The sequence below is a fragment of the Dendrobates tinctorius genome, unplaced genomic scaffold, assembly GCF_039654945.1.
Source record: "Dendrobates tinctorius isolate UK_male_01 unplaced genomic scaffold, ASM3965494v1 ptg000155l, whole genome shotgun sequence".
NCBI lineage: Eukaryota > Metazoa > Chordata > Amphibia > Anura > Dendrobatidae > Dendrobates > Dendrobates tinctorius.
Genome location: NW_027361822.1, coordinates 24,418,602 through 24,562,780, shown reverse-complemented (window position 1 = coordinate 24,562,780; position 144,179 = coordinate 24,418,602). Strand labels below are relative to the sequence as shown.

The 144,179-nt window shown below is 45.4% G+C and overlaps 1 protein-coding gene across 1 annotated transcript; it reads right to left on the bottom strand.

The window, feature by feature from the left end:
- Nucleotides 1-44,917: 44,917 nt before the first annotated feature.
- On the bottom strand, nt 44,918-131,471 carry LOC141051190 (uncharacterized). Its single transcript, XM_073548054.1, has 17 exons — nt 131,217-131,471; nt 131,011-131,134; nt 129,224-129,321; nt 128,935-129,025; nt 115,236-116,772; nt 94,105-94,180; nt 89,837-89,937; nt 89,161-89,749; nt 88,777-88,911; nt 75,974-76,150; nt 75,788-75,855; nt 49,584-49,662; nt 49,277-49,456; nt 49,068-49,191; nt 48,891-48,988; nt 48,603-48,693; nt 44,918-47,037 (listed from the first exon to the last, which is right to left on the bottom strand). Exons 1-17 carry the CDS (start codon nt 131,469-131,471, stop codon nt 45,431-45,433), a joined length of 5,430 nt encoding a protein of 1,809 aa, XP_073404155.1. The 3' UTR covers nt 44,918-45,430.
- Nucleotides 131,472-144,179: the final 12,708 nt, after the last annotated feature.

The window sequence follows — 144,179 nt, the reverse complement described above, 5'->3', positions numbered from 1 at the left end:
ATTGTTCCAACCTGATTCCTGAACTGAGCCCAAAGAGAAGGAAAAAGCTGTACAATTTCTGTCAATACCTTGTCATCATTAGTGTCAGGCCACAAATGGTCAGATGACACCACATCATTCAAGCAAATACTTCCAACATGGCTATAATCATTAGGATCAATGACTACCGGTTTACAACCATTGGAATCTTTCCAGATCACTTGATTTCCTAGGTCAACTACCCATCCGAATTTCTGCATAAAATCTGTGCCAAGTATATTTTCAGAATCACGACAATACCAGATGTCAATTTCTGTTTTGAAAGAACTAGGTATTTCCAAAATCACATTGGGAACTAAGGTTGCTTTAGTTCCACCTTTTCCACTGAAACCGACAATTGTACAAACTGGTGAATCTGGGTTTAGCTTCAAATCAAGGTTTGTAACACTTAACTGAGCTCCTGTGTCAATAAGAAATACAACATTCTGTCCTGCTAAACTTACTTTGATAAATGGTCTTCCACAGTCATCCAATGTAACTCGAGTCACAAATTCCAATGGATGTGGTACAGGAATAGTCTGTGATTGTCAGAAAGATGAAGGAGATGGGAGAAGACCTGTGTCCTTTTTAAAAGACCTTGGAATTCTATCCCTTGACTCTGTTTCCTTCACTGTCATTTCTCTGATCTGTCTAATTAATGGTGCATATGGTGACTGTGTTTGTCTGTTGGCAGTATGAGTAGGTGCAGAAGATTGTACTGCAGGTGCGGAAGGTGTGGTGTATGATTTTGGCATGAGTCCGTTTTCCCTTCCAAGCTTACCTGTTCCTTGTGTACCCATCTCTGATTCTGCTCTCAAAAATTTCCTGCACTGCCACTTCAAGTGTCCAGGTATACCACAAAAATAACAATGGATATTGTTCCTTTGTGTAGTATTTTTACCTCTATGCTCAATGTGATCCCTGCTCTTGGAGAATACTGTGGCTCTAGGTTTCAGCTGACTGTCTTCCTTCTCATGAACTACCGCTATTTTAGCCTTGACCTGATTTTGTTTCATGGATCTCCTTATTCTGTCAATAAAAACTGTTGCTTCTTGCAATGATGGCTGAGTGTTAGCCAATTGCACTGAGGCAGGATCTAAGTACTTGAACTTCTTTACAAAAAATTTGATCATGGATGCTGGCTCTTCGTGAGGCCTGAGATCCATTACCATCCTATAGGCCTGTTCAAACTTTACCAAAAAAGAGAATGGGTCTTCAGAAATATTTGTTTGTAAACTCCCTAAAATATCAACTGTAGGCATGTCTTCTCCGGTTGTAAACAATACCAATTGTCTAAGTCTGTCTTCTTTTGTACTATGTGCCATTTCATTCTCATCATTTAATCTGGGTGTGGTCTGTAATCTTTTTCCCATATGTGAAGGTAACCAAACTTTGAATATTTTATTCTTTTGCTCATCATTCAGATTGTATTTGTCTGTGTTTGATTCAAAAGTGTCCGCATTATAAAAGGCATCCATCTTATCATTGTAATTTGGAATGTCTTTTACAATTTTCATTAGCTGATCGTGTATTTTCAGATTAATGCGTGCTGCTCTGTCATGTAATTTTTTCCGTTGTAATTCTACTGCCTCTAATTCCTCTACTGAAGCATCTGGATTTTGCATATTTGGTACAAATGAAGAGGCAGCACCGTCCTCCTGTTTACCTGTTGATCTTGTGTTAACAGAAACCCTCTATATCTTGTCGTAATTTAGACAATAACTCTGTCCTGGTATCTATTTGATCTTCCAATTGTTCTATATGTTCTGACAAAATCAAACAATTTGGACAATCAAAGTAATCCCCGTCAGACTCTTGTGTGTCACCTGGTGTGTCAGTGTGATTAATGTCTTGTGTGACAATGCATGTTTTATAGGTGTTAGGTTCAGTTTTCTCAAAGACTAGGCTATTATACACATGAACTAGCTGCATAACATTCTGAAGTTTCCTTTGTAATTTTCTAACTGAGAAAAACCTTTTGTCAATTTTAACATTTTCTGCCTCACATTGATTATACAAACTAGACCATAATTGGGCATCCGTATGATTATGAACAAACTTGAAATCTATGTTACTTTTCTTAGCATAATCATGTATAAAATCCATTATATTTTTTCTCACCTATTGAGAGTCTTTCCCGGCAATGGATGGTCCTCTGTGTCCTTATGCAATCCTCAGATCTCCGTCTGGATGAGACGCATGCAGCTCTTTACGATCCTCACCCGTCGTCTTCAGGTTCAGTGTGATTTTTGTGCCGTGAAATAGTGGAATTCCTGAGGAAGCTTGTACAACAGGTGGTTTTTTAGCAGAGTTCGTGCTCCCCCCTTGTACAATCGAGGAAGGAATGCCAGCCAAAATTAGCACAAAAGATCAGTCTGGCTAAGGCTCGCCAAAATGTAGAAAAATATATATATATATCTTCTTGCACGGTTGAGAATCAAAAAGTAAAAGCAATGTTGAGGATAAAATAAATCTTGTTTTTAATTGTTCATTCAAAAAGTGATTACAAAAATGAAGAAAAGTAAGTTCATGACATGCAGTAATTATTTGAAGAGAAAACGAGCATTGTTCTTACATATAGTCTTGAGCAGCTGTCCGGGTGTTCGAGAGTCTCAAGGGATATGAGATCTCCTGAACAAGAGTTAGACCGGCTTTATATACTATTCTGACCTATAAATTATAACCACATATGGTGGCTTGCCACTATGTTCAGAAGTTCTTCCATATTAAGTGAACCGTAGTTATTTTAACAATATGTATACAGTTATTTATGCATTACCTTAGTCTGAGATATTTAAGCCTAAAGTCTGAGATCTTTAGAACCATTCATTATCTCTAAATAGTCACATTTTGACAGCTTTGACTATCTTGACCTATACATTTGACAAGAGAGACAGCTGTGTGAGCCAAGGAATCCAGAATAGCTCAGTCACACTCTAACCAGAGCCTCTGCTAGCTGGACTAGACTCTGTATATTTTTTATTATAGAAATACTGATATTTTACATCCCCTCACTCCCCTTTCGTGGTATGCTTGGTCCCCTCAACCTACTTTCATGGTTTGCATGGTCCCCTCACCCCCCTTTTGTGGTATGCATGGTCCCCTCACCCTCCTTTCGTGGTATGCATGGTCCCATCACCCCCCTTTCCTGGTATGCATGGTCCCCTCACCATCCTTTCCTGGTATGCATGGTCCCCTCACCCTCCTTTCCTGGTATGCATGGTCCCCTCACCCTCCTTTCGTGGTATGCATGGTCCCCTCACCCCTCTTTCGTGGTATACATGGTCCCCTCATCCTCCTTTCCTGGTATGCATGGTCCCCTCACCCCCCTTTCCTGTTATGTATGGTCCCCTCACCCTCCTTTCCTGGCATGCATGGTCCCCTCAACCTCCTTTTGTGGTATGCATGGTCCCCTCACCCCCTTTCGTGGTATGCATGGTCACCTCACCCTCCTTTCCTGGTATGCATTTTCCTCTCACCCCCCTATCCTGGTATGCATGGTCCCCTCACCCCCCCTTTTTGTGGTATGCATGGCCCCTTCACCCCCCTTTCGTGGTATACATGGTCCCCTCACCCCCCTTTCGTGGTATGCATGGTCACCTCACCCTCCTTTCCGGGTATGCATGGTCCCCTCACCCCCCTTTCATGGTATGCATGGTCCCTTCACTCCCCTTTCGTGGTATGCATGGTCGCCTCACCCTCCTTTCATGGTATGCATGGTTCCCTCACTCCCCTTTCGTGGTATGCATGGTCCCCTCACCCTCCTTTCGTGGTGTGCATGGTCCCTTCACTCACATTTCGTGGTATGCATGGTCCCCTCAGCCTCTTTTCGTGGTATGCATGGTCCCCTCACTCCCCTTTCGTGGTATGCATGGTCCCCTCACCCTACTTTCATGGTATGCATGGTCCCCTCACCCCCCTTTCGTGGTATGCATGGTCCCCTCACCCTCCTTTCATGGTATGCATGGTCCCCTCACCCCCCTTTCCTGGTATGCATGGTCCCCTCACCATCCTTTCCTGGTATGCATGGTCCCCTCACCCTCCTTTCATGGTATGCATGGTCCCCTCACCCTCCTTTCCTGGTATGCATGGTCCCCTCACCCTCCTTTCGTGGTATGCATGGTCCCCTCACCCCTCTTTCGTGGTATGCATGGTCCCCTCATCCTCCTTTCCTGGTATGCATGGTCCCCTCACCCCCCTTTCCTGTTATGTATGGTCCCCTCAACCTCCTTTCGTGGTATGCATGGCCCCCTCACCCCCCTTTCGTGGTATACATGGTCCCCTCACCCCCCTTTCATGGTATGCATGGTCACCTCACCCCCCTTTCGTGGTATGCATGGTCCCCTCACCCCACTTTCGTGGCATGCATGGTCCCCTCACCCCCACTTTTTCGTGTTATGCATGGTCCCCTCACCCTCCTTTCATGGTATGCATGGTCCCCTCACTCCTGTTTCATGGTATGCATGATCCCCTCACTCCCCTTTCATGGTATGCATGGTCCCCTCACCCTCCTTTCATGGTATGCATGGTCCCCTCAATCCTCTTTCGTGGTATGCATGGTCCTCTCAGTCCCCTTTCATGGTATGCATGGTCCCCTCACCCCGCTTTCGTGGTATGCATGGTCCCCTCACCCCCCTTTCAAGGTATGCATGGTCCCCCACCCTCCTTTCGTGGTATGCATGGTCCCCTCACCCCCATTTCGTGGTATGCATGGTACCCTCACCCTACTTTCATGGTATGCATGGTCCCCTCACCCCCCTTTCGTGGTATGCATGGTCCCCTCACCCTCCTTTCGTGGTATGCATGGTCCCCTCACCCCCCTTTCCTAGTATGCATGGTCCCCTCACCATCCTTTCCTGGTATGCATAGTTCCCTCACCCTCCTTTCGTGGTATGCATGGTCGCCTCACCCCTCTTTCGTGGTATGCATGGTCCCCTCACCCTCCTTTCCTGGTATGCATGGTCCCCTCATCCTCCTTTCCTGGTATGCATGGTCCCCTCACCCCCCTTTCCTGTTATGTATGGTCCCCTCAACCTCCTTTCGTGGTATGCATGGTCCCCTCACCCTCCTTTCGTGGTATGCATGGTCACCTCACCCTCTTTCCTGGAATGCATGGTCCTCTCACCCCCCTATCCTGGTATGCATGGTCCCCTCACCCCCCCTTTTTGTGGTATGCACGGCCCCCTCACCCCCCTTTCGTGGTATGCATGGTCCCCTCACCCCCCTTTCATGGTATGCATGGTCACCTCACCCCCCTTTCGTGGTATGCATGGTCCCCTCACCCCCCTTTCGTGGTATGCATGGTCCTCTCACTCCCCTTTTATGGTATGCATGGTCCCCTCACCCTCCTTTCATGGTATGCATGGTCCCCTCACTCCTGTTTCATGGTATGCATGGTCCCCTCACTCCCCTTTCATGGTATGCATGGTCCCCTCACCCTCCTTTCATGGTATGCATGGTCCCCTCACTCCTCTTTCGTGGTTTGCATGGTCCCCTTACTCCCCTTTCATGGTATGCATGGTCCCCTCTCCCCGCTTTCGTGGTATGCATGGTCCCCTCACCCCCCTTCAAGGTATGCATGGTCCCCTCACCCTCCTTTTGTGGTATGCATGGTCCCCTCACCCCCATTTCGTGGTATGCATGGTCCCCTCACCCCCCTTTTATGGTATGCATGGTCCCCTCACACCCTTTCGTGGTATGCATGGTCCCCTCACCCCCATTTCGTGGTATGCATGGTCCCCTCACCCCCTTTTTATGGTATGCATGGTCCCCTCACCCCCTTTCGTGGTATGCATGGTCCCCTCACCCCCCTTTCGTGGTATGCATGGTCCCCTCACCCTCCTTTCGTGGTATGCATGGTCCCCTCACCCCCCTTTTGTGGTATGCATGGCCCCCTTACCCTCCTTTTGTGGTATGCATGGGCCCCTCACCCCGCTTTCGTGGTATGGATGGTCCCCTCACCCTCCTTTCATGGTATGCATGGTCCTCTCACCCCCCTATCCTTGTATGCATGGTCCCCTCACTACCCTTTTGTGGTATGCATAGTCCCCTCACCCTCCTTTCGTGGTATGCATGGTTCCCTCACTCCCCTTTCGTGGTATGCATGGTCCCCTCACCCCCCAATCCTGGTATGCATGGTCCCCTCACCCCCCAATCCTGGTATGCATGGTCCCCTCACCCCCCTTTCGTGGTATGCATGGTCCCCTCACCCTCCTTTCCTGGTATGCATGGTCCCCTCCCCCCCTTTCCTGTAATGCATGGTCCTCTCACCTCCCCTATCCTGGTATGCATGGTCCTCTTACCCCCCTATCCTGGTATGCATGGTCTTCTTACCCCCTATTCTGGTATGCATGGTCCCCTCTTCCCCCAATCCTCGTATACATGGTCCCCTCACCCCCCTTTTGTGGTATGCATGGTCCCTCAACCCGCCTTTCATGGTATGCATGGTTCCCTCACTCCCCTTTCGTGGTATGCATGGTCCCCTCACCCTCCTTTCGTGGTATGCATGGTCCCTTCACTCACATTTCGTGGTATGCATGGTCCCCTCAGCCTCTTTTCGTGGTATGCATGGTCCCCTCACTCCCCTTTGGTGGTATGCATGGTCCCCTCACCCTACTTTCATGGTATGCATGGTCCCTTCACCCCCCTTTCGTGGTATGCATGGTCCCCTCACCCTCCTTTCGTGGTATGCATGGTCCCCTCACCCCCCTTTCCTGGTATGCATGGTCCCCTCACCATCCTTTCCTGGTATGCATGGTCCCCTCACCCTCCTTTCGTGGTATGCATGGTCCCCTCACCCTCCTTTCGTGGTATGCATGGTCCCTTCACTCACATTTCGTGGTATGCATGGTCCCCTCAGCCTCTTTTCGTGGTATGCATGGTCCCCTCACTCCCCTTTGGTGGTATGCATGGTCCCCTCACCCTACTTTCATGGTATGCATGGTCCCCTCACCCCCCTTTCGTGGTATGCATGGTCCCCTCACCCTCCTTTCATGGTATGCATGGTCGCCTCACCCCTCTTTCGTGGTATGCATGGTCCTCTCTCCCTCCTTTCCTGGTATGCATGGTCCCCTCACCCTCCTTTCGTGGTATGCATGGTCCCCTCACCGCTCTCTCGTGGTATGCATGGTCCCGTCATCCTCCTTTCCTGGTATGCATGGTCCCCTCACCCCCCTTTCCTGTTATTTATGGTCCCCTCAACCTCCTTTCGTGGTATGCATGGCCCCCTCACCCCCCTTTCGTGGTATACATGGTCCCCTCACCCTCCTTTCCTGGTATGCATGGTCCCCTCATCCTCCTTTCCTGGTATGCATGGTCCCCTCACCCCCCTTTCCTGTTATGTATGGTCCCCTCAACCTCCTTTCGTGGTATGCATGGTCCCCTCACCCTCCTTTCGTGGTATGCATGGTCACCTCACCCTCTTTCCTGGAATGCATGGTCCTCTCACCCCCCTATCCTGGTATGCATGGTCCCCTCACCCCCCCTTTTTGTGGTATGCACGGCCCCCTCACCCCCCTTTCGTGGTATGCATGGTCCCCTCACCCCCCTTTCATGGTATGCATGGTCACCTCACCCCCCTTTCGTGGTATGCATGGTCCCCTCACCCCCCTTTCGTGGTATGCATGGTCCTCTCACTCCCCTTTTATGGTATGCATGGTCCCCTCACCCTCCTTTCATGGTATGCATGGTCCCCTCACTCCTGTTTCATGGTATGCATGGTCCCCTCACTCCCCTTTCATGGTATGCATGGTCCCCTCACCCTCCTTTCATGGTATGCATGGTCCCCTCACTCCTCTTTCGTGGTTTGCATGGTCCCCTTACTCCCCTTTCATGGTATGCATGGTCCCCTCTCCCCGCTTTCGTGGTATGCATGGTCCCCTCACCCCCCTTCAAGGTATGCATGGTCCCCTCACCCTCCTTTTGTGGTATGCATGGTCCCCTCACCCCCATTTCGTGGTATGCATGGTCCCCTCACCCCCCTTTTATGGTATGCATGGTCCCCTCACACCCTTTCGTGGTATGCATGGTCCCCTCACCCCCATTTTGTGGTATGCATGGTCCCCTCACCCCCTTTTTATGGTATGCATGGTCCCCTCACCCCCTTTCGTGGTATGCATGGTCCCCTCACCCCCCTTTCGTGGTATGCATGGTCCCCTCACCCTCCTTTCGTGGTATGCATGGTCCCCTCACCCCCCTTTTGTGGTATGCATGGCCCCCTTACCCTCCTTTTGTGGTATGCATGGGCCCCTCACCCCGCTTTCGTGGTATGGATGGTCCCCTCACCCTCCTTTCATGGTATGCATGGTCCTCTCACCCCCCTATCCTTGTATGCATGGTCCCCTCACTACCCTTTTGTGGTATGCATAGTCCCCTCACCCTCCTTTCGTGGTATGCATGGTTCCCTCACTCCCCTTTCGTGGTATGCATGGTCCCCTCACCCCCCAATCCTGGTATGCATGGTCCCCTCACCCCCCAATCCTGGTATGCATGGTCCCCTCACCCCCCTTTCGTGGTATGCATGGTCCCCTCACCCTCCTTTCCTGGTATGCATGGTCCCCTCCCCCCCTTTCCTGTAATGCATGGTCCTCTCACCTCCCCTATCCTGGTATGCATGGTCCTCTTACCCCCCTATCCTGGTATGCATGGTCTTCTTACCCCCTATTCTGGTATGCATGGTCCCCTCTTCCCCCAATCCTGGTATACATGGTCCCCTCACCCCCCTTTTGTGGTATGCATGGTCCCTCAACCCGCCTTTCATGGTATGCATGGTTCCCTCACTCCCCTTTCGTGGTATGCATGGTCCCCTCACCCTCCTTTCGTGGTATGCATGGTCCCTTCACTCACATTTCGTGGTATGCATGGTCCCCTCAGCCTCTTTTCGTGGTATGCATGGTCCCCTCACTCCCCTTTGGTGGTATGCATGGTCCCCTCACCCTACTTTCATGGTATGCATGGTCCCTTCACCCCCCTTTCGTGGTATGCATGGTCCCCTCACCCTCCTTTCGTGGTATGCATGGTCCCCTCACCCCCCTTTCCTGGTATGCATGGTCCCCTCACCATCCTTTCCTGGTATGCATGGTCCCCTCACCCTCCTTTCGTGGTATGCATGGTCCCCTCACCCTCCTTTCGTGGTATGCATGGTCCCTTCACTCACATTTCGTGGTATGCATGGTCCCCTCAGCCTCTTTTCGTGGTATGCATGGTCCCCTCACTCCCCTTTGGTGGTATGCATGGTCCCCTCACCCTACTTTCATGGTATGCATGGTCCCCTCACCCCCCTTTCGTGGTATGCATGGTCCCCTCACCCTCCTTTCATGGTATGCATGGTCGCCTCACCCCTCTTTCGTGGTATGCATGGTCCTCTCTCCCTCCTTTCCTGGTATGCATGGTCCCCTCACCCTCCTTTCGTGGTATGCATGGTCCCCTCACCGCTCTCTCGTGGTATGCATGGTCCCGTCATCCTCCTTTCCTGGTATGCATGGTCCCCTCACCCCCCTTTCCTGTTATTTATGGTCCCCTCAACCTCCTTTCGTGGTATGCATGGCCCCCTCACCCCCCTTTCGTGGTATACATGGTCCCCTCACCCCCCTTTCATGGTATGCATGGTCACCTCACCCCCCTTTCGTGGTATGCATGGTCCCCTCACCCCCCTTTCGTGGTATGCATGGTCCCCTCACCCCCCCTTTTTCATGGTATGCATGGTCCCCTCACCGTCCTTTCATGGTATGCATGGTCCCCTCACTCCTGTTTCATGGTAAGCATGGTCCCCTCACTCCCCTTTCATGGTATGCATGGTCCCCTCACCCTCCTTTCATGGTATGCATGGTCCCCTCACTCCTCTTTCGTGGTATGCATGGTCCCCTCACTCCCCTTTCATGGTATGCATGGTCCCCTCACCCCGCTTTTGTGGTATGCATGGTCCCCTCACCCCCTTTCAAGGTATTCATGGTCCCCTCAACCTCTTTTCGTGGAATGCATGGTCCCCCCTCCCCCATTTCGTGGTATGCATGGTCCCCTCACCCTCCTTTTGTGGTATGCATGGTCCCTTCACTCACATTTCGTGGTGTGCATGGTCACCTCAGCCTCCTTTCGTGGTATGCATGGTCCCTCACTCCCCTTTCGTGGTATGCATGGCCCCCTCACCCTACTTTCATGGTATGCATGGTCCCCTCACCCCGCTTTCGTGGTATGCATGGTCCCCTCACCCTCCTTTCGTGGTATGCATGGTCCCCTCACCCCCCTTTCCTAGTATGCATGGTCCCCTGACCATCCTTTCCTGGTATGCATGGTCCCCTCACCCTCCTTTCGTGGTATGCATGGTCGCCTCACCCCTCTTTCGTGGTATGCATGGTCCCCTCACCCTCCTTTCCTGGTATGCATGGTCCCCTCATCCTCCTTTCCTGGTATGCATGGTCCCCTCACCCCCCTTTCCTGTTATGTATGGTCACTTCAACCTCCTTTCGTGGTATGCATGGTCCCCTCACCCTCCTTTCGTGGTATGCATGGTCACCTCACCCTCTTTCCTGGAATGCATGGTCCTCTCACCCCCCTATCCTGGTATGCATGGTCCCCTCACCACCCCTTTTTTTGGGATGCATGGCCCCCCACCCCCCTTTCGTGGTATACATGGTCCCCTCACCCCCCTATCATGGTATGCATGGTCACCTCACCCCCCTTTCGTGGTATGCATGGTCCCCTCACCCCCCTTTCGTGGTATGCATGGTCCTCTCACTCCCCTTTTATGGTATGCATGGTCCCCTCACCCTCCTTTCATGGTATGCATGGTCCCCTCACTCCTGTTTCATGGTATGCATGGTCCCCTCATTCCCCTTTCATGGTATGCATGGTCCCCTCACCCTCCTTTCATGGTATGCATGGTCCCCTCACTCCTCTTTCGTGGTATGCATGGTCCCCTCACTCCCCTTTCATGGTATGCATGGTCCCCTCACCCCGCTTTCGTGGTATGCATGGTCCCCTCACCCCCCTTCAAGGTATGCATGGTCCCCTCACCCTCCTTTCGTGGTATGCATGGTCCCCTCACCCCCATTTCGTGGTATGCATGGTCCCCTCACCCCCCTTTTATGGTATGCATGGTCCCCTCACCCCCATTTCCTGGTATGCATGGTCCCCTCACCCCCATTTCCTGGTATGCATGGTCCCCTCACCCCCCTTTTATGGTATGCATGGTCCTCTCACCCCCTTTCGTGGTATGCATGGTCCCCTCACCCCCCTTTCGTGGTATGCATGGTCCCCTTACCCTCCTTTTGTGGTATGCATGGGCCCCTCACCCCGCTTTCGTGGTATGGATGGTCCCCTCACCCTCCTTTCATGGTATGCATGGTCCTCTCACCCCCCTATCCTTGTATGCATGGTCCCCTCACTACCCTTTTGTGGTATGCATAGTCCCCTCACCCTCCTTTCGTGGTATGCATGGTTCCCTCACTCCCCTTTCGTGGTATGCATGGTCCCCTCACCCCCCAATCCTGGTATGCATGGTCCCCTCACCCCCCTTTCGTGGTATGCATGGTCCCCTCACCCTCCTTTCCTGGTATGCATGGTCCCCTCACCCCCCTTTCCTGTAATGTATGGTCCTCTCACCTCCCCTATCCTGGTATGCATGGTCCTCTTACTCCCCCTATCCTGGTATGCATGGTCTTCTTACCCCCTATTCTGGTATGCATGGTCCCTTCACTCACATTTCGTGGTATGCATGGTCCCCTCACCCTCCTTTCGTGGTATGCATGGTCCCTTCACTCACATTTCGTGGTATGCATGGTCCCCTCAGCCTCTTTTCGTGGTATGCATGGTCCCCTCACTCCCCTTTGGTGGTATGCATGGTCCCCTCACCCTACTTTCATGGTATGCATGGTCCCCTCACCCCCCTTTCGTGGTATGCATGGTCCCCTCACCCTCCTTTCATGGTATGCATGGTCGCCTCACCCCTCTTTCGTGGTATGCATGGTCCTCTCTCCCTCCTTTCCTGGTATGCATGGTCCCCTCACCCTCCTTTCGTGGTATGCATGGTCCCCTCACCGCTCTCTCGTGGTATGCATGGTCCCGTCATCCTCCTTTCCTGGTATGCATGGTCCCCTCACCCCCCTTTCCTGTTATTTATGGTCCCCTCAACCTCCTTTCGTGGTATGCATGGCCCCCTCACCCCCCTTTCGTGGTATACATGGTCCCCTCACCCTCCTTTCCTGGTATGCATGGTCCCCTCACCCCCCTTTCCTGTTATGTATGGTCCCCTCAACCTCCTTTCGTGGTATGCATGGTCCCCTCACCCTCCTTTCGTGGTATGCATGGTCACCTCACCCTCTTTCCTGGAATGCATGGTCCTCTCACCCCCCTATCCTGGTATGCATGGTCCCCTCACCCCCCCTTTTTGTGGTATGCACGGCCCCCTCACCCCCCTTTCGTGGTATGCATGGTCGCCTCACCCCCCTTTCATGGTATGCATGGTCACCTCACCCCCCTTTCGTGGTATGCATGGTCCCCTCACCCCCCTTTCGTGGTATGCATGGTCCTCTCACTCCCCTTTTATGGTATGCATGGTCCCCTCACCCTCCTTTCATGGTATGCATGGTCCCCTCACTCCTGTTTCATGGTATGCATGGTCCCCTCACTCCCCTTTCATGGTATGCATGGTCCCCTCACCCTCCTTTCATGGTATGCATGGTCCCCTCACTCCTCTTTCGTGGTTTGCATGGTCCCCTTACTCCCCTTTCATGGTATGCATGGTCCCCTCTCCCCGCTTTCGTGGTATGCATGGTCCCCTCACCCCCCTTCAAGGTATGCATGGTCCCCTCACCCTCCTTTTGTGGTATGCATGGTCCCCTCACCCCCATTTCGTGGTATGCATGGTCCCCTCACCCCCCTTTTATGGTATGCATGGTCCCCTCACACCCTTTCGTGGTATGCATGGTCCCCTCACCCCCATTTTGTGGTATGCATGGTCCCCTCACCCCCTTTTTATGGTATGCATGGTCCCCTCACCCCCTTTCGTAGTATGCATGGTCCCCTCACCCCCCTTTCGTGGTATGCATGGTCCCCTCACCCTCCTTTCGTGGTATGCATGGTCCCCTCACCCCCCTTTTGTGGTATGCATGGCCCCCTTACCCTCCTTTTGTGGTATGCATGGGCCCCTCACCCCGCTTTCGTGGTATGGATGGTCCCCTCACCCTCCTTTCATGGTATGCATGGTCCTCTCACCCCCCTATCCTTGTATGCATGGTCCCCTCACTACCCTTTTGTGGTATGCATAGTCCCCTCACCCTCCTTTCGTGGTATGCATGGTTCCCTCACTCCCCTTTCGTGGTATGCATGGTCCCCTCACCCCCCAATCCTGGTATGCATGGTCCCCTCACCCCCCAATCCTGGTATGCATGGTCCCCTCACCCCCCTTTCGTGGTATGCATGGTCCCCTCACCCTCCTTTCCTGGTATGCATGGTCCCCTCCCCCCCTTTCCTGTAATGCATGGTCCTCTCACCTCCCCTATCCTGGTATGCATGGTCCTCTTACCCCCCTATCCTGGTATGCATGGTCTTCTTACCCCCTATTCTGGTATGCATGGTCCCCTCTTCCCCCAATCCTGGTATACATGGTCCCCTCACCCCCCTTTTGTGGTATGCATGGTCCCTCAACCCGCCTTTCATGGTATGCATGGTTCCCTCACTCCCCTTTCGTGGTATGCATGGTCCCCTCACCCTCCTTTCGTGGTATGCATGGTCCCTTCACTCACATTTCGTGGTATGCATGGTCCCCTCAGCCTCTTTTCGTGGTATGCATGGTCCCCTCACTCCCCTTTGGTGGTATGCATGGTCCCCTCACCCTACTTTCATGGTATGCATGGTCCCTTCACCCCCCTTTCGTGGTATGCATGGTCCCCTCACCCTCCTTTCGTGGTATGCATGGTCCCCTCACCCCCCTTTCCTGGTATGCATGGTCCCCTCACCATCCTTTCCTGGTATGCATGGTCCCCTCACCCTCCTTTCGTGGTATGCATGGTCCCCTCACCCTCCTTTCGTGGTATGCATGGTCCCTTCACTCACATTTCGTGGTATGCATGGTCCCCTCAGCCTCTTTTCGTGGTATGCATGGTCCCCTCACTCCCCTTTGGTGGTATGCATGGTCCCCTCACCCTACTTTCATGGTATGCATGGTCCCCTCACCCCCCTTTCGTGGTATGCATGGTCCCCTCACCCTCCTTTCATGGTATGCATGGTCGCCTCACCCCTCTTTCGTGGTATGCATGGTCCTCTCTCCCTCCTTTCCTGGTATGCATGGTCCCCTCACCCTCCTTTCGTGGTATGCATGGTCCCCTCACCGCTCTCTCGTGGTATGCATGGTCCCGTCATCCTCCTTTCCTGGTATGCATGGTCCCCTCACCCCCCTTTCCTGTTATTTATGGTCCCCTCAACCTCCTTTCGTGGTATGCATGGCCCCCTCACCCCCCTTTCGTGGTATACATGGTCCCCTCACCCCCCTTTCATGGTATGCATGGTCACCTCACCCCCCTTTCGTGGTATGCATGGTCCCCTCACCCCCCTTTCGTGGTATGCATGGTCCCCTCACCCCCCCTTTTTCATGGTATGCATGGTCCCCTCACCGTCCTTTCATGGTATGCATGGTCCCCTCACTCCTGTTTCATGGTAAGCATGGTCCCCTCACTCCCCTTTCATGGTATGCATGGTCCCCTCACCCTCCTTTCATGGTATGCATGGTCCCCTCACTCCTCTTTCGTGGTATGCATGGTCCCCTCACTCCCCTTTCATGGTATGCATGGTCCCCTCACCCCGCTTTTGTGGTATGCATGGTCCCCTCACCCCCTTTCAAGGTATTCATGGTCCCCTCAACCTCTTTTCGTGGAATGCATGGTCCCCCCTCCCCCATTTCGTGGTATGCATGGTCCCCTCACCCTCCTTTTGTGGTATGCATGGTCCCTTCACTCACATTTCGTGGTGTGCATGGTCACCTCAGCCTCCTTTCGTGGTATGCATGGTCCCTCACTCCCCTTTCGTGGTATGCATGGCCCCCTCACCCTACTTTCATGGTATGCATGGTCCCCTCACCCCGCTTTCGTGGTATGCATGGTCCCCTCACCCTCCTTTCGTGGTATGCATGGTCCCCTCACCCCCCTTTCCTAGTATGCATGGTCCCCTGACCATCCTTTCCTGGTATGCATGGTCCCCTCACCCTCCTTTCGTGGTATGCATGGTCGCCTCACCCCTCTTTCGTGGTATGCATGGTCCCCTCACCCTCCTTTCCTGGTATGCATGGTCCCCTCATCCTCCTTTCCTGGTATGCATGGTCCCCTCACCCCCCTTTCCTGTTATGTATGGTCACTTCAACCTCCTTTCGTGGTATGCATGGTCCCCTCACCCTCCTTTCGTGGTATGCATGGTCACCTCACCCTCTTTCCTGGAATGCATGGTCCTCTCACCCCCCTATCCTGGTATGCATGGTCCCCTCACCACCCCTTTTTTTGGGATGCATGGCCCCCCACCCCCCTTTCGTGGTATACATGGTCCCCTCACCCCCCTATCATGGTATGCATGGTCACCTCACCCCCCTTTCGTGGTATGCATGGTCCCCTCACCCCCCTTTCGTGGTATGCATGGTCCTCTCACTCCCCTTTTATGGTATGCATGGTCCCCTCACCCTCCTTTCATGGTATGCATGGTCCCCTCACTCCTGTTTCATGGTATGCATGGTCCCCTCATTCCCCTTTCATGGTATGCATGGTCCCCTCACCCTCCTTTCATGGTATGCATGGTCCCCTCACTCCTCTTTCGTGGTATGCATGGTCCCCTCACTCCCCTTTCATGGTATGCATGGTCCCCTCACCCCGCTTTCGTGGTATGCATGGTCCCCTCACCCCCCTTCAAGGTATGCATGGTCCCCTCACCCTCCTTTCGTGGTATGCATGGTCCCCTCACCCCCATTTCGTGGTATGCATGGTCCCCTCACCCCCCTTTTATGGTATGCATGGTCCCCTCACCCCCATTTCCTGGTATGCATGGTCCCCTCACCCCCATTTCCTGGTATGCATGGTCCCCTCACCCCCCTTTTATGGTATGCATGGTCCTCTCACCCCCTTTCGTGGTATGCATGGTCCCCTCACCCCCCTTTCGTGGTATGCATGGTCCCCTTACCCTCCTTTTGTGGTATGCATGGGCCCCTCACCCCGCTTTCGTGGTATGGATGGTCCCCTCACCCTCCTTTCATGGTATGCATGGTCCTCTCACCCCCCTATCCTTGTATGCATGGTCCCCTCACTACCCTTTTGTGGTATGCATAGTCCCCTCACCCTCCTTTCGTGGTATGCATGGTTCCCTCACTCCCCTTTCGTGGTATGCATGGTCCCCTCACCCCCCAATCCTGGTATGCATGGTCCCCTCACCCCCCTTTCGTGGTATGCATGGTCCCCTCACCCTCCTTTCCTGGTATGCATGGTCCCCTCACCCCCCTTTCCTGTAATGTATGGTCCTCTCACCTCCCCTATCCTGGTATGCATGGTCCTCTTACTCCCCCTATCCTGGTATGCATGGTCTTCTTACCCCCTATTCTGGTATGCATGGTCCCCTCTTCCCCCAATCCCGGTATACATGGTCCCCTCACCCCCCTTTTGTGGTATGCATGGTCCCCTCACCCCGCATTTCATGGTATGCATGGTCCCCTCACCCCCCTTTCGTGGTATGCATGGTCCCCTCACCCCCCTTTCGTGTTGTGCATAGTCCCCTCACTCTCCATTCGTGGTATGCATGGTCCCCTCACCCTCCTTTCATCGTATGCATGGTTGCCTCAATCCCCTTTCGTGGTATGCATGGTTCCCTCACTCCCCTTTCGTGGTATGCATGGTCCACTCACTCCCCTTTTGTGGTATGCATGGTCCCCTCACCCTCCTTTTGTGGTATGCATGGTCCCCTCATCCCCCTTTCCTGGTATGCATGGTACCCTCACCATACTTTCCTGGTATGCATGGTCCTCTCACCCTCCTTTCGTGGTATGCATGGTCCCCCTTTCGTGGTTTGCACGGTCCCCTCAGCCTCCTTTCCTGGTATGCATGGTCCCCTCTTCACCCAATCCTGGTATGCATGGTCCCCTCACCCCCTTTTGTGGTATGCATGGTCCCCCTCACCAGCCTTAAATGGTATGCATGGTCCCCTCACTCCCCTTTCCTAGTATGCATGGTCCCCTCACTCCCCTTTCCTAGTATTTATGGTCACCTCACCCTCCTTTCCTGGTATGCATGGTCCCCTCACCAGCCTTAAATCTTATGCATGGTCCCCTCACTCCCCTTTCGTGGTATGCATGGTCCCCTCACCCTCCTTTCGTGGTATGCATGGTTCCCTCACTCCCCTTTCGTGGTATACATAGTCCACTCACTCCCCTTCCGTGGTATGCATGGTCCCCTCACCCTCCGTTTGTGGTATGCATGGTCCCTTCACTCACCTTTCGTGGTATGCATGGTCCCCTCACCCTCCTTTCATGGTATGCATAGTCCCCTCACTCCCCTTTCGTGGTATGCATGGTCCCCTCACCCCCCTTTCGTGGTATGCATGGTCCCCTTACCCCCCTTTCGTGGTATGCATGGTCCCCTCACCCTCCTTTCGTGGTATGCATGGTCCCCTCACCCCCCTTTCCTGGTATGCATGGTCCCCTCACCATCCTTTCCTGGTATGCATGGTCCCCTCACCCTCCTTTTGTGGTGTGCATGGTCCCCTCTCCCCCCTTTCGTGGTATGCATGGTCCCCTCTCCCTCCTTTCCTGGTATGCATGGTCCCCTCACCCTCCTTTCCTGGTATGCATGGTCCCCTCACCCCCCAGTCCTGGCATGCATGGTCCTCTCACCCCCCTTTTGTGGTATGCATGGTCCCCTCACCCTCCTTTCCTGGTATGCATGGTCCCCTCACCCCCCTTTCCTGTTATGTATGGTCCCCTCACCCCCCTTTCGTGGTATGCATGGTCCCCTCACCCCGATTTCGTGGTATGCATGGTCAACTTACCCCCTTTCGTGTTATGAATGGTCACCTCACCCTCCTTTCCTGGTATGCATGGTCCTCTCTCTCTCTCCCCCCAATCCTGGTATACATGGTCCCCTCACCCCCCCTTTTCGTGGTATGCATGGTCCCCTCACCTCTCTTTCGTGGTATGCATGGTCCCCTTACCCTCCTTTCCTGATATCCATGGTCCCCTCACCCCCTTTCCTGTTATGTATGGACCCCTCACCCTCCTTTCCTGGTATGCATGGTCACCTCAACCTCCTTTCCTGGTATGCATGGTCACCTCACCCTCCTTTCCTGGTATGCATGGTCCCCTCACCCCTTTTGTGGTATGCATGGTCCCCTCACTCCCCTTTCGTGCTATGCATGGTCCACTCACCCTCCTTTCGTGGTATGCATGGTTCCCTCACTCCCCTTTCCTGGTATGCATGGTCCCCTCACCCCCCTTTTGTGGTATGCATGGTCCCCTCACTCCCCTTTCGTGCTATGCATGGTCCACTCACCCTCCTTTCATGGTATGCATGGTTCCCTCACTCCCCTTTTCATGGTATGCATGGTCCCCTCACCCTCCTTTCGTGGTATGCATGGTCCCTTCACTCACCTTTCGTGGTATGCATGGTCCCCTCACCCTCCTTTCATGGTATGCATGGTCCCTTCACTCACCTTTCGTGGTATGCATGGTCCCCTCACCCTCCTTTCGTGGTATGCATGGTCCCCTCACTCCCCTTTCGTGGTATGCATGGTCCCCTCACCCTACTTTCATGGTATGCATGGTCCCCTCACCCCCCTTTCCTGGTATGCATGATCCCCTCACCATCCATTCCTGGTATGCATGGTCCCCTCACCCTCCTTTCGTGGTATGCATGGTCCCCTCACCCCCCTTTCGTGGTATGCATGATCCCCTCACCCTCCTTTCCTGGTATGCATGGACCCCTCACCCCCCTTTTGTGGTATGCATGGTCCGTTCACCCCCTTTCTTGGTATGCATGGTCCCCTCACCCTCCTTTCCTAGTATGCATGGTCCCCTCACTCCCCTTTCCTGTTATATATGGTCCCCTCACCCTACTTTCCTGGTATGCATGGTCCCCTTAACCTCCTTTCCGGGTATGCATGGTCCCCTCACCCCCCTTTCATGGTATGCATGGTCCCTTCACTCCCCTTTCATGGTATGCATGGTCCCCTCACCCTCCTTTCATGGTATGCATGGTTCCCTCACTCCCCTTTCGTGTTATGTATGGTCCCCTCACCCTCCTTTCGTGGTATGCATGGTCCCTTCACTCACATTTCATGGTATGCATGGTCCTCTCAGCCTCCTTTCATGGTATGCATGGTCCCCTCACTCACCTTTCGTGGTATGCTTGGTCCCCTCAACCTACTTTCATGGTATGCATGGTCCCCTCACCCCCCTTTTGTGGTATGCATGGTCCCCTCACCCTCCTTTCCTGGTATGCATGGTCCCCTCACCCTCCTTTCCTGGTATGCATGGTCCCCTCACCCTCCTTTCGTGGTATGCATGGTCCCCTCACCCCTCTTTCGTGGTATGCATGGTTCCCTCATCCTCCTTTCCTGGTATGCATGGTCCCCTCACCCCCCTTTCCTGTTATGTATGGTCCCCTCACCCTCCTTTCCTGGCATGCATGGTCCCCTCAACCTCCTTTCGTGGTATGCATGGTCCCCTCACCCCCTTTCGTGGTATGCATGGTCACCTCACCCTCCTTTCCTGGTATGCATTTTCCTCTCACCCCCCTATCCTGGTATGCATGGTCCCCTCACCGCCCCTTTTTGTGGTATGCATGGCCACTTCACCCCCCTTTCGTGGTATACATGGTCCCCTCACCCCCCTTTCGTGGTATGCATGGTCACCTCACCCTCCTTTCCGGGTATGCATGGTCCCCTCACCCCCATTTCATGGTATGCATGGTCCCTTCAGTCCCCTTTCATGGTATGCATGGTCGCCTCACCCTCCTTTCATGGTATGCATGGTCCCCTCACCCTCCTTTCGTGGTATGCATAGTCCCTTCACTCACATTTCGTGGTATGCATGGTCCCCTCAGCCTCCTTTCGTGGTATGCATGGTCCCCTCACGCCCCTTTCGTGGTATGCATGGTCCCCTCACCCTACTTTCATGGTATGCATGGTCCCCTCACCCCCCTTTCGTGGTATGCATGGTCCCCTCACCCTCCTTTCGTGGTATGCATGCTCCCCTCACCCCCCTTTCCTGGTATGCATGGTCCCCTCAACATCCTTTCCTGGTATGCATGGTCCCCTCACCCTCCTTTCATGGTATGCATGGTCCCCTCACCCTCCTTTCGTGGTATGCATGGTCCCCTCACCCTCCTTTCCTGGTATGCATGGTCCCCTCACCCTCCTTTCGTGGTATGCATGGTCCCCTCACCCTCCTTTCGTGGTATGCATGGTCCCCTCACCCCTCTTTCGTGGTATGCATGGTCCCCTCATCCTCCTTTCCTGGTATGCATGGTCCCCTCACCCCCCTTTCCTGTTATGTATGGTCCCCTCAACCTCCTTTCTTGGTATGCATGGCCCCCTCACCCCCCTTTCGTGGTATACATGGTCCCCTCACCCCCCTTTCATGGTATGCATGGTCACCTCACCCCCCTTTCGTGGTATGCATGGTCCCCTCACTCCTGTTTCATGGTATGCATGGTCCCCTCACTCCCCTTTCATGGTATGCATGGTCCCCTCACCCTCCTTTCATGGTATGCATGGTCCCCTCACTCCTCTTTCGTGGTATGCATTGTCCCCTCACTCCCCTTTCATGGTATGCATGGTCCCCTCACCCCCCTTTCATGGTATGCATGGTCCCTTCACCCTCCTTTCGTGGTATGCATGGTCCCCTCACCCCCCTTTCCTGGTATGCATGGTCCCCTCACCATCCTTTCCTGGTATGCATGGTCCCCTCACCCTCCTTTCGTGGTATGCATGGTCGCCTCACCCCTCTTTCGTGGTATGCATGGTCCCCTCACCCTCCTTTCCTGGTATGCATGGTCCCCTCACCCTCCTTTCCTGGTATGCATGGTCCCCTCACCCCTCTTTCGTGGTATGCATGGTCCCCTCATCCTCCTTTCCTGGTATGCATGGTCCCCTCACCCCCCTTTCCTGTTATGTATGGTCCCCTCAACCTCCTTTCGTGGTATGCATGGTCACCTCACCCTCTTTCCTGGAATGCATGGTCCTCTCACCCCCCTATCCTGGTATGCATGGTCCCCTCACCCCCCCTTTTTGTTGTATGCACGGCCCCCTCACCCCCCTTTCGTGGTATACATGGTCCCCTCACCCCCCTTTCATGGTATGCATGGTCACCTCACCCCCCTTTCGTGGTATGCATGGTCCCCTCACCCCCCTTTCGTGGTATGCATGGTCCTCTCACTCCCCTTTTATGGTATGCATGGTCCCCTCACCCTCCTTTCATGGTATGCATGGTCCCCTCACTCCTGTTTCATGGTATGCATGGTCCCCTCACTCCCCTTTCATGGTATGCATGGTCCCCTCACCCTCCTTTCATGGTATGCATGGTCCCCTCACTCCTCTTTCGTGGTATGCATGGTCCCCTCACTCCCCTTTCATGGTATGCATGGTCCCCTCACCCCGCTTTCGTGGTATGCATGGTCCCCTCACCCCCCTTCAAGGTATGCATGGTCCCCTCACCCTCCTTTCGTGGTATGCATGGTCCCCTCACCCCCATTTCGTGGTATGCATGGTCCCCTCACCCCCCTTTTATGGTATGCACGGTCCCCTCACCCCCTTTCGTGGTATGCATGGTCCCCTCACCCCCATTTCGTGGTATGAATGGTCCCCTCACCCCCTTTTATGGTATGCATGGTCCCCTCACCCCCTTTCGTGGTATGCATGGTCCCCTCACCCCCCTTTCGTGGTATGCATGGTCCCCTCACCCTCCTTTCGTGGTATGCATGGTCCCCTCACCCACCTTTTGTGGTATGCATGGTCCCCTCACCCTCCTTTCATGGTATGCATGGTTCTCTCACCCCCCTATCCTTGTATGCATGGTCCCCTCACTACCCTTTTGTGGTATGCATAGTCCCCTCACCCTCCTTTCGTGGTATGCATGGTTCCCTCACTCCCCTTTCGTGGTATGCATGGTCCCCTCACCCCCCAATCCTGGTATGCATGGTCCCCTCACCCCCCTTTCGTGGTATGCATGGTCCCCTCACCCTCCTTTCGTGGTATGCATGGTCCCCTCACCCACCTTTTGTGGTATGCATGGTCCCCTCACCCTCCTTTCATGGTATGCATGGTTCTCTCACCCCCCTATCCTTGTATGCATGGTCCCCTCACTACCCTTTTGTGGTATGCATAGTCCTCTCACCCTCCTTTCGTGGTATGCATGGTCCCCCTTTTGTGGTTTGCACGGTCCCCTCACCCTCCTTTCCTGGTATGCATGGTTCCCTCACCATCCTTTCCTGGTATGCATGGTCCTCTCACCCTCCTTTCGTGGTATGCATGGTCCCCCTTTCGTGGTTTGCACGGTCCCCTCACCCTCCTTTCTTGGTATGCATGGTCCCCTCTCCTCCCAATCCTGGTATGCATGGTCCCCTCACCCCCTTTTTGTGGTATACATGGTCCCCTCACCAGCCTTAAATGGTATGCATGGTCCCCTCACCCTCCTTTCATGGTATGCATGGTCCCCTCACCCCCTTTTGTGGTATGCATGGTCCCCTCACCCTCCTTTTGTGGTATGCATGGGCCCCTCACCCCGCTTTCGTGGTATGGATGGTCCCCTCACCCTCCTTTCATGGTATGCATGGTCCCCTCACCCCCCTTTTGTGGTATGCATGGTCCCCTCACCCTCCTTTTGTGGTATGCATGGGCCCCTCACCCCGCTTTCGTGGTATGGATGGTCCCCTCACCCTCCTTTCATGGTATGCATGGTCCTCTCACCCCCCCTATCCTGGTATGCATGGTCCCCTCACTACCCTTTTGTGGTATGCATAGTCCCCTCACCCTCCTTTCGTGGTATGCATGGTTCCCTCACTCCACTTTCGTGGTATGCATGGTCCCCTCACCCCCCAATCCTGGTATGCATGGTCCCCTCACCCCCCAATCCTGGTATGCATGGTCCCCTCACCCCCCTTTCGTGGTATGCATGGTCCCCTCACCCTCCTTTCCTGGTATGCATGGTCCCCTCACCCCCCTTTCCTGTAATGTATGGTCCTCTCATCTCCCCTATCCTGGTATGCATGGTCCTCATACCCCCCCTATCCTGGTATGCATGGTCTTCTTACCCCCTATTCTGGTATGCATTGTCCCCTCATCCCCCAATCCTGGTATACATGGTCCCCTCACCCCCCTTTTGTGGTATGCATGGTCCCCTCACCCCCCCTTTCATGGTATACATGGTCCCCTCACCCCCCTTTCGTGGTATGCATGGTCCCCTCACCCCCCTTTCGTGTTGTGCATGGTCCCCTCACTCCCCATTCGTGGTATGCTTGGTCCCCTCACCCTCCTTTTGTGGTATGCATGGTCCCCTCATCCCCCTTTCCTGGTATGCATGGTACCCTCACCATCCTTTCCTGGTATGCATGGTCCTCTCACCCTCCTTTCGTGGTATGCATGGTCCCCCTTTCGTGGTTTGCACGGTCCCCTCACCCTCCTTTCCTGGCATGCATGGTCCCCTCACCCTCCTTTCCTGGTATGCATGGTCCCCTCTCCCCCCAATCCTGGTATGCATGGTCACCTCACCCCCTTTTGTGGTATGCATGGTCCCCTCACCAGCCTTAAATGGTATGCATGGTCCCCTCACTCCCCTTTCCTAGTATGCATGGTCCCCTCACTCCCCTTTCCTAGTATGCATGGTCCCCTCACTCCCCTTTCCTAGTATGCATGGTCACCTCACTCCCCTTTCCTAGTATGCATGGTCACCTCACCCTCCTTTCCTGGTATGCATGGTCCCCTCACTCCCCTTTCGTGGTATGCATGGTCCCCTCACCCTCCTTTTGTGGTATACATGGTTCCCTCACTCCCCTTTCGTGGTATACATAGTCCACTCACTCCCCTTCCGTGGTATGCATTGTCCCCTCACCCTCCTTTCGTGGTATGCATGGTCCCTTCACTCACCTTTCGTGGTATGCATGGTCCCCTCACCCTCCTTTCGTGGTATGCATGGTCCCCTGAAGAAAAATATATCTTCCTTACTTAGTGCACGGTTGAGAATCAAAAAGTAAAAGCAATGTTGAATTGAGGATAAAATAAATCTTGTTTTTAATTGTTCATTCAAAAAGTGATTACAAAAATGAAGAAAAGTAAGTTCATGACATGCAATAATTATTTGAAGAGAAAAACAAGATCGTTCTTACATATGGTCTTGAGCAGCTGTCCGGGTGTTCGAGAGTCTCAAGGGATATGAGATCTCCTGAACAAGAGTTAGGTCGGCTTTATATACTATTCTGACCTATAAACTACAACCACATATGGTGGCTTGCCACTATGTTCATAACTTCTTCCATATTAAGTGAACCCTAGTTATTTTAACAATATGTATACAGTTATTTATGCATTACCTTAGTCTGAGATATTTAAGCCTAAAGTCTGAGATCTTTAGAACCATTCATTATCTCTAAATAGTCACATTTTGACAGCTCTGACTATTTTGACCTATACATTTGACAAGAGAAACAGCTGTATGAGCCAAGGAATCCAGAATAACTCAGTCACTTCTCTAAAGTAAGCAGAGCCTGTTAAATAGACTCTGTATGAGAGAATTAATCTATATTATAGAAATACTGATATTTTACAGTCCCCCCTGATTATGATTTGAGACATATCATAATCAATCCTAACTCATTCTCTCACCATTCGTATCACATTCATTCTTTATTCTGAAAACCTCGTATCAACATCTGCCCTGAATGTCATCTGAATTTTCAAACCTATTGTAAAAACAAAAATTAAATTAGAGAGTTATATTTTTTCGTTTTAACATCTCTCTTAAAATATCATCTTCCTTTTTCATTTCTATGTTTATATTCTTATAAATTCTCCTAATTTTACACATTATAACTATTTGATATATTATACACAGCAAAACTATGATAAATAAAATAACGATCGGATTAGACAATACATTTCCTGCTGCCATTTTCGCTGAAGACTGTGACCAACTAGTTACAGATTTTCCTAAATTTCTCCACCAAGATGACCCTGACATACTCGTCCATTCATGTTCAATATCATTTAGATTACCTTGTTCATGTCTAAATACAATTTCAGCTTCTTTTAATTGTTTTGTCAGCAGATTTAATAAACCCTTGTCTTTCTTTATCTCATTTGTCCACAAATCCCAAGGGAATTTATTGACTTGTGACAAATTGAACTGGATCGGAAGGATTTTCAGACGTCTTGAGCTTATTGACGTAATATTAATACTTCCTTCCTTTTTTGTGAGATTTTTAACATTTCCCTCAATACAATATAAACCCATTGTCAGATTTTCGACATGTACACAAGATGAGAAGAATGCAGAAACTGCTTCTTTTCCTGACATGACTTGGAAACAAGTTTTGTTAGCGCTTACTGGTGTCACCAAGTCATGTATCGTGTGGACATTCTCAACTCTGGCATGACAAGAAGTATGATTATGGAAACATGAATGATAAATGACTTTATCATGTCCAGGTAGACACATTACCTTGGAAACAAAATTTAAGCATGACGAAATGTCTAATTGTTCAATGTTTGTACCATCAAATGCAAAATCTGTGTACTGTAATTGATAATATAACAATTGTGTAGGGCTGACAGGAATTCCCAGAACACCTATAGGAACCAGGGTTTCTTCTCTTCCTGACACTGGAATCAGTGATGTTCCTACACAAATGTTCTGTTCACATCCTAACCACTTATTTACCCACAAATCTGTATGGTTTAACGCAAAGTTATATTCTATGGGCAAATTTCTTATTAGCCCTAAAGGGGTAATTCCACTTTGTAAGGCTTGTGCAATCATTTTCAGATTGGTGGAATATTCAATCTGAATTTCTAGACATGTTTTGGCCACTTGAGATTCCTGTTCACTTTCCATTAAAGCTAAAGTAGCATCTTGTAGATGTGATACAGAAGATCCCAATACAGCAGCAGTGTTCAAAACCATCTTTTCAAGGACTTGATTCAAGCTTTTCTGAATCTTTACCCCTTTTCCTCCAATATACCCAATATTTTCCAGATCTGATTTAAGTGTATGAATGTCCATAGTGTTAATTAAACTTCCTACTGTTCCTAATCCCCCCAAAATACCTTCTAACACTCCCCTCTTACTCCTAACCTGTGTTGAAGTTCTTTTCCCAAACCATTGTTCTATTCCCATCTCCATGTTAGTGAGATGTGGTTGACACTGGGGATATTTTGTAGAAATCTTCCAGTTGATCATATTAAAATTCCATATCATAGTCAGAAACACTCCATCTCGTAATAGAGGTTTAGATTGGAACTGATTGATCTGAAAAGGAGTAGATGGTTGAAATCTTGTCTGTGTGCATACATTATCTATTGCTGACCATATATTTACCTTTACATCTCTACATTGTTTGTAGTTATATTTCGTTAAAATGCAACATTGGTAAAGTCCAGAATCCTTAGGAGATGGATTATCTACAGAAAGAATAAAATCCTTATTTAACCATCTCACGTTACCGGATTGACCTCTGTGTATAACATTTGTTGGACCATTTGAAAAACTTCCCAAAAATGATTTATCTTTGGTCCATATTAACAGAGATTCTGAAGGTAGCTCTAACCTCGTGCTGCATTTTAGTAATAAAGGAGACATATTTTCTTGACTATATACTGCTTGTGGTGTTACCCTTACTTCTGGAGCTATAGTATTTGAAACTGTAAAAACTACAGATACCTGTACTTGTACTGGTTCTCTGGTTATCTGAAAATTCCATGTTTTTACCCAATCCTCGTCTCCTTCTGTAATAGAAAGAAATGAAGGATCTAAAACTTTCCCAAAAAGTTGTGTCTTTAACCAGGCATCTGTCTCGGATGTTTCAACTTTCCCTTTTGCGATCATCTCATTTGTAATATCGCCTGACCACTCAGCTTTCTCTTCACCTCTTATCTCTATATTCCAGAATAACACATCTGTAGGACTACATTCCCATGTGCCTGTGTTATTATTGTGTATATAATCTCCTTGTAACTGTGTGAACTTAGTCTTAGGTCCTGTGGCTGCATGTAATATTATGTTAGTGTCATGTATGAAGTGTAGCTCAATACAGCATTTTGCACCAAAACCCATGCAAATGTTTCCAGTAATATCTACTGAATCGTCCGGTATGTCCTCATCTATTAAGTTTTGTAGATTCGTTCCTCTTGGTTTCCTTGGATGTAAAGTTCCTTTGAAGAGTTCTTTCACTTCACTCGTATTTGTTCCATGGTGTAAAATATCTTCAGCGTAGATCACAGTTGGAACAGTACAAAACAGCAGAAATGTAATTCCCATCAGATAGTAGCTTTTCCTGGGAAATTTCTTTTCCTCCTGAAGGATTGATGTTGAATCCCTTCCATCAAGGACGTGGAGTTTCGTATTCCAGTTCTTATTGGAATCCATTTCTTCCTAAAAGAAATGCAGTATCATTATTTTGCAATATACAGTTTGCATTGATCAACATGTACCCACAATTTTTGTTGTCTGCGGGTATTTTTAACCACCTTAGATGCTCGTTGCACAAGTATCATCACTTGTCCCATGGTTTCGATAATTTCAAAGGGACCTTCCCAATTACTTTCCCATGGTCCATTCTTCCTGAAAGTTTTAATCATCACTAGAGCCCCTTTCTTGAATTTGGATACATATGGTGGCTCCATTCTCTGCATTCTTGATGCAGCATGTGGAAGAATCGTTTTCAAATTTTCCTGCAACAATTGCAACCATTTGGACCTTGCAACAGCATCTTTTTGTGGTGTAGACAAAAATGGTTCATGAGGAAAAATCAATGGCATTTTTCTTCCTGTCATCAGTTCAAAAGGAGTAAACTGAGTTGTGGCAGACGTTGTTCCTCTTACACTCAACAGTACAAAAGGTACTGCATCAACCCAAGTATTGCCTTTGTCCAATAACATCTTGGCAATTCTGGATTTTATTGTTCTATTCATCCTTTCCACAATACCAGCAGACTGTGGATGGTAGGGTACATGAAACTGCTGTCGTACCCCTAGAATAGCACAAACGGCTTGCATGATTTTTCCTGTAAAGTGACTTCCTCGATCAGAAGTGATCATTCTTGGGATCCCCCAAGTACAAAAGACATGATTAACTAATGCTCTAGCTGTAGACAAAGCATCATCTTTCCTGACAGGTAAAATTTCAACCCACTTAGAAAAAACATCTACTACAACCAATGCATACCTGAGACCATTTTTACCTGATGGTAACGGTCCAATGTAGTCAATTTGTAACGTAGACCATGGACCATCTGCAGGTGCGATTCGGAGTAGTGGCGGTTTCTGTCCTTTTGGTCTTGGATTAATCTGGGCACAAATGAGACATGATTGAACAACACTTTGCACTGTCTCTTCCATCTTTTCCCAGTAAAATTTCTCTCTGAGAATGCCTAACAATTTTGGTTGGCCCAAATGACCCAAACTTTCATGATTGTATTTTGTGAACTCAACCTGTAGATGTCTTGGGACAACAGGACGCAACTCCCCGTTTAAGTCATGACACAAAACCCCGTTTTCACAAACAAAGGGAGGTTTTGGATCAACCCGGGAAGCAACAAGAGATGAGTCTTTTCCTTGTTCTTCCGCAAAAGAAGGGATATGCGTGTCTGTTCTTTGAACTGCTGAAACCTCGAGAGGTTCAGGTTCAAACACCTCTTCTCCTGTCAGGGCTGCCTCTTTGGCTAGCATATCTGCGGTTGCATTTCCAACAGATAATTCATCATCAGATTTTTTATGGGCCGGAACCTTGACAATAGCAAAACCATTAGGGTTTTTTGATGCTATCCTGAAAATTGTCTTCAGTGTGTCACTGTGAACAAGAGTCTTATTAGATGAATCTACATAGCCTCTTTTTTCCCAAACTGACAAGTAATCTGTCAGTGATCTTACAACATAAGAGCTATCGCTGTAGATCACAATGGGACACTGATCATCTGCTTCATTCAGCTGTAGTACCATTTTTACTGCTTCTAGCTCTGCCCTTTGAGCTGAAAAATGACTCGGTAATTTGTGCTTCACAACCTGTCCTCTTTTGGGATAAAAAATGGCATATCCTGAATAATAGTGCCCATCTGAATAGAATCTGGAACCATCTACAAAAATTGGTTCGTCTGTTACCTCTGCCTTCCTCCTGAAAAGTGATGGACTTGGATCCTGAAAAGACTGTAAACAATCATGAGTTTGTCCTTCATATTGCATCAGCTGAGGAAGAACATATTTGGCCTTGTAATCTACCTCAATTTGTTTGGGAGACAATGACAGTAACCAATGAGCAAATCTCTGATGTGACACACCTGGGATATTATTCTCAAAGAGAAGTTTTAGTGTAGAATGAGGAGTTTGCAAAATGATTTTGTTGAACCCGACAATATGTTCGGTTGCTTTGACTGCAAAGTACACACCTACCAAGTGTCTTGCACAGGTCTCAAAACCTTTTTCAACAGGTGAGAGAAGTTTTGAAAAATAGCCCAAAATTCTCCACTCTCCTCCCTGTAATTGCAGTAATACAGCAGAAACAGATGTTCCTGATGTGTGCACTTGCAAAGCAAATGGAGCCGAAGGATTTATTGTGGACAAAGCAGGTGCATTTTGTAAATTCATTTTCAATTGTTCAAATGAGGTTTGCTGTTCATCACCCCAAGGACCAAAGTAATCACTGTTTTCACCTTTCAAAAGATCATATAAAGGTCTGGCCTTATCTGCAAAATTCTCAATGAAATCCCTTGAATAATTCATAAGACCTAAAAAATGTCTCAATGCCTTGTGTGATGTCGGAATTGGTAGGGAAGCAATTGCCTCAATTCTTTCCTGCAGTGGCTGCCTTTTTCCTGGACTCAACAGCACCCCTAAAAATCTGACCTCAGTCTGCATTAATTTGACCTTTTTGGTGTTCAATTTCAACCCTGCGTCATGCAACAACTCAAACAATTCTGTCAGAAGAGAAACATGTGTCTCTTTATCCTCTGTAGACAATAAAATATCATCCACATATTGCAGAATGCAATCAGGCCTCGAAAATCTGGATAATACCTTTGCCAATGCCTGATGAAAAACACTAGGTGACAAATGTGCTCCTTGAGGTAACCTGCAAAACAGATATTGCTCGTCCAAGAAAGTAAATGCAAACTTATACTGACAACTCTTTTCAAGAGGTATACTGAAAAAACCATTGCTAATGTCCAGTACAGAGAAGTATTTGGCCTTTGCATTTAACCTTGCCATCATGTCATGAGTATCTGCCACAATTGGTGCGACATTGGGTGTATGCTTATTGAACATCCGTAAATCCAATATCATTCGATAAGAACCATCAGATTTCAAAACACACCACAAAGGATTGTTACTTACAGAATTAGCCTTTCGGATAACACCTTGATCTAACAATTCCTGTATGATCTTTGACATAGAATCAATTGATTCTGGAGGCAATTTATACTGACGCTGTGGCGGGGGATCACGCCCCTCCACATTCACAATAACGTCCTTCATTGTACCAACCTCGTTCCTGAACTGAGCCCAAAGAGAAGGAAAAAGCTGTACAATTTCTGTCAATACCTCGTCATCATTAGTGTCAGGCCATAAATGGTCATAGAATCATAGAGTTGGAAGGGACCTCCTGGGCCATCTGGTCCAACCCCCTGCTCAAAGCAGGTGACACCACATCATTCAAGCAAATACTTCCAACATGGCTATAATCATTAGGGTCAATGACTACCGGTTTACAACCATTGGAATCTTTCCAGATCACTTGATTTCCTAGGTCAACTACCCATCCGAATTTCTGCATAAAATCTGTGCCAAGTATATTTTCAGAATCACGACAATACCAGATGTCAATTTCTGTTTTGAAAGAACTAGGTATTTCCAATGTCACATTGGAAACTAAGGTTGCTTTAGTTCCACCTTTTCCACTGAAACCGACAATTGTACAAACTGGTGAATCTGGGTTTAGCTTCAAATCAAGGTTTGTAACACTTAACTGAGCTCCTGTGTCAATGAGAAATACAACATTCTGGCCTGCTAAACTTACTTTGATAAATGGTCTTCCACAATCATCCAATGTAACTTGAGTCACAAATTCCAATGGATGTGGTACAGGAATAGTCTGTGATTGTCAGAAAGATGAAGGAGATGGGAGAAGACCTGTGTCCTTTTTAAAAGACCTTGGAATTCTATCCCTTGACTCTGTTTCCTTCACTGTCATTTCTCTGATCTGTCTGATTAATGGTGCATATGGTGACTGTGTTTGTCTGTTGGCAGTATGAGCAGGTGCAGAAGATTGTACTGCAGGTGCGGAAGGTGTGGTGTATGATTTTGGCATGAGTCCGTTTTCCCTTCCAAGCTTACCTGTTCCTTGTGTACCTATTTCTGATTCTGCTCTCAAAAATTTCCTGCACTGCCACTTCAAGTGTCCAGGTATACCACAAAAATAACAATGGATATTGTTCCTTTGTGTAGTATATTTACCTCTATGCTCAATGTGATTCCTGCTCTTGGAGAATACTGTGGCTCTAGGTTTCAGTTGACTGTCTTCTTTCTCATGAACTACCGCTATTTTAGCCTTGACCTGGTTTTGTTTCATGGATCTCCTTATTTTGTCAATAAAAACTGTTGCTTCTTGCAATGATGGCTGAGTGTTAGCCAATTGCACTGAGGCAGGATCTAAGTACTTGAACTTCTTTACAAAAAATTTGATCATGGATGCTGCCTCCTCATGAGGCCCGAGCTCCATTAACATTCGATAAGCCTTTTCAAACTTTACCAAAAAAGAGAACGGATCTTCAGAAATATTTGTTTGTAAACTCCCTAAAATATCAACTGTAGGCATGTCTTCTCCAGTTGTGAACAATACTAATTGTCTAAGTCTGTCTTCTGTTGTACTATGTGTCATTTCATTCTCATCATTTAATCTGGGTGTGGTCTGTAATCTTTTTCCCATATGTGAAGGTAACCAAACTTTGAATATTTTATTCTTTTGCTCATCATTTAGATTGTATTTGTCTGTGTTTGATTCAAAAGTGTCCGCATTATAAAAGGCATCCATCTTATCATTGTAATTTGGAATGTCTTTTACAATTTTCATTAGCTGATCGTGTATTTTCAGATTAATGCGTGCTGCTCTGTCATGTAATTTTTTCCGTTGTAATTCTACTGCCTCTAATTCCTCTACTGAAGCATCTGGATCCTGCATGTTTGGTACAAATGATGAGGCAGCAGCACTGTCCTCCTGTTTACCTGTTGATCTTGTGTTAGCAGAAACCCTTTTTATATCTTGTCGTAATTTAGACAATAACTCTGTCCTGGTATCTATTTGATCTTCCAATTGTTCTATGTGCTCTGACAAAATCAGGCAATTCGGACAATCAAAGTAATCCCCGTCAGACTCTTGTGTGTCACGTGGTGTGTCAGTGTGATTAATGTCTTGTGTGACAATGCATGTTTTATAGGTGTTTGGTTCAGTTTTCTCAAAGACTAGGCTATTATACACATGGACTAGCTGCATAACATTCTGAAGTTTCCTTTGTAATTTTCTTACTGAGAAAAACCTTTTGTCAATTTTAACATTTTCTGCCTCACATTGATTATACAAACTAGACCATAATTGGGCATCCGTATGATTATGAACAAACTTGAAATCTATGTTACTTTTCTTACAATAATTATATATAAAATCCATTTTTTTATTTTTTTTTCTCACCTATTGAGAGTCTTTCCCGTCAATGGATGGTCCTCTGTGTCCTTATGCAATCCTCAGATCTCCGTCTGGATGGGACGCATGCAGCTCTGTACGATCCTCACCCGTCGTTTCTAGGTTCAGTCTGATCCTTGTGCCGTGAAATAGTGGAATTCCTGAGGAGGCTTGTACAACAGGTGTTTTTAGCAGAGTTCGTGCTCCCCCCTTGTACAATCGAGGAAGGAATGCCAACCAAAATTAGCACAAAAGATCAAGCTGGCTTTGGCTCGCCAATATGAAGAAAAATATATCTTCCTTACTTAGTGCACGGTTGAGAATCAAAAAGTAAAAGCAATGTTGAATTGAGGATAAAATAAATCTTGTTTTTAATTGTTCATTCAAAAAGTGATTACAAAAATGAAGAAAAGTAAGTTCATGACATGCAATAATTATTTGAAGAGAAAAACAAGATCGTTCTTACATATGGTCTTGAGCAGCTGTGATCCGGGTGTTCGAGAGTCTCAAGGGATATGAGATCTCCTGAACAAGAGTTAGGCCGGCTTTATATACTATTCTGACCTATAAACTACAACCACATATGGTGGCTTGCCACTATGTTCATAACTTCTTCCATATTAAGTGAACCCTAGTTATTTTAACAATATGCATACAGTTATTTATGCATTACCTTAGTCTGAGATATTTAAGCCTAAAGTCTGAGATCTTTAGAACCATTCATTATCTCTAAATAGTCACATTTTGACAGCTCTGACTATTTTGACCTATACATTTGACAAGAGAAACAGCTGTATGAGCCAAGGCACCCAGAATAACTCAGTCACTTCTCTAAAGTAAGCAGAGCCTGTTAAATAGACTCTGTATGAGAGAATTAATCTATATTATAGAAATACTGATATTTTACATCCCCTCACTCCCCTTTCATGGTATGCATGGTCCCCTCACCCCCCTTTCGTGGTATGCATGGTCCCCTCACCCTCCTTTCGTGGTATGCATGGTCCCCTCACCCCCTTTCCTGGTATGCATGGTCCCCTCACCATCCTTTCCTGGTATGCATGGTCCCCTCACCCTCCTTTCGTGGTATGCATGGTCCCCTCACCCCCCTTTCGTGGTATGCATGGTCCCCTCACCCCCCTTTCGTGGTATGCATGGTCCCCTCACCCTCCTTTCCTGGTATGCATGGTCCCCTCACGCTCCTTTCCTGGTATGCATGGTCCCCTCACCCCCCAGTCCTGGCATGCATGGTCCTCTCACCCCCCTTTTGTGGTATGCATGGTCCCCTCACCCTCCTTTCCTGGTATGCATGGTCCGCTCACCCCCCTTTCCTGTTATGTATGGTCCCCTCACCCCCCTTTCGTGGTATGCATGGTCCCCTCACCCCGATTTCGTGGTATGCATGGTCACCTTACCCCCTTTCGTGGTATGAATGGTCACCTCACCCTCCTTTCCTGGTATGCATGGTCCTCTCTCTCTCCCCCCAATCCTGGTATACATGGTCCCCTCACCCCCCTTTTTCGTGGTATGCATGGTCCCCTCACCCCCCTTTTTCGTGGTATGCATGGTCCCCTCACCCCCCTTTCAAGGTATGCATGGTCCCCTCACTCCCCTTTCGTGGTATGCATGGTCCCCTCACCCCCCCTTTCCTGGTATGCATGGTCCCCTCTCCCCCCTTTCCTGGTATGCATGGTCCCCTCACCCCTATTAAACTACAGACATAGAAAACAAAACATTTATACTCACCCTTCTTTCCTGTGCTTCAGCGCTGTCACGTTCTGCTGGAGGCCGGGGGAGGAGTCTGGCACCGGAGTGTGCGCATGTCCATAGCGCTGTCCGGCGCCATATTGCTGAAGACATACTGCAAATGTGTCTTCAGTAAAATGGCGCCGGATTGCTCTATGTGCATGCGTGATTCCGGCCGCACTCCTGCCCTGGTCTCCGGCCGAAGAGAAGAGCCGTGGCAAAGCCCCTCCCGGTCAGGTATGTAAGTATGGCACCGGAGATGGCGGTATGCAGTGCGTATGGTACCGCCATCTCCGGCGCCATACACACTCCATAACCCTAGCTCTAACCCCAACCTAACCCAAACCCCATCCCTAATGGAAAAAATACGTTTATTATTTTTACCTAACTTAGGGAGTGATATAGGGGGGTCTATCACAGTGATCAAAATTAACCAATAATTAAAATCTCCTATTGTTGCCAGGTGCCGGCCGGCAGATCTTGGTGGGAGCACTGTGCATGCGCCTGCCATTTTCTTCCCTGAAGAGGATGCTGAAGGTATCGGGGGGGTCAGGGGACTCCATTTCTCTCTCCTTTGGTATGCCTGATCATATCAGAAGTCGCTATTATTCGGCGAACACAACACTTGGGATGGTAAAAACTGATCTGAATCATGTTCTTCGGGATACCAGTTACCCCCAGTAGTAGAGACTCCAGAGATTTTCTGACGCTGGGGGGGCGCTACACCCTTATTTCTCATCACCGTTAAAAAGCGGCGCTGTGGAATAAATGCCCTTAACTGTCGCCATTAAAAGGCGTATCGGCGGTCGTTAAGGGGTTAATACTCCTCTGTCCTAATTTTTCTACTAAAGAAAAATCCTGAATCCACGGCTTGTGTGTCGCAGAAAATGTTCTCCCGTTCTTGGAAGATAGGCAAGCCATATTTTTTTTAATCTTTTTTTAAGACAAACGAAAAATCTCCACATTCAGAAATGTATACACAATGGTCTGCTTCACAAAGCATTGTGTTATTTTTTTTTTACACATTTCCTTGTAGTAGTGCAATATTAAATCCCCACAATAATAACAATAATACTGGTGGCTGCTGCAAATTACGTGCTTGTACACACCCAAAATCATACTTTATTAGGGTTCCAGAATTTAAGAGGAGGGGGAGCGCAAATAAAAAATATCTATGAACTGAAAACACAGAAGGGCAATATTTTGTAGAACTATTTTATTAGTACTATTTAACAAGCGTGCTGCTGTCAGACACAAGCTCCTTTCCATGCGTGTACCTACCAACCAATATGGTATCCTTAGTTATGTTTTTTTGTTCTGTGGGCCAGATGATAGTGGTTTAAAAAACTAGAATCTAAAAAAACATTATACACACATTTTTACTTTCTGAATACCTGCTCTAAGATCCCAATATGGGGAACTGTACTTTTCAGATCATATTTTTCTTGAGAAAATATGAATTTTGGATTTCAAAGAGTACTTATAAAATATCACAGTGGCTGGAGAGAAGAAGGATGAGTAAGGGCAATGATGGAGTCATTCTACAGCAGGGATATCAAATACATAAAAGGCCTAAATTAAAAGCCTGGGCAAAGTTGCGGGCTAACCTTGATGTTTATTAAAAAAAAAAGTACAGTTGAGGAAGTTTTTAATTATTAACAAATGTAATGATGAACTTTTTCATATAGAAACAAACTTAAAGAGGTTGTCCCATAAACAAAGTACATTTTAATTATTAGATCTTAGAATAAAATATTGGAATAATATATTATGTGAAAAGCATATGGCCCAATGACCTAATTTAAATATGTAAAAACAAAGAATAAAAAAACGTGAATAATACAGATAATTAAAGCAAACCTGTCAGCTGTTTTGGCCGATATAAGATACGGCCACCGCCTTTCAGGGCTTATCTACAGAATTCTATAGTGCTGTATATAAGCACTCGATCCAAACCTGCAAGATAAGAAAAATTAGTTTTATTATATTCACCTGCAGGGCAGTCCGGTCCAATGGGCAGGGCTGCCACTAGGAATTTCAGGGCCCCATACTGGCAAATTTTTCGGGGCCCCCTTGAGACTCCACCCAGGCTCCACCCCAGCCCCGCCTCCACCCCTTGAACTGTCCACCGTCCCACTGCTCTCTCTTGGAAAAACTCCACTTCTCACCAGTCACACATTAACAGTTCCCATCACTAGATCACACATATAGCCGGCAGCTTTTGTTTTGGCCAGAAGTTTATAACGTAGAGCCGTAAAATCAAAAAAATCATATTTTTTCCACAAAAATGATCTTTTCACCCCCAATTTTTATTTTCCCAAGGGTAACAGGACCCAAAAGTTATTGTGCAATTTGTCCTGAGTACGCCGATACCTCATATGTGGGGGTAAAAAACTGTTTGGGTGCATGGCAGAGCTTGAAAGGGAAGGAGCGCCGTTTGACTTTTCCATGCAAAATTGGCTGGAATTGAGATCGAACACCATGTTGCGTTTGGAGAGCCCCTGATGTGCCTAAACAGTAGAACCCCCCACAAATTACACCATTTTGGAAACTAGACCCCCCAAGGTACTCATCTAGATGTGTGGTGAGCATTTTGAACCTCCAAGGGCTTCACAGAATTTTATAACGTAGAGCTGTAAAATTAAAAGATCATATTTTTTTCCACAAAAATTATCTCTTCACTCCCAATTTTTATTTTCCCAAGGTAAAAGGACCCCAAAAGTTATTGCGCAATTTGTCCTGAGCACGCTGATACTCCATGTGTGAGGGCAAACCACTGTTTGGGCGCATGGCAGAGCTCGGAAGGGAAGGAGTGCCGTTTTACTTTTTCAACGCAAAATTGACTGGAATTGAGATTGGACGCCATGTTCCATATGACCCCATTTTTGAAACTAAACCCCCCAAGAAACTTATCTAGATGTGTGGTGAGAACTTTGAGCCCCCAGGTGTTTCACTAAAGTTTATAACGCCCGGGCGTGAAAATAATCATATTTTTTCAACAAACATGGTCTTTTAGTACCCAATTTTTTATTTTCCCAAGGGTAACAGGAGAAATTGGACCCCAAAAGTTGTTGTTCAATTTGTCCTGAGTACGCTGATACCCCATATATGGGAGAAAACTACTGTATGGGTACACGTCGGGGCTCGGAAGGGAAGTAGTGACCTTTTGGAATGCAGACTTTGATGGAATGGTCTGCGGGAGTTATGTCGCATTTGGAGAGCCCCTGATTGATGTGCCTAAACAGTGGAAACCCCCCACAAGTGACCCCATTTTGGAAACTAGACCCACCAAGGAACTTATCTAGATGTGTGGTGAGCACTTTGAATCCCCCAGTGCTTCACAGAAGTTTTATAACGTAGAGCTGTAAAAATAAAAAATCATATTTTTCCACAAAAATGATCTTTTCGCCCCCATTTTTTTATTTTCCCAAAGGTGACAAAAGAAATTGGACCCCAAGAGTTACTGTGCAATTTGTCTGAGTACGCTTATACCCCATATGTAAGGGTAAACCACTGTTTGGGCACATGGCAGAGCTCAGAAGGGAAGGAGTGTCAGATTTTACAGTTATGGTTTGCAGGTGCCATGACCCACTTGGAGAGCCCATGAGGTGCCAAAACAGCAGAAACCCCATAAGTGACCCCATTTTACGAACTACACCTCTCGATGAATTCATCTAGGGGTGCAGTGATCATATTGACACCATGGGTGTGTCACAGAATTTTACACCATTGGGCAGCCATGCGGAGAGACTCTGGAGGAACGGAGCGCTATTTGCCTATTCAAGTGAATGGGTCTGTGCACATGTCAGTGTGTTTCCATGGACCGTGTGTCCATGGGCAAAACACACTGATATGCCTGTTTTTTTAATGTCAGCATGGGCCACAAAACATCCAGCACACGTGCATGCGCATAACACACAATAAGCGCTGTTCCCCAGCTCCGGGTGCTGAACAAGCTTTCATCATTCTCCCCTGCTTGTGCCGATCGCCGGCAGAGCAGGGGAGAATGATGAGAGCCATGTCCAGCACCCGGCGCCGGGGAACAGCACTTACTGTAACGCTTCTTCCCTCGTGGCTGTCCTTGTGGTACTGATGCGGCACACGCATGCCACACGTGTGCTGCAAGTATTACACACACGGACACTGACATCTCCTGTATGGAAAATATCAGGACGTGTGAAAGAGGCCTTATATCAGGTTTTTTAATTTTATTATTTTCCCTAACTAAGGGGGTGATAAAGGGGGGTTTGATTTACTATTTATGGTGGTTTGGTAGCTGTCACACGCTAAAAGACGCTTTTTATTGCAAAAAATAGTTTTTGCATCACCACATAATGAGAGCTATAATTTTTCCATATTTTGACCCACTGAGTCATGTGAGGTCTTATTTTTTGCGGGACGAGTTGACGCTTTTATTGGTATCATGTTCGGGCACGTGACACCTTTTGATCGCTTTTTATTCCGATTTTTGGGACGCAGAATGAACAAAAACCAGCGTTTCATGAATTTATTTTTTTTTTTGGGGGGGGGGCGTTTATACCATTCCGCGTGTGGTAAAATTGATAAAGCAGTTTTATTCTTCGGGTCATTACGATAACAGCAAAACCTCATTTATATAATTTTGTATGTTTTGGCAATGAAAACTATTATATAAAAAATAATTATTTTTGCATCACTTTATTCTGTGAGCTTTCTGAGAGCTATAACTTTTTTATTATCCTGGCGATGGAGCTGTATGGGGTTTTGATTTTTGCGGGACAAGTTAACGTTTTCAGCGGTACCATGTTTATTTATATCTGTCTTTTTGATCGTGTGTTATTCCACTTTTTGTTTTGCGGTATGATGATAAAGCATTGTTTTTTGCTGCTTTTTTATGGTGTTCACTAAAGGGGTTAACTAGTGGGACAGTTTTATAGGTCGGGTCATCACGGGCGTGGCGATACCAAATATGTGCACTTTTATTGTTTAGATTTTTTCATTAAAATATTTATTTATTGATAGACTATTGATTTTTTTTAGTATTATTTTTAAAAATATTTTTACAACTATTTAAACTTTTTTTACTTCATTTTATCTTTTACACTTTGTCCCACTATGGGACACTCATTTTGTGCAGGCTTATCTATTCTACAGCATGCAGATGAATCAGCATCTGCATGCTATAGAAGCTGTCAGCGCTGCATGTAATTTACACTGACCTGAGAGACTTCCTGATCATGCACTGCGCATGACAGGAAGGTTCTCAGCTCTGGAGACCCGGATGTCATAATGACAACATCAGGTTTCCATGGCAGCATTCGGGACCTCACGTCACGCCGCGGGGTCTCCGATCCAAAGGCAGAGGGGCTGTCAGACCTCTGCCTGCTCCCGGAATGCTGCCATTGTGTTTGATCACAGCATCTTGGGGGTTAAAGTGCCGGGAGCGGTCTGTGACCACTCCTGGCACTTAGTGCCAGGTGTCAGCAGTGAGAATCAGCTGACACCCGGCCACAATCGGCCATATACCACCCATGTGAGTGGCCAATCACAATGATGTACTATTTCGTTCATGGGAAGTAAAGCCCAGGTCACATGGACGGAATAGCACGTCGGATGGGAGACGGGTTAAGTATGTTGCAAGCAAAAGTGCTACCAAACATATGATACCCCCACAGTAAATTCATCCACGGTACTCTGCACGTGCATGGTATGATGACCCTACTGTACCCTCTCCCTCAATCCTCCGACAAAGGACGGTGAACCCATAACTCTATGATTCTCTAACTGTAATCCCCACATGGCCCTCCATACAGTATAATGGCCACAAAAAGTTCTCCGTACACTATAATGGCCTCACATAGTGCTCCATACAGTATAATGGCCCCACAAAGTGCTTCATACAGAATGATGGACTAACATAATGCTCCATACAGTATAATTATTATTCATTTTTATAGTGCCATTTATTCCTTGGTGCTTTACATGTGAAAAAGGGGGATACAAAGACAAGACAATAAACATGAGCAATACAAGGCACACACAAGTACAAAAGGAGATGGCTCACAGTCTACAGGAGATGGGTGAGGATACACTAGGAGAGGGTAGAGCTGGTCATGTGGTGGTTCAGGAGACTGAGGATCACTGCAGGTTGTAGGCTTTCCGGAAGAAGTGGGTCTTCAGGTTCCTTTTGAAGGTTTCTGTGGTAGGTGAAAGTCTGATGTGTTGGGGTATAGAGTTCCAGAGTATGGGGAAGCATGGGAGAAGTCTTGTATGCGGTAGTGGGAAGAAATAAGAGGGAAGTAGAGAAGATCTTGAGAGGATCGAAGGTTGCGTGTAAGTAAATATCGTGAGACCATGTCATAGATGTATGGAGGAACCAAGTTGTGGATGGCTTTGTATGTCATAGTTAGGGTTTTGAACTGAAGCCTCTGGACAATAGGATGTCAGTGAAGGCTTGGCAGAGAGGAGAGTGGGGAATAATGGGGAGACAGGTGGATTAGTTGGGCAGCAGTGTGAGCCAAAACTTTCTTTGATGTTTTCAATCTTCTGCTTAAAGAAAGAGGCAAAGTCTTCAGCAGAAAGGAGAGGAAGATGGTGCTGGGGACAGAGTAAAGAATTGAAAGTGTTAAGAATCTGTTTAGGGTTATGAGACACGGAGGATATGAGAGACAAAAATTTGTTTTGCGGCAGTGAGCGTGGACTTGAAGCGGGCGAGGGACTGCTTGTATGTGAAAAAGTGCTCGGCAGAACGGAATCTCTTCCATCTCCGCTCAGCAATGCTGGAAGCCCGTCTCAGTTCTTTGGCCAGCCAGGATTGCCTGTTGATTGTACAAGTTTTGGTGTGCATGAGGGGGCAGCCGAATCGAGTGTTGCTGTTATTGTGGTGTTATAAAAAGTGGTTGCAGCATCTGTGTCATGTAAGGAAGCTATGTCTGTAAGAGGGAGAAGAAACTCAGAGAGTGAATGTAAATTGAGGTGTTTGAGATTTCTGCGAGGGTGAGTTTGTGGAGTGGGGGTTGCGCACTAGAAGAGAGGGAGGAGAATATCACTAGGTTCTGGACAGATAGGGGGAGGGGTGAGTGAGATTAGTAAGGGAACAGAGGCAGGTGAAGATAAGGTCCAGCGTGTGGCCATCTTTGTGAGTAGCTGTGGAGGACCATTGAGTGAGGCCAAAGGAGGCAGTCAGTGATGAAAGTTTAGAGGCAGCTGAGGTGGAAGTGTCGATGGGGATGTTGAAGTCACCCATGATGATAGTGGGGATGTCAGCTGAAAGGAAATGAAGGAAAGGAAATAACCCTATATAGTGATTCATACAGTATAATGGAATGTATAATGCACCTAAGTCCGAAACCTTGAAGGTATTAGTCCTAGCGCCAAACCTGACTACAGGAATTCTAGAATGGAACTTACCAAAGCCTTATCCCCTAGACGAGGCTGCCCTGAAAATTCTAGGCATTTTTTCTATGTCCTGCCGTAAATTCTTGTTATCGGCTTTCTACTTTTAAACAGGGTGGAGACTAACCCTGGTGAAAAACCTTTCTGACTCAGTACTGCCCTTTCAAATTCCATGCTGCTAGATGGAAGCACTTCAATTGAGTACGGTCCAGGTTCTATGGATCTGGCACTGACATTGCCCTCAACAGAAAAAAACCATGGTCTTTTTGGCCAGAATCATCCTCACCTGATCATCCCTGATTTTCCTCATGACAATTGGAATCATCGCTATCGGAGGTAAGGCATAGGCAATTCTGAAGTTCCAGGGGATCTGAAAGGCATCTACCATGTACAAGTTTTCCCCTAGGTTTAGTGAACAGAAATTTTCACCCTCCTGTTTGTTGACAAATAAGTCTGTATCTGGTCACCCGCATGTGAGAACTATCTACTGAATGACCTGGGAGTTCAGTCTGCCTTGGTATTCTCTACTCACATTATATGTAGTGCTGTATGTGACAAAAGATGTTGTTCTGCCAGCTGGAAGAGTCTGCTTGCTGCCAGGGAGTGGGACCTTGTTCCCCCTTGGTGATTGATATATGCCACCGGTGCTCAGTTGTCTAACATGACCCAAACATGTCGACCCAGAAGGCAGGGAAGAAAGTCTCTTAGAACCTTTTCCACAACCCATAACTCATTCAGCTTCAATGCCTGGTTTCTCTCGAGATGACCAGGTCACCTGAATTGTGTGATTTCCCAGGTGTGCCCTCCAACCTAAGTTGCTTGCATCTGTTGTGAGTATATTGTCTACCTGCCTTACCCATTGGACCCGATGTCAAATTTACTCTGCCTACCAAGAGATGCAGTTTCTGACCCTTAAAAAAGTTCCACCGTCTCATGTGGAATTGGGCCCATCTTACTGCTAGGATGCAGGATGTCCGGGATCTTAACAGAGACATTGCCTTCCTTAGGGTCATTCTAGGATGATCTATTGCTGTCAAGACCAGATTCACTATCCTGTCTAGTTTGTCCTTGGGTAAGAGACAGGTCTGGAGTTTGGAATTTAGAACCAGGAATAGGAATGGACTGTATCCTCTCTGGTTTTAGTCTTTGAGTTGAGTGTACACCATCTAGCCAAGATCTTCTAGGAAGATTCTCACATCCCTCAGCTGTGATGCACAGTGGTTTTCCAATCTTTCCACTATAAGAATGTCATCCAGGTAAGGGACAATAATCCAAGTGTGAAGGTAGGCTGTTTCCTCTGATATTAAGTCCAGGCCAAGGAGGAAAAAATAGGTGGCACTTCGTGATGCAGGAAAACAATCATTTATTTAATGCAAGTAGTACATGGATGCAGGAGAGCAGGTGCAGTGGAGGACAATGGCCGTTTTGCACCAATTAGACTCTTTCAACAACTCTGATATTATTTTGGAGAAAATCCTTGGAGCCACCAAAAACCCGAATGGAAGAGACCTAAATTGATGTTTGACTTCTCCCTGAACGTACAGGTCTACTCTCAGGTATCTTTACTGGTATGAAAGAATTTGGATGTGATAATACGCATCCTTTAAATCAATGACTACCAAGAAACAATTGTGATACAACACCTTTATAGCTGTTCACTGATTCCATCTTAAAGGAGCAATATATTATCTACCGGTTGAGGTTCCTCAGATTGATTGTGGTTCTGAAGGAACCATTACTTTTTTTTTATCAAAAAAGAGGGCTGTATTAAATCCCCTTCCCTTTTCTTCCTGAGATCTCGCACAGAAGATGTTTTTCTATAAGACCCATGATCTCTGCTTCCAGGGCTCGTTGTTCTTTTGGTGACCTCAAGTCAATATGAAGGTTTGACATGGCATGTGGATAAAGTCTGTCTTCAAACCCTCTGTTACAATGTTCAAAACCCAGCAGCTGGGAAAGACATTCTCCGAGACCTGGATAAAGAGGGAAGTGCTGACCTGGCATCATTGAAAAGGCTTCGTGGAAGATGAAGAGAGGCCGTCTAAAATAAATCCGACGTCCATTCTGCCCTTAAAGTCTAACACTTAACACTTAAACTGATCCATCAATTCTAGGGATTTCATTCAACATTTCTGAATCCTTTTCCTCAGAGATATATATCCTCTTTGAGAATGAGGGCATGGCACCAGTCCTTTCCATTCTTTATTTGAGCCCCTGGAATTTACTATTAACCGGAAAGGTGCGCTTTTTCCTCTCCTCCAACCCTCTGAACATTACGTCCTCCAGGTACCTAGATGATTTTTCTTCTTTTATGCCAATTGTTGACCTAACGGCTCTGACTAGCCTCCGCTGGTTGTTCTATGAAACCGCCGATTCCAGCACAAGGTTCTCATCAAGGACCGGAAACCAACTCATGCGAGGCAGAGGTACCACCCTTTTATTTCAATAGGTTTCCTGTCCTTGGTGGGCGGATCGCTCTCTCAGGTGTGCGGTCATGGGTGAAGGGAAAATGAACAATTGTTTACAATATTGGGACTTTGCTTTATAGACTATAAAATTTGAAAAATTGCTCGTTATACATAGGATTCATTTACCACCATAAGTCTTGTAAATGTATAATAACAAACGGCTCTAAAGGTCAGAATACATTGAGTGACACCTATCATATGTTCTAGTTATGCTTTAAACTGAAAATAACTGTGGGCCAAGTTATTGTGGAAATTGAGGTATTAATTAAAATATCCAATGATATATGTATAGGGGTATAGAAAAAGAAAGCAGTTCCCAATGTTGAAGATAAAAGCTACTATTGCTTATCATGGAAAGAGATAAAAAAAACAAAAAAAAAACACACACCAGATGTTCCTACAGAGAAAGAATAAATCATATATGTAACTAGCAAAATGAACATATTTATTATTGTAATACAGACAAGTTAAAGACAACTGTAGAAGATGTGGAGAAAAAATGTTATATTGCTTTTATTTAGGGAGGTTGCCACACTTGTGTCTATGTAGTATGCACAAATATATAACATGGGAAAATATTCAATTCACATGGAATATTGCTTTTTATTTTAAGGTAACAGATGTCTATTAATAACTGCATATATTTTTCATTAAAATCTAAGTTCTACCTCGATTTCCTTTTCTAGTTTATATATTTTTCCTTTGCTTTGACTGTTTTCTTTGACTGTTGTAAATAAAATACATGGTTTCCTTGCGACTTTTTGATGGTCAAGAAAATATAATTTTCAAAACCATTTTTCACCTTCTCATTTAAGATGACATTTGTGAACAAAACATTTTCCACATTCTCAACACGAAAATAGTTTCTCCCTGTGTGAGTTCTCTGGTGACTAATAAGTTGCGATTTCTGGTTAAAATATTTTCCACATTCTGAATATCAAGATAGATTCTCCCCTGTGTGAGTTCTTCTCTGGTGTCTAACAAGATTTGATTTATCTGAAAAACATATCCCACATTCTGAACATGAAAAAGGTTTCTCCCCTGTGTGAGTCCTTTTATGACTAACAACATGTGATTTCTTTGAAAAACATTTCCCACATTCTGAACATGAAAATGGCTTCTCCCCTGCGTGAACTTTCTGGTGCACATTAAGACCTGATTTATCCACAAAACATTTTCCACATTCTAAACAGGAATATGGCTTCTCCCCCGTGTGTCGTCTCTGATGTTTAACAAGACTTGATCTCTCTGAAAAACATTTCCCACATTCTGAACATGAATATGGCCTTTCCCCTGTGTGAATTTTCTGATGTCTGACAAGATGCGGTTTATCTGCAAAACATCTCCCACATTCTAAACATGAAACAAGGTTCTCACCTGTGTGAGTTCTCTGATGAGCAACAAGATTTGATTTCTCTGAAAAACATTTCCCACATTGTAAACATGAATATGGTTTCACTCCTGTATGAATTTTCAGGTGTTTAACAAGAGTTGATTTATCTACAAAACAATTTCCACATACTGAACATAAAAATGGCTTCTCCCCTGTGTGCGTTCTCTGATGTCTAATAAGATGATATTTACCTCCAAAACATTTTCCACATTCTGAACATGAAAAAGGCTTCTCCCCTGTGTGACATTTCTGGTGTTGAGCAAGAAATGATTTATTTGCAAAAGATTTCCCACATTCGGAACATGAAAATGGCTTTTCCGCTGTGTGAATTCTCTGGTGTTTAAAAAGACTTGGGTTATCTACAAAACATTTCCCACATTCTGAACATGGAAATGGCTTCTCTTTTGCATGAGTTTTCAGATGTGTAACAAGACTTGATTTCTCTATAAAACATTTCCCACATTCTGAACATGCATATGGCTTCTCCCCAGTGTGAATTCTGTGATGTGCAATAAGATGTGATTTATTTGCAAAACATTTCCCACATTCAGAACATGAATAAGGCTTCTCCCCTGTGTGAAATCTCTGGTGTGAAACAAGATTTGATTTCTTTATAAAACTTTTCCCACAGTCGGAACATGAATATGGTCTCTCCCCTGTGTGAATTCTCTTGTGTCTAACGAAAGTTGATTTATCTGTAAAACATTTCTCACATTCGGAACATGAATATGGCTTCACCCCAGTGTGAATTCTCTCATGTCTAAGAAGACCGGATTTCTGGTTAAAATATTTTCCACACTCCGAACAACAAAATCTTTTCTCCTCTGTGTGAATTTTTTGATACGTAATAAAAGACGTTTCAAAGGAAAAACTTTTTCCATATTCGAAACATGAAAATGGATCTTTAGCTGTAAGAGCACTTTTAGTTTTGATGCCTGTTTTGTGACTTATATTTCTCTTAATAATCTGTGATGAATCAAAATATAGAAACTGGTTAAAAGGATCAAATGATAGGTCTTTGCTGTGAAGGGATGATGGAATATCTGGAGTAATGGCATTCACTTCAGTTATATCTTGTGTGATATCAAAGTCATCTGACGTAAACATTGAAGATGTCAGGTTTCCTTCTGATCTTCTGTTACAGTAATCTTCTAAAAAATACAAAATATTTTTAAATTTCCTTAAATTATATTTTCATAATATTTCTACATAAAATATACATAGCATCAGCAAGTTACAGTATGTAGCAAAATTCAGTTGTTTCCCAAGACAAACAGTTCACAATAGTAAACCTCAGAACAAGAATCAGTTGAGCACGATATTAAACCCTCTTTGTTCGTTCTTTTGTTGTATAGCACAAAACGATACCAATTAAAACTTCTAATCATCCCGCGCTTACCGTACATAAATCATATGTCAATGGATAAATAGAGGATTTCGGGTTTCCACAGCTAAAAGACTTAAAAAAGCAACATGGCTGCCATAAACCAATCCAGCAAAGTCTGCGCTCCCAAAGCCAAATGTCCTCTTCGCCTCTTAGCCTTGCAGTGTACACAAACACTGTTAACGTCCACATTTTTAGCATTGTTGTAGCAGTAACCACACAAAATGAATGGTTCGCGTGTGTGTCTAGTAGCACATGCTGGGCACTATGTGATGGACACCATAATAGGAATTTTTACTCTGCAACATCCATTGCCATAATTTCCAGAAAGTACCTGAGGGGCTAAAATAGTCACTACTACTATAGATTAATTCCCTGTGGAGTATGAAAATTGGGGTCACTTTATGGGGTTTTGTACTGTTCTGGGTTTTTTTTTGCCATTCTGGCAGGATAGATAATCTCCAAGTAGTGTCTACAAACTATTCCAGCAAAAGCAGCTTTCAAATAGCCAAATGGTGCTCCTTTCCTTCTGAGCCCTGCGATATGCCCACACAATAGGATATTGTCAGATTCAGGAGAAATTACAAGATAATTTGTGGGGTCCATTTATTCCTATTACTCTGTGTGAAAATGGAAAAATTGGGACTACAACAACATTTTAGTGAAAAAAATTATAATGTTTAACTGTTGCATCCCAAGGTTTGTAAAGTTCTGTGAAGCACCAACTTCTTCAATGTACTTTTTGATACTATGAGAGCACTTTTCTAAAGTATAGTCCTCGCAAAGACACTTCAAAAGTGATTTCATCCCATAAAAACAATTAGTTATTTCTTCTCAGAAACTGAAAAGTCAGGATAAAGGGGATATTGTGCTGTTATTGTACAGAAAATCACACTGTCTCAGTCATAAAAGTGAAGTTTTGCCTGAAGAACTGGACCTGGTCTTCCGGAAACCCTCAATGCACATTCTTAAGCACAGAAAAGAGAGTATGTAGGTTCATCCAATAAGATAAAAGAATTCTAGGACAGCAAAAACATCATAGAGGTTCACCATCCGAATATTTTTAAGGGATTTTTTAGTTGACACCATATTCTACATATGCTGTCAATTGGCTTTTTAGTTCCAGAGGCTAGGAGAGATTCTCTGGGCTATAACCTCAGGCTGAAACAGATCTCACTCCAACAGAAGGACTTATGATCCCCAATGTAAAGGGAACAGTTTTATGTAGAGGAGCATGCAGTGGGTTAGCGGCAGAATGGTGACCACTTTATTGTGCTACAGCCAGTGACAGAAGAATCTGTGACTTCTCTGCATTCAGTTGTTACTACTCACCTGGGTAGTCATCTGCAGGAATCTCCACTTTATACCACTCCTCATCCTCCACACATGTCTCTGTAGTATTAATATGGGTCAGATCTTCACCCTGAAACAAATATTGTAAAAGTCACAGACAAATGGAGAAGTCACATCTATGATCATCTCGAATCCTGCCATCTCCACCGTTCTCATTACACAAGTATAAACATATAATACTGGTGGATAAAACAAGACTGAGCACAAGACCTTCACAGCCATCTATACATCATAGGGGAGATCTCATGACACCTTCTCTCCATTTACCTGATGATCCGGAGAAACATTGGGATCTTCTTGTTTACAGTCCTGAGGAAAAAGAGGACTGGAACATCTCTCTGGTGTTGTCCTCTTACTGGATAGATCTGGAGGAAACACAAAGAGGGAATTAATTCTTTACACAAAGATAATTATTGGCCATGTATAATTAGTCCTGTCTATTACCTGGTGATTTGAGGGGCTGGGAAATCTCCATCATGACGTCCTTGTACAGATCTTTGTGTGCTTCTATATACTCCCACTCCTCCATGGAGAAATGGACGGTGACATCCTGACACCTTATAGGAACCTGACACATACAATGATAGTTATCAATCAACCCGATCCCTTCATAGCGATACTGAATAATATCCCAGGATTCCCAGCAGTGTCACCTCTCCAGTCAGCAGCTCAATCATCATGTAGGTGAGTTCTAGGATCTTCTCGTCATTAATGTCCTCATGTATCAGGGGGTGAGGTGTAGTCCTTGTAATTGGGCTCAGGGTTCTTTCCCATCCCTCAAGCACAGGGTCCTGACAGCGCTCACTAGAGGTCTTCTTCACTACTCTGTAATCCTGGTTATGGAGAGACACATTAATAAATCTTGATACAGACATTTCCAGAGTTCTCACCTCTCCAGTTCTCCATCTGTTATTCCCATAGATAAGAATGATGTAATGTGACGTCATCAGAATCTCTCACCTCTCCAGTAAGCTGAAAGAGGATCTCTAGGGTGAGATGTAATATTCTCTCCGCCATCTTGTCCCTGTTCCGTTCCAACCTTCACGTGTCAATCAGGAAAATTCTCTTATGTAGAAGACCTCCACTAAGAGAATCCGATATTGCAGGGACCTGAATGGGGAGAAGATGAGGCAATGGATCATCATAAAGAATCCTATGTAATAATAGAATTACTGGAGATAATAAGGGGAAACATAAGCGGAGATGGGATGTGTAGATTTGAAAAAAAAAAAAGAAGAAAATTAAGAATGATTTTCAGTTTTAATACAATTTTCTTTTTTTGTGATGGTGGAACTAATTGTGAGAGCAGGGCCAACCAGCAGTCAAAGAAAATCACTATAATCTACACAAAAGCCTGGTAAATTAGATCAGAAAATTCCTCTAGCTCAGAGTTGGAGTTTGAGGGTTGATGGGCCAGGTCAGACTGGGTAACCGGGAATGGAGGTGATTGGCAAGGGGAGCATGGAGTAGAGGTGAGAAGTCAAAAGGGGATCAAATACAGAAGGAAACACATGAGGGAGTTAACACACATCTCCCCGTTTACACATGGAACAACACACAAGCTGGGTGTAAGGCTACGCTCGCACGTAGCGGAACTCTCGCGGAAGTTACCGCGAGAATTCCGGATTTCATTCCGTGGGAAAATTGCATTTTAAATTCCCACGATTTTCCCGCAGAAAAACTAGCGATTTGCAAGCGTAATCAGCTTGCAGAATGCTAGCGTTTTCCAAGCGACCTGGAGCATCGCTTGGAGAACTGATTGACAGGTTGGTCACACTCGTCAAACATAGTGTTTGACAAGTGTGACCAACTTTTTACTTCTGATGCTGCCTATGCGGCATCAATAGTAAAAGAGTAAAAAAAAAAAAAATAGTAAAAAATATTGTTATTCTCATCTTCCGGCATCCCGCACAGCCTTCCCGCCTCTCTCTACGCTCCTGGTCCCAGTAATCCTTTGCGCGAATGACCTTGAGACGTCGCGCTCCCGCGACGTAATTGCGAATGACCGCGAGATCTCGACGTCATCGCGGTCATTCTCGCAAAGGATTACTGGGACTGGGAGCGTGGAGAGAGGCGGGAAGGCTGCGCGGGACGCCAGATGGTGAGAATAACAATATTTTTTATTTTAATTCTATTTTTTACAGGGATATGGTACCCACAGCCCAGAGGACATTCTCCTCTCCTCCGGACCGTCGGTACCATCCGCAAATGTTCTGCTAACTTTTCGCATGGTGGGCACAGCCACATGCGGGAAATAAGCGGAACAATGAAATCCTATGGGTGCGGGATATCGCGATTCCGCTAAATTAATGAGCATGCTGCGTTTTTTCACCGCGAAGCGATTTCGTCGTGGTAAAAACCGCAGCATTAGCACAGCATTGCGGAAACCCATAGGATTACATGGGATGCTTATTGTTCGCGTTTTCTCGGCAAAATAGCGCGTTTAAAACCGCCGCGAAAACGCGAAAAAAACGTCATGTGTGAACTCAGCCTAAGATGGTTTATCAGCCATTTCCTCCTACTCCTCATCATATTTCCTAAAGCTCAATGTGGACAAAAATTAAACTCGTCGTCTTTCTTCCATCTCACTTAACCCACTTGATACATCTATCACAATTAATGACATCACGTTTTCCCTGTTTCGGAAGTTCGCTGCCTTAGTGTAACCCTCGACTCCACCCTGTTCTTCAAAACGCACATTCATGCTCACGCCATCTCCTGCTGCCTCCAACTCAGAAATATTTCCAGAATCTGTCCTTTCCTCAACCCTGAATCCACTAAAATGTTAGTGCACACCCTCATCCTCACCCACCTTGAATATTGCTATACCCTCCTCTGTGGCCTCCCAGCTAACACTCTCGCACCGCTCCTCCGTATATCTCCTAATTAATCTCCCGACATATATATAAACACGTAACCTCTGAACCTCTAAAGATCTTCTCTCCTCCATATTTATACGCTCCTCACCCAATTGCCTCCAAGACTTCTCTTGAGTATCCCCCATCCTCTGGAATTCTGTACCCCAATAAGTCCAATTATCCACCACATTCAGAACTTTCAGATGGAACTTGAAAACCTCTCTCTTCACGACAGCTTACAACCTGCACTGACCCCGCTGCCACCTCACCACCAACGGAACTGCTGTAACTCGCAAACCTACTATTTCCCTCATCCTGTAGAATGTAAGCCCGCAAGGGCAGGGCTCTCTCCTTTCTGTACCAGTCTGTCATTGTTAGTTTGTTCACTACAATTTATATCTGTATTTTGTATGTAACCTCTTCTCAAATTATTATGCACAGCAGAGTTTTCAACCTTTTTATTTTTATTTTGAACAAAAAAAATGGTGAATTGTGAAATTATAAGCATTATCAGCTTATTACAAAATGAAATCAAACAGTTTTCAAGTCAAAACTTTATTTTAGGTGATGTTACATTTGCATATAGGACCCCTTGTTCGAAAGAAGCTTCTGAACTCTCTCGCCCATTGAATTTGTCAGTTTTTGGATGGTTTGTGCTTCAATTGTTTTGCATGTGGACAGAATACCGTCCCAGAGCTGTGAACTGCCTCCCGCCATCATAGACACGCCTTTTGATGATGCTCCAGAGGTTCTCAATGGGGTTGAGGTCAGGGGAAGATGGTGGCCACACCATAAGTTTGTCCTCTTTTATGCCCATAGCAGCCAGAGATGCACATGTGTTATTTGCAGCATGAGACGGTGCATTACCATGCATGAAAATGATCTTGCTGCGGAAAGCACGGTTCTTCCTCTTGAACCATGGCAGGAAGTGCTGTTTTAGAAACTCCACATAGATTATGGAGTTCATCTTTACCCCTTCAGGGATCCTAACGGGGCCGACAATCTCTCTCCCCATGATTCCAGTCCAAAACATTACTCCACCTCCTCTTTGTTGGCACCTTAGCCGTGTTTTCATGGGGTGTCCATCAACCAGCCATCCTCCACTCCATCCATCTGGACCATCGAGCTTTGCACAGCACTCATCGGTGAACAAAACAGTTTGGAAGTCAGTCTTCATGTATCATTTGGCCCACTGGAGCCGTTTCTGCTTGTGTGCAGTGGATAGAGGTGGTCGACAGGATGGCTTACGCACAGCTGCAAACCTCTGAAGGACCCTGCATCTTGTTGTTCGAGGGACGTTGGAGGCACCAGCAGCTTCAAAAACTTGTCTGCTGCTATGACAAGGCATTTTTGTAGCTGCTCTTTTAACCTGACGCAATTGCCTGTTGGAAAGAGTCCTCAATTTTTCCTTATCAGCACGCACACGTGTGTGCTGGGAATCAGCTACATACTTCTTGATTGTGCGATGATCACGATGAAGTGTCTTGGCAATGTTGATTGTAGTCATGCCTTGACCTAAATACTCCACAATTTGTTGCTTCTCAGCAGCCGACACATCCTTTTTCTTTCCCACTTTGGCAAAAAGTGTAGGCTGCTTAATAATGTGGAACAGCCTTCTTAAGTAGTCTTGCCTTTATTTGGACACACCTGTCAAACTAATTTGCACAGGTATCTGCAATTACTTTCAGTGATATAAAGAGCCCTGACACACATCATCATCAATGAGTTTAAATGACAAACAAAAATATTCTAACCTTATCACTCCTAAACTCTTTTTGCATAATAATTTGGAACACAGTTTAATAATAATCCTCCTAGACATAGAAAGGTGAACTGTCATGGTAACAACACTCACTGTGGCCTAGGGACCCTGTGAGTGACAGCTAAGCCACCCTGTAGGATCTGGAGTGTGTTTGATTGTCATTATTGTGAGTGAATTTGTTTTGACTATTCATGTGCGTTAATCCTTCCTTTTGCTCTTGAGGCTATGTGCACACGTGCAGAATTGCCGCGGAAATTCCGCAACTCCCTGCCACGGGAAATCCGTCGGAAATACGCATGTGGAATTCCCACTAAAAAGTAGCATTTTGCAAGTGTAATTAGCTTGCAGAATGCTAGCGTTTTCCAAGCGATCTGTAGCATCTGTGACCAACCTGTCAAACAAAGTGTTTGACAAGTGTGACCAACTTTTTACTATTGAGGCTGCCTATGCGGGATCAATAGTAAAAGATATAATGTTAAAAATAATTTTAAAAAATCGTGATATTCTCGCCTTCCGGCGGCCCCCGCAGTGTTCCCAGGCCTCAGCGATGCTCCCGGCAAGTCCCGTACCCAGTGATGCTTTGCGACAATGACCTGTGATAACGTAGCAGCATTGCTGAGGCCTGGGAACGCTGCGGGGGACGCCGGAAGGTGAGAATATCACGACTTTTTATTTTAATTCTTAACAGGGATATGGTACCCAGGGCCTGGAGGAGAGTCTCCTCACCTCCAGACCCTGGGTACCATCCACACATTTTCCGCATGGTGGGCATAGTCACATGCGGAAAGTAAGCGGCTCAATGCATTGCTATGTGTGCGGAATCCACGCGATTCCACAAAAGGAATGAGCATGCTGCATATTTTTCCGCGATGCGATTCCGCTGCGGAAAAATATGCAGCATTAGCACAGCATGTGCGGAATGCCATTGAATTCAATGGGTTGCCGATTTTTAGCTTTTTCGCCGCAAAAACGCTAAAAATCTGCATGTGTGCACACAGCCTAATGCTCACTGACCTCAGGTACCCAACCCTGAACTATCCGTTTCTCTTATCCCCCTTATCTTGATATACCCTCCTGGCATTTGACCTGGAACTGTTACTTGACTATGCATAGCTCCGCCACACCACATTTACAGCTAGTTTTCGTATGCATCTCTAGGCTTCCAAATGCACAAGCAGATTCGCGTAGCTGCTCAATTCTCGCTCAGGTTTGGGCTGCTCCACCCAAACAAGAAGCTCAGCAGTTCTTCACTTCCCCTTACTGAGCCCACAGCACCTATGAGAAAACACTATTCTACCAGAAGGCAAGGAGGTGGAGTTAAATACATTTTTTTATTTTGTAAAAAAAACAATCAGAATCATGCCAACCTTCAATGACAAATTAATTGACCAATTCAATTCATTTCCAGCACTGTATAGACATGTCATGTTCTCATCTCATGTGCACTGGAACATACCATATTTGTTTTGACTGTAAGAGCTTAATCAGACATCAGTTTATCTCATATGAATTCTATCCTTGTTTTCCACAGAACTCATACCTACAGTGTGATAGCCTATGGATCTGTTACATGTCCGGGTATTTTTATTCACCGAGTGATCCACATAAAATTATCCAGATACGACCGGAGTCTAATTTCAATCTCGTAAAAGCAAGTCTATGGGTTCATGAAATAAAACAGACAGCACTAGGATCCGATCGGATATAAGAATGTTGAGAAACCTGCTGCAATTTATTTTTCATTTATGAAAAACTGATGAAACTCTGAACAAACTCTGATAGAAAAAACACTGATAAAACAGACAAAAAAAAAAATCACTGATGTCTGAATGAGCCTTAAGTTGTACTTTTTAACAAGAAAAAATCTTGCCAAAACATAAGTGCATCTTAGGCTGTGTGCACACGGTGCTTTTTTGGTGCATTTTGGGGAGTTTTTTCCACACAGAAATGGGTGAAAATGCTATGGAATCCTTTTGCCAGCTACCTCAATGAGAATCCTGAAGTGCAGTGCACATTATAGGTAATTGTCCTTGAGTATTTGAAGTGCTTTTTTTCTGCAGCATTTCAATTCTTTGTGTAGATTTTTCACCCATTGAATTCAAGTCCGTCAAATCCGCAGCAAAAACGCAAGTATAAAAATAGTTGCGGATTTGCCGAGTTTCTGTTAGGGTTTTTACGGGCTTCCTATGGTGTTTCCCACGCTGTCATCTGTGTAACAGCGTGGGAAACACCGATGTGGTGGTAACGCTACCACCGGTAAGATCGCTACTGCCGTCAGAACACCGCGGGGTCACGGTCAGATGTCAGCATGACCCCGCATAGATACTGTGATAAAAAAAACTCACCGCAGATCAGCAGGCGACGGTTGAGGAGAGGCTACTACTCCCATTAAGCTACGTCTGTTTCATTGTAACAGTGATAGCAGGAACCGCCGATGGGAGTAGTCTCGTCAGCTGGTGTCATATATATATATATATATATATATATATATATATATATATATATATGTTGAGCGAATTTGCTTGGGTCCCTGCTTATTCGGCAAGATATAGCGCTTACCAAATAAGCTGCAGAGGGAACCTGACTTCCTGGTTGCGGCGGCTGATCAGCTATTCGGCTTCGAATTTGCATGTGTCGCGGCTGTGTGACAGGCATGACACAGGCATGGAGAGCCCAACAAACAGGATCTCCATGCATGTGTCGTGCCTGTTGGGGCTGTATGGTCTGGCCGCTTATGAGGACTTATTTGGGCGAGACTCATTTCAGTATTGGACTTTTACCATTTGAGGTCTTTTGGGTGCTGACGTGGTTTTCATTAGGGTGGCATTATGTCTTATGTCATCTAGTTACACCCATAGTGTTACTTTTACTTTCATTGTCTGATACCATGATGGTGCTGTAATATTTCTATATACACATATAATATTTCTTGCATTATGATGTTCCATATGGTCTCATTAGTCCCTGTCAATATACTATTGTAACTGAATCGGATCTTTTGTTTTGTGTCCTTCACTCTGCTAGTTTGTCCACATAACTTTTTTAATAATATATTTTGTAATGGATGTCTATGAGAATTAATAATAAATTGAATTGTGATATCTATATGGGTATTTTGTACTCCTTTGGTTTTTGTCTACAATTTTGAGTTGGAGAATACCTGCTGCTTGATTTTATTTGTGGTTATTTTATTCATTTAACCCTTTTATTCTGGATTTTTATACATATTATTTGCGGCCTACTTTTTACATCACTACGCCGTGGAGAGAGCTAATAGAGTACCAACCAAACCACTTCCACCAGGGGCCCCACCACGACCTGTCCTAATAAAATTGTACTATTACCAGGATAGAAATGCTATACTCAAGGCTGCACATAATGAAGGAAATATATCCTGTAATGGCCCAAGAAAATATTCTTCCCAGACTTTTTCATCGACATTTCAAAATGGAGGGCTCAATTTCTGGACATAAAATGTTGGTTACGCAATTTGCAAATTCCCTACTCTATGCTTCTTTGATCATCTGAAAGATGCACTTTGCTTGCTTGACGTGAATGAGCAAAGACCACGCCGCAGTCCGCTATGCTGAAGTTTCAAAATCCTAAATCTGGCTACGTTATTGGTGGAGTTACTACTCCACGCTTTATTGGCAAAAAGCCCAAAAAGCCTGCTTTGGGAAAAAAAATTCCTCCTTACCTATTCTAAAGATACAATCTGCTAGACAAATCTGATTGAGCAAAGAGCAAATATATGTTTACGATGTTGTTTCTGAATTTTAAGATTTTTGACATTGGGAACTATCTCCTATAGTTTGTTGGAGCCAAATTTCATGATATTTAACCCACAGTCAGTGGAACCATGTAGCCTTTTTGTTATCCTGTCATTGCAGGCTCCCATGGACCGATTACTCACATTCTGTGAGTTCAATCTACGTTCGACTACAGGATAAACTGGTGCAGATGGAAACGTAAATATTTGCAGTTTGCTTGTTTAAAGGGATTTGGAGTTTTTTTTTTTTTTTTTAAAAAGATTTATGGTTCAGTATATAATATGTTATTAATGTATGTTGAACAGAGACACTGTGGAGTTCTGGGTCACAAAGGAGTTTACTAATGTCTCTCTCCAACAATTGTTCCAATCCATGAATAAAGAAGAACTATGGCTGGTAATATTACTTTCCTCTCATGGAATGTAAGAGCGCTCGGTGATGCTGCAAAGTGATTGGCCAATATGGAATTTATTCAGAATAACTTACCCGCAGTTGTATGTCTACCGGATACGCATTTAGGAAAAGACAAAACTACCTCCATAAACAGCTCATGGATTAGCCACAGGTTCCGTTCTACCTTCTCAGAAAGGCAGATTTTAAGGGATTCAGAAAGAGAATTGGAGGGATCTAATGGCTGGATATCCTTAACCCCTTACCTACAATTGACGTAATATTCCGTCCATGTGACCATGGACCTAATTACCATGCACGGAATATTACGTCACCATGATCAGCGGCGCCCAGCGGCGATCAAACGCGATCGCGGTGTACCGGGGGTTAAAGGGAAGCATCGGCAGGGAGGGGGCTCCCTCCGTGCTTCCCTGAGCCCCCCACAGCAGCGCAATGTGCAGCGCTGCTGCGGGGGGCTCCTTTCCTCCAGGCCCCCGAATCCAAGATGGCGACGGGGGCCTTTGGGGGCCTGAGGAAGCTGGCTTCCTCACTGCCTGCAAAGCGCAGGCATGAGGAAGTCTGCAGCAGTGCTTGTGACAGATCGCTGATCTGTCACAGTGATCTGTGATGTGACAGATCAGCGATCTGTCACAGGACAGTGATGTCCCACCTGGGACAAGGTAATAAAGTAAAAAAAAAAAAAAAAAAAAAAAAAAAAGTGTTAAAAATAACACAGGTCAACGAAAAAAAATTTTTTTTCTGGTGTCCAAAATATTTTAATGAATTTGGGGTATTTTTGGGGTGCTGATTCTGAATATGTCATCAGTTTTGCCAGATTGGCTCAAGTTTTTGAGATTTTTGGTATCTTATTTATAGCACTTGTTGGTAAATGCGACGCATCATCTCATTAATTTCTTTGGATTAGTACTTGAACTGAGCAGTTCTCAATATAGTTTTGTGTTAATTAGTGTTCTAAAAGTTTGTTCATAGCTTGATTTTTGCACTAACTTTATGTTGTTGTCTGTTTTCCAGTGAAAAGCATGAACTCATCAAGAAGAAGTTGTCTTAACGATCCAGACTCATTCTGTTACATTTGTGGTGAATACACACTGCCAAAACATAGAAGAAACATAACAGACTTCGTAAAAAAAGTGTATTTTGCCTATTTTGGGGTTATGCTTGGGGACCAAGACAAGTTTTGGGCACCACACATAGTGTGCAAAGCATGTATCGAATTATTACGAAAATGGAGCAAAGGACAAAGAAAAAGCTTCAAATTTGGTGTTCCAATGGTGTGGAGAGAGCCAAAAAATCATCATGATGACTGTTATTTCTGTGCAGTGCAAGTGCAAGGATTCAATAAGCATAAGAAACGAAAATGGGAGTAACATGGAATCTGCAAGAAGGCCTGTCCCTCATTGTGAAGATGTGCCTGTACCTGTGTTTACCATAAATAACAGTCATCATGATGATTTTTTGGCTCTCTCCACACCATTGGAACACCAAATTTGAAGCTTTTTCTTTGTCCTTTGCTCCATTTTCGTAATAATTCGATACATGCTTTGCACACTATGTGTGGTGCCCAAAACTTGTCTTGGTCCCCAAGCATAACCCCAAAATAGGCAAAATACACTTTTTTGACGAAGTCTGTTATGTTTCTTCTATGTTTTGGCAGTGTGTATTCACCACAAATGTAACAGAATGAGTCTGGATCGTTAAGACAACTTCTTCATGATGAGTTCATGCTTTTCACTGGAAAACAGACAACAACATAAAGTTAGTGCAAAAATCAAGCTATGAACAAACTTTTAGAACACTAATTAACACAAAACTATATTGAGAACTGCTCAGTTCAAGTACTAATCCAAAGAAATTAATGAGATGATGCGTCGCATTTACCAACAAGTGCTATAAATAAGATACCAAAAATCTCAAAAACTTGAGCCAATCTGGCAAAACTGATGACATATTCAGAATCAGCACCCCAAAAATACCCTAAATTCGATGAAATATCTTTGGCACCAAAAATGCTGTTGACCAGTGTAATAATAAAAAAAAAATAAAAAAAAAAAAAATCGCTAAATAAATTAGTAAAAAAAAAAAAAAAAAAAAAATATTCCCCAATAAATCCATTTTTTCAAAATAAAAAAAAAACAAAAACAATAAAAGTACACATATTAGGTATCGCCGCGTCCGTAATGGCCTGCCCTATAAAACTGTCCCATTAGTTAACCCCTTTAGCGAACCCCTTAAAAAATAAAAATAAAAAACGAAGCAAAAAATGATTTATTATCATACCACCGAACAAAAAGTGCAATAACGCGCGATCAAAAAGACGCATATAAATATCCATGGTACCGCTGAAAACGTCATCTTGTCCCGCAAAAAACGAGCCGCCATACAGCGTCATCCGCAAAAAAATAAAAAAGTTATAGCTCGCAGAATAAAGCGATACAAAAATAATTATTTTTTATATAAAATTGTTTTCATTGCAAAAAACCGACAAAACATAAAAAAACGACCTAAATGAGGTATTGCTGTAACCATACTGACCCGAAGAATAAAACCGCTTTATCAATTTTACCGCACGCGGAACGGTGTAAACGCACCCCCCCAAAAGAAATTCATGAAATGCTGGTTTTTGTTCATTCTGCGTCCCAAAAATCGGAATAAAAAGCGATCAAAAAATGTCACTTGCCCGAAAATGGTACCAATAAAAACGTCAACTTGTCCCGCAAAAAATAAGACCTCACATGACTCGGTGGGTCAAAATACGGAAAAATTATAGTTCTCAATATGTGGTGATGCAAAAACTATTTTTACAATAAAAAGCGTCTTTTAGCGTGTGACAGCCGCCAAACATAAAAACCGCCATAAATAGTAAATCAAACCCCCCGTTATCACCCCCTTAGTTAGGGAAAAATAATAAAACTAAAAGAAAATGTATTTATTTCCATTTTCCCGCTAGGGTTAGGGTTAGGGTAGGGTTAGGGCTAGGGCTAGGGTTAGGGGTGTGTTGAGGTTAGGGTTGGAGTTATAATTGGGGGGTTTCCACTGTTTGGGCACATCAGGTGCTCTCCAAAGGCAACATGGCGTCTGATCTCAATTCCAGCCAATTCTGCGTTGAAAAAGTCAAATGGTGCTCCTTCCCTTCCAAGCTCTGCCATGCGCCCAAACAGTGTTTCACCCCCACATGTAGGGTATCAGCCTACTCAGGACAAATTACAAAACAACTTTTGGGGTCCAATTTCTCCTGTTACCCTTAGGAATATAAAAAATTGGGGGCAAAAATATAATTTTGCGGAAAAAAATGTTTTTTTTATTTTCACGCCCAGGCGTTATAAACTTCTGTGAAGCACTTGGGGGTTCAAAGTGCTCTCCACACATCTAGATAAGCTCCGTGGGGGGTCTAGTTTCCAAAATGGGGTCACTTGTGGGGAGTTTCAATAGTTTAGGTACATCAGGGGCTCTCCAAACGCACATGACACCCGCAGACCAATCCATCAAAGTCTGCATTCCAAAACGTCACTACTTCCCTTCCGAGCCCCGACGTGTGCCCATACAGTAGTTTTCTCCCACATATGAGGTATCAGCGTACTCAGGACAAATTGGACAACAACTTTTGGGGTCCAATTTCTCCTGTTACCCTTGGGAAAATAAAAAAATGGGGACTAAAAGATGATGTTTGTGGAAAAAATACGATTTTTTTATTTTCATGCCTGGGCATTATAAACTTCTGTGAAGCCCTTGGGGGGTCAAAGTGCTCACCACACATCTAGATAAGTTCCTCAGGGGGTCTAGTTTCCAAAATGGGATCATTTGTGTGGGGTTTTCACTGTTTAGGTACATTAGGGGCTCTCCAAAGGCAACATGACACCCACAGACCAATCCATCAAAGTCTGCATTCCAAAACGTCACTACTTCCCTTCCGAGCCCCGACGTGTGCCCATACAGTAGTTTTCTCCCACATATGAGGTATCAGCGTACTCAGGACAAATTGGACAACAACTTTTGGGGTCCAATTTCTCCTGTTACCCTTGGGAAAATAAAAAAATGGGGACTAAAAGATGATGTTTGTGGAAAAAATACGATTTTTTTATTTTCACGCCCGAACGTTATAAACTTCAGTGAAGCACTGGGGGGTTCAAAGTGCTCACCACACATCTAGATAAGTTCCTTGGGGGGTCTAGTTTCCAAAATGGTGTCATTTGTGGGGGTTTCTAGTGTTTTGGTACATCAGGGGTTTTCCAATCGCGACATGGTGTCCGATCTCAATTCTAGCCAAAAACGTCAAATGGCGCTGCTTCCCTTCCGAGCTCTGCTATGCGCCCAAATAGTCATTTACACCCACATATGGGGTATCAGCGTACTCAGGACAAATTGCACAATAACTTTTAGGGTCCTGTTACCCTTGGAAAAATAAAAATTGGGGGTGAAAAGATCATTTTTGTGGAAAAAATATGATTTTTTAATTGTACCGCTGTACGTTATAAACTTCTGTGAAGCCCTTGTGGGTTCAAAGTTCTCACCACATATCTAGATAAGTTCCTTGGGGGGTCTAGTTTCCAAAATGGGGTCACTTGGGGGGTTTCCACTGTTTAGGTACATCAGGGGCTCTCCAAACGCGGCATGGCGTCCGATCTGAATTCCAGCCAATTTTGCATTGAAAAAGTCAAACGGCGCTCCTTCCCTACTGAGGTCTGCCATGCGCCGAAACAGTGGTTCCCCCCCACATATCAGGTATCAGCGTACTCAGGACAAATTGCACAATAACTTTTGCAGTCCAATTTCTCCTGTTACCCTTGGTAAAATAAAGAAAATTGAACCTGAAGTATTTTTTTTGTGAAAAAAAGTTAAATGTTCATTTTTTTTTTTAATATTCAAAAAATTCCTGTGACGCACCTAAAGGGTTAATAAACTTCTTGAATGTGGTTTTAAGCACCTTAAGGGGTGCATTTTTTAGAATGGTGTCACTTTTGGGTATTTTCTATCATATAGACCCCTCAAAGTGGCTTCAAATGTGAAGTGGTCCCTAAAAATAAAATGGTGTTGCAAAAATGAGAAATCGCTGGTCAATTTTTAACCCTTATAACTTCCTAACAAAAAAAAATTTTTGGTTCCAAAATTGTGCTCATGTAAAGTAAACATGTGGGAAATGTTATGTATTAAGTTTTTTGTGTGCCGTATCGCTGTGATTTAAGGGCATAAAAATTCAAAGTTGGAAAATTGCGAAATTTTCAAAATTTTCGCCAAATTTCCGTTTTTTTCACAAATAAACGCAAGTTATTTGAATGCAATTTTACCACTAACATGAAGTACAATATGTCACGAGAAAACAATGTCAGAATCACCGGGATCCATGGAAGCGTTCCAGAGTTATGACCTCATAAAGGGACAGTGGTCAGAATTGTAAAAATTGGCCCGGTAGTTAACGTGCAAACCACCCTTGGCAGTGAAGGGGTTAAAGACAAAAATGTCCAGGAAGGATGGGAAATCTTGAAAAATGAAATTCTCAAAGCACAGTTGTTAACAATTCCGAAAAGAGGGAAGAATAGGAAGCATTTAAGGAAACCAGGATGGATGAACACAGAACTTAAGCACATGCTAAAAAGGAAGAAAGAACTGTTTATAAAATGGAAAGAGGGAGGCATATCTAAAGAAGAATATAATGCTGTCTGCAGAACCTGCAGGGCACAAATCAGATTATCTAAAGCTGACAATGAATTGAGGCTTGCAAGAGATGTCAAAAGCAATAATAAAGGGTTTTGGGGATATGTCAAAAGTAAAAGAAAAGTCAAAGATGCTATAGGATTTTTACAGGATGAAAATGATGAAATGGTAAGACAGGATGTTGAGAAGGCCGAACTTTTAAATTCCTATTTTGCATCTGTTTTCTCTCAGAAAGGAAATGTAACATCAACTGTTCTTCACTGTCCTATTAAGGGAATAGAAGAATCCAGGATATCTATAAACAGAAAGATAGTGAGGAAACACTTAGCTAACCTAAATGAATTCAAGTTTCCAGGTCCAGATGAATTACACCCCAGAGTACTGAAGGAGATAGCAGAAGAAATTTTTGAACCCCTCTCCATAATCTTTGAAAATTCTTGGAGAACAGAAGAAGTGCCAGAAGACTGGAGAAGAGCAAATGTTGTTCCTATCTTCAAAAAGGGGAAGAAGGTGGACCCAGGCAACTATAGGCCAGTGAGTCTGACTTCTATACCAGGAAAGATCTTTGAACAAATTATTAAACAGCATGTATGTCAATACCTGGATAAGAATGAAGTGATTAAACAGAGTCAGCATGGGTTTGTAACTAATAAGTCATGTCAGACTAACTTAATTTCCTTCTATGACGGTATCACTGATTGGGTGGATCAAGGAAATGCTGTAGATATAGTATATCTTGACTTCAGCAAAGCATTTGACAAAGTCTCTCATACAATCCTTATTGAAAAAATGACTAAGTATGGAATGGACAAGGCAACTGTTAGGTGGATTCATAACTGGCTTAGTGATCGGACCCAAAGAGTGGTCGTAAATGGCTGCACATCTTGTTGGAAGAATGTCTCAAGTGGGGTACCACAGGGCTCTGTCCTGGGCCCTGTATTGTTCAACATCTTTATTAACGATTTAGATGAAGGAATTGAGGGTAAACTGATTAAATTTGCTGATGACACAAAGCTAGGAGGGATAGCTAATACTAGAGAAGAGAGAGAGAGGATTCAAAAAGATTTAAATAAACTGGAGAAGTGGGCAGCAACTAACAGAATGGTTTTTAACAGGGAGAAATGCAAAGTACTACATCTGGGCAATAAAAATGAAAAAAGCATATACAGAATGGGAGGAATAGGGCTAAGTGACAGCACATGTGAAAAAGACTTGGGTATACTAATAGATCACAGATTGAATATGAGTCAACAGTGTGATGCAGCAGCAAAAAAGGCAACTGCAATTCTAGGATGTATTAACAGAAGCATACAGTCTAGATCATGTGAAGTCATTATTTCCCTCTACTCCTCTTTGGTCAGACCTCATCTGGAATATTGTGTCCAGTTTTGGGCACCACATTTTAAAAAAGACATCAACAAACTGGAGCAAGTTCAGAAAAGAGCGACCAGAATGGTGACCGGTCTGCAAACCCTGTCTTATGAGGAAAGGTTGCAGGATTTGGGAATGTTTAGTTTGCAAAAGAGAAGACTGAGAGGAGACTTAATAGCTGTCTACAAATATCTAAAGGGCTGTCACATTGTAGAAGGATCAACTTTATTCTCATTTGCACAAGGAAAGACTAGAAGCAATGGGATGAAACTGAATGGGAGGAGACAAAGATTAGATATTAGAAAAAACTTTTTGACATTTAGAGTGATAATGAGTGGAACAGGCTGCCACGAGAAGTGGTGAGTTCTCCTTCAATGGAAGACTTCAAACAGAGGCTGGACAGACATCTGACTGGGATGATTTAGCGAATCCTGCTTTGAGCAGGGGGTTGGACCAGATGGCTCAGGAGGTCCCTTCCAACTCTACAATTCTATGATTCTATGATTCTCAAGCTGCTCCGGATACGTCAGCAATTGGATTAATAAATCTATCCCACAATAAACGTATGTTTAGTCAGCATAAATTCTTTGAGGAGGGGGAAAAAGCAGAACATTTGTTAGGAGTAATAGCCAATGCCCAGACAGGTCACTCCTTTATAGGTGCCATACAGGATCTAAGAAGGGATCAATACTCAAACTGATTAAATACAAAATATTTTTTAGAATTTGTTCAAGACCTTTTCAAACCTAAGATGAATCTTAATAAAGAACAACTCCTACCTAGCATACATGGATGAGGTAGAGCTCCCCAAAATTTTTGAAAGACGATAAAAAATACTTGAATAGCCCACTTGAAATAGAAGTAATACAACCATGGCCTCTATGTCTAGTAATAAACCACCAGGTTCAGATGGGTTGCCTATTGAGATCTATAAGAAGTTTGGAGATATTCTGTTACCACATCTATTAACTACTTTCCAAGACAGAGCACTGCCTAATTCTATGCAAGAAGCCATTATAGTAATCATACCTAAGACAGGTATAGGTCCATTCATTCCTGATAGTAATCATACCTAAAACAGGCATAGATCCATTCATTCCTGACTCCTACAGACCTATATCCTTGTTGCCTATGAATATCAAAATCATAGCCAAAGTATGAGCCAACAGACTTAATAAATTATGTGACAACACGGCATTTTGTCTTAGAATCATAGAATAGAATCATAGAATCGTACAGTTGGAAGGGACCTCCTGGGCCATCTGGTCCAACCCCCTGCTCAAAGCAGGATTCGCTAAATCATCCCAGTCAGATGTCTGTCCAGCCTCTGTTTGAAGACTTCCATTGAAGGAGAACTCACCACTTCTTAACCCCTTACTGCCATCGGACGGGATAGTACGGCCGAAGGCAGTACCCCCGCCTTTGATGTGGGCTCTGGTGGTGAGCCCGCATTAAAGCCAGGACATGTCAGCTGTTTTGAACAGCTGACATGTGCTCGCAATAGGCACAGGTGGAATCACGATCCACCTGCGCCTATTAACTAGTTAAATGCCACTGTCAAACTCTGACAGCGGCATTTAACGCTCCTTTCCGGCCATCGGGCCGGAAATACGCGCACCGCTGACTCCAGTCACGTGATCGGGGATCACTGGTTCGTCGGCATAACAACGAGGTCTCCTTGAGACCTCTATGGTTGTTGATGTCGGATTGCTATGAGCGCCACCCTGTGGTCGGCGCTTATAGCAATGCGGTAACTCAGCTACATAGAGGCGATCTGAGCATCGCCTATATGTAGCAGAGCCAATCAAGATGTGGCAGCTTCTAGCTTCCCATGTAGGCTATTGAAGAATGCCAAAACTTAAAGAAAAATAGTTTTAAAAATATAAAAAAATAAAATATAAAAAGTTTAAATCACGCCCCATTCAAAATAAAATAACAAAAAAAAAAAAAATCAAACATACACATAGTTGGTATCACAGCGTTCAGAATTTCCTTATGTCAATAAAAAAAAGGATTAACCTGATCGCTAAATGGCATGTCAGAGACACCACACTGAACTTGCTCACTGAGCCAGTGCGCGTGTCCTGAGTAAAGCGAACTGTGCTCAAAGCTACCTGTGGAGCGGGCAGCAACCGAATAGATGCGTACTTCAGAGCTGCAGGACCTGAAGCACGTGACTGCTAGAGGCGTGGCCTAAACTCCACAGAGCTAGGAGCTGCAAGACAATTCCTAGCAGAGTAACTGCGAGACAAAGTTACCAAGGGGCATAGACAGTGAGAATAGTCAGGACGTAGCCAATGAGTCACACACAGAGATAGCTGTAGGGTACCAAAGGGGGCGAGCAGAGTAGTCAGGTCACATGCAATGAGTCATACACAGATAACGCAGTACAAAATCAACAGGCAAACTCACAACGGGAAACAGAATCGGGTCAGAACCATATAAACAAGCTATAGCAACAAACAGGCACACGGGGGTCAGCACACTAGGCCAATGGCAAAAGTATAACTGGCAGGGATTGAAGCTACCCAGGGGTTTATGAAGCTCTCCCAGAACCAGAAAGAGGCCACAATCATTAACCCCAAGTGTGCAGGTCAAAACCTGCACAGAGCTCCAGACATTAACCCCCGGTGTGCAGCTCAAAAACCCGCACTGGGATCATGACAGTACCCCCCTCTCAACGGGGGGCCTCCGGACCCCCAGGCTTCCCCGGGTACTTGGCATGGAACGCCTGAACCAGGCGATCTGCATGTACCAAGCGAGCAGGGACCCATGAGCGCTCTTCTGGTCCATATCCCTTCCAGTGGACCAGGTACTGCAAAGAGCGGCGCACCCGCCGAGAGTCCACAATATGTCCGACCTCATACTCCAATTGACCCTCCGCCAGCACTGGAGGAACAACAGTCTCAGAGTTCTCTTTGACAGATCCTGCTGGTTTCAACAGAGACTTATGGAACACATTAGATATTTTTAAGGAGGCGGGGAGACGCAACCTATATGCCACAGGGTTGACTATCTCCATAATCACGTACGGACCAATGAACTTTGGTCCCAACTTAACTGATGGTACCTTTAAGTTGATGTTACGCGTGGAGAGCCAAACCTTCTCTCCCACCTGAAACATGTCTCCCGAGGCTCTCTTTTTGTCCGCAAAATATTTGTATCTCCCCTGGGCTCGAGAGATATTACGCTGGACCTCAGCCCAGAGGTCTTTTAACCGTTGAACAGACCCCTCTGCTCCTGGACAACCGGAATCCACCTGAGAAAACTCCCCAAAATGCGGATTAAAGCCATAGTTAATCAGGAATGGGGACATGTTGGTGGACTGACTCACCCGGTTGTTAAAAGCGAATTCAGCCAACGGTAAAGCATCACACCAATCCTCCTGTCTGGCGGAGGTCAGACACCTGAGAATTTGTTCCAGGGATTGATTGGTGCGTTCTGTCTGACCATTAGGCTGTGTGCACACGCTGCGGATTCCGCTGCGGATTAATCTGCACGGATTTTGCAAAAACCGCAGATAATCCGCAGGTCCAAAGACCTGCGGATTATCTGCGGTTTTGCCTGCGGTTTGGTCCTGCGGATTCACTATCTCCACAATGGTGGAGATAGGAACCCGCAGCGGTTTCCGCAGAAAGAATTGACATGCAATTCTTTCTGCGGATTCAAAACCGCAGCAAATCCGCTCGGTTTTTTCCGCAGCGTCGGCACAGCGTTTTTTGTTTTTCCATTCAAATGAATGGTACTGTACACCGCAGCTAAAACTGCTGCGTGGCCGCAGCGGCCAAAACCGCTGCGGAAACGCAGCGGAATCCGCAGCGTGTGCACACAGCCTTACTCTCCGGGTGATATGCCGACGAGAAGGAGAGTGAGATGCCCAATTTCATACAGAACGCCCTCCAAAATTTGGCCACAAACTGCACACCTCTGTCAGACACAACATTCAGGGGTACCCCATGCAATCGGACCACATGCTGCACAAACAATCTTGACAACGTTTCTGCTGAAGGTAATGCTGCCAAGGGAATGAAATGGGCCTGTTTAGAAAACCTATCCACCACCACCCAGATCACGGTATTGCCCCTGGAAGGTGGAAGGCCGGTAATAAAATCCATGGAAAGATGAGTCCACGGCCTATCAGGAACCGGTAAAGGTATGAGTTCCCCAGCCGGTCGGTTATGCGAGCTTTTGGAACGGGCACATATGCCACAAGCAGAAACAAATTCCTTGACATCGGACCTTAACGAAGGCCACCAAAAACCCCTGGCTACTGCCTCTCTAGTGGCCGTGATACCTGGATGAGCACTCAGCCTAGAATCATGAAACTCCTGCAGAAGTCTAGGCCGCAATGAATCTGGAACAAACAGTTTATCGCTTGGCCTGGTTGCCGGAGCTAGGGCCTGAGCCCTTAGGATTTCTTGTTCCAACTCAGTTGAGACCCCCGCCACTACCACCCCTGGGGGGAAGAATGGAGGACGGCGGCTCAGGGGGAGACACTGGATCAAAACTTCTGGACAGGGCATCCGCTTTAACATTTTTGGACCCGGGTCGAAAAGTAATTGAGAACTGAAATCGTGAAAAAAAAAAGTGACCAACGGGCCTGTCTAGGAGTAAGCCTCTTAGCAGATTCAAGGTATGCCAAATTTTTGTGATCCGTGACAACCGTGATAGGGTGAGCTGCCCCTTCCAAAAAGTGCCTCCATTCCTCAAACGCCAGCTTGACCGCAAGAAGTTCTCTATTGCCTACATCATAGTTTTTCTCAGCTGAAGAGAACTTCTTGGAGAAGAAGGCACAGGGTTTGAGATTGGTAAGGGTGGCCGGACCCTGGGACAGCACAGTCCCCACCCCCACTTCAGAAGCATCCACCTCCACAATGAATGGTTTGGACGGGTCAGGTTGCACCAACACCGGGGCAGACATAAAACATTTCTTAATCGCTGAGAAGGATTCCTTAGCGAGTACAGACCAATTTTTTACATCAGCTCCCTTCTGGGTAAGATCCGTGAGTGGTTTCACCACTTGTGAGAAACCTTTAATGAATCTCCGGTAATAGTTCGCAAATCCTAAGAAGCGCTGGAGCCCCTTGAGATCTCGAGGCTGAACCCAGTCAGCGATCGCCAGCACCTTCTTAGGATCCATACGAAACCCCTCACAGGACACAATCAACCCCAAAAAAGACAGCTCCTGTACAAAAAATGAACATTTTTCCAACTTGGCAAACAATTGGTTCTCCCTGAGTCTCTGGAGAACTGTCTTTAGATGTTGCAAGTGAGATTGACTGTCCGGGGAATACACCAAAATATCATCCAAATAAATAATAACAAAACGGCCTATCAGATCAGAAAACACAACATTGATGAAATTTTGGAAAATAGCGGGTGCATTAGTTAACCCAAATGGCATTACCAGGTTCTCAAAGAGTCCTTCTGATGTGAGGAATGCCGTTTTCCACTCGTCCCCTTCCCGAACCCTTATCAGATTGTAGGCCCCCCGCAGATCTAATTTGGAGAACCATTGTGCCCCAGCTAACTGGTTACATAAGTCTGGGATGAGGGGAAGCGGGTAAGAGTTCCTAACCGTTATCTTGTTCAGTTCCCGAAAGTCGAGGCACGGCCACAAACCACCATCTTTTTTCTTCACAAAGAAGAACCCTGCTGCCACAGGTGACACAGAAGGCCTGATATGCCCTTTGCGGAGACTCTCAGCTATGTACTCCTTCATGGCTTGGCGCTCAGGCCCAGACAAATTGAACAATCGAGCCTTAGGTAACTTGGCTTCGGGTACTAAATCAATGGCACAATCATAGGGTCTATGTGGTGGCAGCGCCTCAGCCTCACTTTCGGAAAAAACGTCTTCGAAATCTTTCAGGTACTCCGGAATACCTTCCAGATCGACAGACGACACAGACACGGATTTAACAGCGTTAACAAGATGTCCCCGGTTACCACATTTATTATTGCATCCCCATTGAGTGATTTCCCCTGTAACCCAATCAATGGTAGGATTATGGCGTTGAAGCCAAGGCATCCCCAGTACCAGTCCTGCAGGCAAGTTATCTAGCACCAGACAACTTAGTTTCTCCACATGAGTGGAACCCACTTTTAGAGAAAAATGTTCAGACCTGCAACAGATACCGTCTTGGTTAAGAGGAGATGAGTCAATTGCCACAAGTTTAACAGGATCATGAAGCCTGACTGTCCCTATCTTATTAAGAGTCATAACCTTGGTATCAATCAGGTTCACAGCCGAACCGCAGTCAATAAAAGCAGTAGTCTGAACAGGACCATAACCAAGTTCCAGTTCCACCTGCAGCACCATTTTTGCACATGAGGAAAATTGTACCTGAAGGTCTGGGTAGCCTCCTCGATTACTACCCAGACCTAGTCTTTTCCCGCCATCTTGGAGGATGATGGACAGGAGGGGCAGTCCTTCTTCCAATGTCCAGATTTCCCACAATAGAAGCACAACTGCTTTTCCCGGCGGCGTCTTCTTTCTTTTCCCTCACAGGTGACAGCGCTCACCTCCATAGCCATAGGAAGAGACTGGGTCTCATCTCCACTGAAGAATAAGGGCGATTCCCGTTGCATAATGCCTCTAGCCCGCAGCCTGCGATCCATGCGAACCGCTTGGACCATGGCATCCTCCAGGGAGTCAGGCGGAGGATGGAGTGCCAAAGCATCCTTCAGACGTTCACACAGGCCTCTGTGGAACAGCCCCCAGAAGGGCGGCATCACTTCAGGAAATCTCCGCAGCCCAACGTCTGAATTCAGTACAGAACCATTCGGCCGAGTGCTCCCCCTGACACTCATTACTTTGTCCTCAGCCAACCGCACTCCATCAGGCTCATCATAAATAAGCCCTAAGGCTTCAAAAAATGCATCCACAGACATTCTCTCAGGGGCAGAAGAGGAAAGCGAGAATGCCCAGGCTTGTGGGGACCCCCTAAGCAGGGACATCACCACCCCCACCCTCTGTTTCTCATCCCCAGAGGAGCGGGGTCTCAAAGAAAAAAAAAAAAAGCTTACAACCCTCCTTAAATGCCCTGAAGTCATCCTTGTTACCAGAAAATATATCTGGCAATTTAACCAGGGATTCAGGTGGGACTAAAATGACATCTCTATTCCCCACCTGCTGGAAGCCTGCGGAAAGTACCCCCTGAACTGAGTCCTCAACCCGCCGTTGGGACTGGGCCAGAGATTGGTGTTCCAAACTAAGCTTCTGCAGTGACTGAGTCAAGCTTTTCACCTGCTCAGATAAAGCACACATTGGGTCCATGCTGCAGAAGTGAGGAGAAAGAAAAAAAAAAATTGTAGGCCAGTTATAATGTCAGAGACACCACACTGAACTTGCTCACTGAGCCAGTGCGCGTGTCCTGAGTAAAGCGAACTGTGCTCAAAGCTACCTGTGGAGCGGGCAGCAACCGAATAGATGCGTACTTCAGAGCTGCAGGACCTGAAGCACGTGACTGCTAGAGGTGTGGCCTAAACTCCACAGAGCTAGGAGCTGCAAGACAATTCCTAGCAGAGTAACTGCGAGACAAAGTTACCAAGGGGCATAGACAGTGAGAATAGTCAGGACGTAGCCAATGAGTCACACACAGAGATAGCTGTAGGGTACCAAAGGGGGCGAGCAGAGAGTAGTCAGGTCACATGCAATGAGTCATACACAGATAACGCAGTACAAAATCAACAGGCAAACTCACAACGGGAAACAGAATCGGGTCAGAACCATATAAACAAGCTATAGCAACAAACAGGCACACGGGGGTCAGCACACTAGGCCAATGGCAAAAGTATAACTGGCAGGGATTGAAGCTACCCAGGGGTTTATGAAGCTCTCCCAGAACCAGAAAGAGGCCACAATCATTAACCCCAAGTGTGCAGGTCAAAACCTGCACAGAGCTCCAGACATTAACCCCCGGTGTGCAGCTCAAAAACCCGCACTGGGATCATGACATGGCATAGTTTGAAAAAAAAATCTAAACGCCAGAATTATGGTTTTTTTGGTCGCCTCGACATTGCATTAAAATGCATTAACGGGCGATCAAAAGAACGTACCTGCATAAGTGATATCATTAAAAACGTCAGCCGGCGTGCAAAAAATAAGCCCTCACCCGACCCGAGATCACGAAAAATGGAGACGCTACAGGTCTCGTAAAATGACAATTTTTTTTTTCTTTTAGCAAACTTTGGAATTTTTTTCACCACTTAGATAAAAAAGAACCTAGACATGTTTGGGGCCTATGAACTCATAATGACCTGGAGAATTATAATGGAAGGTCAGTTTTAGCATTTAGTGAACCTAGCAAAAAAGTCAAAGACAAGACAAGATGACGTTTTCAGCGGTACCACGTTTATTTATATCCGTCTTTTTGATCGCATGTTATTCAACTTTTTGTTTGGTGGTATGATGATAAAGCATTGTTTGATCGCAGTGTGCCGGGGGTTAAAGTGCTGGGAGCGACAGCTTACACCTGGCCGCGATCAGCCGCGCTCCCCCTGTGAGCGTGGTTGATCGCGTATGACGTACTATTCCGTCCATGGTCATAGGGGCCCAGGGTACATGGACAGAATAGTATGTCAAAGGTCAGAAAGGGGTTAATCAAATCAACCATACCTCCAGTGAATAATAGAGATAATTTACCCTCCTATGCTAGCTCCGGTCCACAAGTGGTGTCTGAATTTAAATACCTGGGTATTAATCATTTATTTGTGCCGTTATGTTATGACAGACTAAACCTTACCTCAATTCTAATGAAATTTAAAAAGGAACCTTGATCCAAATTACCACAGTCAGTGATAGGGTGTATAAACCTAATAATTATTTGGATGCCTCAGCTATTATATGCACTCCAAAACTGCCCTATTTGGATATCCCAAAGAGATTTGTTTCAAATTGTTGTTTAGGGAATCAAGTTGGAGTAGACAATCTCATAGAATCAAATTGGAAGTACTGTAAAGAGAGAAGAGCAATGGAGGCCTGGCAGTCTCAAGTCCTTGGGCCATCAGCTCAGATGCAACATATGTGAGGCTGCGATCAGGGCTGTGGAGTCGGAACCCATTTTGGTGGAGTCAGAGTCGATATAAAATGGACAAACTCCGAAAATATATAATAAAATCAGGTACAGTAGTTCAATGCAGTTTGTGGGGAATATTTTTTTCATAAGTATTTGAGAAAGTTATGAAATGTCCTTTAAATATCTGTCCTATTCCTGATCTAAGGTCTAGACTTTTAGTTGAGATGAATCTGTGCTGCAGTTTATGTTCATGATAAGTAGTGAAGCTCCTCCTCTACAGATAAGGGGAAAAAATAACACACACAGGGAAGGAATGCCTATATTGATCTCAGAACTTCTGGAGTGAACAGGAAAGCAGGATTAAAGCAAGTACTTCGTAAAGCATATCTAAACTTTCAATAAACTGTGCATAAATCAGTAGCCCAGTATATGTTGTCGCTGTATGCTTGATGTTTTAGTTTGTTTTTCCTATTAGCTCATGCTTGGAGAAATTGGCAGTTCTGATGACTTATATACATTGGTAAATCAAAATTTTTTAAAGGAATGCTAATTGGTAGCAGAAATAGTGAACCCACTAATAGTGCACAAGGCGAAATAAAGTGAAAGTAAGAGCAGTGTCACTGCTGCCAACATGTATGGAACTAGTGAAAAACGATGGACAGATGGACAGTCGTAAAATTGAACAAGAGGAAAGAACAAACAAAGAAAAACAGACCATGTAGTCCAATATATCAAATCTTAAAAATGTGCAGTTTATTAATTGATCAGGTAAAAATATAACAGAAAAAAGACCAATGCAGGAGTATAATACAAATGTTAAAAATGGGGACGCTACATCCAGTTAAAGTACAAGGTATCAAGCATATGATTGTATATCTTAATGAATAGTACACACAGTAACACCATGACAAAATTTGGAATAAAAATATAGCAAAAATGTAGAAAAATTGTAAACTAAGAAGGTAGTAAGAGGGAGTCAATAGGACTCAAAACATTCATTCATAGTTTATATATCACAAAGTGTAAAAGTGTTAAAAAAATAATAATAAAGTGCCAGTGCAACCAAACATCAATAGGTGTCAGTGTGTACATATCATGTGCACATACAGTACGTATTGGGAAACCAACAGGACACCCCATAACAGACGTAAAAAAAAACCTGTCATTATGTACCGGTAATAGGATTTTACAGAGTCTACAACAGCACCCACCGAGAGAGGGGATTCGCCCACCATCAGGACAGGAACCTACAGATTCAAAAGGGGGTGATCCCCCTCACCTCCTCAGTTGTGTTTCAGAGTATGAGAGGAACTGCCTTCAGATTAGCATACAATCATCCTCTTGCTTATACTACAAAATACAGTCATAGTAACATAGTTAGTAAGGCCGAAAAAAGACATTAGTCCATCCAGTTCAGCCTATAAAATTCTGTCAGAATAAATCCCCAGATCTACATCCTTCTAAAGAACCTAACAATAACTGTAAGACACAGCCGCAGTCACCTCTATAGAGTGAAAACTTTTATAACACACTTCCCATAGAGTGCAGGAAAACCATAGCGAATAATTACGGGAGGGGAACGCGTGTGTCACGATCCATTTTTGGATCTGTTTCAGTTTGGGCTGCTCACATATAAACTTTTTTCCTTTCAGGCCATCGGGACTTAATATTAGTTTTTCCTCCCAGTGGTCGCTGGTGTTACTACATGTTTAGTTAGTCTGCGTGTGCTGGTGGTGACCACTCCCACCTTCCTATATAAGGTCACTTGGTGCATCAGCTGACTGTTGGTTATGACAGGTACTTTTTGGATACCAACCGTGGTGAAGACTAGAGCTACCTGGTGCCGTGGTGGTTCAGCTTATCTGGAGCAGTGTTGATTCTGCTGAAAGCTGATTTCAGGAGCCTTACTCTGCTGCTCGGAGCATTGGCAGCAGAGAAAGCTAAGTGTTGTTTTGTTTAACTCTGTCTGTTGTATCTCCCCTTGGTGTTTTATTAGTGCTGTGGTGGGACCAGTGTCCGCACTTACCAATTCCCTAGTGAGGGATAGGTGCAGGGTAAGTGAGGGACAAGGTATCCTGCTCGGCGACGGTTTGAAAGAAGCCGTATAGGGACGTCAGGTTAGTCCAGGACACAGCCGCAGCAGAGTGCAGGAGGTGTCCCTTTCCCCATTCCCTATAGCAGGGCCCACCGTTGTAATTGTGTTCCCGGTGTCCCCTTGTTTGTCCAGTTGTTTGGTGACCGACCGATCGTCGGGTCACGCCACGCAGGGCCAGTCATATATCGTGACAGTGTGTGTGCTGTCGTGGACTCCGTAAAATCCTATTACCGGTACGTAATGACCAGTTTTCCTTTCTCCACGACAGCACCAACCGAGAGACTTTCAGAGACTATCACCTGCGAGGGACCACGGCACTAAGTACTGATCGCCCAAAATCTAAACTGGAGGTGGATGAAAGATCAAGACGGTAGTCTCTATATAAGGTGTAAGGTGCTTACCATGTTGCCGCCTTACAAATAAGTCAATGGAGACGTCCTCCTTTTCCTCCCATGAAGATGCCATGGCCCGTGCACAGTGCACCCTCACTTCCTCTGGTGGGGATTCTCCTTTGACCAAATACGCCAAGCAGATCGCATCCTTTATCCACCGGGCAATGGTGTTCTTTGTGATACCCAACCCCTTCCTTCGACACTGAAAGGAGACAAACAGCGCCCTACTTTGTCTCCAAGCCTGAGTCCTTTCTAAATACCCCAATACTGCTCTCTTTGCATCTAGAGTATGGAATCTTCGCTCCTCTACCGTAGCGGGATTATCATAGATGGATAGCAAATATAGTTCTTGGCTTCTATGAAGTTTAGAAGCAAATTTAGGCAAATAGGCTGGGTCAGGCTTTAAAACTATCTTATCTTGATAGACCCTTAAGAAAGGAGCATCCACTGACAATGCCTGGATGTCACTCACCCGTCTTGCGGAAGTTAATGCAACCAACAAGGCAGTTTTTGAGGTCAAAACCTTAGTTGAGGCTGAGTCTAAGGGTTCGAAGGGGGGGACCTGTCAGAGCATCTAGACCAAGGTTTAAATTCCATGGAGGTAATCTAGGAATATGCACCGGGTTACTGCGCTCACATGCCTTTATAAATCTAGTGACCCATCTGTCTCCTGCTACATTATGGTTATATAGCGCTCCTAGTGCTGACACCTGCACCCTAAGGATATTAACTGATAACCCCAATTCTCGGCCCTTCTGCAAAAATTCCAGAATTGCCGGAATGGGAACCTGATCTGACAGAGGTGCTGAGTGAAATAACAAAATATTTTTCCAGGTCTTAAAATAAATTATTGTGGTAACCTTTTTCCGACTTAGTAATGTAGCAATCAGAGTCTCTGAAAACCTTCTATGCCTCAGCAGCTCCCTCTCAAATTCCATGCCGTCAAGTAGAGACCCTCTATCTGAGGATGATGGAATGGGCCTTGAAAGAAAAACCCCGGGCTCGCTGGCAGCACCCAAGGGTCGGTCACCAACATCGCCTTTAGCCAGAAAGACCAAGGCCTCCTGGGCTAGAAAGGGGCAATTAGTATCACTCTTGCTCTCTCCTCCCTGAGTACTATCAGAATCAGACACATCGGGGGAAACACATAGGCCAGAGTATAATCCCACCGGACCTGAAGAAAGTCTACTATATCTTGCTGGTCTGATGCTCGTAGAGACGCGAACCTACTGAGCTGTCTGTTGTCTCTCATGGAAAAAAAGATCTCTCTCCGGGAGGCCCCATAAGTGTACAATCTGCCTGAAAATCCGTCTGTCTAGAGCCCATTCCCCCTGGCGCAAGTAATGACGACTTAGATAGTCCGCCCGAATATTGTGCTCCCCTCTGATGTGTAGCGCTGACAGAGGGGACTACTTGCAGTGGACATCAGTAGTCATGATCTTGTCCCCCTTGACGGTTTAAATAGGCCACCACTGTAGCATTGTCTGTATGAACCCGTACATGTGAATTCCGCAGAGCCGGCAGAAACTCTAGAAGAGCATATTTCACCTCACTGAGTTCTTTCAGGTTCAAGGAGTACTCTTCCTCCCTGCCCGTCCACCTCCCGAGCTATACTGTGTCCCATGTGGGCTCCCCACCTCAGGGGGCCAGCATCGGTCGTGACTATATTGTTGGGTACTATCCCCCACAGCACCCCTTTGGACAGATGTATCAGTTCAAACCACCCTGATAGGCTGCTGACCGTGGCGACCGACAACTGCAATCTTCCTCCAAGGTGACCCTGCAGCCTTCTTTCTGCTTTGAGCACTTCGCTCTGCAGTGCTCTGGTGTGAAACTGGGCCCACTGCATGGCTGGCATGCAGGATGTTAAGGAACCCAGCAGGGACATTGCTTCTCTCAGGGATAATTCCAGATTGTCCATCACTTTTCTGACTTTTCGGATGATACCTGTCTTTTTGTCCTCCGGGAGAAAACATTGCTGAGCTACTGTGTCCAGGAGGATACCTAGGAATTTCTGACAGGCAGAGGGAACTAGTCTCGAGTTCTTCAGGTTAACTAGCCAACCTAGATCCTGTAGGGATGATATTATATGGTTCAGCCAAGTAGTACACTGAACAGCCGACCCCCCCACAATCAGGAAATCATCCAGGTATGGTATGACCAAGGTGTCTTGTTCTCTTAAATGGGCCATCACTTCTGCGATCACTTTGGTAAATACCCACGGTGCCTTGGAGTGACCCACTGGCATGGCGGCAAACTGAAAATGCCTAACCTGATCGCTCAGTCGTACCGCCACTCTGAGGTATTGCTGGTGGTCCTGGAATATCGGTAGATGGTAGTAGGCATCCTTTAGGTCCAGGACCGTCATGAAACACCTGGGAAATAGAAGCTTGGTTGCAGACCAGATGGATTCCATTTTAAAGGTATGACACCTCAGGAATGTATTTAGCTTCCGTAAATTAATAATGGTTCTGAAAGAACCATCTGGCTTGGAAGCCAGGAATAGATAGGAATAAAACCCCATCTCTTCCTGATTTCTAGGGACCTCAATCAGGACCCGTTTTTCCGTTAATTGCAGGATCTTTATTTCCAGGGCCCGCTGCTGGTCAGGGGAGTTCAAGGTTGTTAGTAAGAAGGAATCTGGAGGGATACTCCGAAACTCCAATCTCAGCCCAGATAATATGATGCCGAGGACCCAGGAGCTGGATGTTATACGGCTCCATTGATTATAAAATTATACCAATCTACCGCCCACCTGAAGATCAGGGCTAGTGATAGTCGCGCCTATGCTTGGTAGATGAGGCCGTGCCGAAGTAGGCAACTTTCCGCTTCGGCTCTGCCGGCTCCCAGTCACGGTCTCTATAGCGCTTCCGGATTGATGACCCCTTCCTAAAGGTGTTCCTAAAAGTAGGTGTAAACAATTTAGGAAATCCCTTTTTTTCTGTCGGATGCCTTTGTGAGGATTTCGTCAAGCACGGGCCCAAACAAGTACTCACCCCGGCACGGTAACAATGATAAATGTAAGGTTATACACATGGGAAGAAGGAATCAATATCACCATTGCACACTGAAAGGTAAACCACTGGGTAAATATGACCTGGAGAAGGACTAAGGGATCCTAGTTAATGATAAACTTACCAGGAGCAGCCAGTGCCAGGCAGCGGCTGCCAAGGCAAACAGGATCATGGGGTGCATTAAAAGAGGTCTGGATACACATGATGAGAGCATTATACTGCCTCTGTACAAATCTCTGGTTAGACCGCACATGGAGTACTGTGTACAGTTTTGGGCACCGGTGCTCAGGAAGGACATAATGGAACTAGAGTGGGTACAAAGGAGGGCAACAAAAATAATAAAGGGGATGGGGGAATTACAATACCCAGAGATTAGCAAAATTAGGATTATTTAGTCTAGAAAAAAGACGACTGAGGGGCGATCTAATAACCATGTATAAGTATATAAGGGGACAATACAAATATCTCTCAGAGGATCTGTTTATACCAAGGAAGAAAAGGTTTTTCCACCAACATAGAAGAGGATTCTTTACATTTAGGGCAGTGAGAATCTGGAATTCCCTGCCTGAGGAGGTGGTGATGACGAACTCAGTCGAAGGGTTCAAGAGAAGCCTGGATGTCTTCCTGGAGCGTAACAATATTGTATCTTACAGTTATTGTTAGGTTCTTTAGAAGGACGTAGATCTGGGGATTTATTCTGACAGAATTTTATAGGCTGAACTGGATGGACTAATGTCTTTTTTCGGCCTTACTAACTATGTTACTATGGTATGGCACATAATATTGCCTTTGCATGAGCATCCCCCCTTCAGCCAGAGTGCTCGTCGGGCAGCATTCGATAGGCTAGCAGACCTGGCGGCTTACCGTAAGGAATCAACTGATGCATCTGCCAGGTAAGTCGCCCCTCCAAGGATTTGCGAGGAGTCCAGCAACCTCTATCTAGGTACACCCGCCCGTATCTGATCTTCCAGCTGGTTCAACCAGACTAACATGGATCTGGTCGTGCAGGTGCATGCAATTGCTGGCTTAAATGCTCCAGCTGACAACTCCCACACTCTTTTCAGGAGCATGTATACTTTCCTATCAGACGGATCCTTCAAATGACCACCGTCCTCTAGAGGCAATGCTGACATCTTAGATGAGGAAGCCACGGCTGCATCCACTTTGGGGATCTTAACCCACTCTGCCAGCACGTCATCTTCAAATGGATATCTCCGTTACGAAGCAGATGGCAGGAATCCCCTGTTATCCTGCCTATCCCACTCCCTCTTTACCAGGTCCTTCATTGACTCATTTACTGGAAAGGCCTTACGTCTCTTTTGACATAAATCTGCAAACATCAGGTCCTGAGCAGATCTGGGTTCTTTACCGTCCGCAATCCCCATGGTGGCTCGAACTGATCTCACCAAGGCATAATTTCCACTGGAAGGCAAGGCCTCGCTTCTTCGTCCAAAGAGGAGGATGACGAGGGGAATTCTGAGGATTCAGACTGCTGTTTCCCCATTGACGGACTAGACTCTGGACTAGACTCGATAATATTAGGCTTCTTTTAACGGGTCTTCCCCCTAAGGGAGCTCTTAACTTGCTCTCTGACAAATGATCTTAGCTCCAATGCACACACAGGGGCCTCCTCCTCCAGGGTCTGGCACACGCACACCTGACAAAGCCTCTTAACATAACTGTTAGGCAGTGGTGCTGTGCATAAAGCACACTGCTTGTTCTTAGTTTTTGCCAACTTCTTAACCTGGGGAACATAGAGCACAGAAGGGGGATTCAGTTGCACATATGTTCACTCCCCATTAAAGCTGTCTCTCATCAGGGTACCGGTTCCGGAGGCGGGGATCCAGCGTGGGACGTAGGGGCCCTAGATGACTGATGCCCCTGTCCACTTCGGCTCTTAGTGGTCTCGCTCCCTATGAAGCGTCCACTGCCTTTACCCTTCTTACTCTCTGGCAATACCACCAAGGTTGCACTACATTGTACTAAAGCAAATCAGTGTGTGATAAATGAAGTGTGAATAGCATAATGGCTTTTAGGAAATAAAAAAACACAAGAAATGCTTAGCACAAGATTTGGCCAAAAATTGTGAGCCCATCTACCAATGTCAAGGTAATCTCACAATCAAACGGGTCCCTAACCCAACTGCCTAATGTGAACTTACCTCTAGCTATTAACATGGTAAAGCCTGTATTTATATATAGGAACGTTGGAAGCAAACGTGATTGAATGTAATTAAAACCAATGCTTGGTGAAGGGTGGGGTTTGTCCAAGTCAGAAAAAGTAGTTCATAATAAAAATGAGAAACTGACTGAACAAAAAGCTAGTCTGAACTAGTGCATACCAAAAAACACTAACATTATAAATAAAGTCAAAGTATTACCTTGACGTTGGTAGATGGGCTCACAATTTTTGGACAAATCTTGTGCTAAGCATCTAATGTGTTTTTTCATTTCCTAAAGCCATCATGCTATTCACACTTCATTTATCACACACTGATTTGCTTTAGTACAATGTAGTGCAACCTTGGCTTTATTTATAATGTTAGTGTTTTTTGGTATGCACTAGTTCAGACTTGTTTTTTTTTCGGTCAGTTTCTCATTATTATGTACTACTTTTTCCCACTTGGACAAACCCCGCCCTTCACCAAGCATTGGTTTTAATTACATTAAATCACTTTTGGTTCCAATCTTCCTATACATACATACATACAGGCATTACCATGTTAATAGCTAGAGGTAAGTTCACATTAGGTAGTCAGGTTAGGTACCCATCTGATTATGAGAAAACACTAACATTATAAATAAAGCCAAAGTATTACCTTGACGTTAGTAGATGGGCTCACAATTTTTGGCTAAATCTTGTGCTAAGTATCTCATGTGTTTTTTCATTTCCTAAAGCCATTATGCTATTCACGCTTCATTTGAGTCAGCTTGGGGTATGTCTCTATCAGTTTTGTACATCGAGAGACTGAAATTCTTGCCCATTCTTCCTTGGCAAACAGCTCAAGCTCAGTGAGGTTTGATGGAGATTGTTTGTGAACAGCAGTTTTCAGCTCTTTCCACAGATTCTCGATTGGATTCAGGTCTGGACTTTGACTTGGCCATTCTAACACCTGGATACATTTATTTGTGAACCATTCCATTGTAGATTATGCTTTATGTTTGGAATCATTGTCTTGCTGGAAGTCAAATCTTTCCCAGTCTCAGGTCTTTTGCAGACTCCAACAGGTTTTCTTCAAGAATGGTCCTGTATTTGGCTCCATCCATCTTCTCATCAATTTTAACCATCTTCCCTGTCCCTGCTGAAGAAAAGCAGGCCCAAACCATGATGCTGCCACCACCATGTTTGACAGTGGGGATGGTGTGTTCAGGGTGATGAGCTGTGTTGCCTTTGTGCCAAACATCGTTTGGCATTGGTGCCAAAAATTTCGATTTTGGTTTCATCTGACCAGAGCACCTTCTTCGACATGTTTGGCGTGTCTCCCAGGTGGCTTGTTGCAAACTTTAAACGACACTTTTTATGGATATCTTTGAGAAATGGCTTTCTTCTTGCCACTCTTCCATAAAGGCCAGATTTGTGCAGAGTACGACAGATTGTTGTCCTATGGACAGACTGTCCCACCTCAGCTGTAGATCTCTGAAGTTCATCCAGAGTGATCATGGGTCTCCTGGCTGCATCTCTGATCAGTCTTCTCCTTGTCTGAGATGAAAGTTTAGAGGGACGGCCGGGTCTTGGTAGATTTGCAGTGGTATGATGCTCCTTCCATTTCAATATGATCGCTTGCACTGTACTCCTTGGGATGTTTAAAGGTTTGGAAATCATTTTGTATCCAAATCCGGCTTTAAACTTCTCCACAACAGTATCACGGACCTGCCTGTTGTGTTCCTTGGTCTTCATGATGCTCTTTGTTCATCAAACAGAACCCTGAGACTATCACAGAGCAGGTGCATTTATACGAAGACTTGATTACACCCAGGTGGATTATATTTATCATCATTAGTCATTTAGGACAACATTGGATCATTCAGAGATCCACAATGAACTTCTGGAGTGAGTTTGCTGCACTGAAAGTAAAGGGGCCGAATAATATTGTACGCCCCACTTTTCAGTTTTTGAATTTCCACAAAAATTTAAAATAACCAATAAATTTCATTCAACTTCACAACTGTGTCCCACTTGTTGATTCTTCGCCAAAAATTTACATTTGATATATTTATGTTTGAAGCATGATATGTAGGAAAAGGTTGAAAAGTTCCAGGGGGCCGAATACTTTCGCAAGGCACTGTATGTGGACCTGAGTCATGGTATATTGTTAGATGATCAACAGCTTACTAAAGGAAAAGAAGCTCTGATTGAGGTAGCAGTTAGGATGAGTGGGCTACAGGACGGCCAAGAGCAAGAGGACTCGGGTCCTACCAGTGCTGCTGCTGCCGCCGTTTCTTCATCCTCATCAGATGAGGATTTTGATTTTGACAAGTATTTGGATGACAAGGATCAGGCAAAGCATTGCTGCAGGGAAAAAGAATCTACTCCCATAGAAAATAAATTGACCATATTTCAGCAAAATGTTTAACTTGCTCTCAAAGAAGTAGAAGAGTTCAATCATTCATCAAAACTGACTGTGCACAAGGCAATTCGTTTATACCCTTAAATTGTTAGAGATGTTGCCCATGTGGTTACGGCTTTGCCACCAACCCAAGTTAGTGTAGAGAGGTTGTTCTCTGGCCTTAAAATAATTAGGTCAGATTTGAGATAATCTATAAATGAGGATCTGATGGAGGTGATACTATTTCTCAGAACAAATACATAGACTGCACAAATGTTATTCAGTATGTTTTTGTTGAAAACTTTTTTTTTTTTTTTTTTTTTTTTTTTACACTTACTGCATTGTGTTGTATTCCAATAAATATATATTATACACAATATGATGGTTGAGACCTTTCAGATTTATTACAATGTGTGCATCTCCTGAAGGTTTTTTCACGACAAAGAGGTGGGAGTAGTGACCTCTTCCCCACTCGTTCACTGGTAATGGGGAGATTGCATTTCATTTTAGCAGATCCAGGGGCGTAACTAGAACTGATTGGGCCCCATAGCAAACTTTTAAACGGGGCCCCCTCAAAGACACTCCCCCTCAAAGACAAAGACGCACCCCCTTCAAGACGCACACCCTTACCGATAATGCATACTAGAGTCACATTAAGTAACAGAATTAGAATTCTGAGGGCGAGGCAAGAAATCATCAAGCTGGCTGAGTGGCTGGCATTAACTAAACTGAGACAGTGAGGGCTGTCTGCCTTCCTCCGCGCAAACAGACCTCCAGAACTACATTTCCCAGAGGTCCATGCGGCAGGCAGCTCTGCAGAGAGCTAATAGACAGCGAGGGCTCAGGGAAGGGGCGGGACTGAACTAGTCTGAAGCATTACACTGGCTGCAGGCAGGGAGGCGGGCCCAATATGTGCTTTGCTCCGCACAGCAGGCACAGAAATGCAGCGTGGCTGCGAAATCATAGTGTACATTTTTCCCCGCCGGGGCCCCGGATCCCCTACACTACACGCACCAGGTCGGCGGGCCCCCAAGACAGCGTTGGCCAAAGCACCCACCGGAGCGCCGCAGTAATGTAACGTATATACTCGTGTATAAGCCGACTCCCCTAATTTTGTCACAAAAAACTGGGAAAACTTATTGACTCGCGTATAAGCCTAGGGTGGAAAATGCCAAAGCTACTGGTAAATTTCAAAAATAAAATGGGCCCCATAAGATGCTCCATAAAGTTCATGATGGCCCCATATAATGCTCCATAAAGTTCATGATGGGTTCCATAAGATGCTCCATACAAAATATGCCTAATAATGCTGCACAGTGAATAATGGTCGCCCTATAACATGATCTATAATAACATATGCCCCATATAATGCTGCACAGTGATTGGTGGCCCCTTATAATGCTGCACAGTGATTAGTGGCCCCTTATAATGCTGCAGTGATTGGTGGCCCCTTATAATGCTGCACAGTGATTGGTGGCCCCTTACAATGCTGCACAGTGATTAGTGGCCCCATAAAATGCTGCACAGTGATTAGTGGCCCCTTGTAATGCTGCACAGAGATTATTGGCCCCTTATAATGCTGCAGTGATTGGTGGCCCCTTATAATGCTGCACAGTGATTGGGCGGGGCCCTGGCCCTTGTAATGCTGCACAGTGATTAGTGTCCCCTTGAAATTCTGCACAGTGATTAGTGGCCCCAAGTTGTAATGCTGCACAGTGATTAGGGGCCAAAGAAAAAAAATATTTATACGCACCTCGGATCGTCCCTGCTGCTGCTTCTCCTCAGCGTTGCCGGCTCTGCACAGTGACTGTTCAGGCAGAGGGCGCCTGCTAACTACGTCATGGCGCCCTCTGACCTGAACGTCACTGCCAGAGGAAGCAAGACAGCAGAGCGATGCGCAGCGGTGGAATGGGGGACAGGTGAATATGGCTCCCTTGAGCAGGGTCGGACTGAGGTGTCTGGGGCCCACCAGGGGAATGGACTCTAGGGGCCCACCCTACAGTTATATGCAAATATCTGTCAGTCGTTATCCCCATTATAGTGGAGCATCAGCTGTAAAACACAGGCGGCTCCTGCACATCTACTGTGAGCCCCTGGGATGTATAATTACAGTAGCTTACATTAATGGGGTTCTTTGGTTAAAACAAGTTATCACCGATCCATGAGCTCCACAGGATAGGTGATCGCTTAGGTCCGACCATTAGACACTTCACCGATTGGAAGAGTGAGGAAGTTTTATCCCTGATAGGACACTTATCCCTATTTTAAAATGGAGTGGCAGGTGGGATATCTGACCGAAGCTCCATTCATTCTCTTTGGGGCTTTTATAAAAAAACAATTTCCGCCACTGAGGGAATGAATGGATCAGTGATCAAGTCAGACATGCCACTCCAGTCTAATGGGGATTAAAGCTCCACATTCTGCTGACTGGGTCCACATAGTCTGCCATACAATATTATGGGCAACCACATAGTCCACCATACAATATTATGGGCAACCACATAGTCCGCCGTATGGTATTATGGTCACCACATAGTCCCCCATACAGTATTATGGGCACCTCATAGTCCAGTATACAGTATTATGGGCACCACATAGTCTTCCATACAGTATTATGAGCACCCACATAGTCTGCCATACAGTATTATGTGCAACCACATAGTCCGCCATACAGTATTATGGGCACCTCATAGTCCACCATACAGTATTATGTGCCCCATATAATGCTCCTCCATACAGTATTATGGGGCACCTGCTCCTTCATACAGTATTATGGGCCCCCTGCTCCTCCATGCAGCACATTATGGCCCCCCTGCTCCTCATTGCAGCAAATTATGGCCCCCCTGCTCCTCCATGCAGCACATTATGGCCTCCCCTGCTCCTTCATGCAGCACATTATGGCCCCCGTGCTCCTCCATGCACCATACTATGGCCTCCTCTGCTCCGGCACAGCTTCCAACGAGCATGGTGACGAGAATGATATACTATTAAACTGCGCAGGCGACAACCATGGGCCCCCAGAAAGCTATTTTTCCTCGCAGTGGGACCCCATCAGGTAGCCGGCACTTCCATGGAGGATGGTGACGTAGTATTTACACAGCATAGGGGCGACCACCGTTGCGTGGGGCCCCAGAAACCTTTTTCGTCTCATTGGGGCCCCATCACCAGGGAGGGTGCAGAGACAGCAGAGCAGCTCACCACACCAGGCTAGCCAGCTCTACACCGGGCAGGCCACAGGGCAGGAGTCAGACAGAGGGAGCCCGGCAGAAAGCACACAATCACACACCACCACAGAGCGGGGCCCGGGCCGGCACTGCAGGACAGTGGTAGTCGGGAGCCGGCAGAGCTGTATGACCGAGGAGGAGGAGGAGGACGACACTGGACACACTGAGCAGACCGCAGGGCTGCAGGAGTCAGACACGGAGCCCGGCAGAGAGCACACAACATTACCATCACCACCACACAGCCGGGCCAGCACTCTCCGGCACTGCAGGACAGCGGCTGTCGGGAGCTGGCAGAGCTGCATGACAGAGGACACTGGACACACTGAGCAGTCCGCAGGGCTGCAGGAGTCAGACAGGGAGCCTGGCAGAGAGCACACAACAGCACCACCACACAGCCGGGCCGGCACTGCAGGACAGGGGTAGTCGGGAGCCGGCAGAGCTGCATGACCGAGGAGGAGGACACTGGATGCACTGAGCAGGCCGCAGGAGTCAGACAGGGAGCCCGGCAGGGAGCACACAACACCACCACCACCACCACACAGCCGGGCCGGCACTGCAGGAAAGCGGTAGTCGGGAGCCGGCAGAGCTGCATGACCGAGGAGGACGACACTGGACGGCCTGAGCAGGCCGCAGGGCTGCCTGCAGGAGTCAGACAGGGAGCCCGGCAGAGAGTCCACCTCCACCACCACCGTCCACCACCACCACACAGCCGGCAGAGCAGAGAGAGTCCTCCACCCACCACCACACAGACACAGCCATCAGTCGAGGACATTGGACTAGTCTGTGTCACTGTGTGACTGTCTCCCGAGTACCGGCCCTAGTGTCCCCTGCTGGAACCTTTCCCCTGCTATTTTATACATTGATCGACTGACTAGTCACTAGTGTGACTCACTCACTGGACCCGCTGACAGGAGGGCTCAGGGATTGCGGCAACACTAGTCAGACAGACACGAGCGGGAGCAGCAGCACAGGATGAGCGCCGACGACGTCCTCTGCTCTGTGTGCTGGTGCTGCTATTAGCCAGGCAGCAGCCAGCTACAGGAGAGGAAAGAAACACGGGACGGTGCCTCGCCGCCCGCACGAACCACTGCAGACAGCAGAAGGACCAGGTCACATGGCGGTCAGGGCCCAGGAGAGTGACTCACCGTCACGTGACCAGACACAAACAGTGACTGTCAGGAGCCGCCACCCGACCGCGTGCACAACCTAAAAAGTAAAGTGCACGCGCGCTCTTACATTTAAAGGGGCAGGATTCAGAAATCTAAAGGGCCCCCCGCGACCCACCGGCACCGGGCATTTACCAGGTAGCCCGCCAGGCCAGACCGATCCTGCCCCTGAGCCTCCCTCCCCTCCGTTATACTCAGTCACCTCTCTCCAGTCTCTATCTCTTGCAGCCACCGGCCGGTGCTTGTTCCATCTTCTCAATCCATTCTCATCTCAGCGCTGTTCTACTTCTTCCTGCTTTCAGAGTCCACGTGGAGCCGCTTATTACGTATGCGCATATGTAATGAGCAGCTCATTACTTATGCGCATAGGTATTGAGCGGATGCTGAAAGCAGGAAGAACTGCGCTGAGAACTGAAGATGGAATAAGCACGGGGCCCGGGGCTGCCTGCAAGTGCAAGAGACATGCTAGGGGAGGAGTTGTAGTTAATTGCACTACCCGGGAAGTGCCGATTGGAGCCGGGGACCCGGGCCCCTATATGGGCCGGGCCCCAAAGCAACCTCTTTGGCTGCTACCCCGGTAGTTATGCCACTGAGCAGATCCTGAAGACCCGATATCAGTAAGTCTTGGGCTCCCTGGGATGGTAGGGAGGTGACTCTTAGACCCGAGAAGGGGATGATTCGAACTCTATAAGGAGGCCCTCTCTGATAACATCGAGGACCCACTTGCAACTGGAAATGGTCAGCCACTGATGGAAGAAATTCAAAAGCCTCCCTCCTACAGGGTCAGAGTCATTGCTTGTCCTGGTGCTGCTGCTGGGGGACAAGTATGTTCTTGCCTTTCCCCTTAGCGTGGCTCAACCTCCCAATTTTCTCTTTACCCTTAGATTGAGGGGTCTGAGGCACCTAGGAACGAAAAAGCGCTTCTTGGCAGGCTTCTGCTCTGGAAGACTCTTCTTTTTGTCTGTGGCCATCTCCAGTATGTCATCAAGGGTTGGTCCAAAGACATATTCATCCTTAAGGGATGGAGCACAGTTTATCTTTAGAAGTGACATCCCCACTCCATATTTTAAGCCACAGACCCCTTCTAGCAGAGTTGGACTGGAGCAGGAACCTAGCAGCGATGAAATTGATTCAGCAGAGGCAACCGCCAGGAATTCAGTTGCCCTTTTAAGTAACGGAAGGGAACAACTCCCCTCTTGAGGTCCCCTGAGAGATGCAGTTCTCCAATTGATCCATTCACCGGAAAAGGGATCTGGCAATACATATGGAAGAGAGGTTTCAAGAGAGGAGGTCGAGGTCTCCCAGGATTTTTTCAGCAGGCTCTCCACCTTCCTATCCATTGGGTCCTTAAGTTGGGATGAGACCTCAAAGGGGAGTGTGGCTTTCTTGGCTACTTTCTCCACCTGTACAGCCACTTTAGGAACATCCCAGTTAATCAATTCGCCCTCTGAGTAAACCTGCCCTAACGTTCCGAGGGGGTACTCAACCGTTTCTCTGGGGACTCCCACACGAGAGATCATGTTCATGATGTTCTCATGGAGAGGGAACCCAATCTGCCTCCCTGCTTTTAACCCTCCAAACATTTCATTTTGGATTGTTTGGGAAATCTGTTCCTCCTCCAAGCCCATAGTATTACGGAGTGCACCAATTAATTCCTCCATATATTCCGTAGAGAAGAGGTACTTTTTAGCCTCCGATATTTTTTGGGATGATGATTCTTCCCATTTTTCTGAAGCTGAGCCATAAGAGTCTAAAGAATCCGAGTCGAAGTCCTCAATTTGGAGCATTCTCTTCTTAGGGGGAGATGCTCCAAGAGAAGGAGGTGGAGGAGAGGGAGGTGTGTAAAGGCACCTAAGAAGGATTTGACCTCCTGCTTGAACAGGTTATGTATCTCATCCAGGAGTGAGGGATGTTCAGCCCTAACCACCATTTCCGTACACTCCTGACAGCTTCTTCTCCCATCGAGAGGGAAGCTTCTTACTGCAGATGGCACACTTAAGGACCTTCTTAGCTGGGTTTTTGTGGGCAGACTTGTCTCCCTAGGACAGAAGGGGAGAGAAGTATAACTAAAAGGGACCCACTATCACTGAACTCAGGATCCTAGCTAGGACCCCCCGCCACAGACTTACTGAGGTTGGGGCAGCACTGGGCTCTGGCAGGAAGCAGACACACCATCCATGATGCAGGGATTAGCCTTACATGGAGGTGTCGTCCAACAGATTTATATAGCAATAAACCCTGCCCTCAGCGCCAAACAATTTCTCCTCCTCCCTCTCCGGAGCAGGAGTCAGCTGGTTCAGCGTGCCCTGCACGCCATTCAGGAGCCGTGAGGCCGCAGAATGCCGAAACCGGAAGTGGATGTGTTCCACGGTGGAACGCAAGACCCAGAAATGACTTGCGGAGTGTGACATCACTTCCGGGTTGCCGAACAGCATGCGATGAGAGGGAGAAAGCCGGAGCGCTCTGGGAGGTCTCCGGCTATGGGGATCACTGGCTCGCTTTACCCCCAGCAGGAGTGCAGGAGGGCCAGGAAGGTCTCGAATCAGTAGGAGGAGAACGGAGCCCACAACCACCACTGCACGGCTTTAAAAATAAGTACAGTTGTGGCCAAAAGTATTGACACCCCTGGATTTCTGTCAGATGATACTCAGTTTCTTCCTGAAAATGATTGTAATCACAAATTCTTTGGTATTATTATCTTCATTTAATTTGTCTTAAATGAAAAAACATAAAAGAGAATGAAGCAAAAAGCAAAACATTGATCATTTCACACAAAACTCCAAAAATGGGCCAGACAAAAGTATTGGCACCCACAACCTTTAGCCAAAGTAACTGAGACCAACCGCTTCCGGTAACCATCAATGAGTTTCTTACAATGCTCTGCTGGAATTTCAGACCATTCTCCTTTGGCAAACTGCTCCAGGTCCCTGATATTTGAAGGGTGCCTTCTCCAAACTGCCATTTTTAGATCTCTCCTTAGGTGTTCTATGGGATTCAGGTCTGGACTCATTGCTGGCCACCTTAAAAGTCTCCAGTGCTTTCTCTCAAACCATTTTCTAGTGCTTTTTGAAGTGTGTTTTGGGTCATTGTCCTGCTAGAAGACCCATGACCTCTGAGGGAGACCCAGCTTTCTCACACTGGGCCCTACATTATGCTGCAAAATTTGTTGGTAGTCTTCAGACTTCATAATGCTCAATGATAATGATCAAAGACTGAACTCCTTGTGTTTCCTCCCGCTACTAATGTACCTATACCCGACATTGCCATTTCCGTCTGTGGTTCCACTATTACTCCCCAGCAACATGCCCGCTGTCTTGGGGTCATACTTGATTCCGAGCTTTCCTTTGCCCCCCACATTCGATCACTGGCTCGCTCTTGTCATCTGCACCTCAAAAACATTTCTAGAATTCGACCTTTTCTTACTTTTGACTCTGCAAAAACTCTTACTGTTTCTCTTATTCATTCTCGTCTCGACTATTGTAACTCTCTTCTAATCGGTCTCCCTCTTACAAAACTCTCCCCTCTCCAATCTGTCTTGAATGCTGCAGCCAGGATCATATTCCTCACCAATCGTTACACCGATGCCTCTACCTTGTGCCAGTCATTACACTGGCTACCTATCCACTCCAGAATTCAATATAAACTTATTACCCTCACCCACAAAGCCCTCCATGGCTCAGCACCGCCCTACATCTCCTCCCTTGTTTCAGTATACCACCCTACCCGCGCCCTCCGTTCTGCTGATGACCTGAGGTTGGTATCCTCAATAGTCAGAACCTCCCACTCCCGTCTCCAAGACTTTACACGTGCCGCGCCAATTCTTTGGAATGCACTTCCCAGGTCAATACGATTAGTCCCCAATCCCCACAATTTTAAGCGTGTCCTGAAAACGCATTTATTCAGACTGGCCTATCGCCTCAACACATTAACCTAACCTATCCCTGTGTGGCAGAGCCAAAAGTTTTACCATAACCAGGTTCCCAGCATCATGTTCCCACATGCTTTATGCATCCATTAGCCCTCTGTGTCTGTACTGTTACACACTTAACATTATGGCTGGTCCATACAATCAGGGCAACTGTTACCACCCACCCTTCGTGTCTACCTCTTTCCTCATAGACTGTAAGCTTGCGAGCAGGGCCCTCACTCCTCTTGGTATTTGTTATAATCCACTGTATGTGATTATTGTTATGCTGTAATGTCTATTGTCTGTACAAATCCCCTCTGAAATGTAAAGTGCTGCGGAATATGTCGGCGCTATAAAAATAAAATTTATTATTATATTATTATTTATAATGCCATGCACATGGTCAAGCAGTCCAGTGCCAGAGGCAGCAAAGCAACCCCAAAACATCAGGGAACCGCCGCCATGTTTGACTGTAGGGACAGTGTTTTTTTCTTTGAATGCCACTTTTTTTCTCCTGTAAACTCTATGTTGATGTCTTTGCCCAAAAAGCTCTACTTTTGTCTCATCTGACCAGAGAACATTCTTCCAAAACGTTTTAGGCTTTTTCAGGTAAGTTTTGGCAAATTCCAGCCTGGCTTTTTTATGTCTCGGGGTAAGAAGTGGGGTCTTCCTGGGTCTCCTACCATACAGTCCCTTTTCATTCAGATGCCGACCGATATTACGGGTTGACAGCGTTGTACCCTCGGACTGCAGGGCAGCTTGAACTTGTTTGGATGTTAGTCGAGGTTCTTTATCCAACATCCGCACAATCTTGGGTTGAAATCTCTTGTCAATTTTTCTTTTCCGTCCACATCTAGGGAGGTTAGCCACAGTGCCATGGGCTTTAAACTTCTTGATGACACTGCGCATGGAAGACACAGGAACATTCAGGTCTTTGGAGATGGACTTGTAGCCTTGAGATTGCTCATGCTTCCTCACAATTTGGTTTCTCAAGTCCTCAGATAGTTCTTTGGTCTTCTTTCTTTTCTCCATGCTCAATGTGGTACACACAAGGACACAGGACAGAGGTGGAGTCAACTTTAATCCATGTCAACTGGCTGCAAGTGTGATTTAGTTATTGCCAACACCTGTTAGGTGCCACAGGTAAGTTACAGGTGCTGTTAATTACACAAATTAGAGAAGCATCACATGATTTTTCGAACAGTGCCAATACTTTTGTCCACCCTCTTTTTTATGTTTGGTGTGGAATTATATCCAATTTGGCTTTAGGACAATTCTTTTTGTGTTTTTTCTTTTAAGACAAATTAAATGAAGATAATAATACCAAAGAATTTGTGTTTGCAATCATTATCAGGAAGAAACTGAGTATTATCTGACAGAATTGCAGGGGTGTCAATACTTTTGGCCACAACTGTACACTGCAGTGCCGGCCATGCAGCATACGGAAAAACTAAAAACCTCTCCATGCCCCATGGGAGACAGGAAAGACACTGGTGAATAGGAGGTTGGAGGGGCTTTTAACCTCTTTGTGCTTCCTGTCCCCCATTAGGGCGTGGAGACAACCTCATATGCTGTCGTGGAAGGTAACTAGAGAAATATCCTATATGTTCTAAAGCAAGATAAGAGGGATTGATAAGACTCCTCAAATAACCTTAAGTGAATCCCATTAGACTATCTAAAGTATATCTTAGGATATGTGCACACGATCAGTAAACACTGCGGGTTGGATGCTGCGTACTTATGGCCATATGTTACAGCATAGTGGATGGGATTTCAAGAAATACCATGCCCACTATGCGACAAGAGATGCCCGCAGCTCACCTGAGGAGACGGACATGAGATGCCAGTCTCCACAAGAGAAATTCACCAATAGAATGTATTGGATGTGGTGAATTTGGACGGTTCAGTGATCATATGCGGATTCACCTGCAATCAATAGACGGCAGTGCTTGGGATGCAGTGAACATGCTCTGCGTCCAAATCGCTGCCACTTCTGGATCGTGTGCACCTGGCCAAAAACATCAAGTTTATAGAACAACTACATTTGTATTTAACATTAGGCTCATACATCTAGCACACAATGGGTGTGGTAAGAGAAAACCAGCAGACTTATAACACATGTTCTGGTCTTGCCCTAAATTGGAATTCTTTTGGAAAGACGTATGGAGACGCTTACACACGTTTGCACACTTGTCAGTGTGTTTCCATAGACTGTGTGTCCATTTGTTTTATCAGCAGCCTTGGCCATAAAGCGTCATGAAAACTGATGAAACACGGATGACATACGTGTATCACGTACCAGCTGCTTGGAATCAGAATTAATGTTCTTGCTGACCCCCGATGGCAACTGCTGGAGGCAGCTCCACCACTGTAACCTGCTCATGCAGAGATCAGCACTGAGAGTTGTATTCAGCCCCTGTTGTCCACATTGAGATTTGTCACGGTGACCTGCGATGATTTCATTCAGGTCAGCGCAGTTCATGGAAACTGCTCTTGCTGAAGCGAGTCATACTCTCCTGCTCTTCAGCATGAGCGGTCGCCTCAGGCCACCACTCATGCTGATGAGCAAATGTCATACAGGTGGATTACAGCAAGGGACACTATGGATTCTTCCAGCTATGAGCAGGTGAGGAACATTGCTGTTTTCTATTTTTTTTTTCCAGGGAACAATGGCTTCACGGGATTAGGTGTTAGGCTGGAGTCACATACAACGTATAAAAATACGATCCGTTTTAAACGGACGAGATTCGCAGAAATGTTCCCTGAACAGTGATCTGTATGTCATCCGTTGTCAATGCGAGGATGCGATTTTCTCGCATCTAAACATCCATGCGACATCCATGTGACATCCGTATGGCATCCGTACTGCAAGATTTTCTCGCAGGCTTGCAAAATGGAAATACAATGGGTCCATAGCATAAAATATTCGTGAAAACATATATACAGTCTATATATAGTCACTGAGGCTGCGCAGACTCCCCGCCTGACCCGCGGTGAACTGACAGCGTGGGAAAGTTCAGAAACTTTCCCACGCTAATCAGTTCATCTCCGGTCAGGCGGGGAGGCTGCGCAGGCAGCTTCTCAGTCATTCCTCCATGGTTCACAGCCGGGCCGGTCGCATTAGCACCGGTTCCAGTGGTAATCTATTTAACACCTTGAGATGGATTGCGGTGTAGGACTTTACTGTACGGCGGACAGGTATGGGGTATAGTTGCTTTTTAATTTTGGATTTTTTACAGGAGAATGATGGCTTTGTTTGGATTGGGAGTGAAATAAAGATGGAAAAAATGTGTTTACTTCATTAAAGGTCTTTTTTCTTAATGTGTGTTTTTTTTAACCCCTTTCAGACTAGTGGATTAATAATGGATAGGTGTCTTATTGACACTTCTCCATTATTAACCAGGCTTAATGTCATCTTACAATAGCAAGGTGACATTAACCCCTTATTACCCCATATGCCACCTGGTACAGGGCAATGGGAAGAGAGCGGGTAAGTGCCGGAATTGGCGCATCTCACAGATGCGCCTTTTCTGGAGTGGCTGGGGACAGATTTTTTTTTAGCCAGGGGGTCCCAAAAACAATGGTCCCTCTCTAGGCTATTAATTTCTGCCCTCGGTCACTAACTTGCCCTCTCTGGCGAAGAAAATTGGGCGGGAGCCCACGCCAGTTTTTTCCGTGAATTAATCCTTGAATTTAACACCTACAGCTCCAAAATTTTACACACATACTACTAACATTATTGGTTAGAGACATATAAAAATATAATGGATATGCAATGGTTTACTGTATGTAAACCATGTCTTATATCCTGTCGGGTTCTGTAATGATTTTACAGATGCCGACAAATGATTTTTCACCTATTCTGCTGTATGTAATTTTTCAGTTCTTGAATTTCCACAAAAATATAAAATAACCAATAAATTTCGATCAACTTCACAATTGGGTCCCACTTGTTGTTGCTTCAAACATAAAGATACCAAATGTAAATTTTTGGTGAAGAATCATGATATTTGGGAAAAGGCTGAAAAGTCCCAGGGGGCCGAATACTTTTGCAAGGCACTATATATATATATATATATATATGTGTGTGTGTCACTGACATATATATATATACCTATACTATGTGTATACATGTATTCTATCTATTCTATTTTAACCTGTCAGTGTGATTTTACAATATAGCATAGCACTTGGACCAATGTTAATCAATGGGGCAGCTCCCATCATCCGTTTTTTTCTCGCCTGTATTATACATGCGGGTGAAATCGCAGCATGCTGCGATTTGCACCGTATTACGCCCGAGACTCACCAATGCAAGTCTATGGGGTCTTTTCTAAAGGACACCGGTGCGTATTTCTCGCAAGTCACACGTAAAAAAAAGGCGGGGGAGCCCCTCTATTCTTGACAACGAGCCTTGCTGAAGCTGAGGGTTGCAGCCCCCAGCTGTAAGTTTCATCTGGCTGGTTATCAAAAATAAGGGGAGGCCCACGCCGTTTTTTTATGATTATTTATTTATATTCAGTGCAGGAGTGGCAGATATATACTCCCATCCTGCTCTCACTGCAATTAGTGGTAGTAGGTGTCAGATGATGGGATCAGTTGTCCCATCAGCTGACACCAGTGACCAGAGGTAAACTGAGCATGCTCAGATCAAAAAACGGAATCCGTTGCCGGATTCCGTCATGTGACGGACTACGACGGATCCGTCGCCCATAGGCGTCCATTCTAGCAGTCGACGGACGGAGACAAAAAAACGTTGCTTTGTGTGTCGTGAGCGGCCGACGGACGAAGAAAATCCGACAGATCCGTCGGACGATGGATGAAACGTGCGGCAATCCGTCGCTAATACAAGTCTATGAGAAAAAAATGGATCCAGCGGCATCAGTCACTGGATTCGTTTTTTTTCAAGATTCGACGGATTGCGAACGATCGCAAAAAACTGATATGTGAAAGAGGCCAAATGCATTACCCACCGGAGAGGACGGGTTCACCCTAATGTACGCAGTTTGGGCTAAAATCGCTTCTGCTCTTGGGATTGAGTCCACATTTTGCCTTTTCCAGGCTCTTTGCTTCCTGAACATTCAGCCTCAATGTCGTCTGTGGCCACAAATCAGCGGAGAGGAGCTCAGAGAGATAGGAGCGCTCCTATAAGGCTGACAGAAGGCGCTCACTGAGGGGGCTCAGGTACCGGGCGGCCATTTTCTCTCATAGTGCAGCTTTCCTCACACACTGAGCAGCACTACTGTCCATACAATGGGGGGAGCAGAAAACACCGCCGGACTCTGTGCTCAAAAGGGTTAATAACCCACCCGCCCAGTAATGTGGAATCTCCAGCACCTACCTCCACCTGCAGAGCCGCACTCCACATATATGGCTGCTCTGTGCGCACAGGACCTGGGATGAGGTCACAGGAGGGGAGGAGTCAGGGGGTCACATGATCAGGGGCCTCAGTGTATGCAGGACTCTGCTGTGCTGGTTGTCATGGTGCCGGATGAGGGGAAGTTTCTGTGTGGGGTCAGGAGGGGTTTACAGGGGGGGATGTAGCAGAGCCGCGTGTGTACGAGGTGTACAGAGCAGAGCCGTGTGTACGGGGTGTACGGAGCGGAGCCGCGTGTGTACGAGGTGTACGGAGCGGAGCCGCGTGTGTACGAGGTGTACGGAGCGGAGCCGCGTGTGTACGAGGTGTACGGAGCGGCGCCGCGTGTGTACGAGGTGTACGGAGCGGAGCCGCGTGTGTACGAGGTGTACGGAGCGGAGCCGCGTGTGTACGAGGTGTACGGAGCGGAGCCGCGTGTGTACGAGGTGTACGGAGCGGAGCCGTGTGTATGTACGAGGTGTACGGAGCGGAGCCGCGTGTGTACGAGGTGTACGGAGCGGAGCCGCGTGTGTACGAGGTGTACGGAGCGGAGCCGCGTGTGTACGAGCTGTACGGAGCGGAGCCGCGTGTGTACGAGGTGTACGGAGCGGAGCCGCGTGTGTACGAGGTGTACGGAGCGGAGCCGTGTGTACGGGGTGTACAGAGCGGAGCGGAGCCGTGTGTGTACGAGGTGTACGGAGCGGAGCCGCGTTTGTACGGAGCGGAGCCGTGTGTGTACGAGGTGTACGGAGCGGAGCCGTGTGTGTACGAGGAGTACGGAGCGGAGCCGTGTGTGTACGAGGTGTACGGAGCGGAGCCGTGTGTGTACGAGGTGTACGGAGCGGAGCCGCGTGTGTACGAGGTGTACGGAGCGGAGCCACGTGTGTACGAGGTGTACGGAGCGGAGCCGCGTGTGTACGAGGTGTACGGAGCGGAGCCGTGTGTGTACGGAGCGGAGCCGTGTGTGTACGAGATGTACGGAGCGGAGCCGTGTGTGTACGAGGTGTACGGAGCGGAGCCGCGTGTGTACGAGGTGTACGGAGCGGAGCCGCGTGTGTACGAGGTGTACGGAGCGGAGCCGCGTGTGTACGAGGTGTACGGAGCGGAGCCGCGTGTGTACGAGGTGTACGGAGCGGAGCCGCGTGTGTACGAGGTGTACGGAGCGGAGCCGCGTGTGTACGAGGTGTACGGAGCGGAGCCGCGTGTGTACGAGGTGTACGGAGCGGAGCCGCGTGTGTACGAGGTGTACTGAGCGGAGCCGCGTGTGTACGAGATGTACGGAGGGGAGCCGCGTGTGTACGAGGTGTACGGAGCGGAGCCGCGTGTGTATGAGGTGTACGGAGCGGAGCCGCGTGTGTACGAGGTGTACGGAGCGGAGCCGTGTGTACGGGGTGTACAGAGCGGAGCGGAGCCGTGTGTGTACGAGGAGTACGGAGCGGAGCGGAGCCGTGTGTGTACGGAGCGGAGCCGTGTGTGTACGAGATGTACGGAGCGGAGCCGTGTGTGTACGAGGTGTACGGAGCGGAGCCGCGTGTGTACGAGGTGTACGGAGCGGAGCCGCGTGTGTACGAGGAGTACGGAGCAGAGCCGTGTGTGTACGAGGTGTACGGAGCGGAGCCGTGTGTGTACGAGGTGTACGGAGCGGAGCCGTGTGTGTACGAGGTGTACGGAGCAGAGCCGCGTGTGTACGAGGTGTACGGAGCGGAGCCGTGTGTACGGGGTGTACAGAGCGGAGCCGCGTGTGTACGAGGTGTACGGAGCGGAGCCGCGTGTGTACGAGGTGTACGGAGCGGAGCCGCGTGTGTACGAGGTGTACGGAGCGGAGCCGCGTGTGTACGAGGTGTACGGAGCGGAGCCGCGTGTGTACGAGGTGTACGGAGCAGAGCCGCGTGTGTACGAGGTGTACGGAGCAGAGCCGCGTGTGTACGAGGTGTACGGAGCAGAGCTGTGTGTATATTACTGTGTCCCCTCTTTTTCCCCCTTACACCCCCATTTCTCTGCCCTGAGCTCAGTCCTGGGGGTCAGGCACTCTCTGTGTTACATATTGATAGAAGTTACTTACATTCTCTTAATGCGTTTTTGCTGCTTTTTTTCTTTCCTGGTAAAATGTGCCTTTTATAGTAGCAGCAAAGTGAATGAGATTTCTGAGGTCTCTTGCAGTCGCTGCTGATTGTTTCCCTGCAGATGTGAACTATAGAAGCATTTTCAGCTCCACAGCGCGGCCGCTCTGTCAGCGTTTTTAGAACACATCAGAAACACACGTAATAATGCCCTTATCTTACACAGCGTTTCTCCTGCCAAGACTATTACTTTGTGCACCATGTACCCAACATGTGCACATCTCCCACTAACTCAGTGTTGGTATTTTACAGTATTAGTTTGCACATAACTACTTTGAGCTGATCCATCTGAGCCGCACTACCTGAAATTCTCTGGTCCCAGTGAATTCGAACACTTTGTAATTCGAATCACGAATCCATTTCATACAATCCTGAAGACTCAGAGACCAATGTAATGAGGTTATGGCATAGGAGGTCTCAGTGGACAGATCAGCCATTCCACACAGGAATTAAAAAAAGGCCTAATCTGATTGTGGTGGATTATTGCAGCGATAATATATATACAGTGGATTGTGAAAGTATTCACCCCCTGGCTTTTTACCTGTTTTGTTACATTACAACTTGTGTGTAATTTTTTTTTTGTAATTCAATTTGTATGTGATGCATCAGCACTAAATAGTTGGTGAGGTGAAGTGAGAAAAATATAGGCATACATTAAATTTTTGGGATCAAATAACTAAAAAATTGACATGTGTATATGTATTCACCCCTTTCGCGATGAAGTCCCTAAAAATTTCTGGTGCAAGCAATTACCTGCAAAAGTCACATGGTTAGTGAAAGGACATTTACCTAAGTGTCACATGGTCTGTCGGTGTATACAAACTGTAACATTATGCCCATTACCCCTGCATGGTGTCCCCTTCTCACTCCTTGCAGGGAAGCGAGGCTTAGTCCCGAGCGTGTCCCTGCTTCTCCCTTAGTGTGCGTGTGCACGCGTTCCCCTGCTCTTAAAGGGGCAGCGACGCATATTGCTGTTGCTCAAAGGCATTTAGCATGATGTATTCACCTGCTGGATGGCTCTCAGCCAATTGCTGGGAGTTATCCGGTATAAAATACTCCCTCTCTCTTACAGGAAAAATATTTATCTTTGTACCGTGTTAGCCAGTAGATAGAAAAATAAGGGGACCTGCATGGAAATTACAACCTCTACTACAAAAAGATGCCCAATTACAATCCATATTTCCAGACCCCCCCCACTACTGTGTTTTAGGCAACCCCCTAATCTAAGAAGCATCATTGTCAGACGCTCCCTGTCCTCCCCAACAGCTGCAGGAACCTTTCCTTGCAACCAGAAAAAAATGTAAAACCTGTCCATTTATAATGACCACGGACAAGAAAAAGATCCCCAACTCACATCAGGACTACAAGATCCCAGGTACTTTCAGGTGCATCACATCTAATGTGGTGTACTTAAGTATTTGTACTAAATGTCCAACTGGGGGTCTGTATGTGGGGGAGACCCCGCAAAAACCGAGAACAAGGATGAATTCTCATTGCCACACAATAAGAGAAAAAATAATTTTTTGTATGCCTGATCACAGCACTATGGACATGAAATTACTGGTATTAAAAGGTAACGTAAAGTCTCAGAGAGACAGAAGAGTCTGGGAGTATAAATTAATAACAACCTTTGACACACTCAGTGCAGGAATGAATGTGTCGCATGGATTTATGTCTTTTTACATCAATTAAGGAATTTGCTCTTCAGACCTTCTGAGGGCATCACACAACACAGAACCAGACCCCAATCAGAGGGCACTAAAAGTTTCACAATCCTTATCTATGAACTGTTCCAATATTTATGTTTATCCCTCTCCCATAATGATAATAATAATAATAATAATTTTTATTTATAATAATAATAATTTTTATTTATATAGCGCCAACATATTCCGCAGCACATTACAATTAAGCGGGGACATGTACAGACAATAAAATCAATAGAAGTTAAGACAATTCAAACAATGACATTAGGAGTGAGGTCCCTGCTCGCAAGCTTACAATCTACAAGGAAATGGGGGGACACAGTAGGTGAGAAATGCTTGTTAATTCAGGTCTGGCAATTATAATAGGGATTTTCATATAAAGCTGCATGATCCGGTCATCAGTGTTTAAGTGCAATAGACAAGTATCAAGTGCAGTTATCATGTGCATGAAGGGTGTGGAGACAGATGAACAGTAGGGTGCAGATTCAGAATAATATTTGGAAGGAGGGAACAGGGCAAAGTTAGCTTGCTGAGTAGTTGATGTGGTAGGCTTGTTTGAAGAGATGGGTTTTCAAAGCGCGCTTGAATAGGTCAGGGCTAGGTATCAGTCTGATTGTCTGGGGAAGTGCATTCCAGAGAGCTGGAGCAGCACGAGAGAAGTCTTGGAGACGGAGGTGCGAGGTTCGGATTACGGGGGATATTAGTCTTAGGTCATTTGTAGAACGGAGGGCACGTGTAGGGCGATAGACAGAGATGAGAGAGGAGATATAAGGCGGTGCAGAACAGTGGAGAGCTTTGTGGGTGAGAGAGATGAGTTTATACTGGACCCTGTAGCGAATAGGTAGCCAGTGTAATGACTGGCACAAGATGGAGGCAACGGTGAAGCGACTGGACAGAAATATGACCCTGGCTGCCGCATTCAAGATGGATTGGAGAGGAGAAAGTTTGGTAAGAGGGAGACCGATCAGAAGAGAGTTGCAGTAGTCCAGACGAGAATGAATAAGAGCGACAGTAAGAGTCTTTGCAGTTTCAAAGGTGAGAAAAGGTCGGATTCTGGAGATGTTTTTAAGATGCAGGTGACAAGAGCGAGTGAGTGATCGGATGTACGGAGTAAAGGAAAGTTCAGTGTCGAATATGACCCCAAGACAGCGGGCATGCTGCTTGGGAGTTATGGTTGAACCCTCCAGGGTTATTTCGATGTTAGGTAGAGTGAGGTTAGTAGAGGGGAGAAACACAAGAAGTTCAGTTTTAGAGAGATTTAGTTTCAGATAGAGGGAGGACATGATGCTAGAGACAGCAGACAGACAATCCTTGGTATTTTGAATTAGGGTAGGGGTGATGTCAGGGGAAGAAGTGTATAATTGGGTGTCATCAGCATAGAGATGATACTGGAACCCAAATCTGCTGATTGTTTGTCCAATAGGGGCAGTGTATAAAGAGAAGAGGAGGGGGCCTAGGACTGAGCCCTGCGGGACCCCGATAGTAAGGGGACGAGAAGAGGAAGAGGAGCCGGAAAAAGATACAGTGAAGGAGCGGTCAGAGAGGTAGGAGGAGAACCAGGAGAGGGCTGTGTCCTTGAGGCCTATAGAGCGGAGCATAGTGAGGAGGAGCTGGTGATCCACAGTGTCAAATGCGGCAGAGAGATCCAGGAGAATCAGCAGGGATATATCATAATGATAGTTCTGCTTCACGTCACTTGTCTTATCTACTGCGTTATTTCTGTGCTGTTTTGTGCATAAATATGTGATTCTTCAGATTTTGTATTAGTCAATGCCTGATGAAGAGTAGTCTCGAAAGCTTGCAAATTTTTACCATCTTTTCAGTTAGCCATTAAAAGTTATCAACCATTGAGAACTCTCAATTCTAGATATTTTTCCCTCTCTCTTAGGGAGTCGCCAAGCAATGAGTTTAGTCATTAGATAGTGTGGTTATGAGGTCACCTGGTCCCTGTGAGGCCAGTGTCCTGAACCCAAATCCCTAGTCCCGAAATCCCTGGTCCTGCTGCGGTCAGCATCCTGAACCCATAAAAAATCTCAGCCCTGGCAAGAAGGACATTAATCAGCGAGGCAGCACAGAAACCAAAGGTAACCCTGAAGAAGCTGCAGAGTTCCCAGAGACTTTCCAGTGATGACCACAAAAAGCCGTACACTCCGTAGAAGTGGCCTTTATGGAAGCGTGAGCAGAAAAAAGCCATTACTTACTCTAAAATTGTAAGGATGTTTTTGAGTTTGCCAAAAAACATGGAAGACTGCCTAAATGTATGGAGGAATGTGCTGTGGTCAGATGAGACCAAACTTGAACTTTTTGGCCACCAAGGTAAGCGCTATGTCTGGTGCCAAACCAGCACAGCTCATCACCCCAAGAACACCATCCCCACAGTGAAACAAGGTGATGGCAGAATCATGCTGTGTTGAAACACAGAGATATTCTTGAGCAAAACATATTTAACTCTGTCAATGATTTTAAACTGAGACGGATGTTCACCTTCCAACAAGATAATGACCCAAAGCATACAACTAAAGCAATACATGAGTGGTTTAAAGGGAAACATTTAAATGTTTTGACGAGGCCTAGTCAGAGCCTAGACCTTAACTCCTTAATGACAAATGATGGAAAGAGCACATAATGAGAGCGTGGCAGTTCCCGCAACATGACGTGCTATGACCGTTATTACTTTCAACTATTACTGCATGTAAACACGCAGTGACAGTTTCATCCCGACCGCTGTCACTGATAGCTGAACGGCACAGGAAGAGGTGCATGGACCAATCTGACTGACCAATCTCAGCATAATTGTGCAGGAGATGCTGAAATATCAGCACCTCCTGCCTGATCACAACAGGAGCTCGATGCTTTTCACATTCCATTAGTTCCTGTGAAGCACTTGAAGGGTTAATAAACTTCTTGAATGTGGTTTTGAGGACTTTGAGGGGTCCAGTTTTTAGAATGCTGTCACTTTTGGGTATTTTGTCATACAGGCCTCACCCAAAGTCATTGAAAATGTGATGTGGTCGCTAAAAAAATGTTTTTGTAAATTTTGTTGGTAAATTGAGAAATTGCTGGTAAACCTTTAACCCTTGTAACTTCCTAACAAAAATAAATTATGTATCTAAAATTGTGCTGATGTAAAATAGACATGTGGGAAATGTTATTTATGAACTATTTCGTGTGACACAACACTCTGATTTAAGAGCACAACAATTAAAAGTTTGAAAATTGCAAAATTTTCAAAATTTTGGCCAAATTTTAGCTTTTTTCATAGATAAACGCAAGTCATATAGAAGAAATTTTACTACTATGATGAAGTACAATATGTAAAAAAAAAACAGTTTCATCATCAGTGGGATGCTTTGAAGCGTTCCAGAGTTATTACCTCATAAAGTGACACTGATCAGAATCGTAAAATTGGGCTTGGTCATGAAGGTCAAAATTGGCTCAGTCACTAAGGGTTTGTGCACACGTAGTTTTTAGTCTCTGCGGATTTTGTAGAGAAATCCGCAGGACAAAGTGCTGCGGTTTTTCTGCGGTTTATCTGCGGATTATCTGCGGTTTTTTCTGCGGTTTTGCCCTGCGGTTTTACACCTCATAATGGATGAGGTGTAAAACCGCAGCGTTTCTGCACCAAACAATTGACATGCTGCGGATTGTAAACCGCAGCAAAACCGCGCGGAAAAAAACGCAGCATGTGCACAGCTTTTTTTTATTTCCATAGGAAATAAAGGTACTGTACAACGCAGCAAAATCTGCTGCGTTTCTGCAGAGCCAAAAACGCTGCGGAAACGCAGCAGAATCCGCAGCGTGTGCACATACCCTAAGGGTTTAATACTCCTCTGTCCTAATTTTGTTACTAAAGAAAAATCCTAAAACTACAGCTTGGGTATCGCGGAAAGTGTGCTTTCAGGCTTGGGAGATAAAAAATTACTTGACTATTTAAACAAAAGAAAAATCTCCACAATTCTGATCCTTATCCACAATGGTCTGCTTCACAAAGCATTGTATTTATTTTATTGCACATTTCCCTGTTGTACTAGTGCATTATTAATTTCCCTCAACAATACTGGTGCTGCAAATTACTTTCCTTGCTTGTACACACAAAGCAACATAGTTTATTAGGGTTCCATATTTTTTGTTAAGGGGGTTTGAGGGTGCACAAATAAAAAATATCTATACATTGGAGGGGGTGGGGGGTTAGGGCATGGCCAGCTATGGATCTGTGAAGACACACATTCCAAAGCTCCTCAACATCAGCAACAAAAAGACCTGACTAAACGGCTCCCCACGGCATGGCAAAGACCAAAAAGGCAAGCTTACTGCCCCTAGATCGCCCACTTCCACCTCACAGGGAAACATCCAAACCTACTTCATCCGCAGTAGCCTGTCAGCACCTCTGACCATCACCTCTGCTACATCACCACCAGACATACTAACAGATGCCAGGACAAACGGAGGTAGTATGAAGTCAATCCTTGCCTCGCCTGCCCGAATGCTTGCTTTGGAGACTCACTCCTGCCACAGTATGAACTCTGTGGGATATCTTGGCTCCTGCCAGGCAATCACTGCTGCCTTCACATCTCCTAAGGCTCCCCATGTTATGTCCAAGTTGACGGCGACCCCCTGTATGTGGATGCTGTCTATCCCGACAACATACCTCCACATAGGGCCTCTTTGAGTCAGCTACCCACACAGGGAAATATATCTGGCTTACAAAAAAACATTTATTCACAGCTCACTGGGCATTCTCATATATTAACCCCTTTGGAGTCTGATCAGAATCTCATGGACCTCTCTTCAGAACCTCTCGCAGGGTTTCCACAGCTTCTAAGAACACAAACTGAACGGTCCACGGTTGATACCACTATCCTTCCTCCACAGGACCCTCAATTGCATCACAACCAGCACATTCATGGGCCGCCAGCTCATGTCCAGTGACTCTTGCTGACATTCAGCCACTTTTGCAATCTTTCCCAACTAAAGATGATCTGGCTTCATTTGCAAAATACATCATAGATGAGTGCAAGCAGGAATTCGCAAAGCTGCAATCTAATGTGGTTACCCTGACAAAGAAAGTGGACACAATAGAGCAGAATATGACTAATACCTCTGCCACCATCACATATCTCCAGGACACAATACATGTCCATTCTACCCATATCATCAATCTCCAATCTCACCTAGATGACTTGTAGAATTGAGGAAGACAGAACAATCTACGCATCAGGGTCCAGCCGGAATCGGCAGTTACTGCAGATTTACCCTCTACTTTTAAAGGGAATCTGTCACCTCATTTTTGGACTATCAGCTGCCGACACCACCATCAGGGGCTTATCTATAGCATTCTGTAATGCTGTAGATAAGCCCCCGATGTAACCTGAAAGAGAAGAAAAACGAGTTATATTATACTCACCGGGGGGTGGTCCTGTCTTCGTCCGATGGGTCCGGTGCCTCCCATATTGTAGCGGTGACGTCCTCTTGCTTCCCGTAGCGGATCTGGCGCAGGCATATTTTACCTGCCCTGTTGAGGGCAGAGTAAAGTACTGCAGTGCGCAGGCGCCAGACCTCTCTGATCTGGTCTGGCGCCTGCGCACTTTAGTACTCTGCTCTGCCCTCAACAGGGCAGAGCAAGTGCGCCCTCGCAGGAGCCACGATGGGAAGCAAAGAAGAGGACGTCACCGTTAGAAGATGGAAGGCGCCGGACTGGACCGCGACACCCATCGGACCGCGACTGGACCCGGACCGCCCCTGGGTGAGTATAATATAACTCATTTTTCTTATCTTTCAGGTTACATAGGGGGCTTATCTACAGCATTACAGAATGCTGTAGATAAGCCCCTGATGGCGGTGCCGGCAGCTGATAGTCGAAAAGTGGGGTGACAGATTCCCTTTAATCACATATTCAATAAAATACTAGGGCTCCCCCTTCCTCCGTTATAGATCTAGACAGAGCTCACAGGGCATTACGCCTCTTGGACTTAGACCCCAATAAACTAAGAGATGTCATCTGTCAAGTCCACTACTACAAAGCTAAGGAGGAGATCCTGCTCAAATCCAGGGACAGTTCTGCAACAATATAAAAAAGCTAGCGGTTGATGGTCCTCCCTGACTTGTCTAGGTAGACATTATCAATGAGAGCAGCATTGAAACCACCCACAAACGCCTTCAGGGAGCGTGATATCCCCTACCAGTAGGGTTTCCCATTCTCCCTTCAAGTTAGACACAATGGATGCTCAGTCAGACTACTCACCCTAGGAGACCTATCAGAGTTTTTACAATAACTTAATCTGTGGCGCCCCTGAGGGTTCAGTCGCCACAGAGGTACTGCACCTCCTCCTGAGGTGTGGTACCCCACCATCCAGGTAAGGTGGAGACACCTGACCACACTCCAACACCTGCATCCCACACAACATAGTAGTGTAGCAAAGCACCTTTGGTGGCTCCCTGCTTGGAACACGAAGAATGCTGGGAGGGGAGTGGAGCCTAGTCTGCACAAAAGAGAGGGAGATGATTAGGACTAGGTCAGTCTGTGAGAGGAAATCGCCTGAGTGGGATGGATGGAAGGAGGTGCTGCAGCAGTCTCCTGTGACCTGGAACTGCTGGCACTGGAAAAAGATATAGAATGCCTGATTCTCCATAAGAAGAAAGATTTGTACGGAACGTGAGGAGAAGAAGAGAACTAAGGACTACGGTCAGAGCAAGGCCCTTCCTCAAGTTTTAAGCGCATGGCCGGGGTCCGGTCCCCGAGGTTGTATGGATACTAATGGTCCTGCAGCAGACACCGGAGGAATAGAAGTTGTCACCACTTTATTCCCACACAAGACTTGGGGGCACAACAGCAACGTGAGTGAGCCGGGACTTGGTAGCAAGGAGTCCCCGAAGCAGGCTACAGCTGTCTGCCATACAAGTAGAGTTCAAAGGAACATCTTAAAGGAGGAACTTGGGTTTAACACACAACCACAAGTACTTCATTAAAAGTGCTAGAAAGGAGACTTTCAGAGAAGGCATATGTTGGCGGAGTGTTGGAACAGAGTACTTCATCTTGCCTGGAGGTTGGCTGAGCCCCTGACCTGGAGGACACAGCACCGAGGCAGGCACCTATATGCACAACAGAATGAGTAAAGCTTTGGAACTACATGCCCTGGTGTCCTCCGCTTATTCCTGTGCCAACCCACTCAGCACTGCTACATTTCTGTGCTTAACACTGCACCATTAGGCTCTCCTCACTAGCTCTTCATCTACACTGTGCCCTGGGACAACAGCCCTACCTGTGGAGGGCCACAACATCATTGCTGCACCACACCATCTGTCCCAGAGGATCTGTCTGCAGCGTCGGCTTAACACCTTCATTGCCGAACACCACAGGTGGCGTCACGTATCATCCACTTATAAACTTTAATCAGCCACGCTTATCACCATTTCCTTTTACATGGGCACCCAGGGCCACGGACCGGGTCACCGCCGCTGTGACAACTCCCATTGAAACCCACAGGCCCGGTACCGAGTACCCCACGCCCCTGGTGGGCGACCCAAATCTCCCACAAATATCCATCTCCCAATAGTCACAGTTTTTCACACTGTCCTCAGTTCTCATGGACAACAGACCTCATCATGGGCAGGACAGGAAGGCTTCATCTGTTACTAATCTCCCCCAGTCACCAAGCACTCCTGGAGACAGCTGCAGGTGCCCAGAAAAGGACCTTGATCCTGGAAGCCCATGTTTAGCTACTTACTCCATCTGAACTTCCTGTTAGTCTAAGGATAGCCAAACATTTTCTCCTTGAAAGGAGTCGGGTGGAAATACAGGTAGCTCCACAGGGGAGCACATACAAATATTTGACAAATGCATACAGTGCTTTGCGAAAGTATTCGGCCCCCTGGAACTTTTCAACCTTTTCCCACATATCATGCTTCAAACATAAAGATACCAAATGGAAATTTTTGGTGAAGAATAAACAAGTTGGACACAATTGGGAAGTTGAACGAAATTTATTGCTTATTTTAAATTTTTGTGAAAATTCAAAAACTGAAAAGTGGGGCGTGCAATATTATTCGTCCCCTTTACTTTCAGTGCAGCAAACTCACTCCAGAAGTTCATTGTGGATCTCTGAATGATCCAATGTTGTCCTAAATGACTAATGAGGATAATTATAATCGACCTGTGTGTAATCAAGTCTCCGTATAAATGCACCTACTCTGTGATAGTCTCAGGGTTCTGTTTGAAGCACAGAGAGCATCATGAAGACCAAGGAACACAACAGGCAGGTCCATGATACTGTTGTGGAGAAGTTTAAAGCCGGATTTGGATACATGGTCTGACCATGCTCCCGTATTCTGTTCTCTCGTTATTCCCAGTCTACCCAAACTTTTGTGATCTTGGAAAGTAAAGGAATCCTTGTTGCTGGACTTGGTGTGCACCCAGGATGTGACCAACAAAATGTCAAACTTTGAGGAAGACCACAAATTTGACAAATCTTCTCCCACAATTGAATGGGAGGCACCGAAATGCGTTCTTAGGGATATATTTATTAAACATGGTTCCCGATTCAAGCAAGATAGGGCACATAATCTCAATCTCACTCTGCGCAAAATAGAAGCCCTTGAGGTAGCCCACAAACATGCCCTCTCCACAGCAACCCTCCGAGACCTATTAACAACCAGACAGGAAGCCAAAAAACTATTAGACTGGGGATATAGATGCTATCTTCGGGTCTGTAGCAGTAAGTTTTATGAACATAGCAATAAATGTGGATGCATGCTAGCGAGAGCTCTAAAATCCCAACAAGCAATAACATTCCAAAAATAAAAGACAACTCTGGTCAAATGCTAAATACAACGGAAGAGATCACTACTGAATTCAAACATATCCCGTTAATACTTCCTTGAATGGGACAGACACACCTAAGACACAAGCACATAACCCTTTAAAAACATCTTCCGCCTCATCTCTAGATTTTTAACAGAGTGCGAATTGCTGTTGGCTACCCAGTCGTTAGCGAGCGGAGAAAGCCCGGGCCCAGACGGATATACAGTTAAATTCTATAAAACATTCCTTCCCCTCCTTTCACCTCTGCTGCTGGGAGGATTTAACCACGCTTCCTGCAAAAACCCTTTCCCTCCTCAATCCACAGAGGCACATATTACTGTTCTCCCGAAAAAGGGTGGGAACCCACATTTATATTCTAGCTATAGACCCATCTCGCTGCTGAACGTGGAACTGAAGATATACGCGAAAATATTGGCAAACAGGCTGCGACCTTTCTTAACCAAAAACATACACTTGGATCATGTGGGTTTTCTCAATGGGAGGGAAGCTTGAGACAACACCTTAAAGACAACTGATATTATTCATCATGCCCAATCAAGAGGTGTTCCTCTACTAATACTTTCGTTAGGCATTGAGAAAGCGTTCAATAGAGTCTCATGGCATGCCATATATTACTCTTTTAAAAAGCTTGGGGTAGGGGACCCTTTTATAGCCAAAATCATGGCCCTGTATTGCAATCCGTCAGCTAGGCTGAAGATAAATGGAACAATATCATCACTTTTCATAATAACCAATGGAACAAGACAGGGATGTCCCCTGTCCCCCCTCTTATACATCCTAATGATGGAGCACCTGCTCTCATCAATCCGCGATAACCTCGACATCCAAGGGGATTAAGGTGGGAGATAGAGCATTTAGTGGTTGTGGTGGATTAAGCTTCTGTTTCTAACAACGTGATCAAAATTACTTAAAGGGTGTGTCGTAATTCACTTGACAGATTTTGCGGTTGTTTTGAAGTGAAGAAACAAAGGAACAATACAGACTTCGTTAGAAAGCTGTATTATGCGTACTTTGGTGTAAAACCTGGTGATCAAGACAAATCCACATGTAGTGTGTTCTGCAAGGCTTTCCTTTTGGCATGCCTATGATCTGAAGGGAACTGCGAAATCATTGTGATGTCTGCTACCTTTGTAAGTGCGACAAAGAGGGATTCAACCTTAAAAATAAGAAGGAAATTATATACCCGACCACCCGCCAGTGCTTCGCCCTGTGCCTCACGATCCAAGAATATCTGTCCCTTCACCTACAGAGAAACTTAAAGATAAACTTAATTCAGAAGATTCAGAACATGAAGCGCAGGATTTTGACGAAGACTTTCACACTAGTTCCAACGAGCCACAGCTTTTTTGACAGCTCGTATTAAATGATTTAGTAAGAGACTTGGACCTTCCTTAACAATCTGCAGAACTTTTAAGCTCTAGACTAGAGTAAAATAAACTGCTAGCTTCTAGCACCTGTATTTCAGGCATCAGAAGCAAAGAAAAGGAATTCCTTCCATACTTTTCTCAAGACGGTGCTCTAGTGTATTCCAGTGATGCTCCTGTTCTGATGGAAAAAATGAAAATTGAGTAGGAGAATCTTTATTAATTCATCCATAGAATGACTGAAAGCTGTGCTACTACACAATGGCAGCAAGTATGCTTCAGTGCCTGTGTGGAATTCGGTGCACTTGAAGGAAAGCAATGAGAATTTAGACTTTATTCTCAAGAAACTTAACTACAAGAATCAAGAATGGTCAATATGTGGTGAACCGAAAGTTCTCTCTTTGCTCCTTGGGCAGCAAGGGGTATGCACAATGTACCCATGCTTTTTGTGTGAATAGGACAGCCGAGATAGGACTCATCACTGGAGGCAAAAAAGTTGACCAATGACATCTTTGCAACCTGGACTCGATTACATCTTTAAGGAAAGTTTATTTAGTCTCACTAAAGGTCTCCTGCCACCACTCAACATTAAGCTCGAACTGATGAAGCAGTTTGTGAAAGCTCTACCTAAAGAACTAGAAACTTTTAAGTACCTCTATACCAAGTATCAGGAACTGTCCGAAGCAAAACTGAATGTTTTTGTAGGTCCGGATATTCGGAAATTCATGAAGGATGACAAGTTCGCAACACAAATGAAAGCTGTTGAAAAAAGGCCTTGGGAATCAAATGTAACTTCAAATTCATCCAACCCAAGGCTTTGAAACGTTTCACCATGTTCTACACAATGGATCCAAAATTTAAGTCCCTCATGTAGAACATGCTGAAACGTTTTAAAGTCAGGTGTTGTCTGATGAATTTGAAGTTACACTTTTTACATTTTCATTTGGACTACTTTCCTGAAAACCTTGTTGCTGTTAGCGAAGGATATCAAGGAGATGGAAGGCCAATACCAAGGTAGATGGAACATGAACATGATCGAGGCTGGATGCCTCACTGAGAAGATCAGCAGGAAGAGAAAAGGTATCAATAGAAGCTTTGAAGAGAAAAAGAAAAGGCGCAAGAATTAATTTCCAATAAAGATGCAGAACGAATATTCAATAAATTTTTATATATAATATTGTGTACATTTTTGGGTACAATATAGATTTTTTCCACTCATCTCGCTTGTATGTAATTTCACGCACGATTTGTGCAAAATCAAAAAAGAATACATCACGATTAGTCATTGGATTTGAACCTGTGATTAAATATCACAGAAACTAAAGTCTATCTGACAAAACTAAAGTCATATTCTTAATCAGCAACATAAACTTAATATAAAACCATAAAGACATAGTTGGCACCAAAACTACTGTATACCAGTGTTATAAACACGTTTTTACTTTCTGATTATCTGTTCTAAGATTACAACTTTGCAACTGTATATGATTTGGTAGAATGTGAAAAAAAGCAGCGAGTATAAGCAATAACTAGATTTCACTCCAATATGGGGAAATGTACTTTTAGGACTAGAATATGAAGTTTTGATTGCAAAGAGTACATATAAAATATCACAGTGATTGACGAATGGAAGGATAAGGACAAAGAAGGTGTTAAGAGTTCATAATCAGTCTACGAAAAGGCCATTTGCTAAGGCTCAAACTTTTATGACAGGCCTTATATAGCTAAAAAGTGGTTATAATTTTGTGAAAAATTGCCATAATTAGAGAATTGTATCCAAGCTACTTAATCCCAAAATGAGGGAACAGAATGGGCCGACCTCTGCTCCAGCAAAATGTAAATGGGAGGAAGAAGTATGGCTAATAATTGAAGAACAATTATCTAGAATACTAAGACTTTGCTTTATAAAGCATAAAATTTGGCAACTGTTCATTATACATAGGATTCATTTAACACCAGAGGTCTTGTAAATGTAGAATAACAAAGGGTCCTAAAGGTCAGGCTACATTGAGTGTCACCTATCATATGCTGTAGTTATGTTTTAAAGTGCAAATCTTTGTACGGTAAGCTACTGTGGAAATTGATGGATCCAATAATAAATGTATAGGGGTATAAAAAAAGAAAAAGACAGCAGTTCCTAATATTGGAGAAAGAAAACTACTATACTTAGAACGGAAAGTGATTTAAAAATACACATATTCCACAAGATGTTCCTACAGAGAAGGAATAAATCATATATGTAATTAGTAACTTGCAATATGAGCAAGTTTATTATTGTAAAATAGTCAAAAAAAAGTATTTTGTTTTATTTAGGGGGTTGCAATATGTGTGTCTGTGTAGTGTATACAAAAATATACAGCAAAACAGGAAATATTCCATGCACATGGAATATTACTTTTTAATTTTGTTTTCAGCCAACAGATGTTTATTTGTAACCACATATATTTTTCCATTAAAATCTAAGTTCTAAATTGAAGAATAAAACACACTTCACTGCGCTTATGCTAGAGAAGTAACAGTGGAATAAAGGCCAAAAAACGCAACAACCAAGGTTATAATTGAAATATAGCCTTTAACTGATGTTGCACACAGTTACTGATAAACAGCGGTGATGCTAAAACTACACAGACATTGTGTGAGTTAAGCTCATTAGCCCCTAGAAACTCCAAATCAATAAAGGCCAAAAATCACACTCAAGGCAGAGATTACAATGGCACACACTAGCTGACAGATGGTGGTGAGGAAGTAGTTAAACCACACTCATTGCACTCTAACCCGCATCAATGGGGGACGGCAGTTTTGGACACTTACTTGCAGTAATAAGGTGCCGGGTTGCCGAGTTCAGCTCTCAGGCAATGAAGCAGCGTGTGACATGTGGGAGCGCGCTCTCAGATCTACGCTGGTTGATAAGATCCAGCTAACAAGCGAGGACAGAGAGCAGCAATCCTATATTTGTTCCATCTGGTCTCTCATATATGCCTCCAATATAGTGGATTTAAGTCTATGTAACCACTCTGATGCAGGCGATGTTTAAATCTAAATTGTAGCAGAGTGGGAGGAGTTAAACTGGAAGGCAGGGGGTTATTAGGACGGGCTAGGGGCAGTGCCTGTAACCTTGATGAAGAGGGACCGTGTCCTTCGAAACGCGTCGTTCAGACTGACCCCTCATACTCCCCGTCCAGCCTAGCAGCTGGTCCCGTGACGTCACGCTCCCAGCTGTCTGTTCCCTGCAGTGTGTGGGCGGCGGTGCTACGGCCGGAGCCCGCCGTCAGCCTCTGCCCTCACAGAGCTCCCTGCCTCTGTCCTCGCCTGTTAGCTGGATCTTATCAACCAGCGTAGATCTGAGAGCGCACTCCCACATATCACACGCTGCTTCATTGCCTGAAAGCTGAACTCGACAACCCGGCATCTTATCACTGCAAGTGTCCAAAATTGCCGTCCCCCATTGATGTGGGTTAAAGTGCAATGAGCGTGGTTTAACTACTTCCCCACCACCATCTGTCAGCTAGTGTGTGCCATTGTAATCTCTGCCTTGAGTGTGATTTTTGGCCTTTATTCATTTGGAGTTTCTAGGGGCTAATGAGCTTAACTCACACAATGTCTGTGTAATTTTAGCATCACCGCTGTTTATCAGTAACTGTGTGCAACATCAGTTAAAGGCTATATTTCAATTATAACCTTGGTTGTTGCGTTTTTTGGCCTTTATTCAACTGTTACTTCTTTAGCATAAGCGCAGTGAAGTGTGTTTTATTCTTAAGTTTGCTATATTATTCTTCAGGACTTGCACAGCGCCTGGTCTTCACTAGCAGCTATTGCAGTAGTTTTCTTAGGGGAGCGCCAGTGTGTAGAATTTATTGTTTTATTGTTTTAAGTTCTAAATTGCTTTACTTTTCTCGCTTACTTATTTTTATTTACTTTGACTCTGTTTCCTTGTACAATTTGTCAACAACATATATGGTTTCCGTGCACATGACTTTTTGTGATGGTCAACAAAATATGATTTTCAAAACCATTTAAGATGACATTTGTGACTGAAACATTTCCACATTCTGAATATCAATATAGCTTCTCCCCTGTGTGAGTTTTCTGGTGCCTAACAAGATTTGATTTATCTGAAAAAGGTTTCCCACATTCTGAACATGAATATGGCTTCTCCCCGGTGTGAAATCTCCTGTGTCTCACAAGAACTGATTGATCTGCAAAACATTTCCCACATTCTGAACATGAAAATGGCTTCTCCCCTGTGTGAATTCTCCAATGTCTAACAAGATTTGCTTTCTCTGCAAAGCATTTCCCACATTCTGAACAAGAAAATGGCTTGTCCCCTGTGTGAGTTTTAAGATGTCTAACAAGATATGTTTTCTGATTAAAACATTTCCCACAATCTAAACATGAAAAAAGATTCTCGCATGTGTGGCTTGACTGGTGTAAAGTGAGATTTGATCGATCTACAAAACATTTTCCACATTGTGAACATGAAAAAGGCTTTTCCCCTGTGTGAAATTTCTTGTGTATAACAAGACTTGATTTATCTTCAAAGCATTTTCCACATTCTGAACATGAAAATGGTTTCTCCCCTGTGTGTCGTCTCTGATGTTTAACAATGCCTAATTTCTCAAAAAAAAATTTCCCACGTTCTGAACATGTATATGACCTTTCCCCTGTGTGAACTTTCTGATGTCTGATAAGATGTTGCTTATCTGCAAAACATCTCCCACATTCTGAACATATAACAGGGTTCTCCCCTGAGTGAGTTCTCTTATGAGCAACAAAATTTGATTTATCTGAAAAACATTTCCCACATTCTGAACATGAATATGGCTTCACTGCTGTGTGAATTTTCCAGTGTTTAAGAAGACTTGATTTATCCGAAAAACATTTCCCACATTCGGAACATGAATATGGTTTCACTGATGTGTGAATTCTCCAGTGTTTAACAAGACTTGATTTATCCGAAAAACATTTCCCACATTCGGAACATGCATATGGCTTTTCAAATGTGTGCATTCTCTTGTGTCTAATGAAACTTGATTTATCTATAAAACATTTCCCACATTCAGAACATAAATATGGCTTTTCCCCAGCGTGAAATCTCTGGTCTGAAACAAGATTTGATTTCTTTACAAAACTTTTCCCGCATTTGGAACATGAATATGGCTTCTCCCCTCTGTGAATTCTCTTGTGCCTAATGAAAGTTGATTTATCAGTAAAACATTTGCCACATTCGAAACATGAATATGGCTTTTCCCCAGTGTGACTTTTCTGATGTGAAAGAAGACAGGATTTCTGGTTAAAATATTTTCCACACACTGAACAAAAAAATCTGTTCTCCTCTGTGAGAATTTCTTGATTTTTTCCATATTCTAAACCTGAAAATGGATTCCTTTTATTTTTAAGGCCCCTTTTATTTCTCTCAATAGTCTGTGATGAATCACAATATAGGAACTGGTTAGAAGAATCCAATGATAGATCTTTGTTGTGAAGGGATGATGGTATATTTGGGATAATGGCATTCACTTCAGTTATAGCTTGTGTGATAACCTGGTCTTCTGATTTCAAAACTGAAGATGTCAGGTGTCCCTCTGATCTTCTGATACAGTCATCTGCCAAAAATAAATCCAAGTATTATTTTTAAATTTCCTTAAAAATTATATTCTTATAATATTTCTATATAAAATATTCATAGCATCAGCAAGTTATGTGGCAAAATTCTGTTATTTACTAAGACTAAAACAGTTCACAATCTAACAGTGGACCTCAAAACATGAATCAGTAGAGCACAATGTTAAACCCTCTTTGTTCATTCTACCTCCTAAATACTGGAATAAAAAGCCACTAAAAAATGATATGTTGCCCAAAATGATATCAATAAAACTTCTACTCATCCCACACTCACATCCACAATCTGTCAATGGATAAATAGAGGGTTTCCACATTACCAGTAGCTAAAAGAGTCTTGAAAAGCAACATGGCTTTCATAAACCAATCCAGCAAAGTCCACACTCCCAAAGCCAAATGTCCCCCTCACTTCTTAGGCTTGTTTGGCATTGCTGTAGCAGTAACTACCATATTTTTCGCTTTATAAGACACTCCGGATTATAAGACGCACCACAAATTTTGAGGAGAAAAATAAGAAAAAAATATTTTTTAATAAAATGGTGGTGCCTCTTATAATCCTTGCATCTTATGACTTACCGGGGTTGGTGGCTGCAGTGCAGCGGGGTCCCAGGCTCGCTGCTGGAGGAGGTAGGCGTGGAGTGATGCTGCAGGCCGCATTCAGGGATGAGGGGGGCTCCGGTGTGCTGTTGCTGCTGCCGGGTTTCTCCGCGTGTCCGGCGGTTGCTGGCAGGTGCTGCGGGTGTCTCAGATGCCCAGTGGTCTGCGTTGTGTGCCCGGCGCTGCCCGGGGCTCTGCCGACATTGTGCGACAGGCCAGAGCCCCGGCATTTCCTCAGTTTCCTGTGTGTGCGCGGTGGTGCCGGTAAAAAAAATGGCCGCTGGCGCATGCGCATATGGGATCTCGGGACCCAGTTTTCGAGAGATGAGATCTGAAATCTCATCTCTCGAGAGCTGGGTCCGAGATACCATCTGCGCATGCGCCGGCGGCCATTTTTTACCAGCACCACTGCGCACACACAGGAAACCGAGGAAATGCCGGGGCTCTGGCCTGTCGCACAATATCGGCAGAGCCCGAGGCAGCGCCGGGCACACAACGCAGAACCGCTGGGCACCGGAGACACCCGCAGCACCGGCCAGCAACCGCCGGACACGCGGACGCCCCCGATCACAGCCTATGGTAAGGCATGTCCGCTTTGTAAGACGCACCCCCGTTTTTCCCCAAATTTGGGGGAAAAAAAGTGCGTCTTACAAAGCGGAAAATATGGTATATAACATTTACTGTGTACATTTGTCCACGAGCACAAGCTGCGCAAAATGTCATGGACAACAAAATTGCAATTTTTACTCTGGATCATCCACTGCCCTAATTTCCAGAAAGTACCTGAGGGGCTAAAATAGTCACTATTGCTATAGATGAATTCCCTAAGGAGTATAATTTCCAAAATTAGAGTCACTGTATGGGGTTTTCTGCCATTCTGGCAGATTAGATGGACTGCAAATAGTGTCCACAAGCTATTCCAGCAACTTGACCCAAGCTTAACCCCATACCCAATAAAAACCAATGGGGACCCAAACTTTTGTTCTGCAAAATGTCTGTAAAATGGTCATAGTAAAGGCTAGGGGGCTGCAAAAGGAAGCAAGATGGGGGTAAAAACAGGACAATTGCCCTGCAAACAAATGTGGATAGTAAAATGACTTAAAATAACATAGAATAAAAAATAATAATAATAATAATAATAATAATAATAATAATAATAATAATAATATTGAACCAGGAGAAGGAAGTCCAAGTGGAGGAGGAGGTGGAAGAGGAGGAGGTAAGGACACTGTTTTTGTTTTTTGATCTAATACAGTCTCGTGCATAGTGATCTAGTAGTGAAGACTATGTAGATAGTAAAGATTTTACCACTATTGCTGTATTTTTTTTTTTTAATCCAATAAATTTTTATTGAAATTTTCAAAGACAGAAATGATCTTACAGAAAGAAAACCAAAGATCATAATATAGACAGACAAAAATGCAAACAACAATAACAATAACAATATCAGACAATGAGACCGTAGGAAAAGGAAGGGAGGGGGGGGAGGGGGGGGGGATCCGGTAAGACTCAAGAAATCCTAATCCGATCCGATGTATAGACTAAGTACTAAACTTTATGGGAGATGCCAAGGGGTGGGAAACCCAACCCGCCCAGTTCTTCATTACCCTGTCTCTGACCCCTGCATCTAGTGAAAGAAAGTACTCATGATGAAATGTTGAGTTAAGTCTGACCACCAACTCCGCGAGGGTAGGCGGGAGCGGGGCCTTCCATTTAGCAGCGAGGCTAATCCTAGCAGCCATCAATATATTCGAGACCAAGGGTACGAATTCTAGGGGAAGTGTTTTGATCCCAATGTTTAGAACTGCCAGTTGAGGAGATAGAGGGAAATCAATACCCGTCACAGATTTAAGTAAGTTTGAGACAACTAACCAAAAGGGAATCAAACTAGGACATTTCCACCACATGTGAGCCAAAGTACCTCTTCCTCCACACTGTCTCCAGCACAAAGGGGAGAAATTCTTTCCAAATTTAGATAAAGTAATCGGGGGATAGTACCATCTAAGATGAATCTTTTTTAGTGTCTCAAGGTGGTTGATACATTTAGATGCCCGCTGTATTGCTTTTATTCCCGCTCTCCACTCTTCATCCGAGGCGTGAAAAGATAAATCCTCCTCCCAACACGACATATAAGTTGGTCTTATAGGAAATAAAAGGTTATTACAAGCTTTATATATAGCAGATAAGCCCTTGTACTGGTGAGGGTTGGATAGGAGAAATTTTTGAAAAGAAGAGGGGCATACAGGTAATAAGGGGAAGGAGAGGCGGTGTATTGATGATAATAAATGTTTCACTTGGAAGTGTTGGAAAACCGTTTTCTCTATACCAGAGAAGTTCGAGTATAATTTGGAAAAGGACGAGAAGGTACCCTCCCACAACATATCTCCCAGTGAGTGGATACCAGCCTTCATCCAGGGAAGGAGATCGATATAGGGTATGTGAAAGGACAGGGCCTTGATATTTATCAGGCTCGGCGGCAGTGAAATCCAATCTCCCACCACTCGCCTCCAACCTACAAGGGTGGCCTGCATTGTAATTAGCGGAGGGGAATAAGGCGTCGGCCGGAGCGATTCTGCCTCTAGTAGGCACCGTAATGAGGACCCTTCGACAAAGCTCGATTCTATCTGTATCCAGCCCAAATTCTCAAGCGGGGTTGACCACCACTTTTTCACCGCTTCTAAAACAGCAGCCTTATAATACCCGGCTATGTAGGGAACTCCCATGCCACCTTCCGTATATGGAAGATACATAATTTTACCCGCTACTCTAGGTTTTTTATTAGCCCAGATATATCGGTTAGTAATATTTTGGAGTTTAGTGAGGAATTTGGAAGGAATTACAATAGGGAGGGAACTAAAATAATAAAGAATTTTAGGGAGAAGAAACATTTTAAAGGCTTGGACGCGGGCTATCCACGAAAAACCCTATAAAGGGTGTCTAGAGATTTCGGAATTTAGGGCTGAGACCAAGTTTCCCATGTTAGTTGAGGCGATATATTTTGAGCGGGTAAGGCCTCTTTCACACTTCAGTTCTTTGCATCAGTTCAAATCCGCCCAAAAGGCAGACAAGCCTGAACTGATGTGAACGGATGGCACAGGATCCGTTTTCAGACGGATCCTGAAAATGAGGAAATTTAAAGGAAACGCTGGTCGGGAAGGAGAGAGAGAGAGAGAGAGAGAGAGAATATTTTTTTCTTCATTTTGTCCAGCAACCAGAAAGAATATCGGGTTAAATTAGTCTCTGGAGGATCCGCCAGAAAAAAAAACGTTGCAAGCTCCGTTTTGAAATCTTTGAGGATGGTGACGGACAGCAACTTTTGGGGGATCCTCAAAAAAAATGGATGAAACGGACAGCCATCCGTCACAATCCGCCATTAATGCAAGTCAATGGGGAAAAAACGGATCCTCAAAAAAAAATTGAGGATCCGTTTTTTTTCAAAACCTGGTGGATTGTGACTGATTGCAAAAAACTGAAGTGTGAAAGGGGCCTAAGGGTTATTCCTAAGTATGGAATTCCGTCATCCCGCCATGTAAAGGGGCGTTCTGTTTTCAGTCTCTCTTGAAGCGGCGAAGGGACTGCTATGGGAAAAATAAGAGACTTAGTCGCATTAAGTTTATAAAAGGAAATTGCTGAGAATAAGGACAGAGAAGTCATAACAGCCGGTAAAGATTTATGCAAGTCAGTACAAGTGATAATAATGTCATCTGCAAATAAGCCAATCAAATGGTGGTGTGAACCTATATGATAACCTGAAATATTTTTGTTAGATCTTATGGACTCAGCCAGGGGTTCTATAGCCAAAGAAAATATAATCGGTGACAGGGGGCAACCCTGACGGGTTCCGTTAGTGATCTGGAAGGGGGAGGACAAAAAACCTGAAGATAGCACCCTAGCATTAGGGTTAGAGTATAACGACAGAATAGCCAACAATATTGGGCCATCAAAACCGAACTTTTTAAGGACAGAGCTAAGGTATCCCCAATGTACCCTGTCAAAAGCCTTCTCTGCGTCCAATGAGAGAAGCACACCGGGGACACCCATCTTTTCAGCCACGTCAATAACGTCAATCATACGTCTAGTGCCATCTCCAGCCCTCCTACCGGCCACAAAACCCACCTGGTCTGGATGAACCAGGGACGGGGTAATTACATTCAATCTAGATGCCAATAATTTAGAAAAAATTTGTACATCACAGTTCAGTAATGAGATGGGACGATAATTTCCCGGGTCCTCTGTAGATTTACTATTGCTGTACTAAAAACTGAAGAAACAATACAAAGGATCAATTGGATCGAGAAGGCCACATTCACTGTAACTAGTGTAGAGCAGAGGGTCAGAGCAGTTCAGTTAAAGAGAGTGACTTGCACCTGAAAGAGGCGTACCTACGCCCGCAGGAAATGTGTGGCGAATTGCTAGTGGGACTCCTAGATTCAAAGCCTTTGAACTAAATAAAAGGTGTACCAAAAATTAGAAATGAGGGACTGCGATACACCCTGGAAGACACGTAGACCAGGGCCTCACAATAAATTATTTGACAAGTGTTAAAGGATTATAAGTCTTAAATTGGAAAAAGATTGAGACTTTTAAACTTTAAAAACATTGTACAAAAGATAGAATCTGTCAATTAATATATGTAAAGAAGCCATCATGTTGTGGACGGTGGAAGAGATGTAAGTGACCAGAAGGAACAGTCATTTCCATTAGATGACATTGACATTTGAAAAATAAAACAAGATGGGACAAAGTAAAAACCTGACTTGGTCTCAGAATACATTTTTGAACGATTTTAAAAAGATTGTGAATTGGATTGGAAAAAGATTGGAAGATGAGGCCCTCTCCCATGACTACTGCGTACACACGAATGGTACAGTGATACTGTGAAAGGCCATTTGATCAGTATACTTTGCCTTCTGTTGGAAATCTGTCTACAGATGACCATAAACAGTCTGAATTTGCCAAAGAATGCATGGAAAGAAGCCATCATGTTGTGTGAAGAGATGTATGTGACCAGAAGGAACACTCATTTCCATCAGATGATAGTTATATGAGACAACGAGAAACAGAACAAGACGGCAAAAAGAATGAACTTGACTTGAACAAAACTAAAGCTGTTGGCGTGGCTGGTGATTTACTGTATTAAAGGAACTCTGCACCAACCTGTATTACGGGAACCCTGCACCAGCCTGTATTACGGGAACCCTGCACCAGCCTGTATTACGGGAACCCTGCACCAGCCTGTATTACGGGAACCCTGCACCAGCCTGTATTACGGGAACCCTGCACCAGCCTGTATTACGGGAACCCTACACCAGCCTGTATTACGGGAACCCTGCACCAGCCTGTATTACGGGAACTCTGCACCAGCCTGTATTACGGGAACTCTGCACCAGCCTGTATTACGGGAACTCTGCACCAGCCTGTATTACGGGAACTCTGCACCAGCCTGTATTACGGGAACTCTGCACCAGCCTGTATTACGGGAACTCTGCACCAGCCTGTATTACGGGAACTCTGCCCCAGCTTGTATTACGGAAACTCTGCACCAGCCTGTATTACGGGAACTCTGCACCAGCCTGTATTACGGGAACTCTGCACCAGCCTTTATTACGGGAACTCTGCACCAGCCTGTATTACGGGAACTCTGCACCAGCCTGTATTACGGGAACCAGGGCTGTGGAGTCGGTAAGCCACAGTTGCGACTCCGACTCCTGGATTTTATCAGGCTCCGACTCCGACTCCGGCTCCTTCTTAAATGGCCAATTCATAACAACAAATTTACTGTTGTAAAATATTAAACATCGTGCTTATTCAGTTTCTCACCATCATATAAGTAATCAGACCACTTAGAGCAAAAACTACATTAGAATACAATTAGAATATAGCAAATAACTTTTATAAACTTTTCTAAACTGTAAGTAAATATGCAATAAACACTTTTATGCAGTTAATAAGAAGAAATCTATAAATTTGTCCTCAGAAAAAGTATTGCCTCTGTCAGATCCTCCTTCATGGATGCCCTCAAATCTGATCTAATTATTTTGAGAGCAGAGAACAACCTCTCTACACTAACTTGTGTTGGTGGCAAAGCAGTAACCACTCGGGCAACATCTCTGACAATGTCAGGATACAGAGGAATCGCTTGTTGCACTGTTATTTTTGATGAACGGTCAAATTTCTCAATTTCTTTTAGTGCACATGAAAAATTCTGCTGAAATGTACTGGCTGTGTTCCTTGATGGGGATGACTCTTCTTCTATGCGGGAACGCTTTGCACGGTCCTTGTGATCCAAATATTTTTCGAAATTAAATTCTTCATCAGTTGATGATGAGGGTGAAGATGTGGCAGGATGACCAAATTCTTCTTGTTCCTCCTGACTGTTCTGCAACCCTTTCATCCTTACTGCTATTTCAAACAGAGCTTCTTTTCCTTTACTTAGCTGTTGATCATCTAGAAGAATCCGATGCATTGGGTCTACATAAACAGCTGCCAAAAGAATGTTATTTTGTAATAGTAGCTCCTCTCTCCGTTTCATTGATGTAGCAATGCCACTTGCAATTAACCCTCCTCTTTGGGACAGGCGAAACATCAGGTTCTTCCACTCCTTTAAGAAAATACCTGGAGTTAAGTCCTCTGCTTGTAATTTTTTAGTCACTGTAAATGGGTGCTCTAGCAATTTTTCCAGCTCAGTCACCTGATTCCACTGACTTTCATTTAGCGTCAGTTGAGGGTTAGCCATGTCTACAAGAAAGGTTTTCAGTTCAACCAAGCGCTGAATCATTAAGCAAGTACTGCCCCATCGTGTGGCTTGATCAATAATTGCCCCTTTTCCAGCACGTCTCTTCAAAATTGAGTCAACTTTAGGGGTTCTGGCAACAGTAGCCAATTTTCTCACCTTGCCAATCAGTGCAGCAGCATGTCCTTCTTGCAGACTGTCTCTTATAGCCAGCTGTAGCGTATGCACAACACAGCGCATGTGATGAATGAAAGAACATATTGACACAGTTTCAACAAGATCATCTAAACTATCATGTTGCTGTTCATCTGAAGCAACTTCAGTTTGCTCCTCAGTTACAATACTGTGTTCCTCTATTTCAAACATTTCTGTGTCTGTGGACCCAGAATGTTCTTCTAGCTGCTGGTCATCATCATTACTCTCATTCATTAGCTTAATAGTACTTATCATATTTGAAGCATAGTCAGTTACGACAGAAAGAACTTTCTCTTTTTTAAGTTCATAGTCTTGCAGAACCTTTTCCACCAAGACCTGGAGAAACTCACTGGTGTGATGAGCTTTGGTGTCTTTTACTACCAATGTCTTGGTAACTATTTCATTTTTGTCACAAACAAATCGGACATTGATGGCAAAATAGTTCACTCTGTGACGTGTGCAGGCATCCATTTTAAGAAACAGAAAGCGTCCCTTGAGAGTTTTTTTAAGTTCTTCCTTTTGTTTAAAAGCTTCTTCGATTACTAATTTTCTAATACTCTCTCTCTCCAGAGAAACACCAAGCTTGCGGGCCATTTCCCCATTCAGACACATAAAAGCTGGTCGTGAAAATAATGAAATAGGCACACTATCCTTTACAACAAGCTCTATGATCTGTTTTTTAAATGTATCTACTGTCATTGTCACAGTAACTTTGTCACTGACAAAATATCTTGCAACTGATGGCTGCAAAGTTCTCTGCTCCTTTGTTTGGCTGGAAGAGCTGGGCACTGGTTCATTGGTTTGGATGCAGTCTTTCTCATCCACTGCTTTCAGTACTTCTGGATGAAAGCGCTGTAAATGTCTCTTTAGATTAGAAGCTCTGGTAGGAGCATTTTTATCTTTGCCTGAATATGCACTCATCTTGGCTTCACAGCATTTGTTTTCGTCTGGATCATTTGTCATACACTGACAGACATAATGTTTTCTATCTTGAGTGTTGGTGAAATGTTCAAATACAGCTGATTTAATGTGATGCTTCTTTGACATTCTCAGGTTTTTAATTCTGCATTCACAATCCAAATGACAATTGTTTTTCCTAAAAACAATTGTACAAAATTATTGCCAGGTCGTACAACTGATATAGTGGTCAGTAATACTGTTATTATTCCTCATGTACTCACAGTTAACTGATGCAAAGTTTGTTGAAAGGATAATACTTCTTACAGTCTTCCTCTTCTGAGTAGCAGGCAGCTGTGAGATGCTTGGAAGACGCACACCTAGTATGATCTAGCCTAGAGGAGGAGCTTTACTACTAAGAATTTGCAACACATTTTCACTTTCAGTTTCATACATTGTAAGTAGGGGGGTTGGGGCAGCATGAGGTTAACCAAGTATAAGATTAGATAAGGGCAGTGGAGAACAGTGACACACAAGAAGTAAGAAATGTCTCAATCTCCAGCAGAACTGCTTATCACTGTTGTTCATAGTTTGATAGAACATATATATTTGAGTAACATTTATAAAATTCATATGAAAGTTCAATTATGAAATATTAATACATTTTTTTTAAAGCTGGAGTCGGAGTCGGTACATTTCTACCGACTCCGACCAAAACTAACTCCGACTCCGACTCCACGACTCCGACTCCACAGCCCTGACGGGAACTCTGCACCAGCCTGTATTACGGGAACTCTGCACCAGGCTGTATTACGGAAACTCTGCACCAGCCTGTATTACGGGAACTCTGCACCAGCCTGTATTACGGGAACTCTGCACCAGCCTGTATTACGGGAACTCTGCACCAGCCTGTATTACGGGAACTCTGCACCAGGTTGTATTACGGGAACTCTGCACCAGGTTGTATTACGGGTACTCTGAACCAGGCAGTATTAGGTCACTGTGCACTAAGCTGTATTAGGTCAATCTGCATTAGGCTGTATGAGGTCAATCTGCACCAGGCTCTGTCACAGCACTTTGCACCAGGCTCTTTTAAGAGTTCCAGGCTCAGAATGGAATGGCGGCGACACCCATGATCCGGCATTTACACATGTCAGATCGCATGGTGCACCAGCCAATTACAGTCATGCCAATACTTGGCATGGCTGTGATGGCTCCGGAAGTGCCTTCTGCCTAAAAGGTTATTAATTGGTTAAGCTGTAACCTTTCAACAAACTTTATTCATCATCCAAACAATGCATATCTAAAGGCATATCTAAAGGCATATCTAAAGAAGAATATAATGCTGTCTGCAGAACCTGCAGGGCACAAATCAGATTATCTAAAGCTGAAAATGAATTGAGGCTTGCAAGAGATGTCAAAAGCAATAATAAAGGATTTTGGGGATATGTCAAAAGTAAAAGAAAAGTCAAAGATGCTATAGGATTTTTACAGGATGAAAATGATGAAATGGTAAGACAGGATGTTGAGAAGGCTGAACTTTTAAATTCCTATTTTGCATCTGTTTTCTCTCAGAAAGGAAATGTAACATCAACTGTTATTCACTGTCCTATTAAGGGAATAGAAGAATCCAGGATATCTATAAACAGAAAGATAGTGAGGAAACACTTAGCTAGCCTAAATGAATTCAAGTCTCCAGGTCCAGATGAATTACACCCCAGAGTACTGAAGGAGATAGCAGAAGAAATTTTTGAACCCCTCTCTATAATCTTTGAAAATTCTTGGAGAACAGGAGAAGTGCCAGAAGACTGGAGAAGAGCAAATGTTGTTCCTATCTTCAAAAAGGGGAAGAAGGTGGACCCAGGTAACTATAGGCCGGTGAGTCTGACTTCTATACCAGGAAAGATCTTTGAACAAATTATTAAACAACATGTATGTCAATACCTGGATAAGAATGAAGTGATTAAACAGAGTCAGCATGGGTTTGTAACTAATAAGTCATGTCAGACTAACTTAATTTCCTTCTATGACGGTATCACTGATTGGTTGGATCAAAGAAATGCTGTAGATATAGTATATCTTGACTTCAGCAAAGCATTTGACAAAGTCTCTCATACAATCCTTATTGAAAAAATGACTAAGTATGGAATGGACAAGGCAACTGTTAGGTGGATTCATAACTGGCTTAGTGATCGGACCCAAAGAGTGGTCGTAAATGGCTGCACATCCAGTTGGAAGAATGTCTCAAGTGGGGTACCACAGGGCTCTGTCCTGGGCCCTGTATTGTTCAACATCTTTATCAACGATTTAGATGAAGGAATTGAGGGTAAACTGATTAAATTTGCTGATGACACAAAGCTAGGAGGGATAGCTAATACTAGAGAAGAGAGAGAGAGGATTCAAAAAGATTTAAATAAACTGGAGAAGTGGGCAGCAACTAACAGAATGGTTTTTAACAGGGAGAAATGCAAAGTACTACATCTGGGCAATAAAAATGGAAAAAGCATATATAGAATGGGAGGAATAGGGCTAAGTGACAGCACATGTGAAAAAGATTTGGGTATAATAATAGATCACAGACTGAATATGAGTCAACAGTGTGATGCAGCAGCAAAAAAGGCAAATGCAATTCTAGGATGTATTAACAGGAGCATACAGTCTAGATCACGTGAAGTCATTATTTCCCTCTACTCCTCTTTGGTCAGACCTCATCTGGAATATTGTGTCCAGTTTTGGGCACCACATTTTAAAAAAGACATCAACAAACTGGAGCAAGTTCAGAAAAGAGCGACCAGAATGGTGACCGGTCTGCAAACCCTGTCTTATGAGGAAAGGTTGCAGGATTTGGGAATGTTTAGTTTGCAAAAGAGAAGACTGAGAGGAGACTTAATAGCTGTCTACAAATATCTAAAGGGCTGTCACATTGTAGAAGGATCAACTTTATTCTCATTTGCACAAGGAAAGACTAGAAGCAATGGGATGAAACTGAATGGGAGGAGACACAGATTAGATATTAGAAAAAACTTTTTGACAGTTAGAGTGATCAATGAGTGGAACAGGCTGCCACGAGAAGTGGTGAGTTCTCCTTCAATGGAAGTCTTCAAACAGAGGCTGGACAGACATCTGACTGGGATGATTTAGCGAATCCTGCTTTGAGCAGGGGGTTGGACCAGATGGCCCAGGAGGTCCCTTCCAACTCTACGATTCTATGATTCACTACGAAAAAAAGTCAGTGTACTGGCACTAGGTGTCCAGTACAAGCCCCGAACGTTACAGTTTGGGATCCCTCATCTCTAGTAGAGACCCTAAAATCAAAATTCAGCAACACAGAAGTGAGAGAAGATAGATTCATGAAATAGGGTACCAAGATTCTAGGAAGTCAACAGCATCATTACCCTCTGCTTTTTCTATAGGGGTTCATCATACGAATAATATTTTCTTCAAGTGATTTTCTAAGTTGACACCAAATTTTACATATACTGTCATTTGGCTTTTAAATTCAGAGCCCCATACCAGGAGCTAGGATAGAGCCTCCAGGCTATAAACTCTGGCTGAAACAGATCTCACTCCAACAGAAAAAATTCCAATGCCCAAAATTAGGGGAACAATTTTGGGTAGAGGAGCATGGACCGGTTTAGCGGCAGAATGGTGGCCACATGATTGTGCAACAGCCAGAGACTGATGAGAATCTGTGACTTCTCTACATTTAGTGGTTGCTACTCACCTGGGTAGTCGTATGTAGGAATCTCCACTTTACACCACTCCTCATCCCCTACATATGTCTCTGTAGTATTAATATGGGTCAGATCTTCACCCTGAAACAAATATAGTAGAAGTCACAGACAGGTGGAGAAGTCACATCTATGATCAGCTCTAATCCTGCCAACTCCACCGTTCTCATTACACAAGTATAAAACCTATAATACTAGTGGATAAAAAAAGACTGAGCACAAGACCTTCACAGCCATCTACAAATCATAGGGGAGATCTCATGACACCTTCTCTCCATCTACCTGATGATCCTGAGGGACATCGGGATTTTCTTGTTTACAGTCCTGTGGAAGAAGAGGACGGGGACATCTCTCTGGTGTTGTCCTCTTACTGGAGAGATCTGGAGGAAACACATACAGGGACTGAATTCACTCTTCAAATACATATACAGTGGGGCAAAAAAGTATTTAGTCAGTCAGCAATAGTGCAAGTTCCACCACTTAAAAAGATGAGAGGCGTCTGTAATTTACATCATAGGTAGACCTCAACTATGGGAGACAAACTGAGAAAAAAAAATCCAGAAAATCACATTGTCTGTTTTTTTTCCTTTTATTTGCATATTATGGTGGAAAATAAGTATTTGGTCAGAAACAAAATTTCATCTCAATACTTTGTGATATATCCTTTGTTGGCAATGACAGAGGTCAAACGTTTTCTGTAAGTCTTCACAAGGTTGCCACACACTGTTGTTGGTATGTTGGCCCATTCCTCCATGCAGATCTCCTCTAGAGCAGTGATGTTTTTGGCTTTTCGCTTGGCAACACGGACTTTCAACTCCCTCCAAAGGTTTTCTATAGGGTTGAGATCTGGATACTGGCTAGGCCACTCCAGGACCTTGAAATGCTTCTTACGAAGCCACTCCTTCGTTGCCCTGGCGGTGTGCTTTGGATCATTGTCATGTTGAAAGACCCAGCCACGTTTCATCATCAATGCCCTTGCTGATGGAAGGAGGTTTGCACTCAAAATCTCACGATACATGGCCCCATTCATTCTTTCATGTACGCAGATCAGTCGTCCTGGCCCCTTTGCAGAGAAACAGCCCCAAAGCATGATGTTTCCACCACCATGCTTTACAGTAGGTATGGTGTTTGATGGATGCAACTCAGTATTCTTTTTCCTCCAAACACGACAAGTTGTGTTTCTACCAAACAGTTCCAGTTTGGTTTCATCAGACCATAGGACATTCTCCCAAAACTCCTCTGGATCATCCAAATGCTCTCTAGCAAACTTCAGACGGGCCCGGACATGTACAGGCTTAAGCAGTGGGACACGTCGGGCACTGCAGGATCTGAGTCCATGGTGGCGTAGTGTGTTACTTATGGTAGGCCTTGTTACATTGGTCCCAGCTCTCTGCAGTTCATTCACTAGGTCCCCCCGCATGGTTCTGGGATTTTTGCTCACCGTTCTTGTGATCATTCTGACCCCACGGGGTGGGATTTTGCGTGGAGCACCAGATCGAGGGAGATTATCAGTGGTCTTGTATGTCTTCCATTTTCTAATTATTGCTCCCACAGTTGATTTCTTCACTCCAAGCTGGTTGGCTATTGCAGATTCAGTCTTCCCAGCCTGGTGCAGGGCTACAATTTTGTTTCTGGTGTCCTTTGACAGCTCTTTGGTCTTCACCATAGTGGAGTTTGGAGTCAGACTGTTTGAGGGTGTGCACAGGTGTCTTTTTATACTGATAACAAGTTTAAACAGGTGCCATTACTACAGGTAATGAGTGGAGGAAAGAGGAGACTCTTAAAGAAGAAGTTACAGGTCTGTGAGAGCCAGAAATCTTGATTGCTTGTTTCTGACCAAATACTTATTTTCCACCATAATATGCAAATAAAAGGAAATAAAAACAGACAATGTGATTTTCTGGATTTTTTTTCTCAGTTTGTCTCCCATAGTTGAGGTCTACCTATGATGTAAATTACAGACGCCTCTCATCTTTTTAAGTGGTGGAACTTGCACTATTGCTGACTGACTAAATACTTTTTTGCCCCACTGTAATTATAGGCCATGTATATTTAGTTCTGTCTATTACCTGGTGATGTGAGGGGCTGGGGAACCTCCATCATGACGTCCTTGTACAGATCTTTGTATCCTTCTAAATACTCCCACTCCTCCTTGGAAAAATGGACGGTGACGTCCTGACACCTTATAGGAACCTGACACATACAATGATACTGTCATCCCCCGATCCCTTCATAGCGTTATTCTATAATGTCCCAGCATTCCCAGCAGTGTCACCTCTCCAGTCAGCAGCTCAATCATCTTGTAGATGATTTCTAGGATCTTCTGGTTGTTGATGTCCTCATGTATCAGGGGATGAGGTGGAGGCACCGTGATTGGGCTCAGGGGTCTTCCCCATGCCTCAGACACAGGGTCCTGACAGCGCTCACTAGAGGTCTTCTTCACTACTGTGTAATCCTGGTTATGGAGAGACACATTAATAAATCTCACTACAGACATTTCCAGAGTCCTCACCTCTCCAGTTCTGTCCATCTGTTATTCCCATAGATAAGAATGATGTAATGTGACGTCATCAGAATCTCTCACCTCTCCAGTAAGCTGGAAGAGGATCTCTAGGGTGAGGTGCAATATCTTCTGCGCCATCTTGTCCCTGTCCCTATCCTTGACAGGTCAATCAGAAAAATTCTCTTATATAGAAAATCTTCACCAAGAGGATCCAATATTGTAGATACCTGAATGGGAAGATGAGCTGATGTAACATCCTAAAGAAACCCATGTTATATTACAATTACTGCAGATAATAATGAAAAACATATGAGGAGATGGAATGTGTAGATTTTTTTTAAACTTAAGGGTGGAGCTAAGTGTAAGGGCATGGACAACCAGCATACCCAAAAAAATCACTACAATCTACACCAAAAAGCAGAGTAAATTAGCAAAAAAAAAATCCTATAGCTTAGTAGTTTTCGGACCATAACATCTACTTTTCTTTTGAGTGCTGGTCAGACCGAGTAAAGGGGATGGAGGTGATTGGCCGAGGGATCATAGAGCAGAGGTGAGAAGTCACAGGGGATCAAATATAGAAGGAGACACACGTGAGGGGGTTAATGTTAATCACCCCTTTTATGCAAATTGTCTCTTCAGAGAGGAAGAGGACTAGAACTCTAGTGCCACCTATTGGAGGTAGCAATCCTAAAAGTCAATGTTGACCCTTTAACGAGCCTAGTTACATGACTTAGGATAAAAGCCAAGCCAGAATCTCCATTTGCAGACACTGTGTTTCGGGGTACTGCCCCTCACCCGCAAGGAGAAAGGATACTTCTTGGATATCGGTCAGACGCCTCTCTCACAGCCGAACCAGATCTCCCACTTTGCACTGATGAGGGGCAGTACCCCGAAACACAGTGTCTGCAAATGGAGATTCTGGCTTGGCTTTTATCCTAAGTCATGTAACTAGGCTCGTTAAAGGGTCAACATTGACTTTTAGGATTGCTACCTCCAATAGGTGGCACTAGAGTTCTAGTCCTCTTCCTCTCTGAAGAGACAATTTGCATAATTAGCATATTTCCCAGAGGAGCATTGCGGCTTTAAGTCTCCTCACCTCGGCATGCTTAGCATGTCATTCTCTGCAAGGAGAAATGATACTTCTTGGATATCACCCCTTTTACACATGGAACAACACACAAGATGGATACAGGATGATCTATCAGCCATATCCTCTTCCTCCTCTCGCTTTTGTGAACAAAATTGAACTTATCTTTACTCCATCTCACATAACCCCCCTACCTGTGGTATCCCAGGACCTGTTCTATTGCTGCTAAATGAGGCAGTTGTCGTGTGGCAGTAGATTTGTTCAAATGTGTCAGAATTAGTTTGGGAAAAGTGATTTAGAAAATGTAATACAGTGCATTGAATATCAACGACTCATAAATGTGCTTTGCTGCCATCTACTGGCCAATGTGCATATGAAAGTTAAGTGATTATTTCTTCACAACAAGCTGCCATAGAATCTGATGGGAGGAGCCTCCCAGATCAGGGCTCACACAGACTTCCTGAGGTAATTCCCAGCTCAGGACTCTCACACTTAATGAGGCATCTTCCAGTTCTGGGCGGTTCAAGCTGCCTGAGTGTGCAAACACTACTATTCCCAGCATAGTTTTTCATGTGAGTCCACCCTGAGGGGACATCTTTCTCCACATAATCTCCTCCACAAAGGAGTGAAGTCTTCTACTCAGGAGGTAACGCTGCACATATGCTCTCCTGAGTGCTGGTTATCCTATTTGCTTCTAGCCAGGACCAGATCCACGTGCCTGCCACGCCACTGACTTTTTTTTAACCTACCCCCTGTGAAAGGGAATGGTAGTGTGAGTACTTCCACACATTAGTGTGTTTCCACAGAGAGCCAATCTGTGAAGGTCCCTCCATCAGTGTAATATTTCTTGACTGTGCATAATAATTGCAAGTGAAGAGAACTCTGCTCCAGCCGCCCTGAAAGGCCATAACCTGGCTTGTCTCCTGAGGAGAGAATTATTACTTTCATATGCACAATATACTGTGAAATTTGCCTTTAAGAGAAAGACTGTACCCCGTTACCTCTTTCAGTAAAATTGTGATGTTTACAAGTTCACCTGCATGTCTGGCTACTTGAGATTGCACAAACACGGGCGCTCCAAAATCTGCACCCAGACATCACCGCTACAGGAGTGCCCCCGAGGTACCCTATACCATCCACAAGTTACACCTCCCACTATGGACAATTGTTGTGGACGCGAGGGAAGGGTTGAGGGGTCCAGCGACCCACTTCAGCTGCTGCCAGTGAGACTTCATGCCCCAGCTGGCTGTTCTGCAACATCTGGCGCCTCCCCAGTGGCCTGCCACAATTTTTGGTGTCACAAACAGGATTCCTCTGTGTACCTATATCAGAGAATCTGTTCGATTGTGAGAAGTCACCTCAGAATCTACATCATGAGTGAACCCAGCGACAACAGCCAAGCTGGTGCTAGCAGCCCTTCCGTGCCCATCACGTGCAACATGCCGTTCTCTGTCCCATTTTTTCCTGGGCCACCCTGGTTGCATACTACAAGGAGGAGCCACACACCTTCAGGGACTTCCATGATAAGTTGCTGGCTCTCTTTCTGTTTTACCCCCTCTCTCCAGATCAGCAAGTACAAATCCTGCTGGGACAGCTTGAGGGTGCTGCTTCCAGGGAAGTTCGATCCTGGCCCCCATCAGAGAAGAGAACGCCTGAACAAATCCTTGTGAAACTGAAGAATGCCTTTGAAGTTACATCCATCTCTGAGGTCAAGATGAGCTTTTTTGCAAGACGCAACAGTCAGGTGAGTACCTGTCGCTTATACTCTGACCCTTGGCCGAGTGTTTGACCCTGTTGTGCCTGTGTCAGTACTTTGTGCCTGTGCTACGTTATGTCTGTCTGTTTCTGATTTGGCTGTGTCCCTGTTACGAGTTTTGCCTGCCCCTTTTGTACTGTGCTGCTTTCTCTGTGTATGATCCCTTGGCTATGTCCTGACTACCCTCTGCCTGCTTCTCTTGTACTGCGCTGCCCTATCTGTGTATGACACCTTGGCTACGTCCTGACTATCCATTCTGTCTAATCCTTTGGTACTGTCATGCTATCTCGTGCTTTGACCCCGGTCTGATCTGGTTTACGTCCCTGTCTATGCCCCTTGGTAATTTTGTCCCATAGTTACCCTTCTAGGAGTTTTCCTTCAGCTACTAGCTCTCCGGAGCTTAGGCCACGCACCCAATAGTCAGGTGATTCAGGTCCTGTTTGTCTGAAGCACGCATCTTCACCGCTGCTGCCCCATTCACAGTTATCTTTGGGCACAGATTGTTTCACTCAGGACACGCACAATGGCTCAGTGAGCAAGTGCAGTGCGGTGTTCCTGACAAGAGGAGAGGTGCAACGTGATGTTCCTTTTTACCCGGCTAAGTCTGAACCTTCACCATCGGTGGAGCCCATGGATGTGGGAGCCGTCTCCATGAAGGAAAAAGAGGAGACGTCGTAGGGAGAACAAACTTTTACTGTGGCGCCACGGGACATTGGAGAAAGGACTGTCCCTCCTGTGCACCTGCTTCCAAGGTCTCGGGAAAAGCCTAGGTCTGGGTGGCTGCCGAGAAGGCTTGTGTAGCTTGCACGGTACCTGGCGATGTCATCTGGAAAGATGGAGGGGTAGCATGAATAGATCCAGCTAGAGAAGAGTGATAGCGTTTCCCTGTGTATATTCATTGCCGAGGGCACGGATGGCAAGGGTCTTGAAGTCTGCAAAGGTGAAGCTGGGATGTTGTGCAGCAAGCATACGGAGTTGGCTCTGCAACAGTTCAGAACCAGGCCCCTCTATAAAGCGGTCTATCAGGATTTTGTCAGAGAACACACTTTCACGGGAGTCAACATGTAGAACAGCGGAGAAAGCCTCTTGGAGGGATATAGTCCCGTAGGGAATGACTACACAATCTAATATATAAAGCTCAAAGTGTGTATGTGTGTGTGTGTGTGTGTGTGTGTGTGTGTATGTTTGTTTTTATGTCCGGGATAGGCATCCGCACCGTCGCAACTACAGCCACAAAATTTGGCACAGTCACACGTCTGGACCCCGAGAGCATCCTAAGCTATGCTGTGAGGCGAAATTTTAACCCCGCGCGTTCCAATTCACCAAACAATGTTGCCCCTATCTACATACTGGGGGAAAAAGTGTGTGCGTGTCAAGCCCCACCCCTCATTGTGATGTCACAATGCCCCTATTTGCATACTGGGGAAGCAGTGTGTGCGTATCAAGCCCCGCCCCTCGTTATGTCACAATGGTTGCCATGGCGACGCTGATGTCATCAAAGGTTGCAAGCCCTGCCGCCGCTCATTATGATGTCATAATGGTTGACTATGGATTGGAGGATGTGTGATGAGTATATGGGCACCGGACTATGGGATGGAGGATATGTATTACAGGTATATGGGCATGGGACTATGGGATGGAGGATATGTATATGGGCACGGGACTATGGGATGGAGGATATGTAAGATGGGTATATGGGCTCGGGACTATGGGATGGCGGATATGAATATGGGCACGAGACTATGGGATGGAGGATGTGTGATGGGTATATGGGCACTGGACTATGGGATGGAGGATATGTATGACGGGTATATGGGCACGGGACTATGGGATGGCGGATATGTATATGGGCACGGGACTATGGGATGGAGGATGTGTGATGGGTATATGGGCACTGGACTATGGGATGGAGGATATGTATGACGGGAATATGGGCACGGGACTATGGGATGACTGATATGTATATGGGCACGGGACTATGGGATGGAGGATGTGTGATGGGTATATGGGCACTGGACTATGGGATGGAGGAGATGTATGATGAGTATATGGGCACGGGACTATGAGATGGCGGATATGTATGATGGGTATATGGGCATGGGACTATGGGATGGAGGATATGTATGATGGGTATATGGGCACGGGACTATGAGATGAAGGAAGTGTGATGGGTATATGGGCACTCGACTATGGGATGGCGAATATGTATGATGGGTATATGAGCATGGGACTATGGGATGGAGAATATGTATGATGGGTATATGGGCATGGGACTATGGGATGGAGAATATGTATGATGGGTATATGGGCACGGGACTATGGGATGGAGAATATGTATGATGGGTATATGGGCACGGGACTATGGGATGGAGAATATGTATGATGGGTATATGGGCATGGGACTATGGGATGGAGAATATGTATGATGGGTATATGGGCATGGGACTATGGGATGGAGGATGTGTGATGGGTATATGGGCACTCGACTATGGGATGGAGGATATGTATGATGGGTATATGGGCACGGGCCTATGGGATCGTGGATATGTATGATGGGTATATGGGCACTCGACTATGGGATGGCGAATATGTATGATGGGTATATGAGCATGGGACTATGGGATGGAGAATATGTATGATGGGTATATGGGCATGGGACTATGGGATGGAGAATATGTATGATGGGTATATGGGCACGGGACTATGGGATGGAGAATATGTATGATGGGTATATGGGCACGGGACTATGGGATGGAGAATATGTATGATGGGTATATGGGCACGGGACTATGGGATGGAGAATATGTATGATGGGTATATGGGCATGGGACTATGGGATGGAGAATATGTATGATGGGTATATGGGCACGGGACTATGGGATGGAGGATAATTATAATTTTCTATAACTAACCACAGTTAGCTACTATGCCCGGGCAGTACCGGGCTCTTCAGCTAGTGAGGCTATAAAAAGCCTCCCAGAATCCCAGACTGAGGCCAAGATACTTCTGGTGCCCATCGTCTGTACTCAAAACAGTACCACTCAGCAGAGAGCTTTCCCTGGGTGAAACTCATAATCGTGTCCTCAGCCAACCTCATTCAATCAGGTTCATTCTAAATCAGACCCAAGGCCTTAAAGAACCGATCCACAGACAATCTCTCAGGGGAGGTTGGGGATAGGGAGAAAACCCAAGCTTGTGGCCCTTCCCGTTAAAGAGATATAATTATCCCCACCCTTTAACTCTCATCACCCGAGGACGCAGGGAAAACAGTAACTTGCAATTCTCTCTAAACACCCGGAATTTACTTTTATCCCCAGAACAGGTATCTGGAAGTTTGACAGAGGGTTCAGGAGAGGGTAAGGAAACATCTGACACACCACCACCCACACCGCCAGACAAAGAGGAGGCACCCTGCACGATGTTAACAGTATCAGTCAACTCTCTCTGCACCTGTTGGTGAGAAGCAACCAGGGCCTTTTGTTCCACAGACAAATTTTGCATCATTTTGGTCAGGTTGGTCACCTGATCCAACAGAGCATGGAGCAGATCCATGACATACAAAAGATGCCCCCGTGAAAATTTAAGGTCGGTGATAATGTAATGATACACAGCGTGTGTATAACCAGAGGAGAAGCCTAGAGGACGCTAGCAGAGAGCACAGGCCAGCAAGGGAGTAGTGAGAGCACTGCAAGGTGCCATGCACAACACACCGGAGCCCAGCTGGATGCACAGTTCATGCTAGACTGGCCAGAAATTTATAGGAACTGGAGTCTTTTTGCCAAGAAAAGTGAGCAGCTTTACCATCTGAGACAATAAAGAACCGCATCCACAATACCACAAAAGACTTCAAGCTATCATTGATGTTAGAGGGGGCAATACACTATATTAATAAAAGGGGAATGTGAACTTTTGATCACGGTCATTTGGATGTTTTGTGTTGTCATTATGATGTAAAAAGAGAAAAACAGTAGTTTGACCATATACGGCTTCACCCAAAGTTTTGGTGTTATTCATATTCTCTTAAAAAATTCCAAGAAAGTAAAAATTCTGCCGGGGTATGTAAACTTTTGAGCACAACTGTATGTACGTCTTATAGGCTGCATCATTTCCGATCACTTAGAGAACTATGCAGCAGCGCAGATTTCTCTCTTCAAGCCCAACACTGATCAGTTTGATCAGTGCAGGGCAGGAGAGACAGCTACCTGGACCTGCCCATCACTAAAGCTGCTCTGATGCTGAAAGTCATGTCACATGCCTGGAAGGAACTTCAAAATGTTTCATTTATACACAGTGTGCAGCAGAAGTTGTGTGTGCTGTAGTGCTGCGGTAGCATGCTGTGCAGTGACCAAGCAAAAGTTCCAACACAAAGTCTCTTTAATGTGGTTACTTCACAGCATTAATGTCCAATTCACACAAGTATCCTCCAGATCGCTGTGGGAACCATATCCTCCGGTTTGCAGTCGTTAAACACGCTTGTCCACCTCCTTCGGGCACAGGACAGTCTACCTCAGGTTCACTGCCGGGAAAAAGACAGTCCACCTCCGAGAACAGTTGCCATGGGCGAGTGCACTGCTGTGTACACTGTGGTTGCCAGGCCTCTGAGCTGCCTTGGCTCTGCTTGTCTTTGTTGCCTCACACAGGCAGAGCTCTGCAGAGCCGACTGCTCTGCCCTCTAGCACACACCAGGCTGACACTCAACCTGACACACCCAAACCCTTTACTGCAAGGATTTTAACTGGGATCTGTGGCCTTCGGCCATATGGAAAACCAGGGCCTGGAATAAAGTCTGTTTCAAAATACAAAAACCCCAGGGCAGGTTTTCCCTAAATCTGCCTTGGACATTAGCATGCCCCAGACTAACATTTATTTTTGTCTGCACTGCAATCACAGCTACACCTGTGACTGCAATGCATTCTCATGGCCTCTATACGTCTCCGTGCGCATCCTGGGGGGGAACAGAGCGCCCCATACCTGTGACATCAGTCAATGCCTCACAATTGCAATCACAGCTACACCTGTGACTGCAATGCACCCTCATGGCTTCAATACGCCTCTGTTTACATCCTGGGGGGAACAAGCAGTGCCCCCTACATATTCCCCCCTCTGTTCAAATCCGTGGGGTTGAACACTTGTCACCCCACATGGGCGCGTGACAGGGCATCCGCATGACCCTGTGACATCCCCGCCGACACTGTACTGAGAAACCAAAGTAGGGACCAGAACCATCGGTTGACGCAAGCATCCCTCCCCTTTGCATTTCTTCTCCATACTTTGTTATGTGACCACCCACCTCCCCGTTCTCTGTTGCAGAAAACACGTCCATTTTCCTGACTAACAGTAGATTTGGGCCAGTTTTGGGTGGTCTTGACCTTGTTTATTTGGGGTTCCCTACCCCCACAGCTCATTCTGTCACCTAAAGTACCTCCCTTCAGGCCCTTGGTATCTTTTCCTCTGTACCCTTACCCGTGCCTCAATGACTACATCCCACTGAAACGCTGCAGTCCGCCCCGGCAACTCCATGCATACATCTGTACCACGTCCCACCCGAACTGTCTAGCGAGAGCTCTATCCATTTTAACCTGACCCTGGCGCCATCCTTGGCCGGTGCCAGAGGGTTCCTCGTGCGTATGTCCCTAGTCTCCTCCGCAACCACACACTCCCGGTTCTTCCGGGTTTCTTTTTATACGTGCATTTTTTGCATGGGACCCTGGAACTGAGCTGTCCCGAACTTACCAGGTGACATTTCAAGTTCGGGGTTTAGTGGGGTCTCCACTACCTCATCTGCCACAACTTCTAGGGGGAATCTATCTGGGTTACACTCTGTCCCTAGGTTTGCGACCCCTATGGCAGGTATCCGCCACATGGGATCTTCGGGTTTTACGACCGGAACAACATTTACCTTGAGAGGGTTGAACCCGGTCTCTCACTGGGACTAGAACAAGGGCAAGTCTGTCCCCAATACAATCCCATATGGAAGGGTATTCACCACTCCCACCACATTTAATGTCCCCACATGGTGTTGAAAAATTAACCTTTGCGGTCGGGTACTTCCGGATTTCCCCATGGATACCCATCACCTCCACTTTCTGTCCTTTGGGGTTGTCCCCGGCAGCAAGGGACCCACGGACCAAAGTCACTATGCTCCCCGAGTCCAGGAGAGCCTCAGTTTGGCACTCGTTAATGAGTAGCTGGCACAGCTGGGCACTGCTGTCGGCAGTGCCCTTAGTGGTGGTACAGACTGGCTGGGCATACATAGACACCTGGTGAGCATACCTGCAGTCCATGGGCTCAGATATCAGAGGGCAGCTGACAGCCACATGTCCGGTTCCTTGGCACCGCCAACACTTAAGAACTGCAGCACGACTACACCTTTGAGCCGCTCTAGGGGAAATGGGACTTTTGTCATCCTCACTTCGGGTTACCCCCTCATCATGGGCTCGGTCCTGGTTAGCCCCAACAGAGGTTTGTGGACCCTCCCCACAATCCTGGGCTGGCAAGGCCTGACATGTCAGCCGAAGAGGAGCAGTGTCCCTTACAACATCCTGAGTGGCTGTATATCGCTCAATCCATCTTATCTACTAGTACAGAGTGCTCAGGTCTCCTTGCCCCACCTGACACTGCATGGCAGCTGGCAGAGCCCTCACCAGACGCTCGACTACCACCCTCTCTACCATCTGGGCCGGGGTCAAAGTCTAAGGCTGGAGCCATTCCTCCAGTTAAATTAGTGAGGTCAATAATAATAATAATCTTTATTTATATAGCGCCAACATATTCCGCAGTGATTTACAGTCAACCATTCTGTGAAGAATCAGGTGTGACTAAGGTGGCATTTTTTTAAGGGTCAAGCCAGTTTTACATGCACTTCTCCTTGAAAGACTGAGAAATATGGATCGTTCGAGACATTGTTCAGAAGAACAGCGTACTTTGATTAAAAAGTTAATTGGAGAGGGTAAAACGTATAAAGAAGTGCAGACAATGATAGGCTGGTCAGTTAAAATGATATGCAATGCTTTAAAATGCAAAGCCAAACCATAGAGACGTGGAAGAAAACAGAAGACTACCATTCGAATGAATGGAAGAATAGCCAGAATGGCAAAGGCTCAGCCAATGATCAGCTCCAGGATGATCAAAGACAGTATCAAGTTAACTGTGAGTACTGTGACAGTTAGAAGACGCCTATGTGAAGCTAATCTCTTAGCAAAAAGTCCCCCGCAAAATGCCACTGTTAAAAGAAAAAAAGACATGAACGGGAGCGGATACAAGTTGCCCAAGAACACATCAACTGGCCTAAAGAGAAATGGAGAAACATTTTGTGGACTGATGAAAGCAAAATTGTTCTTTTTGGTCCAAGGGCCGCAAACAGTTCGTCAGATGATACCCAAACTCTGCATTCAAGCCACAGTACACCCTGAAGACAGCGATGCATGGTGGTGCAAGCATCATGATATGGACATGTTTCTCTTACTATGGCGCCGGACCCATTTACTATTTACCACATACCAGGGATCATGGTACAGTTTGCATATATTAAAATACTTGAAGGAGGTCACGTTGCCTTATGCTGAAGAGGATATCCCCTTGATATGGCTATTTCAACAAGACTATGACACTAAACACACCAGTAAATGAGCCAAATCTTGGTTCCAGTCCAACAAAATTGAGGTTATGGAGTGGCCAGCCCAATCTCCGGACCTTAATCCAATAGAACACTTGTGAGGTGACATTAAAAATATTGTTTCTGAGGCAAAGCCAACAAATGCCAAAAAATTGTGGGAAGTAGTCCAAATATCCTGGGCTGGAATAACAGTTGACAGGTACCAGAAGTTGGTTGACTCCATGCAACATAGATGTGAAGCAGTTCTAAAAAACTGTGGGTATACAACTAAATATTAGGTCAGTGATTCACAGGAATGCTAAATCCACAAAAAAACAAATAGTACATATTGTGAGTTTGTAAAGACAAATGCAGACACTATTTTTTTTAGAACAGTCTAATGTTCATTTGTTGTTATTTTCTGTAAAATAATTAACAATTTTATACATTTCTCATCAAGTTTTGAATTAGAAAACTGTGTGCAATGTTGCCAATGCATGGAAATAAAAATTAGTATAAAAATGTTGAGATTAACTAATGTTTTTGAACTCTGTCTATTATTTTGAACACTACTGTAGATGACAGGGATTTCGATAAACAACTGTAAAAACAAAAATTTCCCCAATTGATGGTAGGATTGGATTTCAGCAACCAGGGCATATCCATCACAACTTTAGCTGGTATAGAAGGAAAAACCATGAATGAAATAGATTCTGTGTGTAACACACCCACATTCTCAACCTTAGAAGTAAAATGACTATGGGTAAGGAGATAATTATCAATTGTGGATACTTGAATATGATGACCAAGAGTTGAAACTGTGTACGTACACTTGGTATTCACTGTCAATGAGATCTAAGGTGAAACTGGGTCAACAAATGCTCAAAAAATAAAGGGAACACTTAACACAATGTAACCCCCAAGTTAATCACAATTCTGTGAAATCAACTTGTCCAGGTATGAAGCAACACTGATTGTGAATCAATTTTTCCTGCTGTTGTGCAAATGGAACAGACAACAGGTAGAAATGATAGGCAATTAGCAAGACAATCCGTATAAAGGAGTGGTTCCGCAGGTGGTGACCACAGACGATTTCGCTGTTCTCATCCTTTTTTTCTGTTTTGGTCACTTTGGCATTTTGTCATTACTGTCACCCCTAGGAGGTACTGTACAGTAGCATTAGGCGGTGCTACAACCCACAGAAGTTGGTCAGGTAGTGCAGCTCATCCAGGTTGGCACATCAATATGAGCTGGGTCAAGAAGGGTTACTGTGTCTGACAACACAGTGCCCAGAGCATGGAACAGATGCTAAGAGACAGGCCTATACACCAGGAGATGTAGAGGGGGCCGTAGGAGGTTAACAACCCAGCAGCAGGACCACTACCTCCTTTGTGCAAGGAGTAGCAGTGCCAGAGCCTTGAAAAATAACCTCCAGCAGGCCGCTAACCTCCATGTGTCTGCTCAAACTGTCAGAAACAGACTCCATGAGGGTGGCATGAGGGCCCGACGTCCACAAGTGAGTTTGAGCTTACACCCCAACAATGTGCAGGGCGATTGGCATTCGCCAGAGGACACCAAGATAGGCAAATTTGACATTTGCGCCCTCTGCTCATCACGGATGAGCGCAGGTTTACACTGAACACGTGACAAACGTGATAGAGTCTGGAGATACCATGGAAAATGTTCTGCTGCCAGCAACATCCTCCAGCATGACCGGTTTGGCAGTGGGTCAGAAATGGTGTGGGGAGGAATTTATTTGGATAGATCCTTAGACCTACAATATGCAGATGCACTAGGTCCTTGGTTCCTTCAGATGGATAACAATGCTAGGCCTCATGTGGCTGAAGTGTGTCAGCAGTTCCTGCATGATGAAGGTATTGATGCTATGCACTGGTCTGCCCGTTCCCCAGACCTGTATCCAATCACCCACATATGGGACATCATGTCTCGCGCCCCATCCACTAACGCCACGTTGCACCACAGAATGTCCAGGAGTTGACTGATGCTTTAATCCAGGTCTGGGAGGAGATCTTTCAGCAGAACATCCACTGCCTCATCAGGCGCATGCCCAGGTGTTGTAAGGAGGTCTTTCAGGCACGTGGAGGCCACACACACTATTGAGCATCATTTCCTTGTCTTGAGGCGTTTCCACTGAAGCTAGATAAGCGTGCCATTTGAGTTTCCACTTTGATTTTGAGTATCATTCCAAATCCAGACTTCCTTGGGATATTAATTATAATTTACAGTGATCATTTTATGTTTTATTGCTCTCAATGCATTCCACTATATAATCAATAA

Excerpts from the sequence above, each read along its gene's own strand:
- LOC141051190 (XM_073548054.1), bottom strand. The coding sequence starts at position 131,471 with ATGGACAGAACTGGAGAGGTGAGGACTCTGGAAATGTCTGTAGTGAGA. Across the intron at positions 89,750-89,836 it reads GAGAAGAAGCTGTCAGGAGT|GTGCCTTTACACACCTCCCT; the intron begins GTACGGAAATGG and ends AATCCTTCTTAG. Across the intron at positions 48,989-49,067 it reads CCAGCCCCTCAAATCACCAG|ATCTATCCAGTAAGAGGACA; the intron begins GTAATAGACAGG and ends TGTTTCCTCCAG.